Source organism: Sciurus vulgaris, assembly GCF_902686455.1.
Source record: "Sciurus vulgaris genome assembly, chromosome: 11".
Lineage (NCBI taxonomy): Eukaryota > Metazoa > Chordata > Mammalia > Rodentia > Sciuridae > Sciurus > Sciurus vulgaris.
The window spans coordinates 87,032,537-87,176,715 of NC_136472.1; positions in this window are offsets into that span (position 1 = coordinate 87,032,537).

Consider the following 144,179-nt stretch of genomic DNA (forward strand, 5'->3'; position numbering starts at 1 on the left):
TAAACAAGTTTGCTAAAATGTTTGCCATTTCAAATTATGGACAATGAAGGAACAGATATAGTATAAAATGTGATGTTTATGGGGAAAAGGAGAGAATATAGAGGTAAACATTTATAGTAAGAGTAATAGAGGAATTAATAGAGGTTGGTTGTTGGTATGAGAGTAGTGAGAAAGAGAATCCAGGAAGACAGATAGGAGAAAAAAATATATAGATAGATTTTTAAAAAAGTAAAAATATAAGACTACACAAGAAAACTGTCATATACTCTTCAGACATCACATTCCTCAATAAATTGATGCATAAAAATATTAGGATTAAAAGATTATAGAGGGGTGAGACAGAGGGTGAAAAAAAAAAAAAAAAAAAAAAAAAAGGAGGAAAGTCTTAATGGAAAATTGATTTTCAAAAATTTTCCCAGCTTCCTTCCTTTCTCCACTGATAGGTGGAATTGTCTGAAGTTTGATGTTATCTCCAGTCCAGTGGGTGGCAGACCATTTGGGTGGGTGAGTTGATAGCAAGATGCCCGCACACCCTCATCCAGTCTTCCCACCCATTGTAACTGGCCCTTTCCATCCCTGTGCACTTCAGGACAGATTGAGCTGGAGAGAATCCAGTTTTCTCTAGTTTCTTCAACCTGTGCTTTCCCCAGGGAACTGCCCCTGTTCTCCACCTTTGCACAGGCTTTCCAGACTCACACAAATCCAGCTGCAATCTGATGGACTTGGGCTTCAGCTTTCCCAGGCTCTGTCTTGCTGCAGTCCCAAGATCTCAATACCCTTTCAACTTACAGAGAGACTACCATGGATTTGCTCACACAAAGAAGTGACCCTGCAAAGAGAAAGTCAGATGGTGGCCACTAGCACACCCACCAGAAAGATCTCAGATGCAACCAGACCTGCAGGTACTCCAATATATCTCTAGGCTCTCTCCTAGGTCCCAGATTTAGGATGCTCTGCTCTCACATGGTGGTGGTGGCAGCAGCACACCTGCAGGCCTGGCTGGCATCCCAAGATGGCGGCAGCTTCACGTAACCAAACCTTCAGGTACTGTGACAATAGAATTCCAGGCAACAGTGGGCAGCAGGCAAATCTGCGGGTGGTCTGTGGGGAGTCTTCAGGCTAACAGCAGGTTCTGCAGGTGGACATAGACTGGTGGGCCATGGGTAGGTGAAAGGTGGGTGATCAACAGGCAAGAGGGGGACAAACTGACAAATGGCAGATGATGAGCAGTGGTCATTATGCCGTTTGCACTCCAAAGGTGGATGATATGCTTGTGATTGTTGGTTGATCACACCAGGAAAATGGAGGATAAACAGTTGAGGACTGGTGGGTGACAACTGCTTCACACAGAAACACTATTTCCTCTGCTTGAATCCTGACTCATGGAGCAAGAAGGAATACAGCTTCCCTCTAGTCTACCATCTTGGATCCCTGAGGAGTGAATTCTACTCTGGGACACCCAAGTCATGGACAAAGCCTGAAGAGCAGCTTGGAAATTAATATGTAAGCCTAATCGAAAGATATATAAGCATAAATGGTTAATTTATTTTTGACTGTCCAGTTTTAAAAGTCATATGTGATATAGGAAAGAATATTTAGAAATTATAGAATTAAATTCACCCAGATTATCTCTATTCCTTACTAACATAACATTTTGATATTTTAATTAAAAATCATAAATTTACAAGGGCAATGTTGTTTGATTCATTCTGTTATTATTTTCCCTTCCCCTCCACCCCTCCCACCCCTCTTTTCCCTCTATACAGTCTTTCCTTCCTCCATTCTTACCACCCTCCTTATCCTTAATCCTAAACCTAACCCTAACCCTAACGCTAACCCCAACACTAACCCCTCCTACCCCCTCTTATATGTCCTCATCCACTTATCAGCAAGATCATTCATCCTTTAGTTTTCTGAGATTGGCTTATCTCACTTAGCATGATATCCTCCAATTTCATCCATTTGCCTGCAAATGCCATAATTTTATCATTCTTCATGGTGGAGTAATATTCCATTGTATATATATGCCACAGATTCTTTATCCATTCATCAACTGAAGGGCATCAACTGAAGGTTGGTTCCACAATCTGGCGATGGTGAATTGAGCAACTATGAACATTGATGTGGCTGTATCTCTGTAGTGTGCTGATTTTAAGTCCTTTGGGTATAGGCCAAGGAGTGGGATAGCTGGTCAAATGGTTGTTCCATTCCAAGCTTTCTGAGGAATCTCCATACTGCTTTCCAGAGTGGCTGCACTAATTTGCAACCACACCAGCAATGTATGAGTGTACCTTTTCCCCCACATCCTCGCCAACACATATTGTTGCTTGTGTTCTTGATAATCTTGATAATTCTAATAGGGGTGAGATGAAATCTTAGGGTAGTTTTGATTTGCATTTCTCTTATTACTAGAGATGTCGAACATTTTTTCATATATCTGTTGATTGCTTGTACATCTTCTTCTGTGAAGTATCTGTTCATTTCCTTAGCCCATTTGTTGATTGGATTATTTGTATTCTTGGTGTGGAGTTTTTTGAGTTCTTTATATATTCTGAAAATTAGCGCTCTAAGCAATTATGAAATTCATCTGGAAGAATAAGAAACCCAGAATAGCTAAAGCAATCCTTAGCAGGAAGAGTGAAACAGGGGGTATTGCAATACCAGATCTTCAACTCTACTACAAAGCAATAGTAACAAAAATGGCATGGTATTGGTACCAAAATAGACAGGTAGATCAATGGTACAGAATAGAGGACATGGACACAAACCCAAATAAATACAATTTTCTCATACTGGACAAAGGTGCCAAAAATATGCAATGGAGAAAAGATAGCCTCTTCAACAAATGGTGCGGGGAGAATTGGAAATCCATATGCAACAGAATGAAACTAAACCCATATCTCTCACCATGCACAAAACTAAAATCAAAATGGATTAAGGACCTCGGAATCAGACCAGAGACACTGCAGATTATAGAAGAAAAAGTAGGTCCAAATCTTCACCTTGTTGGTCTAGGATCAGACTTCCTTAACAGGACTCCCATAGCACAAGAAATAAAAGCAAGAATCAACCACTGGGATAGATTCAAACTAAAAAGCTTTCTCTCAGCAAAGGAAACTATCAGCAATGCAAAGAAAGAGCCTACAGAGTGGGAGAATATCTTTGCCAATCATACTTCAGATAGAGCACTAATCTCCAGAATCTATAAAGAACTCCAAGAATTCAAATAATCCAGTCGACAAATGGGCTAAGGAAATGAATAGACACTTCACAGAAGAAGATCTACAAGCAATCAACAAACATATGGAAAAATGTTCAACATCTCTAGTAATAAGAGAATTGCAAATCAAAACCACCCTAAGATTCCATCTCACCCCAATTAGAATGGCGATTATCAAGAATACGAGCAAAAACAGGTGTTGGCGAGGATGTGGGGAGAAAGGTACACTCATACATTGCTGGTGGGGTTGCAAATTAGTGCAGCCACTCTGGAAAGCAGTGTGGAGATTCCTTAGAAAACTTGGAATGGACCCTCCATTTGACCCAGCTATCCCACTCCTTGGTCTATACCCAAAGGACTTAAAATCAGCATACTACAGAGATACAGCCACATCAATGTTCATAGCTGCTCAATTCACAATAGCCAGACTATGGAACCAACCTAGATGCCCTTCAATTGATGAGTGGATAAAGAAACTGTGGTATATATACACAATGGAATATTACTCAGCCATAAAGAATGACAAAATTATGGCATTTGCAGGCAAATGGATGAAATTGGAGAATATCATGCTAAGTGAGATAAGCCAATCTCAAAAAGCCAAAAGACGAATGATATCGCTAATATGTGGAGGATGACACATAATGGGGGGGAGAGAAGGGTTAGTGTTAGGGTTAGAGTTAGGGTTAGGGAGGGGGGCAAGTATGGAGGAAGAAAGTACTGTAGAGAGGGTAAAGAGGGGTGGGAGGGGTGGGGGTAAGGGGAAAAAATAACAGAATGAATCAAACAACATTATTGTATGTGGATTTATGATTACACAAATGGTATGCCTTTGCGCCATGTACAAACAGAGAGGCAACATGTATCCCATTTGTTTACAATAAAATAAAAAAAAAATTAGCGCTGTATCTGAAGTGTGAGTGGCAAAGATATTCTCCCACTCTGTAGGTTCTCTCTTCACATTACTGATAGTTTCCTTTGCTGAGAGAAAGCTTTTTAGTTTGAATCTATCCCAGTTGTTGATTCTTGCTTTTATTTCTTGTTTGTTGTTCTATGGGAGTCCTGTTAAGGAAGTCTGATCCTAAGCCAAGAAGTTGAAGGTTTGGACCTACATTTTCTTCTATAATCTGCAGGGTCTCTGGTCTGATTCTGAGGTCCTTGATCCATTTTGAGTTGAGTTTTGTGCAGGGTGAGAGATAGGGGTTTAATTTCACTCTGTTGCATATGGTTTTCTAGTTTTCCCAGCACCATTTGTTGAAGAGGCTATCTTTTCTCCATTGCATATTTTTGGCACCTTTGTCTAGTATGAGAAAATTGTATTTATTTGGGTTTGTGTCCGTGTCCTCTATTCTGTACCATTGATCTACCTGTCTATTTTGGTACCAATACCATGCCGTTTTTGTTACTATTGCTTTGTAGTAGAGTTGAAGATCTGGTATTACAATACCCCCTGCTTCGCTCTTTCTACTGAGGATTGTTTTAGCTATTCTGGGTTTCTTATTCTTCCAGATGAATTTCATAATTGCTTGCTGTATTTCTGTAAGGTACATCATTGGGATTTTAATTGGAATTGCATTGAATTTATATAGCACTTTTGGTAGTATGGCCATTTTGACAATATTAATTCTTCCTATCCAAGAACACGGGAGATCTTTCCATCTTCTAAGGTTTTCTTTAATTTCTTTCTTTAGTGTTCTGTAGTTCTCATTGTAGAGGTCTTTCACCTCTTTTGTGAGATTGATTCCCAAGTATTTTATTTTTTTCTATGCTATTGTGAATGGGGTAGTTTTCCTAATTTCTCTTTCTGAAGATTCATCACTTATGTATAAAAATGCATTGGATTTATGAGCATTGATCTTGTAACCTGCTAATTCACTTATGAGTTCTAAAAGTTTTCTGGTGGAATTTCTTGGTTCCTCTAAATATATAATCATGTCATCAGCGAACAGTGATAGTTTGAGTTCCTGTTTTCCAATTCGTATCCCTTTAATTTCTTTGATTTGTCTAATTGCTCTGGCTAGAGTCTCAAGAATGATGTTGAATAGATGTGGTGAAAGAGGGCATCCCTGCCTTGTTCCAGTTTTTAGGGGGAATGCTTTCAGTTTTTCACCATTTAGAATGATATTGGCCATGGGCTTAGCGTAGATGGCCTTCACAATGTTAAGGAATGATCCCACTACCCCAATTTTTTCTAGTGTTTTGAGCATGAAGAGATGCTGTATTTTATTAAATGCTTTTTCTGCATCTATTGAAATAATCATGTGATTCTTAACTTTTCGTCTGTTGTTATGGTGAATGACATTTATTGATTTCTGGATGTTGAACCAACCTTGCATCCCTGGGATAAAACCCACTTGATTGTGGTGCACTATCTTTTTAATATATTTTTGTATACGATTTGCTAAAATTTTGTTGAGAATTTTTGCATGGATGTTCATTAAGGATATTGGTCTGAAATGTTCTTTCCTCGATGTGTCTCTGGTTTAGGGATCAGGGTGATATTGGCTTCATAGAATGAGTTTGGGAGGGTTCCCCCCTGTTCTATTTTATGGAATACTTTGAGAAGTATTGGAATGAGCTCTTCTTTAAAGGTTTTGTAGAACTCAACTGAGAACCCATCTGGTCCCGGACTTTTCTTTGTTGGTAGGCTTTTGATGACCTCTTCTATTTCATTGCTTGAAATTGATTTATTTAAGTTGTGTATGTCCTCCTCATTCAGTTTAGGTAATTCATATGTCTCTAGAAACTTGTTGATGTTCGAGGTTTTCTGTTTTGTTGGAGTATAGATTTTCAAAATAGCTTCTAATTATGTTTTGTATTTCACTCGTGTCTGTTGTGATATTTCCTTGTTCATTCCGAATTTTAGTAATTTGAATTTTCTCCCTCTTTCTCTTTGTTAGTGTGGCTAAGGGTTTATCAATTTTGTTTATTTTTTCAAAGAACCAACTATTTATTTTGTTAATTTTCTGATTGTTTCTTTTGTTTCAATTTCATTGATTTCAGCTCTGATTTTAACTATTTCCTGTCTTCTACTACTTTTGGTGTTGGTCTGCTCTTCTTTTCATAGGGCTTTGAGCTGTAGTGTTAAGTCGTTTATTTGTTGATTTCTACTTCTTTTGTTGAATGCGCCCCATGAAATAAATCTTCCTCTAAGTACTGCTTTCATAGTGTCCCAGAGATTTTGATATGATGTGTCTTTGTTCTCATTTACTTCTAAGAATTTTTTAATTTCCCTCCTGATGTCTTCTGTTATCCATTCATCGTATAATAGTGTATTATTTAATCTCCAGGTATTGGAGAAGTTTCTGTTTTTTATTCTGTCATTTATTTCTAATTTCAGTCCATTATGATCTGATAGAGTACAAGGTAGTATCTCTATCTTCTTGTATTTGCTAACAGTAGCTTTGTGGCATAAAACATGGTCTATTTTAGAGAAGGATCCATGTGCTGCTGAGAAGAAAGTGTATTCGTTCTTTGTTGGATTTTATATTCTATATATGTCGGTTAAGTCTAAATTGTTGATTGTGTTATTGAGATCTATGGTTTCTTTATTCAATTTTTGTTTGGACGATCTATCCAGCGGTGAAAGAGGTGTGTTAAAATCACCTAGTATTATTGTGTTGTGGTCTATTTGATTTCTGGAATTGACAAGGATTTGTTTGATGTACATGGATGAGCCAATGTTCGGGGCATAGATATTTATGATTGTTATGTCTTGTTGATTTATGCTTCCCTTAAGCAGTATGTAATGTCCTTCTTTTTCCCTTCTGACTAGTTTTGGCTTGAAGTCTACATTATCTGAAATGAGGATGGATACTCCAGCTTTTTTGCTGTGTCCATGTGCATGGTATGTTTTTTCCCATCCTTTCACCTTTAGTTTATGGGTATCTCTTTCTATGAGATGAGTCTCTTGCAGGTAGCATATTGTTGGATTTTTCTTTTTAATCCAATCTTCCAGTCTATGTCTTTTGATTGATGAGTTCAGGCCATTAACATTCTCGGTTATTATTGTGATATGATTTGTATTCCTAGTCATTGGACTCATTTTTGTTTTTTGACATGATTTGGTTTCTCCTTTACTTGTCTATTCCTTTAGGCTAGTTCCTCCCGTTGCTGATTTACATCGTTGTTTTTCATCTCTTCCTCATGGAATATTTTGCTGAGAATGTTCTGTAATGCCAGCTTTCTTTTTGTAAATTCCTTTAGCTTTTGTTTATCATGGAAGGATCTTATCTCATTGTCAAATCTGAAAGTAAGTTTTGCTGGGTATAAAATTCTTGGTTGGCATTCATTTTCTTTCAGGTCTTGGTAAATGTTGTTCCAGGCCCTTCTAGCTTTTAGGGTCTGGATTGAATAATCTGCTGATATTCTTATTGGTTTCCCCTGAATGTAATCTGATTCTTTTCTCTTGCAGCCTTTAAAATTCTGTCTTTAATTTGTATGTTAGATATCTTCATAATAATGTGCCTTGGTGTAGATCTGTTGTAATTTTGTATATTTGGAGTCCTATAAGCCTCTTGTACTTGGATTTGCATTTCATTTTTCAGATTTCGAAAATTTTCTGTTATTATTTCATTGAATAGTTTGTTCATTCCTTTGGTTTGTTTCTCTAAGCCTTCCTCAATCCCAATAATTCTTAAATTTGGCCTCTTCATGATATCCCATAATTATTGTTGATTCTGTTCATGATTTCTTACCATCTTTTCTGTTTGGTCAACCTTGTTTTCAAGGTTAAATATTTTGTGTTCACTATCTGAGGTTCTGTCTTCCCGGTGATCTATCCTATTGGTTATGCTTTCTATGGCGTTTTTAACTTGGTTTATTGTTTCCTTCATTTCAAGGTTTTCTGTTTGTTTTTTTTTTCAGTATCTCTAACTCTTTATTGAAATGCTCTTTTGCTTCTCTTATTTGCTCTTTTAACTTTGATTGGTGTGTTCACTTAATGCCTGCATTTGTTCTTTCATCTCCTCGTTTACTTCCCTGATTGTTTTAATTATGTACGTTCTGAACTCCCTTTCTGACATTTCTTCTGCCGTGCTGTCATTGGGTTTTATTGATATAGTATCTAGGTTTGTTTGGGACATTTTCTTCCCTTGTTTTCTCATATTGGTCAGATGTCAGTGGGACTCTGTGATATTGTAGATTTCCTCTATTGGCTCATAGTGTCCCTGTAGATTTCCAGTGTATCACCTACCAGCCTTCAGTAGCCTGACGTCTTGGAGTAACTTGATAATGTAGTGCTTCCAAAGATCGCTGCCCCTAGCCCACTACTGGTTCCAGGGAGAGAGACCTGGAGAGGTCTCTTGCTGCCCAGCCCTGGTCCCAGAGGCTGCTTGCAGGTCGGAGGTCTCCACTGGCTTGGGGAATTGTGACTGGTTCTGCGTTGAGAGGCTCTCACTGGGTGGTCTGCCCCGATAAGCTAGCCTAGAGAGGCGCTTCCCACCGGAGGGGGCTGAGCTGCTTGGGGAAGTCCATAATTTTTTTGGGGGCTTATACATAAGCACAATTTCATGAGCACATTCTGAATATTTATGTCTACCAATGTATAGCTGGGTGCAGTGGCACATACCTAGAATCCCATCAACTTGGGAAGCTGTGGTAAGAAGATCGTGAGTTGGAGGCCAACCTCAGCAACTTACTGAGACCATCTCAAAATAAAGTATTAAAAGGTTTGGGAATGTAACTCAGTGGTAAAATGATTCTTGGTTCAATCCCCAGTACCAAATGTTTAAATATATGTCCTTCTATTGGATCAGAAATGAGTCAATAATATGTATCCTGTTTTTGTTATTGCAATTCACTTGACAATAAGTCAGGAAGAAAGATGTGATAGGAACAACAAATGAGACTGAAAAAGAATGATCTGTAAACTGAATTTCAATAAGGAAGAAAAGTGTCATATATAATAAAAATTGAGAGACTTTTAGAAATGTAATCACTTTGTGTCAAATGCTGCAGGGTTATTAATGGATAAGAGAAATAAGAGCAGTCAGTTGAATTTGGCAATTAGTATCCTAGATAGTGACCTGTTCCAGAGTAATTTTAGTGGTCTAGTACATGGGAACCTGATAGAGGTTAAAGCAATGGGAAGCAAAGAAAGGGTTGCAGTACTAATGAACTGGGAATGTTACTTTGAACACAGTGCATAAGAATTTCTTTTTCCCACATTCTTACCAATTGTTATATTTTGTTTATTTGATAATAGTCATCCTAACAGGGTATGAGGTATATATCTGTGTGGTTTTGATTTGCATTTTTCTGATGATTAGATGTTGAACAATTTTTTATATGTTTATTGGACATTTGAATTTATATACACTTGAGATATCTATTTAGGTTCTTTGTCCATTTTCCAATCCAACTACTTGTATTTTTGACATCAAGTATTTGGTATTGTATTTTGGGTATTAATCTTGTACTATTTTCATGGTTTCCAAATACTTTCTCACATTGTATGGATTGCTTTTTCATTTTATTGGTTTCTTTGGCTATGCAAAACTTTTTAGACTGATGTAATAACATTGACTGATTTTTGTTTTTGTGGTCTGAGCTATTTCTGTCATAGAAAATACTATGTGGCCACTGCCAAAAAATATTTTTTCTTTAGGATTTATGTAGTTATAAGTTTTATGTTGAATTCTCTAATCCATTTCAAGTTAATTTTTATATATGGTATGTGATAGGGTTTCAATTTCTTTTTTTCCTTTGTTTTTCTTCTCTCACTTTCTTTCATCACATCATATTCAGTTTTTCCAGTACTGTAGTTGAAGAGACTATCATTTTCACATTGTGTTTTCTTGATATCCTTCTAAAAGATTGGTTAACCATAAATGTATGGATTGCCTGGCGCAGGGGCACATGCCTGTAATCCTAGCAGCTCAGCAGGCTAAGGCAGAAGGTTTGAGAGTTAAAAGTTAGCCTCAGCAAAAGTGAGGTGCTCAGCAACTCAGTGTGACCCTGCCTCTAAATACAATACAAAATAGGACTGGGGATATGGCTCAGTGACTGAGTGCTCCCGAGTTCATTCCTCAGTAGCCCTGTCTCCGCAAAAAAGCATGAATTTATTTCTGGGCTCTCTGTTATATGTTTAATTTGTCAAGATGCTTGTTTTTATACCAGTCCTGTACTATTTTTACTAATATAGTTTTGTGATATAACCATATTATGAAATAACTTTCTTCTTTCTCAATATTACTTTGGCTATTCAGTGTCTTTTGTGATTCCTTATAAATTTTAGGGATTTTTTTTTCTATTTTCATAAAAAATACCTTGGATTTTTGATGCAGATTGATTAAATTGAAGTTTCAGATTGCTTTGGGTAACAGAGACATTTTAGTAATACTAATGTTTTAATTCATGAACACACGATGACTTTCCAATAATTTGTCTTTTAAAAATCTCCTTCATTGATGAGTTATAATTTTTAGTGCACAGGTTCTTTATCTTTTTAATGTATTCCTAAGTATATTTGTTGTTGTTGCTAATATAAATTTGATTGTTTCTTAATTTCTCTTTAATATATTTTACTGTTTGTGTAAAGAATCACCATTTATTTTTTGTATGTTGGTTTCATAGCTTTCAATATAAATAAATTTGTTTTTATTAGTACTTGCAATTTTGTAGAGTCTCTAGGGTTTTGCAGGTAAATAATCATGTGATCTGCAAATTGAGATAATCTTACTTCTTCCCTTCCAATTTGGGTGCTTGGCTTATTTATTTATTTATTTTCATGCCTGATTGTTCTGGCTAAGATTGCTAGTGCTATGCTGAATAGGAGTGATGAGAATTGGCATTCTTGCTTTGTTCTAGAGGAAAAGCAGTTGAATTTTCTTCATTGATTATGATGTTAGCTGTAGATTTTCATATATAGTTTTTATTGTGTTGGGTTAAGTTTCTCATATCTGTTTTGTTAAGTTTTTATCATGAAAAGATGTTGAATTTAGTCAATTTTTCTGTCTTTTGAGATTATCAAGTGTGCTTTTATTTTCCTTCAATTCATCACTTTCACTGATTCTTACATTGAATTGCCCTAGCATTCCAGGGATAAATTCCACTTGATTGTGGTACATAATTATTTGTATCCTTTATCTAATATTTTATTAAGTATTGTCATATATATATTCATCAGTGATATTGACCTGTACTTTTCTTGTAGTGCTTTTATCTGGCTTTGGAATCAATGAGGCTAACCTCATAAAATGAGTTTAGAAGTACTATTTCTTCTATTTTTTGGAACAGTTTATGAAGGGCTGGTATTAGGTCTTATTTGAACATTTGTTATAATCTATGCATGAAGCCATATGGTCTTTAGCTTTTCCTTGTTGGAAGCTTTTGAGTACTGATTCAATCTTTTTCTTGGTCTATTCAGGTCTTCTATTAATTCTTAACACAGCCTTGGTAGGTCCTATATTTCTAGGAAATCATCTGTTTCTTAGGTTACCAAATATTTTGTGTATAGTTATTCATAATACTCCATAATCATCTTTTTTTAAATCTGTGCCTTGTCTTTTCTTTGACTTTTGGTTTTATAATTTAACTCTTTTTACCCTTAGTTTTGCTAATGGCTTGCCAACTGTATCTTTTCAAAAAAATCAACTCAGTTTTATTGTTTCTTTTTTCCTATTTTACTTTTCTATATTTCTGCCATTATATTTATTTATTTATTATTTATTTTTATTTTTTTAATTTTTAGATTCAAGATATTTTATTTACAGCTACTACAAACAGTAAGATAGCTCAATTAGACTACCAAGTATAAAATCAACATACAAAAAATCAGTAGTTTACATATATTCAAACAATCTTGAAATACTGAATGGAAGAAAAGATTTCATATGTAACAAGAACAAAAACATATTAATATATTTGTCAATAAAAATGTGAGACCTATAAAAATAAACATTAAAATACCACCAAAGCCAGAAAAATAGCCTTTCTACAAACATAGGGACCATATTATTGTGTAAATAATTTGTAAATTTAACAAAACCTCAATGAAAATTTAACACTTTTAAGCTATATCAACTGGTGCTAAATTTAGTAAAAATAATAAACATAGAAGTGGGACTAGCACTGAAACATATTAAGACTTTTTTAAAAGCCTAAATAATTTAAGAGTATCATACTGGTCTATTAGCAAAACAGAATGCCAAGATGTAAGTACAGTCAGATATGTATAGAAATTGAATGTATGAAGAGGACATCATCTCAAATCACTGGAAAAAAGAAGCAGTAAAGAAATGTTATAGGGATAAGTAAAATAATATCCCTGCCTTACCTCATATACCATGATAAATTCCACATGTACCAAAGATATTGTTTAAATAGCACAACCATTAAACAATAAGAAGAAAACTTGAAATTTTTTTCTTTGCAAATATGGAGTTAGCAAGAACTATCTAACCTTTCATGACTCAAAATTCTCAAGTCATAAATTATTTCACTGGTACTTTTTGTTACATAAGAATCAATTTTTTATGGAAAGAAGCATTATAAACAAACTTTTTCAAAAGTCAACTAAGGGAGATATTTATAGCTCATATCACAAAGAGCTATCCTTCCTAACATGTAAATTGACAAAATCATAACCCTTTTGAAACATAGAAAAAGGAAATAAAATTTGCCGTTAATAAACAACAAGGTAGTTAACTTCACTCAAAAAAGACAAATGTAAATTAAAACTGTGGATGAAAGACCATTTTCTCTCTCTCCATTGGCAAAAATCCAAAGTGAACTAATGTGCTCTATTGATAGGACTCTGGAGGGGAAAGCATTTTCTCATGCATTTTGACAGTGGTGTTTTAAAGTCACCCAGAAATATTGTTTTGTGGTCTATTTGATTCCTGGAATCGAGAAGGATTTGTTTGATGTACATGAATGCACCATTGTTTGGGGCATATTTATGATTGTTATGTCTTCCTGATTTATGGCTCCTTTAAGCAGTATGAAAAGTCCTTCATTATCCCATCTAACAAACTTTGGCTTGAAGTCCACTTTATCTGATATAAGGATGGAAATCTCCACTTTTAAGATTATTGAGATATTATTTGTATTCCTAGTCATTTTGACTCATTTTTAGTTTATTATTTGACTTGCTTTCTCCTTTGATTGGCTTTTCCTTTAGGGTAGTTCCTCCCTTTGCTGACCTACATTTTTTTGTTAAATTTCCTTCTCGTGGAATATTTTGGTGAGAATATTGTGTAGTGCCAGCTTTCTATTTGTAAATTCTTTTAACTTTTGTTTTTAATGGAAGGATTTTATTTTGTTCTCAAATCCGAAGTTTAGTTTTGCTGGATATATGATTCGTGGTTGGCAACCATGTTCTTTGAGAGCATGAAATGCATTGTTCTAGGCCCTACTTGCTTTCAGTGTCTGGGCTGAGAAATCTGCTGATATCTGTATTGGTTTGCTCCTGAATGTAATTTGAGTTTTTTTTTTCTCTTGCAGCCTTTAAAATTCTATCTTTATTTTGAATGTTAGGCATTTTCATTATAATGTGCCTTGTAATTTTGTGATTTGCTGTTCTGTAAGCCTCTTGTATTTGATTTTCCATTTCATTCGTCAGATTTGGGAAATTTTCTGATATTATTTCATTGAATAGGTTGTTCATTCCTTTGGTTTGCATCTCTGTGCCTTCCTTAATCCTGATAATTCTTAAATTTGCTCTTTTCATGATATCCCATAGTTCTTGGAGTTTCTGTTCATGAATTCTTACCATCTTCTCTGTTTGGTCAACTTTATTTTCAAGATTAAATATTTTGTCTTCATTGTTGAGGTTCTGTCTTCCAAATGATCTAGTCTGTTGGTGAGGCTTTCCATTGAATTTCTTGTTTGGTTTATTGTTTCCTTTATTTCAAGGATTTCTTTTTTCTTTTTTTTCCCAGAATTTCTATCTCTTTATTGAAATAAAATTTTGCTTCTTGCAATTACTCTTTTAACTGTTCATTGGAGTGATCGTCATTGCTTGCATTTGCTCTCTTATCTCATCCTTTGCTTCACAAATCATTTTAATTATGTTCTGAACATCTTTTCTGACATTTCTTCTACTATGCTGTCATTGGATTCTATTAATATAGATCTTGATTTGTTTGGGACAGTTTCTTCCCTTGTTTTTTCAAATGGTTCACATATCTTCCCCTGTAGCAGTGCAGATCTGGGGTATTGCAGTTTCCCCCCATAGGCTTATGATGTTCCTGCAGGTTTCCAAATCCTCTTCTTTAATGGAAAGATCAACATCCAGTAATGTTCAAGCCAAGGCAAATGGCCCCTATGATGACGTTAACAATGCTGTTATAATAAAAACAGAGTATGAGTTAAATTATTATTTACAATACAAGAAATAGATTTGCAATGAGGTCTACAGTTTCTAATGGTGAACAAAGAGGATGGGGAGGGGTGTAGGATGTAATGGTGAGTGGGATAAGAAAAGAGTATTTAGAAATACTAGGTTGTAGGAGAGTGAAAGTGAAATCAAAAGAAGTTGGTTATTACCATGAGAAAAGGGAGAAAGAGACTGAGGGAATAGGTAAACAAAAGGAAAATAGAGCTAGAAAAGTAAAGAAATAAAACCTAGAATTTTTCAATAAGGACAGAAAAAAATTTACACTATAACAATTATAAACTATTAAAACCTCCCAGTCTTCAGTAGCCTAATGCATGAGAAGTTCCTGAGAATGAGCTTCCAGTCTCCATCAGGCCTCTCAGGATGGGATTGATCCCACCTAAACATGGCAGATTCTGGTTCCAGGATAATCCAAGATGACTGCACTGGCTTCCAAATGCTTTGACAAATGGGGAGTTGCAGCATGGGGCATGGGTGCCAAGTTTGTGTGGGGTGCATTCTGTTGGACAGGGGGTGTGGAGGTGGGGCTTGGTCAGTCCAGTTGGGGCTTCTGCAGTTCCTGGCAGGAGCCACGTGTAACCAAACCTGCAGGTACTGTGACAGTGGACTTCCAGGCAACTGGTGATTCTCTGGTGGTCTGCAGCTGGTCTGTAGGATACTGGTGGAGGATTGGCAGGTGGACTTCAGGCAGTGGGTGATGGGTAGTTGAAGGCAGTCAATGGGTAGGCCAGAGTAGGCAAATGGGCAAATGACAGATGATAGGTGACAGTCAGTGAGTGATCTCAAAAAGTAGTTGATATGCTGGCAGACTGCAGGTGATTGAGGTGGACAAATGGGGTAAATAGCAGGGGATCAATGAGCAGCAAAGACTGCCTCACAGACAAACAGATGTTCCTCTGCTTCAAATTGAAATTATGGAGCAACAAGGAACACAGCTTCCCTCAAGTCAGCCATCTTGGATCTCTCCATGGTATTTATTATTTCCTTCTTTTTGTTAACTTTATGTTTGGTTTATTCTTTTTCTAAAAGTTCCTTGAGTTAGAAATGTAGGTAATTTACTTGAGATCTTTCTTTTTAAATGTAGGAATTTAACACAATAAACTTTCCTCTTACTATTACTTTTGTTGCATTACATAAATTTGGGATTTTCAGTTTAGTTTGAAGAAATTTTAAAATTCCCTTTTGATTTCCACTTTATTTCAGTGGTTATTCAAGAGTGTTTCTTAATTTACATACATTTTTGATTTTCCCAGTTGTGATTTTTAATTTTTACTCTCATTACACTGCGATCTGAGAAGATACTTGGCATAATTTCAGTCTTCTTAAAATTATTAAGGCTTAAACTGTGAACTAACACGTGTCCCATCGAGCAAAATGTTGTCTTGTGTTGGAGAAGAATTTGTATTCTACTGCTGTTAGGGAGTACTTCTTCATATGCTTGTTATGTCTGTTAAATCTACAGTTTAGTTTAAGTAAGCTGTTTCCTTTTAAAATGCTGTTTAATGTTTCTTTCATCATTTTAAGTGCAATATTGAAATCTCCTATTATTATTTCATTGCTATTAATTTCTCCCTGTAGATCTGACCATGTTTCATGTTTGTTTTATATATTTAAGTGTTCTAATGCCGTATGCATGTATATATTCATTGTTATGTCTTTCCATTGAATCAAAACTTTCATCATTATATAATTACTTTTTTTGTCTGTAGTGACTATGTTTTTTTTTTTTTTTTGGTGCTGGGGATTGAACCCAGGGCCTTGTCCATGCAAGACAAGAACTCTACCAACTGAGCTATATCCTCAGCCCGTGACTATGTTTTTTTTTTTTATTTTATTGTAAACAAATGGGATACATGTTGTTTCTCTGTTTGTACATGGCATAAAGGCATACCATTTGTGTAATCATAAATTTACATAGAGCAATGTTGTTTGATTCATTCTGTTATTTTTTCCATTCCCACCACCCCTCCCACCCCTCTTTTCCCTCTATAAAGTGCTTCCTTCCTCCATACGTGCCCCCCTCCCTAAATATAACTCTAACCCTAACACTAACCCTTCCCTCCCCCCCATTATGTGTCATCCTCCACTTATTAGCGATATCATTCATCCTTTGGCTTTTTGAGATTGGCTTATCTCACTTAGCATGATATTCTCCAATTTCATCCATTTGCCTGCAAATGCCATAATTTTATCATTCTTTAGGGCTGAGTAATATTCCATTGTATATATATACCACTGTTTCTTTATCCACTCATCAATTGAAGGGCATCTAGGTTGGTTCCACAGTCTGGCTATTGTGAATTGAGCAGCTATGAACATTGATGTGGCTGTATCTCTGTAGTATGCTGATTTTAAGTCCTTTGGGTATAGGCCAAGGAGTGGGATAGCTGGGTCAAGTGGAAGGTCCATTCCAAGTTTTCTAAGGAATCTCCACAGTGCTTTCCATAGTGGCTGCACTAATTTGCAACCCCACCAGCAAGGTATGAGTGTACCTTTCTCCCCACATCCTCGCCAACACCTGTTGTTGCTAGTATTCTTGATAATCACCATTCTAATTGGGGTGAGATGGAATCTTAGGGTGGTTTTGATTTGCATTTCTCTTATTACTAGAGATGTTGAACATTTTTCCATATGTTTGTTGATTGCTTGTAGATCTTCTTCTGTGAAGTGTCTATTTATTTCCTTAGCCCATTTGTTGACTGGATTATTTGAATTCTTGGTGTAGAGTTTTTTGAGTTCTTTATAGATTCTGGAGATTAGTGCTCTATCAGAAGTATGATTGGCAAAGATATTCTCCCACTCTGTAGGCTCTTTCTTCGCATTGCTGATAGTTTTTTTGCTGAGAGAAAGCTTTTTAGTTTGAATCTATCCCAGTTATTGATTCTTGCTTTTATTTCTTGTGCTATGGGAGTCCTGTTAAGGAAGTCTGGTCCTAAGCCAACATGTTGAAGATCTGGACCTACTTTTTATTCTATAATTGCAGGGTCTCTGGTCTGATTCCAAGGTCCTTAATCCATTTTGAGTTTAGTTTTGTGCATGGTGAGAGATATGGGTTTAGTTTCATTCTGTTGCATATGGATTTCCAATTCTCCCCGCACCATTTGTTGAAGAGGCTATCTTTTCTCCATTGCATATTTTTGGCCCCTTTGTCTAGTATGAGAAAATTGTATTTATTTGGGTTTGTGTCCGTGTCCTCTATTCTGTACCATTGATCTACCTGTCTATTTTGATACCAATACCATGCTGTTTTTGTTACTATTGCTTTGTAGTAGAGTTGAAGATCTGGTATTGCAATACCCCCCTGTTTCAGTCTTCCTGCTAAGGATTGCTTTAGCTATTCTGTTTTTTTTATTCTTCCAGATGAATTTCATAATTGCTTGCTCTATTTCTGTAAGGTACATCATTGGGATTTTAATTGGAATTGCATTGAATTTATATAGCACTTTAGGTAGTATGGCCATTTTGACAATATTAATTCTTCCTATTCAAGAACATGGAAGATCTTTCCATCTTCTAAGGTGTTCTTTAATTTCTTTTTTAGTGTTCTGTAGTTCTCATTGTAGAGGTCTTTCACCTCTTTTGTGAGATTGATTCCCAAGTATTTTATTTTCTTCGAGGCTATTGTGAATGGGGTATTTTCCTAATTTCTCTTTCTGAAGATTCATCACTTATGTATAAAAATGCGTTGTATTTATGAGCATTGATCTTGTAACCTGCTACGTTACTGAATTCACTTATGAGTTCTAAGAGTTTTCTGGTGGAATATCCAGGTTCCTCTAAATATATAATCATGTCATCAGCGAACAGGGATAGTTTGAGTTCCTGTTTTCCAATTCGTATCCCTTTAATTTCTTTGGTTTGTCTAATTGCTCTGGCCAGAGTCTCAAGAACAATGTTGAATAGAAGTGGTGAAAGAGGGCATCCCTGCCTTGTTCCAGTTTTTAGGGCGAATGCTTTCAGTTTTTCACCATTTAGAATGATATTAGCCATGGGCTTAGCATAAATGGCCTTTACAATGTTAAGGAATGTTCCCACTATCCCTATTTTTTCTAGTGTTTTGAGCATGAAGGGGTGCTGTATTTTATCAAATGCTTTTTCTGCATCTATTGAAATAATCATGTGATTCTTGACTTTAAGTCTATTAATATGGTGAATTACGTTTATTGATTTCCTGATGTTGAATCAACCTTGCATCCCTGGGATAAAACCCACTTGATTGTGGTTCACTATCTTTTTAATATGTTTTTGTATGCGATTTGCTAAAATTTTGTTGAGAATTTTTGCGTCGATGTTCATTAAGTATATTGGTCTGAAATTTTCTTTCCTTGATGAGTCTCTGGTTTAAGTATCAGTGTGATATTGACTTCATAGAATGAGTTTGGGAGGGTTCCCTCCTCTTCTATTTTATGGAATACTTTGAGAAGTATTGGAATGAGCTTTTCTTTAAAGGTTTTGTAGAACTCAGCTGAGAACCCATCTGGTCCCGGACTTTTCTTTGTTGGTAGGCTTTTGATGACTTCTTCTATTTCAGTACTTGAAATTGATCTCTTTAAATTGTGTATGTCCTCCTCGTTCAGTTTAGGCAATTCATATGTCTCTAGAAACCTGTTGATGTCTTTGAGTTTTTCTGTTTTGTTGGAGCATAGATTTTCAAAATAGCTTCTAATTATGTTTTGTATTTCACTCGTGCCTGTTGTGATATTTCCGTGTTCATTCCGAATTTTAGTGATTTGGGTTTTCTCTCGTCTTCTCTTTGTTAGTGTGGCTAAAGGTTTATCAATTTTGTTTATTTTTTCGAAGAACCAACTATTTATTTTGTCAATTTTTTGTATTGATTTTATTGATTCAATTTCATTGATTTCAGCTCTGATTTTAACTATTTCCTGTCTTCTACTACTTTTGGTGCTGGTCTGTTCTTCTTTTTCTAGGGCTTTGAGCTGTAGTGTTAGGTCGTTTATTTGTTGAGTTTTACTTCTTTTATTAAATGCACTCCATGAAATAAATTTCCCTCTAAATACTGCCTTCATAGTGTTCCAGAGATTTTGATATGATGTTTCTTGGTTCTCATTTACCTCTAAGAATTTTTTAATTTCCTTCCTAATATCTTCTGTTATCCATTCATCATATAATAGCATATTGTTTAATCTCCAGATGTTGGGATAGTTTCTGTGTTTTACTCTTTCATTTATTTCTAACTTCAATCCATTATAATCTGATAGAATACATGGTAGTGTCTCTATCTTCTTGTGTTTGCTAACATTAGCTTTGTGGCATAATATATGGTCTATTTTAGAGAAGGATCCATGTGCTGCTGAGAAGAAAGTGTATTCGCTCTTGGTTGGATGGTATATTTTATAAATTTTCGTTAAGTCTAAATTATTGATTGTGTTATTGAGATCTATGGTTTCTTTGTTTAATTTTTGTCTGGAAGATCTGTCCAGTGGTGAGAGAGGTGTGTTAAAATCACCTAGTATTATTGTGTTATGGTCTATTTGGTTTCCGAAATTGAAAAGGATTTGTTTGACATACATGGATGAGCCACTGTTTGGGGCATAGATGTTTATGATTGTTATATCTTGCTGATTTATGCTTCCCTTAAGCAGTATGAAATGACCTTCTTTATCCCTTCTGACTAACTTTGGCTTGAAGTCCACATTATCGGAAATGAGGATGGATACTCCAGCTTTTTTGCTGAGTCCATGTGCATGGTATGTTTGTCCCCATCCTTTCACCTTTAGTCTATGGGTATCTTTTTCTATGAGGTGAGTCTCTTGCAGGCAACATATTGTTGGATCTTTCTTTTTAATCCAATCTGCCAGTCTATGTCTTTTGATTGATGAATTCAGGCCATTAACTTTCAGGGTTATTATAGAGATATGATTTGTTTTCCCGGTCATTTGGTTCATTTTTAAAATTTTATTTATTTATTTGTTGGACACAACTTTTTTCCTCCTTATTTGACAATTCCTTTAGGATAATTCCTCCCTTTGCTGATTTGCTTCTTTGTTTTTCATCTCTTCCTCATGGAATATTTTGCTGAGAATGTTCTTTAATGCTGACTTTCTTTTTGTAAATTCTTTTAGCTTTTGTTTATCATGGAAGGATTTTATTTCATCATCAAATTTGAAGGTAAGTTTTGCTGGGTATAATATTCTTGGTTGGCATCCATTTTCTTTCAGGGCTTGAAAAATGTTGTTCCAGGCCCTTCTAGCTTTTAGGGTCTGGATTGAAAAATCTGCTGATATGCGTATTGGTTTCCCCCTGAATGTAATTTGGTTCTTTTCTCTCACAGCCTTTAAAATTCTGTCTTTATTTTGTATGTTAGGTATTTTCATTATAATGTGCCTTGGTGTGGATCTGTTGTAATTTTGTGTATTTGGAGTCCTATAAGCCTCTTGAACTTGATTTTCCATTTCATTCTTCAGATTTGGGAAATTTTCTGATAGTATTTCATTGAATTGATCGTTCATTCCTTTGGTTTGTTTCTCTAGGCCTTCCTCAATCCCAATAATTCTTAAATTTGGCCTTTTCATGATATCCCATAGTTCTTGTAGATTCTGTTCATGATTTCTTACCATCTTCTCTGTTTGTTCAACTTTGTTTTCAAGGTTAAATATTTTGTCTTCAATGTCTGAGGTTCTGTCTTCCAGGTGTTCTATCCTACTGGATATGCTTTCTATGGAGTTCTTAATTTGGTTTATTGTTTCCTTCATTTCAAGGATTTCTGTGTTTTTTTTTCCAATATCCCTAACTCTTTATTGAAATGATCTTTTGCTTCCTGTATTTGCTCTTTTAACTGTCGATTGGTGAGATCATTCAATGTCTGCATTTGCTCTTTCATCTCATCATTCAGTGTGTGCATTTGCTCTTTCATCTCATCGTTTGCTTCTCTGATCATTTTAATTATGTACATTCTGAACTCCTTTTCTGTCATTTCTTCTGCCATGCTGTCATTGGGTTTTATTGATGTAACATCTAGATTTGTTTGCAGCATTTTCTTTCCTTGTTTTCTCATATTGTTCAGTTATCAGTGGACCGCTGAGGTATTGCAGATTTCCTCTATTGACTTACAATGTCCCTGAAGATTTCTATATATATATCCCCTCTTAGCCTTCAGTAGGCTGAAGTCTTGGAGGAATTTGATAATGCGGTGCTCCACAAGGAAGCTGCCTCTCTAGGAGTGGTGGCCTTCAGGTGGGGTATATTCCCTGCTAGTGGGCAGAGGTGCCTCTACTTGTTGACCAATGGTCATCCAAAGGGGAACTAGGCTGCAGGCTGAGGCATGGCCTGTTTGGGCCTGAGTCTCTGGTTTTACCGTCCTTGTGGAAAACCTCACCCGGCAGGGAAGACTCACCCTGTGGGGAGGTCTCGCTGGTCAGTTCCCTCCTAGAGGTTCCCCTCAATTTACAGCTACTGCCTGGGCTGTACTGCCTTCCTCTGCAAAGTTCCCAGGGGCCCAGCCCTACCTCCTGGGCCTGGGAGCCTCACCCTTCGCAGATGAATCTTCTTTGGCTGCCCCTCCTCAGAGAATCTACCCGCAGGCCTGGAACCTTCACTCCGCCCCTAAGCCTGTGTCTGTGGAGCTCTTCCACCAAGAAGCCTCCTAGATCCTGGGACCCTGCTGTGCACCTAATCACCTGGCTATGCGGCCCCTCCTCTGACCAGCCACCTGGAGCCCCGTACAATCACTCTGAGTCCCAGAGACCCGCCACAAGCCTCTTCCCCCAGACAGCTGCCCGGTGTTCCGGTGCGGTCACTAGGAGTCCAAGCAACTCACTGTGTGTCTCCTCCTCCCACCAACCACCAGTAGCCCTGGGCAATCAATCACTCTGAGTCGAAGTGACCCTCCCCGTTCCTCCTCCTCCTCCAGGTAACCCCCTGGGTGTTCAGGAGCGGTCACTCTGAGTGGCTCTGAATCCATGTGACCCGCTGCACGCATCCTCTGGGCAGCCGCCCAGAGCTCTGGTGCGGCCACTCAAGACCGAGCGTCCCACCACGCTTCTCCTCCAGGCAGCCCCCCTGTGTTCAGGAGCGGTCGCTTTAAGTCCAAACAACTCACCACTCGCCTCCTCCTCTGAGCAGCCGCCTGGAGCTCTAATGTAGTCACTGCGAGTCCAAACGACCTGCCACGTTCCTCCTCCTCCTCCTACTCCTCCGGGAAGGCCCCGGTGTTCAGAAGTGGTCTGAGTCCAAATAGCTCACCGCGCTGCTCCTCCTCTGGCAACCGCCTGTAGCTCTGGTATAGCCACTCCGAATCCAAGCGGCCGTGCTCCTCCTCCTCCTTCTCCTCAGGGCAAGCCCTGGTGTTCTGAGTCCACACAGCTCTCCTTGCCGCTCCTCCCCTGGGCAGCCACCGGAGCCCCAGTGGTTGCTCCCAGTCCCAGCGCTGTGCTCCCATGACTATGTTTTTAACTTGAATAATTCTATTTTGTTTGCTGTATCATCTCTCTTGGGCCCCATTTGCTCTTCAACTATGAATGTCTTTATATCTACAGTTAGCTTTTTTTGTATAACTCATATTTCTAGATTTTTAATCCATTTAGGCACTGTATGTCTTTTCTAAATAATTTATTTATTTTGATTCACTGTAAACAATGGGGTACAACTTCTTTCTCTGGTGTGCCTGAAGTAGAGTCATACCATTTGTGTAATCATACATGTATATAGGGTAATGATATTTGTCTCATTCTGTTACTTTTCCTCCCCTCAACCCCTCCCACCCCTCTTTTTTCTTTATACTATCCATCCTTCCTCCATTCTGGCCTCCCTCCCATCCCCCATTATGTATTATCATCCACTAATCACCCATATATTTTTTGGGGGGATCAGTTTGTTTCACTTAGCATGATATTCTCCAACTTCATCCATTTGCTTGCAAATGCCATAATTTTATTCTTTTTATGACTGACTAATAATTCATTCTGTATATATACCACAGATTCTTTATCCATTCATCAATTGAAGGGTATCTAGTTTGGTTCCACAATCTAGTTTTTGTGAATTGAACAGCTATGAACATTGATGTGGTTGTATCACTGTAGTATGCTAATTTTAAGTCCTTTGGGAATAAACCAAGGAGTGGGATAGCTGGGTCAAATGGTGGTTCTATTCCAAGTTTTCTAAGAATCTCCACACTGCTTTCCAAAGTGGCTGCTCTAATTTGCAGCCCCACCAGCAATGTATGAGTGTACCTTTTTCCCCACATCCTGGCCAACTCCTGTTGTTGCTTGTATTCTTGATAGTAACCATTCTAATTGGGGTGAGATGAAATTAGGGTACTTTTGATTTGCATTTCTTTTATTACTAGAGATGTTGAACATTTTTTCATATATCTGTTGATTGCTTGTAGATCTTCTTCTGTGAAGTATCTGCTCATTTCCTTAGCCCATTTGTTGATTGGGTTATTTGTATTCTTGTTGTAAAGTTTTTTGAGTTCTTTATAGATTCTGGAGATTAGTGCTCTATCTGAAGTATGAGTGGCAAAGTTTTTCTCCCACTCTGTAGGCTGTCTCTTCACATTGCTGATAGTTTCCTTGGCTGAGAAAAAGCTTTTTAGTTTGAATCTATCCCAAATATTGATTCCCACTTATATTTCTTGTGCTTTGGGAGTCACATTAAGGAAATCTGGTCCTAAGAAGCCATGGTGAAGATTTAGACTTACTTTTTCTTCTAAGGTATAGGGTCTCTAGTCTGATTCCAAGGTTCTTGATCCATTTTGAATTGAGTTTTGTGCAGAGTGAGAGATAGGGGTTTAATTTCATTCTGCTACATATGGATTTCCAGTTTTCCCAGAACAATTTGTTGAATAGTCTATCTTTTCTCCATTATATGTTTTTGGCAACTTTTTCTAGTATGAGAAAACAGTATATATGTGGGTTTGTCTCTGTGTCCTCTATTCAGTACCATTGATCTACCTGTCTACTTTGGTGCCAATACCACGCCATTTTTGTTACTATTACTCTGTACTATAGTTGAAGTTCTGGTATTGTGTGATACCCCCTGCTTCACTCTTCTTGCTAAGGATTGCTTTAGGTATTCTGGGTCTCTTATTCTTCGAAATGAATTTCATGATTTCTTGCTTTGTTACTATGAGGTACATCATTGGAATTTTAATTGGAATTGCATTGAATTTGTTTACCACTTTTGGCCCGTGTTCTTTGGGCGACATCATCGTCCTCCTTTCAGTGTGACCCTCGTTCGAAATAACTTCATATGTCCTGAGTCAGTTTGAGGAGATCATATGTCTCTAGAAACCTGTTGATGTCTTCGAGATTTTCTATTTTGTTGGAGTATAGATTTTTAAAATAGCTTCTGATTACCTTTTGTATTTCAATCATGTCTGTTGCGATATTTCATTTTTCATCCCAAATTGTAGTAATTTGAGTTTTCTATATCCTTCTCTTTGTTAGTGTGGCTAAGGGTTTATCAATTTTGTTTATTTTTTCAAATAAACAACTTTTCATTTTGTCAATTTTTTGATTGTTTATTTTGTTTTAATTTCATTGATTTCAGCTCTGATTTTAATTATTTCCTGTCTTCTGCTACTTTTGGTGTTGATCTGTTCTTCTTTTTCTAGGGCTTTGAGATGTAATGTTAGGTCATTTATTTGTTGACTTTTTCTTCTTTTATTGAATGTGCTCCTTGAAATGAATTTTCTTCTTAGTACTGCTTTCATAGTGTCCCAGAGATTTTGATGTTTTCTTTGTTCTCATTTTCCTCTAAGAATTTTTTTATTTCCCCCTAATGTATTCTGTTATTCATGCATCATTCAATAGAGCATTATTTAATCTCCAGTTGTTGGAGTAGTTTCTGTTTTTTTATTTTGTCATTGATTTCTAATTTCATTCCATTATAATGTGATAGAATACAAGGTAGTTTCTCTATCTTTTTGTATTTGCTAAGAGTAACTTTGTGGCATAACATATGGTTTATTTTAAAGAAGATTCCATGTGCTGCTCAGAAGAAAGTGTATTTGCTCATTGATGGATGGAATATTCTATATATGTCTGTTAAGTCTAAATTATCAATTGTGTTATTGAGATCTATGATTTCTTTGTTCAATTCTTGTTTGGAAGATCTGTCCAGTGGTGAGAGAGGTGTGTTAAAGTCGCCTAGTATTATTGTGTTGTGTCTATTTTGTTCCTGGAATTGAGAAGGATTTGTTTGACACACATGGATGAGTCATATCTTGGGGCATACATATTTATGATTGTTATCTCTTGCCAATTTATACTTCCCTTAAGCAGTATGAAATGTCCTTCTTTATTCCTTCTGACTAACTTTGGCTTGAAGTTCACTTTATCTGCTATGAGGATGGATACCCTCACTTTTTTGCTGAGTCCATGTGCATGGTACTCTTTTTCCTATCCTTTCACCTTTAGTCCTGTGGGTATCTTTTTCTATGAGATGAGTCTCTTGAAGGCAGCATATTGTTGGGTCTTTCTTTTTAATCCAATCTGCTAGTCTGTGTCTTTTGATTGATGAGTGTAGGCCATTAACATTCAGGGTTATTATTGAGATATGATTTGTATTCCAGGTCATTTTGACTTATTTTTGTTTTTTAACTTGACTTGGTTTCTCCTTTAATTAGCTATTACTTTTTGGGTAGTTCCTTCCTTTGCTGACCTACATTGCTTTTTTTCATTTTCTTCTCATGAAATATTTTTCTGAGAATGTTCTGTAGTGCCAGCTTTCTATTTGTAAATTCTTCTAACTTTTGTTTATCATGGAATGATTTTATTTTGTCATCAAATGTGAAGGTAGGTATTGCTGGGTATAAGATTCTTGGTTGTCATCCATTTTCTTTCAAAGCTAGAAAAATGCTGTTCCAGGCCCTTCTAGCTTTTACAGTTTGGATTGAGAAATCTGCTGTTATCTGTATTGGTTCCCTCCTGATTGGAATTTGAGTTTTTTCTGTCATAGCCTTTAAAATTCTATCTTTATTTTGTATGTTAGGTATTTTCATTATAATGTGCCTTGGTGTGGGTCTGTTGTAATTTTATACATTTTGTGTCATATAAGCCTCTTGTATTTTATTTTCTATTTTATTCTTCAGATTTGGGAAATTTTCTGATATTATTTCATTGAATAGATTGTTCATTCCTTTGGTTTGTTTCTCTAAGCCTTACTCAATCCCAATGATTCTTAAATTTGGTATTTTCATGATAACCCATAATTCTTGGAGATTCTGTTCATGATTTCTTACCATCTTCTCTGTTTGGTCAACTTTGTTTTCAAGATTAAATATTTTTTCTTCAATGTCTGAGGTTCTGTCTTCCAGGTGTTCTATTCTATTAATTATGCTTTCTATGGAGTTTTTAATTTGGTTTATTGTTTCCTTCATTTCAAGAATTTCTGTTTTTTTTTCTTTCTTCAGAATCTCTATCTCTTTATTGAAATGATCCTTTGCTTCCTGCATTTGCTCTTTTAACTGTTGATTGGTGCAATCATTCAATGCCTGCATTTGATCTCTTATGTCATTGTTTGCTTCTCTAATCATTTTAATTATGTACATTCTGAACTCCCTTTCAGACATTTTTTCCACCATGCTGTCATTGGATTTTATCGATGTAGCATCTAGGTTTGTTTGGGACACTTTCTTCCCTTGTTTTCTCATATTGCTCATGTATCTTCCCCTCTAGAAGTGCAATTCTGAGGTATTGCAGTTTCCCCCTTATAGGCTTATAGTTTCCCTGCAGGTTTCCAATAACTCACCTTCTAGTCATCAGTAGCCTGAAGTCTTGGAGGAACTTGATAATGCAGTGACTCAAAAAGGATCTGCCCCTAGAGATGGTCACCTCCAGGTAGGGTATAATTTGTGCTACTGGTTAGAGTTCCCTCCACATGTTGACAGATGGTCAACTGTACCATGGGCACTAGAGTGTGTGCTGGGGCCTGGTTGGTCTGGGCCTGGGTCTCTGGGCCTTCCTCCCCAGAGTGGAAGTCTCACCAGGTGGTGCTGGGCTGGGCCTGGTTCTCTGGACTGTATGTCTTTTGATTGGTAGTTTAATTCATCTTAATATAAAGTGATTATTAATACACAAGTACAACTATTTCCATTTTGTTATGATTAATAGGTAAGGAATTACTATTTCCATTTCCTCATTTTCTGCCTATCTTGCATTTCCAGTTTATCCTCTCTCTTTTGCTTTTCTTTTGGAGTTTGATGATTTTTTTAGGAGTGATTTGGTTTGATTCTTTTCACTTTATCTTTTGTGTACCTATTTTAGATTTTTCATTTTTGGCTACCATGAAGCTTGTATACATCTTCTTATAGTTATAATAAAGTTGCATATAGTTTCTTAGAAACTGACATAGTTATACATGTTTTTTAGTTGTCTTGTGATATTTTACCACATACATACATTGTGTGATGTTCAAATCAGATAAATGTATCTATGTTCCTAAATATTTATCTTGTCTTTATTATGAAATCATTCAAAATAATTTGTTAGCTTTTTAAAAAAAACTATAGTACAATATTATTACCTATATCTATCCTACTGTGCCACAGAACAATACAACTTCTTCATGTTCTCTACCTATAATTTAATATTTTATAATCAACTTTTTTCCCCAACCTTCAGCCTCAACTTCTATGAGATAAACTTATGAAAATTCTACATGAGTGAAGTCATATGTCACTAAAATTTCTGTGCCTTATTTCCTTAATAAAATGATCTCCAGTTTTGTCCTTGTTGTTGCAAATAACAGGATTTTATTCTTTTTATGACCATATAGTATTCCATTGGGTTTATGTACCATACTTTTATTGTCCATTCATCAGTTGATGGACACTTAGGTTTTTTCCATTTCTTAGTTATTGGTCATACAATGAACAATGAAGTGCAGAAGTCTCTTTGACATACTCATTTCACTTCTTTTAGACATATATACAGGAATGGAATTGCTGGATTATGTAGTACTTCTAATTTTAATTTTTTGAGAAACTTCTATACTGTTTTATATAATAACTGTACTAATTTACCTTCTCACCAACTGTGTGCAAGGGTTCTTTTCTCCATATACTCTCCAACTTTTGTTATCATTATTGTTTTTGATAATAGGCATTCTTACTTCAGTGAGATCACATCTCATTGTGGTTTCAATTTGCATTTATCTGACGAGTAGTGATGATGAACATTTTTTTAATATACTTGTTAGTCATTTTTATATCTTCCTTGAGAAATTATCTACTTAGATCTTTTGCCTATTTGAAATCAGATTGTTTGTGAATTTTATTTTTGTTGTGTTCTTTTTTGTTTTTGAGTTGTTTGAATTCCTTAGACATTTTAAATACTAACCCTTTTTCAGATGTACATTTGCTCCCATTTTCTCAGGTTCTTTTATACTGTTGATTATATATTTGCTGTACAGAAATTTTTAGTTTGATACAGTCTCATAAGTCTATTTTTGCTTTTGTTTTCTGTCTTTATAGGGTCTTAGTCAAAATATTCTTACCTATTCCAATATTCTGAAGCATTCTCATTCTTTTATGTGATGATATATTTCAGGTTTACATTAGATCTTTTATTCATTATAAGTTGATTTTTGTTACTGGAGATAAAAGTGAAAATTTCATTCTTCTACATGTGGACATCCAGTTTTACCAGCACCATTTATTGAATGGATTGTCCTTACTTTAATGTGTGTTCTCAGTACCTTTTTCAAAGATTAGTTGACTGTAGATGTGTGGGTTTACTTTTAGCCTCTCTTGTTCACCATGGCTTATTTTAATTTGATGACAACTTAATTTTAGCTGTATGCAAAAATTCTATACTTTTACCTTTATTTATTTATTTATTATTCTATTTTTTATTTATTTTTTACTTTATTTTGAAATCTTTTCATGTACTGTGAATTGATTACTGAATTTCTGTGTTTATAGTTAATGTTTTTGTCTTTTATCTTTTACATTAGGTTTAAGTTGTGCAACTTCATTGCATTGTTATATTATTCTGTATTTTATTCTGTATTTTCTTTTGCCAATGACATTTGTATTTATCTATGGTTTTATGTTTTGGATTCCATTGGAAGAACTTCTTTAATTTGTTCTTAGCTCCAGATTTGTTGGTTATTCCTATCTCTGCAGCAATCTTGGTGTTATGAACAAAGTCACCATTCTGGTAGTGTTCTAAAAGTATGAGGAGGCTACTCACTTATTTTACTCTCCTTTTCCTCCATGTGGAGAGCTGAATTTTGCACAACTGAGAAATTGGTTGAAGAAAAGAAATAAAACTATTTTTTCTACTCTTTCTATGAAGCGAGTGCCTCTCTCTTTCTTTTTTGTCTCTCCTTTATATTGCTGCATTTTTAAAATGGGGCTCCTAAACTTTCTTAGAGTAATTTTCTTATTTTCATTTATGGATAGCTGTCTGATTGTTCTCATTAGGAAGGGGGATGAAGGTTAATATGCTTTACTTCTTCACCTTGAAGATGCCTTCCCTTTTATAATTAAAAGGAAATGTATAATAGATTTGGTTTGTCATTAAGGAAATGTTTATTTAATTTTTGTTTTAAAGTTTCTCAATGGCAAAGCTGAAATACTTAACTTTTTTATTTATATAAAATTAGGAAACATAATAAAATTATTCATACAGTAATATAAAAAGGAAAACACAAGTTATGAGAAGAGTTACAATTTGGTTCACGAGCTAACAATGAATACAAATGTATAATTTTGACATTTGCCTACCTTTCTGGTCCACATTTTTTCTAACATAAAAACATTGTTAAGGGCATTCATTGAAAAAGTTTTTTCTCCCTTTTTCTTGTTGTGTGAAATGTTTTATGAACCACAGTTATAAAAATACTAGTATACATTTTTTTAGAAGCATTCATATTAAAATACAGTGTGTTTTCTATTTAAGAAGGTTTATTTTCATTACAATATGCAGTTCTCTACAACTTTCACAGATGTTAAATTCCATGTATACAGGAATCTGGTCCTCATTACTAAACCTAATTTGACAATTAAAAGTCCCCCAGTAGCCATTTGTTGATGCATGCTTGTAATGCTAGCTACTTAGGAGGCTGTTACAGGAGGGTCACAAGTTGGAAGCCAGCCTGAGGAACTTAATGAGATTATATTTTAAAATAAAAAATAGAAGGGACTAGGGATGTAGCTCAGTATTAGAGCACTAGTTTGGCATGTGTAAGATCCTTGTTTCCATTCCCTAGTAGTGCCTCCACCCCTACAAAGTAGTTCCTCAGTAAATGTTTGCTAAATGAATGACCTTTGAATAATAGATCATTTCAAAATAGTTTATTTTAATTTCAAGCATCAGAGGGTCTTTATTACATGTTTTAAATACAGCAACAGATTATTTTGATCTGATCATTTTAAGATAATGGATATTTAACTTTAAATTTTAGGATCATGTTTCCTTTTGCTCAGAAATATTAGATATGTAATCATAATCATGACATTATACTATTTTTTGTGAAAAAATTTTGGGGAGTAAATGTCATTGTGTCAATTTAATGTGTTGATTATTTCTCTCTGCAGTTATCCATTCACAATTTGTCCTTATTTTTAAAATTGTTTACATCAATATATGATTTTTTTCTTGAAAAGTTTTAGCTAAGATTTGATAACATTGATAATTTTGTCTCTATAGAGTTATCATTTATAACTGCTATAAATATGACTGTTTTCTTGGTGACCATTATTTCTACTAAATTCAGTGTAGACACATGCAATTTTATATATCATATTTTTAGATGTTACATTTCAGCTATTTACCAATTAATTTTCCCTTGATTATTTGTAATAGTCATATTCATCAATTTAAATAATGAAAACGTGTATTTATCTCTTTTCTAATCTTAGGAAAAATATATACCAATTGCCCTCAGATAATTTAAGATTGTGCTAATGTGAAGGGCTGATTTGTTCTATGGATAAATCGATTTTTCCTTATTTTTTCAATCATTGTGTGTCATAGCAATGCTTCCAATTCAATTAAAAATATTTTCTATTTTACTTGGATTATACCTTTTCTCTTTTAGAGCCATGCGAAATAGGTCTGCTTAATAAATATCATTTAAATAAATGTTAAAAATCATGTATTTGGTCAGTTATCTGTGGTTCTGAATAATACCTGCTTAGGCTTTTTTCCATTTCTTTGAATAGTTGAGTTAATATAAATTATTTATGGGAAGTGGTAGTGACAAAATGCTTATTGGTTTGTTATAAGGTAACTGAATGAGGGATTTATAAAAATAAAAGTTGAGTAGTTTAAAGGAATGAATAGATATAATATTGTAATGAAAGAAAAAAAATTAAATTAAATATTTTCAGGGACAATGTTCTAATAATAAAATCCTTCTATGACATGTTCTCCCTTGGGAAGTGTGAAAACTTGGTATTCAAGAGCAGCCTGGGATCAGCACTGAAAAATATATATGCTCCTGGAAGTAATATAACATAGTGGTTGAGTTAACCAGGAGCCTAATAGGCCTTTACCATATCTACTTTGTATGACTGAAATAAAATGGCAATTTTACAAAATATTTGCCATTGGAAAGTAGAAATTAAAAAATGATGTGACTAGTGCAGGTAATGATTCTTTAATAAAATACAGCCACATTTTACTAACCTGTCAAATAATAGGAGTAATGAGGACTTTCTAATAATTTTGAAAATAAAAAAAGTGTTATAAAGTGTTATTGGGCTCTCTTACATGTTTTTATTCACACATATTACTTCTCTGGGAAAGCAATTCTATAAAATGAAAAGTGGGAAAGAAAGAGGATGTATATAATCGAAAGGAAAAATACAAATAAAAGGGAAAGCAGAAAACATCTGCTAAATACTTTAAAGGGCATAAGGCTCTAACAGGACCAGTTCAAGAATATTTGTTCACATGAAATAAAAGGTAAGGCCAGATGTTTTGTCCTAAAAGCATTAAAGAAGCATAAAAAGTTACTCTTAGTGTTTCTGAATATTGGTAGCATTGTAAGTTTAAAGATCTCACACAATGAATACTTCATTGGTTGAACTTTTGAATGCCTTTGTCATATTTGTTCACCTTTTCCGTCATTGAAATAGGTAAATATATATATGAAAGATAATGATGTGAACTATAAATTGAGTAGTTCAATCAATATAGGTTACTATAAAATTTATGATTTCATTCTTTTTTTAAAAAATTAAATACTTCAGGATACTTTAAAAACAAAAATGAGCTAAAATGTCTATATATTCACTAAATTCATCTAAAAATTATATCTTAATTATATTATTATATATTATAGAAATAATATATAGCAATCATACTTACATTATTGTTAATAATATCTGAGAACTTGGGATCATTCTGTTCTTTTATATTTTGTACTGCATGTGACAAGAACAATTCAGTGCTTTCTTTGCATTTAATCTTCATAAAAACCAACATGAATACTTAATTATTCTGATTGGTTTAGGTAAGGAAGATGAGGCATAAAGGTTTTAAATAAGTTATCATAGTTGGTAGATCATAAAGACTTGATTCAAATAGGTATTCTAAATCTAGTGCTCATGCACTTAATTAGGAGTGATCAAAGCATTTTAAATATGCTTATTATTGAATATTTGGGGAATTATAGAATTAGCACAAAAGAGTTATAATGCATTTCATAGTAAATTGTATAATGAATTTAAAGATACTTTCTGGTGTAAATACGCTAATATCATCTACTCATTATGTGTCTTATGGTAGCTAAAGTTTAGTGTTTCATTTTTAAGTGCCTAGTATAATTATGCTAATGCAATTATATTATAATTATACAACTAATAATACTATTATATAATATGGTGAGTACCTTGTACGTGTATATTGAATAAATTATGCATTAAAATTGCTCAGAAAAACTTGTCCAAAAAAAAAGTGGGTGCAGTATTTGAAAATTACTTTTCCTCTATGGGGTATATTTTTAAAAAATTAATTGAACTTTCAATTTGGGTGTAAAGATTCACATGCAACTGTAAAGAAACTATAATAATAATAATAATAATAATTCTGTGTACAATTTTTATAATATTTATCATAATAATTTCTGTGTATCACATGATTTTTCCCAAAGATAACATCTTGCTATATTATAGTATAATTATCATAATGAGGAAAATGACATTGATTCAGTTCACTCATTTTGGTCAGACTTCCCCAATTTTACATGTTCAGTCATGCATTGCTTAATGATGTGGACATATTCTGGCAATTTTGTCATCATGAAAACATCATAGAGTGTACTTACACAAGTCAACATGGTACTGCACACCTAGGCTATTTGATAAGTGATATACACATATCTATACCAATGGCTATATATCTTATCTATTTCTATAACTGCCTGTTGATACTGGGGCCAAAATATTCAAAACAACATGAGATTAAATCCAGCACAAGAAAAATTATGCAATCAGGAAACAGTAAACATGAGATGATGAGGCTGCTTCTGGCATAACACAACATAATGTTCCACAGTGAACTTCTTTTTTAAAAAAGAGAAATACACTCTAAAATAATGATGAAAGTATAGTATAATAAATATATAAACCAGTAACATTTATTATCAAGTATTGTGTACTGTCATAATTCTTGCATGTGCTGTTGTTATTTTATATGAATGGCAGCACAGCAGTTTTGTTTATAGCAGCATCACAACAAAGACATGCATAATGTGTTGTGCTACAACATTCAGTGGCAGTGACATCACATCCCAATAAGAATTTTTCAACTTCATTATAATTTTTATGGGACCACTCTCTGACATGTGTTATATCATTGACTGAAGTGATTATGCAGTATACTTATTCATTTATTTAGTTCCATCAATTTTGTCATTTATGTAAATTCATGTAATTATCACAGCAAAAATATAAAACAATTATATCACCAAAAGGGTCCCTGTTCTTGCACTTTTTGCACCCTACACATCTCCCTGCACACCTTAACCCTACTTCCGTAACACTTCACAATGACTAATTTGTCTCCATCTCTAAACTTTTGCCATTTTTGTTATATGAATAGAATAATATGTAGCCTTTTAGAATTGCCTTTCTTCATGTAGTAAAATTTTCTGAAAGTGTATCCAATTTGTTGCATATTTAAATACTTTATTTCTTTTTATTGTTGAGTAGTATTATATGGTATGGACATGTAAATTTGTTCCAAGTTTTACTCAGTGAAGGACATCTGGGTTGTTTCCAGTTTTTAGTTATCACAAATAAAGCTGTTATGAACATTTGTCTATATGTTTCTGCATAAGCATAAGTATTATTTCTCTGTGCAAATGTTCCAAAGTACAACTTGTAGGTCACATAGTAATTGTATAACTGTCACATTGTTTTGAAAAGGCTTTTTGGTTTTGCATTTTCATCAGCAACATATAATTGTACATTTCTCTCCAACTATGCCAGCATTTGATATTGTAATTAATTTTAATTTTAGCCATTCTGATAGGTATGTAGTAATAGGTCTTATTGCAGTTTTAGCTTTCATTTCTCTATGACAAGTGATATTAAACATCTTTTCAGATGCCATCTATTTATTCTCCTTGGTTGCATAAAAGTGGAAAATTTTATTTGCCATTTATATATCATCTTTGTTGAAATGTCTGTTCCTATCTTCTACACATTTTTCTAATCAGATACTTTTATGCTATTGAGTTTTGAAAATTCTTTACATCTTTACAGGGGCTGCCATGCTTTGGTTAAATGTCCACCTGAGGTCTATGCATTAAAGGTGCCATTGGGAGGTGGTAGAACATTTAAGAGATGGGGACTAGTGGGAGGAAGTTTGACCTTTGGGCATGTGCACTTGAAGTTATTGAGACATGAGCCCCTTTGTATTTCTCTTTTTGCTAACCAGCTGCCATGACTCAAACATCTTCCTCTACTGTATATTTCCATTCAGATGTATAGTCTTGTCATAGGAACAAAAGTAACAGGCCAGTCAACCATGCATTGGGACCTCTGAAACCAGAAGTGGAAATAGACCTTTTCTCCTCATTATTTGGTATTTCAGATATTTTCTCACCATAACAGAAAGTGGACTAATGCAGGGTCTTTCTTAAAATTTTTATTTTTACAGACTGCATTTTGATTCATTGTACACAGATGGGATACAATTTTTCATTTCTATGGTTGTACATAATGTAGATTCACACCATTCATGTAATCATACATATAAATAGGGTAATACTGTCTCATTCTACTATTTTTCCTTCCCCCATACCCTCTCACCATCCAAACTTCCTCCATTCTTCTCTTTTCTCCCCCTTGCCACCCCTGTCCCCTTTATGTATCATTATCCACTTATCAGAGAAAACTTTTGGCCTTTTTTTTGGGGGGGGGGCTTGGTTTATTTCACTAAGCATGATATTCTCCAACTCCATCTATTTACCAGCAAATACCATAATTTTATTCTTCTTTATGCCTGAGTAAATTCTATTGTGTATATATACCACTGTTTATCCATTCATCAATTGAAGGGCATCTCGGTTGGTTCCACAATCTAGTTATTGTGAATTGAGCAGCTATGAACATTATGTGTCTGTGTCACTGTAGTATGCTGATTTTAAGTCCTTTGGGTATAGGCCAAAGAGTGGGATAACTGGGTCAAATGGTGGGTCCATTCCAAATTTTTTGAGGAATCTCCATACTGCTTTCCAGAGTGGCTGCACCAATTTGCAACTCCACCAGCAATGTATGAGTGTGGCTTTTTCCCCACATCCACACCAACACTTATTATTGCTTGTGTTCTTGATAATAGCCATTCTGACTGGAGTTAGTTGAAATCTTATGGTGGTTTTAATTTGCATTTCTCTAATTATTAGAGATGATGTTTATTGATCACCTGTATATCTTCTTCTGTGAAGTGTCTGCCCAATTCCTCAGCCCATTTATTGATTGGGTTCTTTGTATTTTTGGTGTGAAGTTTTTTTACATTCTTTATGAATTTTGGAGATTAGTGCTCTGTCTGAAGTATGTGTGGAAAAGATTTTCTCCCACTCTCTAGGCTCTGTTTTCACCTTATTGATTGCTTCCTTTGGTGAGAAAAAAACTTTTTAGTTTGAATTCATCCCATTTATTGATTCTTGCTTTTGTTTTTTGTGATATGGGGGTCTTGTTAAGGAAGTCTGGTCCTAAGCCAACGTGATGGAGATTTGGACCAACTTTTTCTTCTATTTGTTGCAGGGTCTCAGGTCTAATTCCTAGATCCTTGATCCATTTTGAGCTGAGTTTTATACAGGGTGAGAGATAGGGGTTAAATTTTATTTTACTGCATATGAATTTCCAGTTTTGCCAGCACCATTTGTTGAAGAGGCTATCTTTTTTCCCTCTTATGTTTTTGGCATTTTTGTCTAATATGAGATAACTGTACTTATGTGGGTTTGTTGTCTCTGTGTCTTCTATCCTGTGCCATTGATCTACCTGTCTGTTTTGGTGCCAATATCATGCAATTTTTGTTGCTATTTCTCTATACTAGAGTTTAAATTCTGGTATTGTGATACCTCCTGTATTACTCTTCCTGCCCAGGATTGCTTTGGCTATTCTAGGTCTTTTCTTCTTCCAGATCAATTTCATGATTGCTTTCTCTTTTTCTGTGAGAAATGTCATTGGGATTTTAATTGGAATTGTGTTAAATCTGTATAGTGCCTTTGTAAGTATGGTCATTTTGGTAATATTAATGCTGCCTATCCATGAACACCAGAGACCTTTCCATCTTCTAAAATCTTCCTCAATTTCTTTTTTAATGTTCTGTAGTTTTCATTGTGGAGGTCTTTCACCTCTTTTGTTAGATTGATTCAATGCAGGGTCATTTGTAGAAGACAAACTTTTAATTTTGATGAAGTTCGGTTTAGTAATTTTTTATAGATCTTATATTTGGTGTCAAATTTAAGTATTCTTCCCCTAGCTCTAAGTCTTAAATAATTTTTTCTGTTTTCCCCACAAAGTTATAGCTTTCTGTTTATATTTGCTTGTGATTTATTTTGAATGGTTTTATATGAAAAGATGAGGTCTAGATTGTACTTTTCAAAATTTTGTTTGGGTTTTGCTTATGCAGGTCTAATTGCTCTATTATCATTGGTTGGAAAGAGTGTTCTTTCTCCATTGACTCTCATTTTTATCTTTGTCAAAAACCAGTTGTATATATATCTGTGTATTTACTTGTCATTCTGTTTCATTGACCCATGTAAAAATACTTTAAGATAGAATGGTGGTTGTTATTATTATTATTGGTACCAGGGATTGAACCCAGTGTTACTTAAACACTGAGCCACATTCCCAACACTTTTTTGTATTTTATTTAGAGACAGTGTCTCACTGAGTTGCGTAGGGTGCCTTAAGTTGCTGGGGTTGGCTTTGAACTCATGATCCTCCTGCCTCAGCCTCCAAGCCACTGGGATTACAGGCATGTTCCAGCATACCCAGCAAGATATAGTTATTATTGAGAAAAAGAAAAAAATTCTAGAGCAAAAGTCAGTAAACTTTCTCTTCATAGGTTCAGCTAGACAATATTTTTGCCTTTGTGGTCTCTGTCACAGCTCCATCATCCTGCAAAAGTAGCATACCCATACTTAAATGAATGGGTGTGGTTATATTCCAATTACACCTTATTTGTAAGCATATTATGGGCTGCAGTTTGCCAATCCCTCTTCTAAAGAAAAGAGTAAGAATTGAGGTAAAATCTCCTTATCAAGAAAGTATTAGATATTTAGGAAATACTACTAAATTCATTCTAGCATTGTGGTGTTTAACATGCTAATGGCCTTGCTGTCACTTTAGTCATTATTTCTCAGTTGAGTAATATATGAAACCATTTTAAAGCAAAAGCACTCTTTTGCATTCTTGGGGTTATTTAAATTACTTTTACTATGGTTTTATTAAATATGTAAAATCAAAAATTGGTGTAATTTTCTTTTGTATGTATCATATAAATTTATGTGAGTGAAAATGTAATACAAGTAAAATTAATTTTATCAATATTAATCTGATGAAATTAATGAGTGTCAATAAAAGTAAATTATTTTCTTAGGATGAAAATGATCAAAGACTGATTTTAGTTTGATATGACTGTGCCATGACTGAATTCTCTATACCTTTTTGCTGCTTGAACTCCTTGGAATTCATTGCTCTTTCAACATATTAATAATGATATTTGTCTTCACTTTGCAAAATTCATTAGTTACACACAATTTTCTCTTCTTATTAGCCTGTGACAAAAGCTTTTACTTTTACTATTTTCATAAACACAACATGGGTGCTGAAATTACAAAGTAATTCTTAGACTTGAGATGGTCTTTAGATGACCCAAAATATATTATTTATATTTTTTATGTAAATATAAAATTTTATTTTTTATATTAAGTATTTTATCTTATAAATGAGGGCACAAAATTTTGAAAGTATCTTACTAACAATAAGGCTCATAAGTATGTCCATGGACCATCATGCTTATCTTGTCTTTTTCTCTTTAAAAGGTGACAACACAGTTTTTTGTGATAACTATACCTGCCCAAGCATAACTCTAGACTACTAGCAAAAATGAGAATACTGTATGTAACTTACCTATAGGTATTTGCTTTAATATAATTATTCTGAAGGAATCTCATTGAATTCTTGTCAGAATCTAGTTAGTACTATGATGTTCTTCTAACCTATAACATAATGTATTTTTGCATTATTATGTAACAATTTTGAACAAATACTACATTAAAATATTGGAAGTAAAAATAAATTTAATGCTGTGTCTTTGACTTGGAACGGTTTATTTTTCAGTTTAGGAAATTAGATATTTACATTAAATAAGTTCTATCAGTTGTTAACCTTTATCAAATTCTTACTAGTTTCCAGGTTCTCTTCTGGGTTCCTCAGAAATAGATCATGTAGTCATAGAAACAACTTTATAGGACAGTTACTATTATTTTTTCTTTTTAATAGAAGTAACTAAAGCACAGAGAATTGAAGTAATTTGCCTACTATCCCACAATTAATAATGATATAATTCAAAGCAGGCAATCTGACTCAGTAGCCTGTTCCTTTAATCCTTTCTCAATATTAGTTTTTTAGAAGGGAAATTATATCATCAGTGGTTTTTCAGGGCTGAACTTTGAGTCATTGATTCTACAAGTTGCATCTTATCATCTTATACTCCATTGTCAATGTGCTCAGTAAATTGACATACTGTTTTTGTCTCGTTATGTAATTGGGGAAAATATCTGGCCAGTATAATGCCCAAATTTAATTACATGTTTAGGAAAAGGCTCTATTATCTAAACATCTTGAACTTTAGACAAATCCCTCAGACTGACAATCCCTTTTTTAGAGTGTCCTAGATTGGACTGCTGTGGAAATTACATTCAAACTGAAGATTTTATCTCCTGGCTCTCCAAGTAGACATTTTTATTTAATTTTATAGTATAAATCAAGAAAACAATACATTATGATCATCTAAGCCTACTAAACTTGAAAATTATCTGTCTCATACTGATGTAGTTTCTGTATGTAAATTTTTGATTATTAATACCTTTAAGATACATGAATTAGTCCAATAAATGAGTGATTTTTTAATAACGTAAGTATTGTAATAGTTAATTTGAATTGTCAACTTAATTGGATTAAGAGATACCAAAAATTAAGAAGTTTCGAGGTTTGTCAATGAGAGTGTGTTTAGAAATGTTTGGCATGTGGGATAGCAAACTTAAGTGAACAACACAGTATTTTGTGATGTTCCTAAGTGTGGGCAGCACCATTGAATAAGATGGTGGCTTGGATGGAATAAAAGTTGGAAGAACAAGGAAGGAGCAGCAGATGCAAGCTTGATTCTTCTTGAACAGGTCTGGATTGCTACTGCATTCACCTGAGAATATCAGACTCTCACTTCTTCACACTTCCAAAGTGGACTCTTCCAGTGATTCTCCAGGGAGTTTCCAGAGTCTTTTGTCTCAGACTAGGGTAGCACAGTTGACCCCTTTTGCTCTGAGGCTTCAGTCTCTTGGACTGGACAGCTACAGGTTCTTCCAGTTCTCTAGCCTGCAGATGGCCATTGTGGAATATCCATCTTCTAGTCCCGTAAGCCAATATAATAAATTCCTCTTTTATCATCATACTTCCTGTTAATTCTGTTTCTCTAGAGAACGATGACTTAAACAAGCATTGTATTAACAGGGCTTAAATTGATCTTAGTTTTTCAATAAATCCATTAGTATATATTGAGTAATTTTTTCCTAAATAAAATTACTCTTTTTCAGTGATCACTTGGAAATTTAGACTCTTTCCATGAAATCAATCACTTGATTGATATCAGTATCATATTTTAATAATTGCTTGCTCCCATAACAACTAAAGCTATGGACATCAAATGCTTATATATTAATATTTTAATTACCCGAATACAAATTTTATGGTCTAATTGATTTTTTGTGTCTGTTTACTTGTTAATGTAATGGTGAAGTCATACAAATACATGTTTGGTTATAATTCTGAGGGGCATGATGACAGAGATTTTATCTTCTAATGAAGCAGTATAATTTAGTAGTTTTAAAATAAACAATAAAGGCATTCCAGAAGATATTAGGAATAATCAAAGCAATGAAATCAGAGGAGAAATGGAGTGAGTTTCAATAACACATGAACAGTTATTTATGTACAATATATGTACAGTAAGTAAAAATATGCCATAGGAAATAAAATTGTTTTAAGTTACATAGCTTAAATAAGAAGTGGCTCAAAATTTATATAATTCCTAGCAATTTCACTAATTTAATCAGAAAATTTTTATGAGGCCTACTAAAATTTATTTGATCCAGAAATATATTGTCTCCACATTTTAATATTTTGAAATTGAACTATGTAGTTTAATTCATGTTAAATTCACAAGCTCATTGCCAAAACTGCTAAAGCAATGAGTTGCTGGATAGACCTCATTGCATACAAAGTTAAATATATGTAGGTGCATATTTATCTAATTGTCAACTCTGTTGAATAATTTGAAAATTGGTAACCAAAGAAAATATTAAGTTTTAACTTAGTTTGAAATTTTAATTGCAGCTCAAAATTCATAAAAATTGTTACATTAGGATGCAATGTTGAAAAGTATTAGGTGCAGAGGAGCACAAAATAGATTTTTAAGATGAAAAGTTATTATAAATGGATCAAATATTTATTACTAGAACATTATATGCATAGTTTTAAAGCATCAAAAAAATGATTTATACAACTAATTATAGAAAAAAAAAAAAGCCCGAGAAAATAAAGCTGAGTTTAATTTTATTACAGAGATATTTGAAAAAGGAATTCTGGTCACATTCCAGGCAACACAATTAAAGATTGAAGGAATTGCCAAATCTCTTGGAACAGATCACAAATTTTCAAAGCTAGGAAAAGTTGGTGTGATGATTCATACATCATGAAAATCTATCCCCTGGATGCAGAACATGTAAACTTTCAAAGGTTTCCAGCTGACTTCCAAGTGAAACTGTTAACTTCCAGATATCCATAAGTCCTGTAAGGAGGAAAGAAAACTTTGAATTTAAATAAATAGGGAATGTAGATAAAATGTTGATATTATTTGAAATGTCAGAAATTATGTAATCAATTCTAAATTTGTTGAAGAATTTAGGATCATAAACACAGAATGAAAAAAAGTATTTCTGTCATGGAACTCTAAATTTCTGAAGTGACTCAGAAACTTTGAGTTTTGAAATATTGAGAATGTTCTTATTATCCTCCAGGGGATAAAAACCAAATGTCCAAAAGGTCTCTAAATCTTTACATGGTCTCACTTTTTTCCTAAAACGAGATGGTAATTCCAAATGATGAGTGAGCTAGCTAGAGCAAAAGCTAAAGAGAGGGTAAGAAGGAGATACTAAGTTAGTAGAGTGAAATGAACAGGTGGTCTCCAATACTTTAGTCTATTTAGGGAAGAGTCAAACAAGGAGGCAGGAAGAAGGTAGGCAGAGAAAAGGGAAAAAAACCTGATGCAATATTGTATCATGGAAAGTAAACAAAGATAGGGTTTCAAGGGAGGAGTGCTCAACTCTGCTCAAATGCTGCTACTAGATTGCTAAACAGGATGAGGTTGAAACCTGTTCATTGAATTAAATTATAGGACACTAACGAACTTAAGGAAAGTGGGTTTTCATGGTGTAGTGGGGTGGGGGAGGAGAGATTATATTTGTCTGAGAAATTAATGGAACAAAAAAGGTGGAGAGTATATTTATTTATTTACTTTTATATTTATTTTATTTTATATTTAAATTTTTTTTACTTGTTCTAACTAGATGTACATGACAGTAGCAAGCATTTATACATTTTGATAGGTCATATATAAATGGAATATAATTTCTCATTTTTCTGATTGTATATATTATACTATCACATCAGTCATGCAGTCATATATGTACCTGAGGTAATAATGTCTGTTTCACTCTACCAACCTTCCTACCCCCACATCCCTTCCCCTCCCTTCACGCCCCTCTACCTAATATAAAGTAACTCTATTCTTCCCTCTCCCTCCCCCTTATTGTGAATTAGCATCCACATATTATGTTCTGACAAGTCTAATTGGGGAAAGGATATGAGCTGAAGGAATACTTGGCAAGAGTTTTCAAAAGTCTGTTAGAGAAAATTATTCAGAGATAGTTATAGGGGAACAGTAGTTTAAACTGCAGATTTATGACTCAATGAGTTATAACATTAATTTAGTGAGTGGCAAGCAGTGTTAAAAATAAAAATAAATAAAGAAAAAGAAAATATCAATGCACAATGAAGAGTAAGGTAATGTTATATCATAAAACATATAACATGTACATATTCACTTGCAATATAATATATATTCCTTTTTTGAGGGGGTTACTGGGGATTGAACTCAGGGGTACTCAACCACCAAGACACATCCCCAGCCCTATTTTGTATTTTATTTAAAGACAGGGTCTCACTGAGTTTCTTAGCACCTCACTTTTGCTGAGGCTGGCTTTGAACTCAAGATCCTCCTGCCTCAACCTTCCAAACCACTGGGATTACAGGTGCATGCCATAGCACCTGGCTAATATGTATTTCTTATGCATCATAATAAAGGCAAATACATTGTAGAAGAAAAATTAGTAAATGTTAGCAAAATTATGGACATTATGAAATGGGATGGAATTCAGATGACATATTTTTTAAAAAGCAGAAACATACTTTTTTTTATCAGAAGGATAGGAAGAGATTATTGGTATCAGTGTAGGTGACTGATGGATTTGGTAACAGAATTTTAAAGGAATTCCTGTCTGATGTTTCTAATAATTTTAGTTAAGCAGAATAAAGTTATCTATTGAGAATAAAAGGTATAGAGTGGATATCATGGTATGTAAGAATGGAAGAAATTTGAGATATTTTTATAGGAGTTAGGTCATAAATAGAGAATTATATTAAGATTGTGAGTAGGTGATACTATTGATTGAAATTAAATAAAATGTCAGTTCATTTGAGAGTGTTCATCTGTCTGAGTGGAGACAAAGGCACAGTACATGGTTTTTGGGTTCTAGTTGGAGACTTTCAAAGAACAAATCAACAAGGGAAGTTGTAGGGTAATGGTAACAAAATGAGATAAAAGATTGCATAATTCATTGAAAGTATACAGAACTGATATTTTGGATAAAGTAGAGAGAATAATGGAGCTGGAGTTTCAAAAATATGGAAGAACATTTGGAATTGGGATTCTTGTTCTGGCAAATGGGAATTTTCATCAGAGAGTGGAACTTTTGTGGTTTTGGAAGTGGAAAAATTTCAGTGACGTTATAAGGGATTGATGGAGATGGTGTGAAATATACCATTAATGAAGAGAAAGTCTGAGAATCATCAAAACATGACGCTGGGTAGATCATTCATGTTGGACATTCAGTTTCTTGAGATGATTATAAGAATAAAGGAGGTGAGGAATACCCTGAACTAGGTACTATAATCTTTAGTGAGCAAGATGAAGTAACCAGGATGTTGGTAGATGGTAACAAGGAAAAAGAGTTTTGAAAGGTTTTTGTGGGGGCAAAGTGATAATGAGGACTCCAGTCTCACTTCTAACCCATGCACTACCTAGGGCAAGGACATCACCTAAGAGTACCAGTTTGAATTCAAACCACCTGAATTTCATTACTGACTTTATCTCACTATATTTCTGTGACCTTGAGAAATTTACTTAATCTATGTTTCAGTTTCTATTTGTAAAATGTGAATACAATTACCTAACTTATGAGGTTACTCATGATGAAATGAAAGAAATTTATAAAAAAATCTATTCATGAAATAAATTTGTATACTGCTTTGTTTTAGTACTTCTACATAGGAAGTATATAATAGATGCTAGTTATTACCATTAGATATTATTTTCTAAATCATTAAAAAATAAATAGCTTGTGCTTGAGAGAACTTTCTTGAGAGAACTGTAGAAGTTTCCTCAGTAGGCTTTATTTATTTTTTATTTCTTTGTGAAAGGAATGCTTAGGAAAGTTGATTGGAGGGATTTTCTGATTTTATAGGGAGAGTTATACAAATCTCAGTGCAAAGGTTTTGCAGGGAAAGGTGAAGTGAGTGGCATGGCTGTATGGCAGTTCAGGATCTGATATAATGAAAATTGTAGTAATGACACTAGAGCTGAAGACAGTTTCTTAACAGTGTGACTGCCACAGTGGCACACCATTCACATAGAGTACCCAAAATCTGAAGTAAAAATCAGGGATTTGAGTCATAGTGTAAATTTAATTCCAATAGCAATTTGAAGGAAGGAAGATATTTGGGCTTTACAGAATGCATATACATATATGTTCTGGATTCAAGGTCCTATAGTGTCAGATGGGGTAAGATAATTCTCTTCCTTCTAGTGTCAAGAGCTACAGTGAGATAATTCTGACTGCCAGCTATGAGTAAATGAGCACAAACCACATGGTCTTTATTGGAAGTAGGAGAGAATATACATCTGGTGTAGTTCCCACACACTCCCAGTTAATATACCATCCCTTTAATCATTATTATTTCTATCAAGACTGTTATCATTATCTTATGTTACCATTTACTTGTTTACTGATTGTTTTCTTTATTTGAATGTGAAGTCAGTAAGAATAGTGATTCTTTCTCTTATTTATCATAGTACCTCCAGTGTCTAGACAGTTACTGTCATTTATTAAATATTCTCTAACTCTGCTTCCTGGTTGCTGTGTTCTGAGATGCTTTCTTCTGCCACATTATTCCATCATGATGTTCTCCCTCACCTTCATCCCAGAGGCAGGAAGTTGGCCAAGCATGGATTAACCTCTGAAACTGAGTCAAAATAAACTTTTTTATTTGTTATTCTTACCAGGTTTTTTGGTTACAACAATGAAAAATTTGACTAAAACAGAAATTGCGACTGAGAAATGAGGTCATCACTGTGACTAACCTGACCTTGTAGTTCAGAGACGTTTGACTTGCAGAGCAGAGGAGTATTGAAAAGGTTGGAGATGCATGGTGGAAAAGTTTTAAAATGCTTAGAAGACCAGCTGATAGGACTGTGGACAGTAAAGACTGGGATCATGAGGTTTCAGAGGAAAAAGGGGACTCTACTGAAAATTGGTCTAGAGGTCATTTATGTTACATCTTGGCAAATAAATTATATTTTTCCAGTTTCTGAGACTTTCTATGAGACTGAATTTAAAAGTTATAGACCAGTTAATCTGGTTGAAGAAATTTCAAGGCAGCACACAGAATTCAGGCAGTGATATAGATATTGCTGGCAGCTTTTAAACAAGTTTACTTGATGGTCAGGTGCAGAAAGATTTGAAAAATTTGCAGTGGCTCAGAAAAGTGCTTGTGCAATTGGGGCTAAAGAAGATGTGGTTACAGGTATAAGATCATGGCTTATACCTGTAATTCCAATAAATATTGAAGGCTGAGGCAGGAGAATTGCAAGTTTAATGCCAGTCTCAGCAACGTGGTGAGGCTCTATGCAAATGAGCAAGATCCTAGCTCAACACAAAAATGTTGTGAATGTGGTTCAGATATAAAGCATCACTGTACTCAATCTCAGTATCCCACCCACAAAAGGGTTTGGATGTTAAGAGATTAAAACCACTAAAATAATCCTTAGTACTTTACCCATAAACATAGGAAAGATGATGTTAGGGCTTCTTAGGAACTGGGCAAGACAACACCCATCTCAGGCTCAAAGGTGTAAAAGTAAAATTCAAATTCACTTTGAGATCATAGAAGCACCCTCGTTAATCAGGGGTGCCTAGGAAGTTGTTTCATTGTTCTTAGCCATGCAGGCACTCATAAGCTGCAGAGGCTTGTAACCATGATATCAGGAGGCTTGGCTACTGCTCAAGATGGTGGCTAAACTTGGCATCAACCATGGGGTTCTGGTTCTCCAGGAATGCAGGATGCTGGAGTTAGGGGGTCTTGGAGGCTTCCATCAAGATTTTAAAGGAAGTCCTAGGAGACCAGGCAAAGTTAGTAGGCTCAGAGGTCTGTAGGCTTCCCATGATAAGGTGATGCATGAAGATGTGTAAAGGAAGTTGAAGCTAATTTGGAGACCTCTGAAATTAAGAGGTGCTAGTAATATGGGATGTCTGCCTAGAAAAGCTAAAAAGGACAAACAAAACAACAACAACAAAAGCAAGCAGAAACAAGTCAAGAGAGAGCCCATGTACACTACAACCAGCAAGGTCATAGGGAAGAGCTACATAAGTCCTTTGGAGAGAACATAATAATATCAAGTTTTCCAGGTACTATATGTGGAGCTACAGTACTTGTTTGTTCACCTGGATTTCAGGTTTACTTTGGTCCCATGCCTTCTTTCTATGACCCTGTTTCTCCTTCATGGAATAAAAGTTTTATCTATGCCATTATATACTGGATGTACATAACTTGCTTCTGATTTTTTAATTTGTTCTAATTAGGAACACATGATAACAGAAGGCATTTTGACTCATCGTACACAAAATGGAGCACAACTTTTCATCTCTCTGGTGTTATAAGATGAAGAGTCACACCATTCATGCAATCATACACGTACATAGTGTGATAATGTCTGTCTCATTCTACAGTCTTTCTCATCCCTACATTCCCTCCCCTCCCCTTACTCCCCTCTGCCCAATCCAAAGTCACTCCTTTCTTCCCTGCTCCCATTATGAATCAGCATCCACATATCAGAGAAAACATTTGGCCTTTATTTTTGATGGGATTGGCTTATTTTGCTTAGCATAATATTCTCCAACTCCATTTATTTACCTGCAAATGCATAATTCCATCCTTCTTTATGACTCATATTCCATTGTGTATATGTACCACATTTTCTTTATCCATTCATCTATTGAAGGGCATCTAGGTTGATTCCATATTTTAGCTCTTGTGAATTGAGCTGGTATAAATATTGATGTGGCTGAATCACTGTAGTATGCTGATTTTAAGTCCTTTGGTTATAAGCCAAGCAGTGGGATAACTGGGTACAATGGTGGTTCCATTCCAAGTTTTCTTAAATCTCCATACTTCTTTCCATAGTTGTTGAACTAAATTGCAGTCCCACCTGCAATGTATGAGTGTACATTTTCCCCCACATTATGGACAAACTTATTCTTGATAACTCGCGTTCTGACTGGAGTGAAATGAAACCTTATAGTAGTTTTGATTTTCATTTCTTTATTTGCAAGAGATGATGAACACATTATCATATGTTTGTTGATTGATTGTACTTCTGTGAAGTGGCTGTTCAGTTCCTTAGCCCATTTATTGATGGGGTTATTTGTTTATTTGTTTATTTGGTGTTACAGTTTTTGAGTTCTTTATACATCCTGCAGATTAGTGCTCTATCCAAAGTGTGTGAGATAATGATTTTCTCCCATTCTGTAGGCTCTCTCTTCATGTTATTGATTGTTTCCTTTGTTGAGAAGAAACTTTTTAGTTTGAATCCATCCCATTTATTGATTCTTAATTTTACTTTTGTACTTTAGGAGTCTTGTTAAGGAAGTCATGTCCTAAGCTGACATGATGAAGTTTTGGGTCTACTATATCTTCTATTAGGAGCAGGATCTGTGGTTTACTCCCTAGGTTCTTGATCCACTTTGAGTTGATTTTTGTACAGAGTGAGAGACAGGTTTAGTTTCATTTTGTTACATATGAATTTCCAGTTTTCCCAGCACCATTTGTTGAATAGGCCAACTTTTCTCCAATGTATGTTTCTGGCACCTTTGTTTAATATGAGATAAACGTATTTACGTAAGTTTGTCTCTGTGTCTGCTCTTCTGTACCATTGGTCTACATTTCTGTTTTGGTGCAATAACATGCCCTTTTTGTTACTTTAGCTCTGTAGTATAGTTTAAGGTCTGATCTTGTGATGCCTCCTGCTTCACTCTTCTTGCTAAGGATTGCTTTGACTATTCTGGGTCTCATTTTTTCAAATGAATTTCATAATTGCTTTTCCTATTTCTAAGAGGAATGTCCCTGGGATTTTAATTCAAATATTATTAAATCTGTATAATACTTTTGGTAGTATGACCACTTTGACAATATTAATTCTGCCTGTCCAAGTACAGGGGAGATCTTTCCATCTTATAATGTTTTCTTGAATTTATTTCTTTAGTTTTCTATAGTATTCATTGTAAGTATTTTCACCTCTTTTGTTAACTTGATTTGCAAGTATATTGTGAATGGAGTAGTTTTCCTAATTTATCTTTCAAAGGATTCATCACTGATGTATAGAAATACATTTGATTTGTGGGTGTTGATTTTATATTCTGCTTTTTGCTGAATTCATTTATTATTTCTAGAAATTTTCTGGTAGAATATTTTTGTTCTTCTAAATATAGAATCATGTAACCAGGGAATAGTGATAGTTTGAGTACTTCTTTTCCTATTTGTATATGTTTAATTTCTTTCATCTGTCTGCTCTGGCTAGAATTTCAAGGACTATGTTGAATAGAACTGGTGAAAGAGGTCATCCCTGTCTTGTTCTAGTTTTTAGAGGGAATGCTTTCAGTTTTTCCCCATTTAGAATAATATTGTCCTTAGCTTTAGCACATATAGCTTTTATAATGTTGGGTAAGTTCCTACTAACCCAGGTTTTTGTAGTGTTTTGAACATGAAGGAGTACTGTATTTTGTAAAATGCTTTTTCTGCATTTGTTGAGATGATCATGTAATTTTTACCTTTGAGTCTAGTGATGTGATGAATTACATTTATTGATTTCTGTATGTTGAACAAACCTTGCATCCCTGGGAGGAATCCCACCTCATAATGGTACACTATCTTTTAAATATGTTTTTGTATGCTATTTGCCAGAATTTATTAAGAATGTTTGCATCTATGTTCATCAGGCATATTGGTTTGAAGTGTTCTTTCCTTGATGTGTCTGTTTTGTTTTGGTATCAGGGAGACACTAACATTATGGGATGAGTTTGGAAGGGTTCCCTCCATTTCTTTTTCATGGAATACTTTGAGGCATATTGGTGTTAATTCTTCTTTAAAGGTCTTGTAGAACTGGGCTGAGAATCAGTCTGGTCTTTGACTTTTCTTTGTTGGTTGACTTTTGATGGCATCTTCTATATCCTTGCTTTAATTTCATCTGTTTAAATTGTGTATGTCCTCCTGATTTAGTTTGGATAGATCATATGTCTCTAGAAATTTGTCGATGTCTTTGAGATTTTTTATTTTATTGGAGCATAAATTTTCAAAATAGTTTCTAATTATCTTCTGTATTTCAATAGTGTCTGTCATGATATTTCCTTTTCTCATCATGAACTTTAGTAATTTGAATTTTCTCTTTCCTTCTCCTAATTAGCATGGCTATGGATTTGTTTATTTTATTTATTTTTTCAATGGACCAACTTTTTGTTTTGTCAATTTTTAAAAATTGTTTCTTTTGTTTCAATTTCACTGATTTCAGCTCTGAATTTAATTATTTCCTGTCTTCTACTACTTTTGGTGTTGATTTTTTTCTTCTTTTTATAGGGCTTTGAGATGTAATGTTAGATAATTTATTTGTTGAATTTTTATTATTTTAATGAATGATCTCAATGCAGTGAACTCTCTTCTTACCACTGCCTTTGTTGTGTTCCAGAGATTTTGATTTGTTGTATCAATATTCTCATTTACCTCTAAGAACTTTTTTTAAATCTCCTCCCTGATGTTTTCTGCTATCCATTCGTCACTCAATAGTGTATTACTTAGTCTACAGGTGTTGGAGTAGTTTCTATTTTTTCATTTTATCATCAATTTCTAATTTAATTCTATTATGATCTGATAGAATGCAGGGTAGTATTTCTATTTTTTTTTTGTATTTGTTAAGCATTGCTTTGTAGCATAACATATGGTCTATTTTAGAGGATTCATGTGCTGCTGATAAGAAAAATTATTCTCTGATTGATGCATGAAATATTGTATATATGTCTGTTAAGTCTAAATTATTGATTGTATTATTTAGTTCTATAATTTGTTTGTTTGTTTTTTTTGGAAGATCTATCCAGTAGTGAGAAAGGTGTGTTAAAGTCATCCAGTATTACTGTGTTGTGTTCTATTTGATTCTTGAAATTGAGAAGGGTATATTTGATGTATATAGATGCTCCACTGTTTGGGGCATAGATATTTATGACTGTTATGTCTTGTTGGTGTATGATTCCCTGAAGTAGTATGAAATGTCCTTCTTTATCCCTTCTGACTAACTTTGGCTTGAAGTCCACTTTATCAGATATAAGGATGGAAACCCCTGCTTGTTCAGGTAGTTTATGTGAGTGATATGTTTTTTTCCAATTCTTTCACCTTTAATCTGTTGATGTATTTTCCTATGAGATGAATCTTTTGGTGGCAGCATATTATTGGTTCTCTTTAAAAAATCAAATCTACCAGTCTATGTCTTTTGATTGATGAGTTTAGGGCATTAGTATTCAGGGTTACTACTGAGGTATGATTTGTATTCCAGTAATTTTGGTTTATTTTTGGTTTTTAATTTGACTTGATTTCTCATTTGATTGGCTTTTCCTTTAGTGTAGTTCCTCACTTTGCTAATTTTCATGGTTGTTTTTCATTTCTTCCTTGTGGAATGTTTTGCTTTGCATGTTCTGTAATGCATGTTTTCTAGTTGTAATTTTTTTCAACTTTTGTTTGCCATGGAAAGTTTTCATTTGTCATCAAATCTGAAGCTTAATTTTACAGGATATAAGATTCTTGGTTGGCATACATTTTCTTTCAGAGCTTGGTATATGTCTTTCCAGGACCTCCTAGCTTTGAGGGTCTGGGTTGAGAAATCTGTTGAGACTGAATTGGTTTCCTGCTATATCCAATCTGATACTTTTCTCTTGAAGCCTTTAAAATTCTACCCTTATTCTGTATGCTAAGAATTTTCATTATAATGTGACTTGGTGTGTATCTGTTGTAATATTTTACATTAGGTGTCTTGTAGGCCTCTTGTATTTGATTTTTCTTTTTATTTTCAGGTTTTGGAAATTTTCTGATATTATGTCATTGAAAAGATTGTGCATTCCTTTGGTTTGTACCTCTGTGCCTTCCTCTATCCCAATAAATATTAAATTTGGTCTTTTCATGTTATCCCATAATTCTTGAAAGTTTTGTTCATGGTTTCTTACTATGTTCACTATATTCACAGTGTGAATAATTTCATTTTCAAGAGGGTATATTTTGTCTTCATTGTCTGAGGTTTGTGTTCAAAGTGATCTAGTCTGTTGGTGATATTTCCTATTGAAAATTTAATTTGTGTATTTTTTCCCTTCATTTCAAGGATTACTGTTTTTTTCCCCCCAGAATCTCTATTGAAGTAATCTTTTTCTACCTGCATTTGCTCTCTTATCTCTTTGTTAAAGTGACCTTTTTTTTGCCTGCATTTGCTCTCTTACATCATCCTTTACCTTGAAGATCATTTTAACTATGTGAATTCTGAACTCCTTTTCTGACATTTTTTCTAATATACTGTCAATGGATTCTACTATTATAGCATCTTCGTTTGTTTTGATTGGTTTCTTCCCTTGTTTTTTCCTGTTGTTTGTATGTTTTCCCCTCTAGCAGTGTGAATCCAAGGTATTACAGTTTCTACCACATAGACTTATAGCGTTCCTGCATGTTTCTAATACCCCACCTTTTAGGGGGAGATCAATATTAACAGCATCCAATGCAAACAATATGCTGCCTTAAACAAAATAGCTCTTATTAAGATGTTTACAGTTTTGTCTCAATAAACAGAAAAGATGTGTTCAATAATTATCTACAATATAAACAGTAGGTTTGCAAAAAGGTCTACGTTTCTAATGTTGGACAAAAAGAGATGTAGGAATTTGTGTAAGATGTGATGTTTATGAGGTAGAAGGTGAGCATAGAGAGGTATTAGATCATAGGGAGAGTGACAGAGGAATCAAAAGAAGTTGGCTTTTAGCAGGAGAGAAGAGAGAGATTCCAAGGAAACAGAAAAGTGAGAGGAAAATATAGACATATAGTAAACAATAAAATAAAATAAAATAAGAAAAAATTGAAAAATAAATTTAAAAAGGTAAAAAAAGAATATTCAAAAGACCTGCAATATACTATTAATTAATATTATATGGTTTCAAAATGTTGGGGATGTTAAGTGGGAAAAGAAAAAAGAAAAAAATCTTGAGGACAAATTGAATAATTGTTTCTTTTGGAGTTCATTGTCTTCTTTGCTTCCCTTCTCATTTGATAGGTGGGGTTGTCTAGAGTTTGCTGGCATCTCCACCCTCAGTATAGTGAGTTAACAGGGTAGGAGGGTTAGTCTTGGAAGCAGAACTTCTGGAAGCTGGGTATAGCAATTTTGTGTTCCTGTTGAAAGGCCGCACCCCAGGAATCTCCATTGGGTTCCACTACTGTAATGTAGGAGTTTGATCTTAGTCCCTTACATTGCCTGCGAACCCCACAACCCCTGGTCTCTAATTTAGTCTCTAACCACCCTCACTCTTTTGACTTTCCAATCAGGAAACTCTCTCTACAAGGTCCTGAGTACTGAGCACCAGGACCTGTGTGCCTGTTGTGGGCAGCTATTTTTTAGCACGCAAATCAGGACCAGGTTTTGAGATCTGCAGGCTGGCTATGTAGCTGCAAGTCCTGGACCAGGTTGGTGGCTAGAGGGGGTTGGGAGACTGCGGATTGGGTAGTTGGAGGAACCTGTTGATTGCCAAACCAGTGCCACCAGGTGATGGGTGGATGCTGGATTAGGGAGGGAGTCAGGGACCAGGCTGGTGTCAGGTTCCAGCAACTGTCACCCGAGTTGGCCCTGGGAATCTGGTGGGTTCTGGGCTGATTGACTGGGTGAGCCAGGATCGAGATTCCCTCATGCCCAATGCCAACCTGCCAACCTCATGCAAGGCTCTCTACTGCCTCTGTAGCAAGATGGTGACTATTAGCACACATAACAAAGAGACCTCAGGTATAACCAAGCCTGCAGGGACATTGGTGATGGTCTTCTGGGTACTGGATTATCCCTAGATGGAACATGGGTTCCTAGTTGGTGGCAGCAGTGGTGGCAAATCTGTAGGTACCTTGATGTTGTGCTTCCAGGCCTGTCCAGTGTCTTAAGATGGAAGCTGCCCCAACTAAAGATGGTGATGGTGGCAGTGGAGGTAGCCCTGAGATGGTGGTGGAGGTACCCAAAATGGAGGCAATGCTTTCAGAGATTGGGTAGTGAGGGTGGGCTCTGGGTTGGCATTGGGCAGCCTGTTTGGAAATTTAGCACAGTGGTGGGAGGTGCTGTGGTGGGCATCTTGGGCCCTGTTCCATGTCAGAGGTGGAGGCTACCACATCGAGGGGGCTATGGTGGTGGCTGCAGTGTCCCAAGATGGAAGTGGCAGGGGAGTCCCACATTGGTAGATGGGGAGCCAGTGGTAGTCTGTGCAGTGTGGGAGGCCCAGGTGCAGCAGCACTGGGGGAGGCTCTGGGCCTCCTTTTGATCTTTATAGGAAAACATCCATGAGTTTGCCTTGAGTATTAGATGAGATTTTTGAACTTTTTCTTTTGGGTAATAATGAAACTGTTAAGACTACGGTGCACCCTAGAAAATTGTCAAAATGTAATTTGCATTGTGAGATGAGCATGAGCTTTGGGAGCCAGGAGCAGAATGTTACAATTTAGAGATAAGGTGTCACCCAAAGCTTATTTTCAGAGGTTAATAATGAGATTATGAGAGGTGTAACTTAATCAGTGGATTAGTCCAGTGATGGACTAACTGAGAGATAACTGTATGCAGGTAGGTTGTGAGTAGAGGAAGTATATCACTGGAGATGTTAGTTTGGGGTTTATATTTTGTCCCTGGTGAGCAAAGCTCTTTCTGATTTCTGTTTGCTATGTCCTGAGTGTATTCCTCTGCCACAACTTTTCACCATGTGTTCTACCACACCTTGGACCCAGAGATACAGAATTGGTCAAGCATGTACTGAACCTCTGAAATCATGAACCAAAATAAACTTTCCTTACTCTAAACAAATTCATTTTTACCTTCAATTTAAGACATTTATATTACTTTAAAGATGATGTACATCAGAAGTTAGTTTTCTTATAAAAATATATTGCTGTTAAGTGACTACTACCTTTCTAATTCAATATTTTGAATATATCTTTTTTATTATACAAATAGATGAAATCATGATGAGTCACTGAGCACAAATGAATGATTTTATTGTTTAATAGAACAAATAATTATGTTCTGCATAAATTTAGGATTGTTTATGTGAAATGTTACACATTTTGTTAATTTTATTAAGTCCCCATTGATGCAGAACTTTTCAAGTACAAAATGTTGCACTTGAAAAGAGGCAGAGAAAATATCACATGTTTCTGATGCTTTCCTCACCAAATTTGCCTCTGCTCTTTGACAGCCCTCTTAACTTCCTTGTATAGTTCTCAAAATGAACTGAAATTGGTTTCAGTGTTGGAAAGACCCAGTAGCTTTATGAAGCATTCAGAATTTATAGCTTTTATTTTTTTCTGGAAGTATAATCAAATGTCAATTAAAAACCTTTCTTCAGTGCAAGTGAACAGATATTGTAAGAAAACAATTTTGTGAATAATAATATCAGAAAATATAGGTATTTTTTCTAAATATAAAGGCCATATTTAGTATTTTTATTAAGCATCTACTAGGATTCTTCTTTATGACTTATAAAATGATTATAAAGAATAATGGCAGTACCCATCTTTGACTTCTATTCTGCTCCTTAGTCTACTTTTTTGGAGTGCCTTAAGATTCAAGCTGAGCACTCTTGAGAACTGTTTACACTCCTTACCTGATGTCAACTCAGGTATACATAGTCCATACCACTCTCCTAAGATTCAGATTCATATATTCAATTTCTTTCTCAACATAACCACTCAAAAAGTGCTAGAGATGTCTTATATTTAGCAAATCCTACAACAGGTGTGTTGATTTCCTTATTCACCAATCACATATACATTTTTTATATCACTGGGCATCACTATCCATTTACCCTGTTTCATAAAGCAAAAGGTGACGTGTTCCTCTTCTTTGTTTCTATCCATTTCCTTAAGGAAGACAGCCAAATTGACTTTAAAGATAATGTTTACTGGTGCTGACTCCTATCTTCTTTCCCCCTTTGAAATTAAGTCAATATCATCCTTGTTCAGATTACTACAAGTATCTCCTAAATGGCATTGACATCAATTTTTATTAAGCTTTCCCTCCCAGAGGAAGACTATTTGTATTTCTCAATTATTTTCTCTAATAAAAGTCTTGGGTAGGACTCTTAGGATCCTGATTGGGGTCATAGATAAACATTCTGAACCAAGTACTGGATCAGAGGGAAACCATGGTTTGACATGACAAAAGTAGCTATGTGGAATTTTGGTGTAGGTGGGTCAGCCCCATCTAAACCACAGGAATAGAGAGGAGGGCAAGATCAATCCCTAAAGGAATATCAAGACATTATTTTCAAGAGAAGGGGAAATGGATGTTCAGAAGGCAGAAACAATGGATGTCCATGTTCTCATTTTGGTTCTCTGTTTTGACTAAATTATTCCCCCCTCTAAATTCTTGTTAAACCCCTGGACCCCAATGTAATAAGTAGAATTGAAGAGGAGAACTTAAAGAGTCATGAGGGTAGACCCTTATAAAAACTGACATTAGATCAATTTCTCTCTCTCTCTCTCTCTGTCAATTTCTTCCTCCCTCCCAGGATATAGCAAGAAATGACAAGGGAGGAGATCCTTCATCAGGACGCTAACCATTCAGGTGGCACCTTGATCTTGGACTTCCTAGATTCCCAAACTGTGAGAAATGAATGCCTATAGTTTAAGCCACTCTGTCTATGGTATTTTTCTGTAGCAGCCACCAAACACCCTTTGCAATGCAGTCTGTACATTTCAGAAACTGCTTATTTTAAAAACTCAAGTAATATCATGTCACTACTTTTTAAATCCCTGTCCATAGTTCTTATAATAGGATACATTCAAACACATTTTAACCACTACAAGGCTACAAATGACCTATAAGGTGCCAAACCTTCTGCCTCATCTCATTCCACTTTCTCCCTCCCCCACTACAACCGTAGATAATTATTTTAATAGCAAAATTCTTTACCTACTTTAGAGCATTTGCACTTGCTGCACTCTTCCTGAAAATCTGCTACCTATTCTTGCTATCCTGTTACCTCTTATCCTTCATGTCTCAGTTCAGATGCCACTTTCCTAAAGAGACTTTCTCTGCCTACTTATCCATATGTTCATAATTTTTTATTATATCATCTATGTTTTTTCTGGCTTATGTTTCCTATAAGTTCTGAACATTAGCTACTATTACTTTTACTTCAAAGTAGAATACAAGATTCATAAGGAGGAAGATTATATTTGTCTTTTTCATCATAAACCAGATCCTACCTCAGTCTCTTTAGGACAGTATCATCTGAATTATTGATCTCAAGAGCCATTTCTACCATTCAGAAGTTAATATAGAAAAAAAAGCGATCCAAACCATATCTACATAACAATGAATATTGAGATGTAAGTAAAAATCAAATTTTCAAAAAGGAATCTTTTACAAGTTTTGGTGCTCTGTGAATACTGAATAGTGGTCAATCATATTTGCTGTTTGGTACATCTTCATGTCTTTTCGTGTCTTGGAAAAAGGTGAGAGGAGGTTCCTATATGAAAAATTTTGTAGAATTGGGCCCACTGCATACATATCTCTATACATTTGTCTTTTAATCATACTAAAAGATTTCCTAGCTTCTCCACCTGGAAGCTACATGTTATGGTTTGGATGTGATGTGTCCCCCAAAAGCTCATGTGTGAGACAACACAAGAAGGTTCAGAGAAGAAATAATTAGGTTATGAGGGTCTTAACCCACTTAGTGAATTATTCACCCTATGTGAATGAGTGGTAACCGAAGGCATGTGGGGTGTGATTGGAGGAGGTGAAGTCTTGGGAGTATGACTTTCAGGTACATGTTTTGTATCTTACCAGTGGAGATCTCTTTCTCTGCTTCTTAATCATCATATGATTTGCTTTCCTCCATTATACTCTTCCACCATGATGTTCTGCCTCACCTCCAAGCTCCCAGAAATGAAGCCTATTATCTGTGTACTGAGCCCTCTGAAATCCTGAGCCCATAAATAAACTTTTTCTCCCCTGCACTTGTTCTACCTGGGTCCTTTTGTTCACAGCAGTGAAAAAACTGACTAAAACACTACCCAATAAAAGAAATGGTTTTAGACGATTCTAATGAAATGACTTTTTTCCCATTCTCCAATTAGTTCAACTGTTTGTAAAAATATACCTATTTAGTGACCTAAACAATTTCTTGGGAGGTTTCAAGATGGCGGCCTAGAGGGTGGCGGCATTTCATGTTGCTCCAGGACTCAGGATTCAAAAGAGGAGATATTGAGACACTTGGGACCAACTCAAAGCAGCCGGGTGACTCTCTCCCATTGGGGAGGCGTCCCGGATGGGACAGTAGTCCCGAAACGCAGGGAACTTTGTGAAGTAGAGCTGCCAGTGAGACGCCCCTCCCCCCGCTGGAGCAGTGAACTCGGACAACTGGGAGCACCGTGAAGGAGGCCGTTCAGCACAGCCCTGGGACTCGGAGCAACCACTGGGGCTCCGACGGCTGCCCAGGGGAGGAGTGGCGAGGAGAGCTGTGTGGACTCAGAACACCGGGGCCTGCCCTGAGGAGGAGGAGGAGGAACGTGGCCGCTTGGGTTCGGAGTGACTGCACCAGAGCTACAGGCGGTTGCCAGAGGAGAAGCTGCGCAGCGAGCTGTTTGGACTCTAAGCGACCGCTTCTGAACACTGGGGCCTGCCCTGAGGACGAAGAGGAAGAGGAGCGTGGCCGCTTGGATTCGGGGTGACTACACCAGAGCTACAGGCGGTTGCCAGAGGAGGGGCTGCGTGGCGAGCTGCTTGGACTCAGACAACTTCTGAACACTGGAGCCTGCCCGGAGGAGTAGGAGGAGGAGGAGGAGGAGCGCGGCGGGTCGTTTGGACTCCCAGTAACTGCATTAGCGCTCCAGGCGGCTGCTCAGAGGAGAAGGCGAGTGGTGAGTTGTTTGGACTTAAAGTGACAGCTCCTGAACACAGGGGGGCTGCCTGGAGGGGAAGCGTGGTGGGTTGCTTGGTCTTGAGTGGCCACACCAGAGCTCCGGGCAGTTGTCCAGAGGAGGCGTGCAGCGGGTCACGTGGATTCAGAGCCACTCAGAGCGACCGCTCCTGAACACCCGGGGGGTTATCTGGAGAAGGAGGAGGAACGGGAAGGGTCACTTCGACTCGGAGTGATTGATTGCCCAGGGCTACGGGTGGTTGGTGGGAGGTGGAGGCATGCAGTGAGTTTCTTGGACTCCTAGTGACCGCACCGGAATACTGGGCAGCTGTCTGGAGGAAGAGGCGTGTGGCGGGTCTCTGGGACTCAGAGCAATTGTATGGGGCCCCAGGTGGCTGGTCAGAGGAGGGGCCGCATAGCCATGCGATTAGGTGCAGAGCAGGATCCCAGGATCTAGGAGGCTTCTTGGTGGAAGAGCCGCACAGAGACAGGCTTAGGGCGGAGCGAAGGTTCCAGGCCTGCGGGCAGATTCTCTGAGGAGGAGCAGCCTAAGGAGATTCATCTGCGAAGGGTGAGGCTCCCAGGCCCAGGAGGTAGGGCGGGACCCCTGTGAACTTTGCAGAGGAAGGCAGCCCAGCCCAGGCGGTAGCTGTAAATTGAGGGGAACCTCTAGGAGGGAACTGACCAGCGAGACCTCCCCACCGGGTGAGCCTTCCCTGCCAGGTGAGGTTTCCCCACAAGGACGGTAAAACCAGAGACTCAGGCCTTGCCTCAACCCGCAGCCTAGTTCCCCTTTGGATGACCATTGGTCAACAAGTGGAGGCACCTCTCCCCACTAGCAGGGATTACACCCCACTTGAAGGCCACCACTCCTAGAGAGGCAGCTTCCTTGTGGAGCACCGCATTAACAACTTCCTCCAAGACTTCAGCCTACTGAAGGCTAAGGGGGGATATATATAGAAATCTTCAGGGACATTGTAAGTCAATAGAGGAAATCTGCAATATCTCAGCGGTCCACTGATACCTGAACAATATGAGAAAACAAGGAAAGAAAATGCTGCAAACAAATCTAGATGTTACATCAATAAAACCCAATGACAGCATGGCAGAAGAAATGACAGAAAAGGAGTTCAGAATGTACATAATTAAAATGATCAGAGAAGCAAATGATGACATGAAAGAGCAAATGCAAGCATTGAATGATTGCACCAATCGACAATTAAAAGAGCAAATACAGGAAGCAAAAGATCATTTCAATAAAGAGTTAGAGATTGAAAAAAAACCAAACAGAAAAACTTGACATGAAGGAAACAATAAACCAAATTAAGAACTCCATAGAAAGCATATCCAATAGGATAGAACACCTGGAAGACAGAACCTCAGACATTGAAGACAAAATATTTAACCTTGAAAACAAAGTTGACCAAACAGAGAAGATGGTAAGAAATCATGAACAGAATCTACAAGAACTATGGGATATCATTAAAAGGCCAAATTTAAGAATTATTGGGATTGAGGAAGGCCTAGAGAAACAAACCAAAGGAATGAACAATTTATTCAATGAAATAATATCAGAAAATTTCCCAAATCTGAAGAATGAAATGGAAAACCAAGTTCAAGAGGCTTAAAGGACTCCAAATACACAAAAGACAGAATTTTAAAGGCTGTGAGAGAAAAGAACCAAATTACATTCAGGGGGAAACCAATACCGATATCAGCAGATTTTTCAGTCCAGACCCTAAAAGCTAGAAGGGCCTGGAACAACATTTTTCAAGCCCTGAAAGAAAATGGATGCCAACCAAGAATCTTATACCCGGCAAAACTTACCTTCAAATTTGACGATGAAATAAAATCCTTCCATGATAAACAAAAGCTAAAAGAATTTACAAAAAGAAAGCCAGCATTACAGAACATTCTCAGCAAAATATTCCATGAGGAAGAGATGAAAAACAAAGAAGCAAATCAGCAAAGGGAGGAATTATCCTAAAGGAATTGTCAAATAAAGGAGGAAACAAGTTGTGTCAAACAAATAAATAAATAAAATTTTAAAAATGAACCAAATGACCAGGAAATCAAATCATATCTCTATAATAACCCTGAATGTTAATGGCCTGAATTCATCAATCAAAAGACATAGACTGACAGACTGGATTAAAAAGAAAGATCCAACAATATGTTGCCTGCAAGAGACTCACCTCATAGAAAAAGATACCCATAGATTAAAGGTGAAAGGATGGGGAAAAATATACCATGCACATGGACTCAGCAAAAAAGCTGGAGTATCCATCCTCATTTCCGATAATGTGGACATCAAGCCAAAATTAGTCAGAAGGGATAAAGAAGGTCATTTCATACTGCTTAAGGGAAGCATAAATCAGCAAGATATAACAATCATAAACATCTATGCCCCAAACAGTGGCTCATCCATGTATGTCAAACAAATCCTTCTCAATTTTGGAAGCCAAATAGACCATAACACAATAATACTAGGTGATTTTAACACGCCTCTCTCACCACTGGACAGATCTTCCAGACAAAAACTGAACAAAGAAACCATAGATCTCAATAACACAATCAATAATTTAGACTTAACGGACATTTATAGAATATACCATCCAACCAAGAACGAATACACTTTCTTCTCAGCAGCACATGGAGCCTTCGCTAAAATAGACCATATATTAGTCCACAAAGCTAATGTTAGCAAATACAAGAAGGTAGAGACACTACCATGTATTCTATCAGATCATAATGGATTGAAGTTAGAAATAAATGAAAGAGTAAAACACAGAAACTATTCCAACATCTGGAGATTAAACAATATGCTATTATATGATGAATGGATAACAGAAGATATTAGGAAGGAAATTAAAAAATTCTAGAGGTAAATGAGAACAAAGAAACATCATATCAAAATCTTTGGGACACTATGAAAGCAGTACTTAGAGGGAAATTTATTTCATGGAGCGCATTTAATAAAAGAAGTAAAACTCAACAAATAAACGACCTAACACTACAGCTCAAAGCCCTAGAAAAAGAAGAACAGAACAGCACCAAAAGTAGTAGAAGACAGGAAATAGATAAACTCAGAGCTGAAATCAATGAAATTGAAACAAAAGAAACAATACAAAAACTGACAAAATAAATAGTTGGTTCTTTGAAAAAATAAACAAAATTGATAAACCTTTAGCCACACTAACAAAGAGAAGACGAGAGAAAACCCAAATCACTAAAATTCAGAATGAACAAGGAAATATCACAACAGACAGGATTGAAATACAAAACATAATTAGAAGCTATTTTGAAAATCTATACTCCAACAAAATAGAATATTTCGAAGACATCAACAGGTTTCTAGAGACATATGAATTGCCTAAACTGAACGAGGAGGACATAAACAATTTAAATAGACCAATTTCTAGTACTGAAATTGAAGAAGTCATCAAAAGCCTCCCAACAAAGAAAAGTCCAGGATCAAATGGGTTCTCAGCCGAGTTCTACAAAACCTTTAAAGAAGAGCTCATTCCTGTACTTCTCAAAGTATTCCATAAAATAGAAGAGGAGGGAACCCTCCCAAACTCATTCTATGAAGCCAATATCACACTGATACCTAAACCAGACAGAGACTCATCAAGGAAAGAAAATTTCAGACCAATATCCTTAAATGAACATCGACGCAAAAATTCTCAACAAAATTTTAGCAAATCGCATACAAAAACATATTAAAAAGATAGTGCACCATGATCAAGTGGGTTTTATCCCAGGGATGCAAGGTTGGTTCAACATCTGGAAATCAATAAATGTAATTCACAATATTAATAGACTTAAAGTTAAGAATCACATGATTATTTCAATAGATGCAGAAAAAGCATTTGATAAAATACAGCACCCCTTCATGCTCAAAACACTAGAAAAAATAGGGATAGTGGGAACATTCCTTAACATTGTAAAGGCCATTTATGCTAAGCCCATGGCTAATATCATTCTAAATGGTGAAAAACTGAAAGCATTCGCCCTAAAAACTGGAACAAGGCAGGGATGCCCTCTTTCACCACTTCTATTCAACATTGTTCTTGAGACTCTGGCCAGAGCAATTAGACAAACCAAAGAAATTAAAGGGATACGAATTGGAAAAGAAGAACTCAAACTATCCCTGTTCGCTGATGACATGATTATATATTTAGAGGAACCTGGAAATCCCACCAGAAAACTCTTAGAACTCATAAGTGAATTCAGTAAAGTAGCAGGTTACAAGATCAATGCTCATAAATCCAACGCATTTTTATACATAAGTGATGAATCGTCAGAAAGAGAAATTAGGAAAATACCCCATTCCCAATAGCCTCGAAAAAAATAAAATACTTGGGAATCAATCTCACAAAATAGGTGAAAGACCTCTACAATGAGAACTATACAACACTAAAGAAAGAAATTAAAGAACACCTTAGAACATGGAAAGATGTTCCATGTTCTTGGATAGGAAGAATTAATATTGTCAAAATGGCCATACTACCTAAAGTGCTATACAAGTTCAATGCAATTCCAATTAAAATCCCAATGACGTACCTTACAGAAATAGAGCAAGCAATTATGAAATTCATCTGGAAGAAGAAGAAACCCAGAATAGCTAAAGCAATCCTTAGCCGGAAGAGTGAAACAGGGGGTATTGCAATACCAGATCTTCAACTCTACTACAAAGCAATAGTAACAAAAACGGCATGGTATTGGTACCAAAATAGACAGGTAGATCAATGGTACAGAATAGTGGACACGGACACAAACCCAAATAAATACAATTTTCTCATACTAGACAAAGGGTCCAAAAATATGCAATGGAGAAAAGATAGCCTCTTCAACAAATGGTTCTGGGAGAATTGGAAATCCACATGCAACAGAATGAAACTAAACCCATATCTCTCACCATGCACAAAACTAAACTCAAAATGGATTAAGGACCTCGGAATCAGACCAGAGACCCTGCAGATTATAGAAGAAAAAGTAGGTCCAAATCTTCACCTTGTTGGTCTAGAATCAGACTTCCTTAATAGGACTCCCATAGCACAAGAAATAAAAGCTAGAATCAACCACTGGGATAGATTCAAACTAAAAAGCTTTCTCTCAGCAAAGGAAACTATCAGCAATGCGAAGAAAGAGCCTACAGAGTGGGAGAATATCTTTGCCAATCATACTTCAGATAGAGCACTAATCTCCAGAGTCTATAAAGAACTCAAAAAACTCTACTCCATGAATTCAAATAATTCTGTCGACAAATGGGCTAAGGAAATGAATAGACACTTCACAGAAGAAAATCTACAAGCAATCAACAAACATATGGAAAAATGTTCAACATCTCTAGTAATAAGAGAAATGCAAATCAAAACCACCCTAAGATTCCATCTCACCCCAATGAGAATGGCGATTATCAAGAATACGAGCAACAACAGGTGTTGGCGAGGATGTGGGGAGAAAGGTACACTCATACATTGCTGGTGGGGCTGCAAATTAGTGCAGCCACTCTGGAAAGCAGTGTGGAGATTCCTTAGAAAACTTGGAATGGACCCTCCATTTGACCCAGCTATCCCACTCCTTGGCCTATACCCAAAGGACTTAAAATCAGCATACTACAGAGATACAGCCACATCAATGTTCATAGCTGCTCAATTCACAATAGCCAGACTGTGGAGCCAACCTAGATGCCCTTCACTTGATGAGTGGATAAAGAAAGTGTGGTATATATATATATATAATGGAATATTACTCAGCCATAAAGAATGATAAAATTATGGTATTTGCAGGCAAATGGATGAAATTGGAGAATATCATGCTAAGTGAGATAAGCCAATCTCAAAAAGCCAAAGGACGAATGATATCGCTAATATGTGGAGGATGACACATAATGGGGTGAGGGAAGGGTTAGTGTTAGGGTTAGGGAGGGGGGCAAGTATGGAGGAAGGAAGTACTGTATAGAGGGTAAAGAGGGGTTGGGAGGGGTGGGGGGAAGGGAAAAAATAACAGAATGAATCAAACAACATTACTCTACGTAAATTTATGATTTCACAAATGGTATGCCTTTACGCCATGTACAAACAGAGAAACAACATGTATCCCATTTGTTTACAATAGAAAAATAAATAAATAAATAAAGGACATCATTTAGCCATTTGAAAAAAAAAACAAAAAAAAAAAACAAAGAAAAACAAAAAAAACAATTTCTTTAATATAGAGCATGTTTTGAATATGTAGCAAAAATGTAAAATTAGAGGTTGTCACATATGTAAAATATCTATAGTGAGATTTTATAAAAATCTAATATTTAATATATTAATACATGAGGTAAGAAGTTTACCATAAACTCATAGACATAAAAAATGTTGTTCTATGTCACTGGCATATTTTTTAATTTATTGGTTCTTTTTAGCCATACATGACAGAAGAATCCATTTTTTAAATTTAGCTTTTAATTTTTTACAGACTGCATTTTGATTCATTGTATACAAAATGGGGTACATCATTTCATTTTAATGGCTGTACACAATGTAGATTCATACCATTAGTGTAATCATACATGTACATAGGGCAATGATGTCTGTCTCATCCCACCATTTTTCATACCCCCTCCCTCTCATTTCCTTCTACATATTCTAAAGTTCCCCCATTATTTTGACATACTTATAAAATTATAGAATATATCTTGTTCTAATTCAGTACCCAGTGCCTCTCTTTCCTATTCTTTCTATCCATCTCTGCTCCCTTTCCTCTAAGTGATCTTTCTGCCATTTACCCCTAGTTATTTTGTTAAATTAATTTATTGTGAATGTACACGTTTGTGAGATTCACTGTGGTATATTCATATATGTCTATAGGGGACTTATGTCACATTCATTTCGAAGTCTTTCCTTTTCACATCTATCTGTACTTCCTTTAATTCCCCTTTATCTACTTCATTGAACTATCTGCCCCCCCCCACACCCTTATTATTGGTTAGGTTCCATATATCAGAAAATATATTTGACCCTTGTTTGTCTGGGATTGGGTTATTTCAGTTAGATTCATAGTTTCCGGATCCGTTCACTTACTGGCAAATGTCATAAAATTATTCTTTTTTATGGCTGAGTATTACTCCATTGTGTATATATATCACATTTACTTTATTCATTCATCTGCTGAAGGGCACCTAGATTGACTATACCACAGCTATTGTCAGTTGTGCTGCTGTAAACATTGATGTGGCCATGTCACTGTAGTATGCTGATTTTAACTATTTTTTTTTAATGTGGGTAGTTTGAAATTTATTTTTTATTGTAAACAAATGGGATACATGTTGTTTCTCTGTTTGTACATGGAGTCAAGGCATACCATTTGTGTAATCATAGATTTACATAGAGTAATGTTGTTTGATTCATTCTGGTTTTTTTTTCCTCCCCCCCCCACCCCTCCCACCCCTCTTTTCCCTCTATACAGTCCTTCCTTCCTCCATTCTTGCCACCCTCCTTATCCCTAACCCTAAACCTAACCCTAACCCTAATGCTAACACCTCCAACCCCCACATTATAAGTCCTCATCCGCTTATCAGCAAGATCATTCATCCTTTAGATTTTAGAGATTGGCTTATCTCACTTAGCATGATATTCTCCAATTTCATCCATTTGCCTGCAAATGCCATAATTTTATCATTCTTCATAGTGGAGTAATATTCCATTGTATATAAATGCCACAGTTTCTTTATCCATTCATCAATTGAAGGACATCTAGGTTGGTTCCACAATCTGGCTATGGTGAATTGAGCAGCAATGAACAATGATGTGGCTATATCTCTGTAGTATGCTGATTTTAAGTCCTTTGGGTATAGGCCAAGGAGTGGGACAGCTGAGTCAAATGGTGGTTCCATTCCAAGGTTTCTGAGGAATTTCCATACTGCTTTCCAGAGTGGCTGCACCAATTTGCAACTCCACCAGCAATGTATGAGTGTACCTTTTTCGCCACATCCTCAACAACACCTATTGTTGCTTGTGTTCTTGATAATCGCCATTCTCATTGGGGTGAGATGGAATCTTAGGGTGGTTTTGATTTGCATTTCTTTTATTACTAGAGATTTTGAACATTTTTTCATATATCTGTTGATTGCTTGTACATCTTCTTCTGTGAAGTGTCTGTTCATTTCCTTAGCCCATTTGTTGATTGGATTATTTGTATTCTTGGTGTGGAGTTTTTTGAGTTCTTTATATAATCTGGGAATTAGCGCTCTATCTGAAGTGTGAGTGGCAAAGATATTCTCCCACTCTGTAGGCTCTCTCTTCACATTACTGATAGTTTCCTTTGCTGAGAGAAAGCTTTTTAGTTTGAATCTATCCCAGTTGTTGATTCTTGCTTTTATTTCTTGTGCTATGGGAGTCCTGTTAAGGAAGTCTGATCCTAAGCCAACAAGTTGAAGGTTTGGACCTACTTTTTCTTCTATAATCTGCAGGGTCTCTGGTCTGATTCCGAGGTCCTTGATCCATTTTGAGTTGAGTTTTGTGCAGGGTGAGAGATAGGGGTTTAATTTCATTCTGTTGCATATGGTTTTCCAGTTTTCCCAGCACCATTTGTTGAAGAGGCTATCTTTTCTCCATTGCATGTTTTTGGCCCCTTTGTCTAGTATGAGAAAATTGTATTTATTTGGGTTTGTGTCCATGTACTCTATTCTGTACCATTGATCTACCTGTCTATTTTGGTACTAATACCATGCCGTTTTTGTTACTATTGCTTTTTAGTAGAGTTGAAGATCTGGTATTGTGATACCCCCTGCTTCGCTCTTTCTACTGAGGATTGCTTTAGCTATTCTGGGTTTTTTTATTCTTCCAGATGAATTTCATAATTGCTTGCTCTATTTCTGTAAGGTACATCATTGGGATTTTAATTGGAATTGCATTGAATCTGTATAGCACTTTTGGTATAATGGCCATTTTGACAATATTAATTCTGCTTATGCAAGAACATGGGAGATCTTTCCATCTTCTAAGGTTTTCTTTAATTTCTTTCTTTAGTGTTCTGTAGTTCTCATTGTCGAGGTCTTTCACCTATTTTGTGAGATTGATTCCCAAGTATTTTATTTTTTTCGAGTCTATTGTGAATGGGGTATTTTTCCTAATTTCTCTTTCTGAAGATTCATCACTTATGTATAAAAATGCGTTGGATTTATGAGCATTGATCTTGTAACCTGCTACTTTACTGAATTCACTTATGAGTTCTAAGAGTTTTCTGGTGGAATTTCCAGGTTCCTCTAAATATATAATCATGTCATCAGTGAACAGGGATAGTTTAAGTTCCTGTTTTCCAATTCGTATCCCTTTAATTTCTTCGGTTTGTCTAGTTACTCTGGCTAGAGTTTCAAGAACAATGTTGAATAGAAGTGGTGAAAGAGGGCATCCCTGCCTTGTTCCAGTTTTTAGGGGGAATGCTTTCAGGTTTTCACCATTTAGAATGATATTGATCATGGGCTTAGCGTAGATGGCCTTTCCAATGTTAAGGAATGTTCCCACCTCCCCAATTTTCTCTAGTGTTTTGAGCATGAAGGGATGCTGTATTTTATTTAATGCTTTTTCGGCATCTATTGAAATAATCATGTGATTCTTAACTTTTAGTCTGTTGATATGGTGAATGACATTTATTGATTTCCGGATGTTGAACCAACTTTGCATCCCTGGGATAAAACCCACTTGATTGTGGTGCACTATCTTTTTAATATATTTTTGTATGCGATTTGCTAAAATTTTGTTGAGAATTTTTGCATGGATGTTCATTAAGGGTATTGGTCTGAAATTTTCTTTTCTCGATGTGTCTCTGTCTGGTATCAGGGTGATATTGGCTTCATAGAATGAGTTGGGGAGTGTTCCCTCCTCTTCTATTTCATGGAATACTTTGAGGAGTATTGGAATGATCTCTTCTTTAAAGGTTTTGTAGAACTGAGCTGAGAACCCATCTGATCCCCGACTTTTCTTTGTTGGTAGGCATTTGATGACCTCTTCTATTTCATTGCTTGAAATTGATTTATTTAAGTTGTGTATATCCTCCTCGTTCAGTTTAGGTAATTCCTATGTCTCTAGAAACTTGTTGATGTCTTCGAGGTTTTCTGTGTTGTGGGAGTATAGATTTTTAAAATAGCTTCTAATTTTGTTTTGTATTTCACTTGTGTCTGTTGTGATATTTCCTTGTTCATTCCGAATTTTAGTAATTTGAGTTTTCTCCCTCTTTCTCTTTGTTAGTGTGGCTAAGGGTTTATCAATTGTTTATTTTTCCAAAGAACCAACTATTTATTTTGTTAATTTTTCCGATTGTTTCTTTTGTTTCAATTTCATTGATTTCAGCTCTGATTTTAACTATTTCCTGTCTTCTACTACTTTTGGAGTTGATCTGTTCTTCTTTTTCTAGGGCTTTGTGCTGTAGTGTTAGGTCATTTATTTGTTGATTTCTACTTCTTTTGTTAAATGCACCCCATGAAATAATCTTCATCTAAATACTGCTTTCATAGTGTCCCAGAGATTTTGATATGATCTCTTTGTTCTTGTTTACTTCTAAGAATTTTTTAAATTCCCTCCTGATGTCTTCTGTTATCCATTCATCATTTAATAGTGTATTATTTAATCTCCAGGTATTGGAGAAGTTTCTGTTTTTTATTCTATCATTTATTTCTAATTTCAATCCATTATGATCTGATAGAATACAAAGTAGTATCTCTATCTTCTTGTATTTGCTAACAGTAGCTTTGTGGCATAAAATATGGTCTATTTTAGAGAAGGATCCATGTGCTGCTGAGTAGAAAGCGTATTCGTTCTTTGTTGGATGGTATATTCTATATATGTCTGTTAAGTCTAAATTGTTGATTGTGTTATTGAGATATATGGTTTCTTTATTCAATATTTGTTTGGACGATCTATCCAGCGGTGAGAGAGGTGTGTTAAAATCACCTCGTATTATTGTGTTGTGGTCCATTTGATTTCTGGAATTAAGAAGGATTTGTTTGACGTACATGTATGAGCCAATGTTCCGGGCATAGATATTTATGATTGTTATGTCTTGCTGATTTATGCTTCCCTTAAGCAGTATGTAATGTCCTTCTTTATCCCTTCTGACTAGTTTTGGCTTGAAGTCTACATTATCTGAAATGAGGATGGATACTCCAGCTTTTTTGCTGTGTCCATGTGCATGGTATGTTTTTTCCCATCCTTTTACCCTTAGTCTATGGGTATCTCTTTGAGTCTCTTGCAGGTAGCATATTGTTGGATTTTTTTTAAATCCGATCTGCCAATCTATATCTTTTGATTGATGAGTCAGGCCGTTAACATTCAGGGTTATTATTGTGATATGATTTATATTCCCAGTCATTTGACTTATTTTTGGTTTTTGACATAATTTGGTTTCTCCTTTATTTGTCTATTCTTTTAGGCTAGTTCCTCCCGTTGCTGATTTGCATCATTGTTTTTCATCTCTTCCTCATGGAATATTTTGCTGAGAATGTTCTGTAATGCCAGCTTTCTTTTTGTAAATTCCTTTAGCTTTTGTTTATCATGGAAGGATCTTATTTCATAGTCAATTCTGAAAGTAAGTTTTGCTGGGTATAAGATTCTTGGTTGGCATCCTTTTTCTTTCAGGGCTTGGAAAATGTTGTTCTAGGCCCTTCAATTTTTAGGGTCTGGATTGAAAAATCTGCTGATATTCTTATTGGTTTCTCCCTGAAATTAATTTGATTCTTTTCTCTCGTGGCCTTTAAAATTCTGTCTTTATTTTGCATGTTAGGTATTTTCATAATAATGTGCCTTGGTGTGTGTCTGTTGTAATTTTGTGTATTGGAGTCCTATAAGCCTCTTGTACTTGGTTTTCCATTTCATTCTTCAGATTTGGGAAATTTTCTGATATTATTTCATTGAATAAATTGTTCATTCCTTTGGTTTGTTTCTGTAAGCCTTCCTTAATCCCAATAATTCTTAAATTTGGCCTTTCATGATATCCCATAATTCTTATAGTTTCTGTTCATGATTTCTTACCATCTTCTCTGTTTGGTCAACTTTGTTTTCAAGATTAAATATTTTGTCTTCAATGTCTGAGGTTCTGTCTTCCAGGTGTTCTATCGTATTGGTTATGCTTTCTATGGAGTTTTTAACTTGGTTTATTATTTCCTTCATTTCAAGGATTTCTGTTTGTTTTTTTTTTTTCAGTATTTCTAACTCTTTATTGAAATGATCTCTTGCTACCCATATTTGCTCTTTTAACTGTTGATTGGTGCAATCATTTAATGCCTGCATTTTCTCTTTCATCTCCTCCTTCAATGCCTGCATTTGCTCTTGTTTCTCCTCGTTTGCTTCCCTGATTGTTTTAATTATTATATATTCTGAACTCCCTTTCTAACATTTCTTCAGCTGTGCTGTCATTGGGTTTTATTGATATAGTATCTAGGTTTTTTTGGGACATTTTCTTCTTCTGTTTTTTCATATTGTCAGATGTCAGTGGGACTCTTAGATATTGCAGATTTCCTCTATTGGCTTATAGTGTCCCTGTAGATTTCCTGTATATCACCTCCTAGCCTTTGGTAGCCTGAAGTCTTGGAGGAACTTGATAATGCAGTGCTTCCAAAGAAAGCCGCCCCTAGTCTGCCCCTGGTTGCAGGGCTTGGAGCTGGCTCTGTGTGGAAAGGCTCTCACTGGGTGGTCTGCTCTGAGAAGCTGTCCGTGAAAGGATCCTGCTGCCAGAGGGAGCAGGGCTGCTTGGGGGAAGTCCCTGGCTGCCCTGTCCTGGTCCCTGGAGCTGCCTGCGGACCATTGCTCGTCACTAACTCCAGGACTTGGAGCTGGTTCTGCGCATAAAGGCTCTCACTTGGGGGCCTGCTCCAAGAAGCTGGCCTTGTGGAAGGAACCCACCACCAGAGGGAGCAGGGCTACGTGGGGAAGACTCTAACTGCCCTGCCCTGCTCTGAGAAGCCGCCCCTGTCTGGGCCTGCCACCCGGGCCGAGTTTCACCCAGTGGGGGAGACTCACCTTGTGGTTCTATTTTAGTCCGAGTCTCTCAGTGCCTCCCCTTCTTGATTCCTGGGTTCTGGAGTGACAGGAGATGCAGTCACCTAGTCTGCCATCTTGGATCACCCCATGGAAAGAGCCTGCCACCGAAGGGAGCAGGGCTGCTTGGAGAAGTCTCTGGCTGCCCTGTCCTGGTCCCAGAGGCTGCCTGCAGTCTGGAGCTTTCTGCTGACTCTGGGACTTGTGGCTGGCTCTGTGTGGAAAGTCCCTCACTGTGCAGTCTGCTCCGAGAAGCTGTCCGTGAAAGGATCCTGCTGCCAGAGGGAGCAGGGCTGCTTGGGGAAGTCCCTGGCTGCCCTGTCTTGGTCCCTGGAGCTGCCTGCGGGCCAGAGCTCACTGCTGGCTCCAGGACTTGGAGCTGGTTCTGTGCAGAAAGGCTCTCACTTGGGGGCCTGCTCCAAGAAGCTGGCCCTGTGGAAGGAACCCGCCACCAGAGGGAGCAGGGCTACCTGGGGAAGACTCTAGCTGCCCTGCCCTGCTCTCAGAAGTTGCCCCTGTCCCTGGGCCTGCCACTCCGGCCGAGCTTCACCCGGTGGGGGAGACTCACCCCGTGTTTCTATTTTAGTCTGAGTCTCTCAATGCCTCTCCTTCTTGAATCCTGGGTTCTGGAGTGACAGGAGATGCAGTCACCCTCTAGTCCGCCATCTTGGATCGCCCCCTGATTTTAACTGTTTTGCATATACACTGAGGAGTGGTAGTCTTGTCAAATGGTGATATCATTCTCAGTTTTTTAAGGAATCTCCATACTTCTTTGCCAAGTGGTTTCATTCATTTGCAGTTCCACCAACAATGAATGAGTGGGACTTTTGAATGAACAATAATGAATGAAAGAACTTTCCCCCACATCCTTGCTCATATTTATTGTTACTTGCATTCTTGACCATTGCCATTCTTACTGGAATGAGAAGAAAAATATCTTCATGACTTTCACTGGAAAATGGATGTATCTGGAGTATCATGCTAAGTGGAATAAGTCAGTACCCAAAAGCGAAAGATTGAATGTTTTCTCTGATATGCAGAAGCTAATCCAAAATAAGATGGAAGGGTTTGAATAAACAACAGAAGAAACATCAGTGGAGTAGACAAAGAGGAATGAAGGGAAGGGAGGCGAATGGGACAGGGAAAATCAATGGTGTGAATCTGACATAACTTTCCTATGTACATATGTGAATATACCACGGTGAATCTAACCATTGTGTGCATCCATAAGAAATTAATTTAAAAATTATGAATGAAAGTTCAGTAGAATAAAGGGAAGGGAACATAGGGTGGGAGAAATTGAAGGGAAGGAAAGTACTAAGGACTAAATTATGACAAATTGTATTTCATACTTCCTTTAATATGTCAAAATAAATTCTATTGTTATGTATAACTAAAAAGAACCTATTTTTTAAAAAACAAAAAAATTGTCTTCCAACTTCTTAAATTTGAGGCTAGAGATTGTGTAGACTGCATAATTATGAAAATAGATGTTTTTTCTTGTTAGCAGAAGCCTAGCATACCAAAACAAAATGAATTGATTTCTTAATGAAAAACTAATATCTTATTCTGATATTCAAAGGAAGATTTGATATTCTCCATATTCTTCACTCTTGACACCTATACTATAATTTATTACATATATTTTAGATGTTACCATGTTAATCTGAATGTTTTGAATATTAAGTTATGCACTTTGCAAACAAATTGGTCAAGTTTAAGACTGTTTTCTCAGTTTTTTTGTTCTTGTTTGTTTTGTCCCTATTTACTTGAAATCGCTAGTAGACTATTACAGCTTGTCTCTGGAATGTTACTCAAAGGCTCATGTGTCACAGATTTTTGCCCTAGTTGTTGGTAATATTTGGAATGCAGAAGCTAATCCAAACTAAGGTGTAGGGGGAACTTTAGTAGGTGGGCTCAGTTGAAAGAGTTAGATCATTGGAGAAGTATCTTTGAAGAGCATATATATATATATATTTATCTAATCCTCTGGATTTTTTATTGGTGCATTAAAATTATACATAATAGTAAGATCTATTATTATATATTTGTACATGCACACATTATAACAATATAATTTGATTAATTTTGTGCCCCAGTACTTCCTTTTTCCCCCATTCCTTCGATTGATCCCCTTCCTTTATTCTACTTGTCTCCTATTTTAATGTTTCCCCTCCCCCCACACACTTATTTTTTTCTTAACTTCTACATATGAGAGAAAACATATGACTCTTGGTCTTCTGAATCTTGCTTATTTCACTTAACACAATTACCTCAGGTTTCATCCATTTTCTTGCAAATCATGTAATTTAATTCTTCTTAATGGCTGTGTAAAACTCCATTGTGCATATATATACTTTTTTTTTTTTTTTTTGGTGCTGGTGATTGAATCTAGATATGCTTTATCTCTGAGCTACATCCACAGAATTTTTTATTTTTATTTTGAGACAGAGTCTTGCTGAGTTGCTTATAACCTCATGAAGTTGCTGAGGCTGGTCTTGAACTTGTAATCCTTTGTCTTCCTCCTGAGTTGCTGGAATTACAGGAGTACACCACCATGTCCTGCTTAGATTACATTTTTAAATACACTTATCTTTTGACACAGGCTGGTTCCATGGTTTGGCCATTGTGTTTTGTGCTGCTATAAATATGGGTATGTATGTATCTCTGACTTTAATTTTTTAGGATAAAAAATAGCAAGGAGTGGTATAGCTAGGTCACTTGGTGATTCCATTTCTAGTCATTTGAAGAATCTGCATAATGATTTCCATAGAGGTTGTACTAGATTACAACCCGAACAACAGTGTGAAACTGTTCCTTTTATGAAGTGTGTATCTCCTTTTCAATTTTTAGCTCTCTCACTCTATTTCCTAGCTGCCATGATGTGGGCAGTTTTATTCCATATGTGCTTCCTAACTTGATGTTCTGCTCACCACAAACATATAGCAGTGGGGCCAAGAGATCATGAACTGAAAGCTTTGAAAGTGAGCCAAAATAAATATTTTCTATTAAGATGATTATATCAGGCATTTTGTGTCAGTGACAGGAAGTTAACTGACGTAGACCTTTGCTGCAGGACATACTAACAATCATGGAACTCAGGCAAAGAGCTTATTTTCATTTTGTTTTGGTTTTTACTTTTGAGCTTGGGGGCTTCCAAGGCATTGAAGTAATCATGCTGCTTACTGTTCCACAGACATAAAGTAGTTAAAATAGATTTCCATAAAGCATTCTTAATATGTCTCCACTTTAACCTGTGGTGACCAATGATTTTATCATTTAGATTTGGTATAAGTCGGCTCTTGACTTTTTCAAGCTACTATTGTAATCAAGAATAAAACTGAGTGGGGCAAAACAGGACAGTAAGTTATGTGGACCTATAGTAACCGCGTCCTCAAATTCAGCTTTTTCTACTTTGTGAACCGAAGACCTCTCATTATCTTTTCATCTTGGAGCAGAAAATAGTTCTGTATAACATCATTTGTGTCTATATTGTCTATATGGTACTGTCCTTGTGTATTTGATAAGCTATTATATAAAATCAACAAATTGTTACTTTTTAAAAAGCTGGAATGGTGACAAAGTTAGGAGACCTTAAAACAATCTTCCAAGACTTTCTTAGCATACAAGTTTCCTGTGTACTCCTTCTTACAAGAATAAGGGTGCTAGAAGGTGGAAAAAGTCCATGATTTTACCTTTTGTCACAAACCCTCATTGCTGAGTAATATCCTTTCTTTGAGTTGATTTTAAGAACTTTGCAAAGGACTGGATATGCACATTACATTTTTAGTGGTCTAGCTGATGTTAGTGTGGACTGAAAGGTTGAATGCATTGAGTGCCCATTTAAAGGGAACTAATGATCCTAGAAAGATGGATCACTGTTTCTGGATGAAATTACATTTTAATAGAATTTCAACAAAAACAATATGCAATCTAATAAGTTTCATGAAATGGCAACACTTTGAAAATGTAGAAGAAATAGTAAGAATGATAGTATTTCAATTACTGTATATAACTTGGAGGTTCTAGAATATTATGAGAAGCTGCCAAATGCATTTGTGGGATTGTGTCTTTAATTTTATGGTAATGATGAATTTCTAAGGATTTGTATTCAGGGATGTCAATTATTATAAAGCATTATCCTAATTGTAGGGTATTCATGGTAGGAAAGAAAGTAGGGAATGGATCATGAATGGGAAGTGAGATGAGTTGCATTTGTACTGCCATGGAACATAGTTTGGTGGTCTGTGAGCAATGCTTCAAATATTCTCTTCCCCCTGTTTCATTCTCGTTATCTCTACATATTTTTATATAAGGTGGTGCAAACCTTTTTTCTAAAGGACAGAGAGTGAAACTTTTAGGTCTTTGGGGGTCAGTCTCTCAGCTCAACTCTGTCAATGCAGTCATAAACAATACATTATCACATAGGTATGGATGTCTTTCAACATGATTTTTTTTATAAAACAGGTGACAGGTTGGATTTTGTCTATAGACTGTTGTTTTCTGTCTTCTTTTCTAGATTCCTACTTACCAAGTCGGATCTCGCCTGGTTCTTAACATTGGCTTCTTTCCTACCTATGAAAAATGTCTTTATGTTATCATCACTTATTGAAGAAATTTTCTATAGCATGTAATGTATCAGACACTATATCATGTGTTGCCAGAAACAGTGGTGAAAAAGAGATGATTTTTTTTTCCTCTAGGAGTTTTGGTTCAAAACATAGATGATAAAAACATGATGAAACAAGTAAATAAAATAATGATGTCACTTAAAGTATTATAAAGGAATCAAATACTATCATGTTAAAGGGACTAATCAAAGATAGGAAGACAACTTCCTGTTTAAGATGAACAAGGAATTCTTTCTGAAGAAAGTGACACTTAAGTTGAAACCCAATTGATGGAAGGGAAGTAAGCCATATATCATGAACTAGGGGTAAGAGCATTGTAGGACAGGGTTCAGTATCTCTGGAGACCCTTAACTAATATATTACCCTCTTAACAAATTTTTAGGTGTACAAGTATTGTTTACTATAGGTGCAATGTTACATGGTGGAACTTACTCAATTTTCCAACCGAACTATACACTTGTTGATTATCAACTCCTTTTATTCCCTTTCCTCTGGATACCACCATTCCTGTCTTTGATTTGATGAAATTGATGATTTTTATAGATATTTTTATGATCATATGTACTTTAGGATTTCTTCTATTCTTGAGTGAGTTTTTGGTGAGTTTCTGAGGCAATAGCATAAGTATTAGGGAAGGCTTGCTAAAGTCCTTGTGTGTATGCTAAATATTCTTGATGGATGAAATAGTATTAATGCTGTGAAATCAATATCTGTATGTATTCTGAACCTCTTCCAATATTCATATTCTGTGTCTCCTGTTAAAGAACACAAAACAGAACTACTTTTATATCTTTACTCCATTCTTTTTTGAATGGTAACATTAAAGGGATTATTAAACATATTAGAATAAGTAGTCTGAATTTTGAGTGTACGAGGAAAAAGATATTTATGAGATTTGTGTGCCTTTGGCATTCTCCTGGGAATTCTTGCTGGCAGCATAGCCTGTAAATATTTAATCTTTTCTAGAAATTATCCTCAGAGGCTCAATCCATTAACTCGAGTGCATGCTACAAAACATTCATATACTATTGGCAGGTACCTGAGAAGAGGAAGGAAAGAAAATGAAATGATTTTTCTATCAAATACTATGATTTAGTGATCTCTCTAAGGTATGGGTTTAGGTTATTGCTTGGTAATACTGGTGGGTTTTAAATATAGTTTTTTTGAATGAATGAATGAATGAATGAATGAATATATTAACCAGGGTTTCATTTAAAGAGCTTAAAGCATCATAATCTTTTCTCCTGCCTGAGAGAATGTACTCCACAGTCATAATACTTGGTGGTGTTTGAGAATTTCAGGAATGTTTGTTTTACACCAGTAGATGGCAGTCCCTCTTCACTTATCTTTCTTAAAACAAGGAAGAGATTGCAAGAGATGAAAACGGAAACAGATAAAGATAATTTTTAAATTTAGCATATTGTGTTTATTTAATTTTATGAATGAGTTTTAAAAGTGAATTATTAAGAAGCAGAGAAAATTAAAATATATCTTAAGTTAATTGAAAATAATCCACACAATCGATTATGTGCTAACTCACCAAATTTCATACCAGTGAGTTATGTTTGGATTAAATGACACTGTGTATTTTTTTCTTAAAATAAGCTCATCAATAGCCACATGGCATGTAAATTTTCCACGTAAATGTCATCCAGTCTCTTGCTCTCAGGTAATGTAATGTTCGATTTTTAAGGTTTAGAGGGTTTTTTGTTGTTGTTGTTTATTTTCTTTCTTTTTTTAAAAATCAGCCTGGTACCTAAGAGAATGTTTAGGAAAAGCCTCAAACTATTTTTATCTGAGATGTTTAAAATGTTGAGCAGCTCAGGATGCTGCAGACACCCAGACAAATGCATGTTCTAGCACTGAAGAATAATACAAAAATCCCCAAGAGGAGCTCATTATGTATTTCCACAGAGATTCTCAATATGTGAAACATGCTGATGCATTCAAATTGCATCTCTACTATAGTAGTTGCTAGGGAGCAAACTGAGATCACCAATTTCATTTCCTTTAGCAAGTATCTTTATTTGAAACCTAAATCATGGGTTCCAGAATAATTTCCTCAACCTCTTCCTCTCATTACATTCATCATTACTCCATCTACTTCAGCCCTCTCATACTGACCTCACTCCAATGGGAAAAAAAGAAGAAAAAATGACTAAAACCCAGGGAACAATTCAGAATTTCAAATACTTGGTACAATTTCCAATAGATTTTTCTTTGTGTCCTCTTATTTAGTTTATTCTACAACCTGTCAACAGTTAAAAGAAAATAACCTTAAATGTATTCTAATCTGTAACCATTGTTAACTAGAAACTATTTATCATAATGAAAGTATATTTTCCTTAAACAGGTATAGCTTCTCACTATTTCTCAGGAGATTTATTTCTCTGAAAATATACTGCTAACATGAACAGTTTAACTTTTTATTGTATTCATCCTTGTATTTTTATTTTGATAATAATATTTGGGGAATTTATAAAACTAATTATTTCAGAAATAAAAAATTGACAGGAACAATGTAGGCAAATTGCAAAAGATCAAGAAAAATACTCTATTTGCTATGAATATGTTTTGCTTTGACCTATCTGGAAATAACAGAATACACACAAACCAACTACTGAAACTCTATAATTTTTACTGTTTGTGTATGTTTCCCCATAGACTTTTACACAGTTGGGGGCAAGAAAGTTTTCACATTAATTTATTTATGCAACCATTTTAGTCAATCACTTATGGCATGCTTAACTTGTGAATGGGGGTAAATCATGGATAAGACAACCTCTGCCTCAATGAAGCTTAAAGTATATAAAGGTAATTTGAAAATTAAGATCATGAAAAAATTAAGGTCAATAAATCATAGATACCATTATGGAAGTATTTATTGACTATAGTGGAATGATAAAGGATACAGAGAGACTATCTACTGGGATTGATTGAGGATTTGATGATGAATTTCCTGTCAGGAATGATGGAAAGCTTTATTAGAAGGGGACACTTGAACTATTTTGAAAGGTATATAGGTGTTCACGGTGTTGTCTATGAGACAGAATGTGCTACACAGAAGGACCAATGTGAGAATTGCAAAAGTTCATACTTAGTGTGGTTTATTTGAAAGCTGACATAATTCATGTAGGATAGTTCAAAATATAGGTCTCAGGGATGTGGTAAGGGAAATTTTACATGTCTTGCCTTAGAATTTGAACTTTGTTATCATATACTTCGAGTCAGGAATTGACTTTATGCAGGGAATTGGAAAGATCTCATTTCTTTCTTTGAAATTTTACTTTTTCAAAGGTGTGATGGACACATTGTGCAGTGGAAATTTGACTACAAGATCAGTTTTGGAGACTTAGGGAAGAGAGGAAGAGGAATATAAATTCAAAAGTATAAATGAGTTCAGAAGAAAAGACACAAGCTCTTTTTGGGTGCAGTTAGATTGATTCCTTTTGGATACAGTTAGATTGAAGTGTCTTCCACAAAGAGATATATTTGGAATCAATGGGAAGTTCCAACAGCATGTGAATGGTAACTGAAACCAGGGCTATATATGAGATATTCTAGTGAAAAGGAGACAGGAAAAGAAGAAAGAAGGAGAAAGGAGAGAGAGAGAGAGAGAAAGAGAGAGAGAGAGAGAGAGAGAGAGAGAGAGAGAGAGAGAGAGAGAGAGAGAGAGAGAGAGAGAGAACAGAACATTAAAAAAAGTAACATTTAAGGTATAATAGGTAAAAAGGAGCTCTCAGAAAAAAACATAAAAAAAAGGTTTGAGAAGGAGAGAAAGGACTTAGAGCAGTATAGGATAGACCAAATAGTCAAAAGCCCAATACGATGAAGTGTTAAAAAAAGGAGAAAACTGACAGGAGTTCATTAAATTTGATAAGAAGTAATGAAGATTTTTTTTTCGGCGTGGCTTATATAGAGTGGTAGGATAGGAGCCTGATGGCTGAAGTTTGAAGAGAAATGTGGACTGAGAAGATGACTATGTTTCTTTCAGAGTTTTTTGCTTTTTCTTTTTTTTCCTGAAGGGAAAAAAGAGTTTTCACCAGTTTCTTGCACAGGAGCTAGGACTGAGCAGATATTAGATGTTCATTAGATTGAATTTGTCAAGTACTCTTTGTCAGTACTACAATATTATTTGCAGACAAGAGTGTGATCCCAGAAATATTCATGTTCTGTCCTGGACATGGTCCTCTTTATTAAGACACATACCAAAATAACCAGGTGGAACAAGCAGTGTATAGTTTAGCCAAAGATTAAAGCTCATGGTTTGTGTAAGGGGAAAATAGAGTAGACCCTTTGACTCTGCTTTGAGAAACATTTACCAGATGGATGTAGATTTTTCTTGTCCTAATTCGGAGCTGCAGGTTTTGAACAGAATACTTCTATGGACTATCTAATGTAGGAGTGAGAGTGTAAACAGTGGGTAGAAGTGAAGAAGGGCTGTTAACTCATGAAGTATGAGAGCTGGGAGAGTCTTCAGAGATCACCTGACCATGGTTTTTAAAAATTTATTTTTTATATTAATGGAATCTTCTTTTTTTTTAAGGTGTATAATTCATTCTTTTGTCAATATACCTTTTTTATTTTATTTATTTATATGTGGTGCTGGGAATTGAACCCAGTGCCTCACACATGCTAGGCAAGTGTTCTATCACTGAGTCACAACCCCAGTCCTGGAATCTTCTTTTACCAAATAAATTAGTGTGTGTAATCCCAACACACAATACTTATGAAGTGTAATTCCATTATTACTAATTTGTCCTATGAATTTAGATTTATAACAGCTATATATTTGAATTCAATAATGCAATGTGTCTCTGTTGATGAACACAAATATCTAAAATCTGATCTTGATTGTTAGAGATGATAGTTGGAATTATATGGTCTCAGCATCCAGTTTATTCCTATATTTTGCTTTAGACATACTGTTCAGAGTAAATACTGAATTACACAAATAATATTTTTGTAAATAGTATTTTTAAAAACAGATCAACAATTTCAAGCAATGAAGTTGAAGATGCCATCAAAAGCCTACCAACAAACAAAAGCCCAGGACCAGATGGATTCTTAGCTGAGTTCTACCAGACCTCCAAAAAAGAACTAATACCAATCCTCCTCAAATTATTCCATGAAATAGAAAAGGAGGGAACTCTTCCAAACTTGGTCTATGAAGATATAATCACCCTGATACCAAAAGCAGACAGACACATATCAATGAAAGAAAACTTCAGACCGATATTCCTGATGAACATAGATGCAACAATTTTTAAAAAATACTGGCAAACTACATACAAAACAATGTATAACCACAAGAATGGTTAGTTATACTTCATGTATGTATAATATGTCAAAATACCTTCTCCTGTCATGTATGACTAAAAAGAACAAATAAAATAATTTAAAAAGCCCATCAGTTTGGAGTCTTAAGACACTCATCAAATAAACTATCAAGAATTTCAGGGACTCAGTATTTATCTATTAATGCATGGATCATAATAAAGACCACTATGAAATATCTGCTACATATATTACAAAGCAAGGAGTAGTTTGAGGCTTAAATTTAACTTAATAAAGGCACATCCTATCATAAATCTTTTATTATTTATTCTACAATGGGATACATTATACAATGATGACTAAGACACAATGTCCTTAAGAAACTTACAATAAAAAGGGAAAACTCATGAAAATAAAAGCAAAACATGCATCAAAGATTGAGTGATAATAGTATGCAATAATATATAGGGCGTAGTATAAAAAGGAAGGAGAAGAAAGCTCTCCTTGTGAGGTTTGCAAAAGAGCTATGTGAAACATCATGAAGAGATAACAGTTGTGCTTCTGGGAAGAATGTATAGATGTTCACTATGTTGAGAAAGTTGGGGAGAATGCTGGTAGTGGACAAAGCATATTTTGTATACATGATTGAAATTGTATCTAACATTGTGTAACCATTGTTGGTATTGTTGGAAATATGAAAGTGAGTCAAGAAACAACCGTGTGTGTGTGTGTGTGTGTGTGTGTGTGTGTGTGTGTGTGTGTGTGTGATGCTGTGGGGAGTTGAATCCAGGGTCTGAATATATATAAATCCAGATATAAGAAGTATGAAAGTCAGCTAAACTACTTTTTCAAGGTTTATACTACAACTTATTTATATGCAGGAGATCAGCACAAGAGAAACTTTGGTTTAGAACACATATTATTGTTCATCTATTTAAGTTTAATTATTTATACATATTTAAAAATTTGAGGAGATATTTGTACATTCATGTTCACGGCAGCATTATTCACAGTAGCCAAAAGGTGGAAGCAACTGACAAATCCAACAGTGGATGAATGAATAAACAAAATGCAGTAATACATCAATAGAATATTATTAAACCTTGAAATGAATGCTCTACCATGGATGAAACTTGAGAACATTATGCTAAATGAAATAAGCCAAGCAAAAAATGACAAATACTGTTTAATTCCACTTACATGAGGTATATAAAGTACTCATAGAAAAATAAATTGAAATGTTAGTTGCCAGAGGACCAGGGAGGGGGATATGAGGAATTGTTTAATGAATATAATTTTAACTTTGCAGAATGAAAATTTACTTAGTACTGCTAAGTAAATGAAAATATACTTAGTACTGCTGAACCAACACTAAAATATAGTTAAGGTGGTAAGGTTTATACTATGCGTATTTTATCATAATTAAAATTTTAAAAAATTTAAAAATTGAATTCAAATAAAAAATTATGAAACTCTTGCAACCTCATTGGAACACAGTTTGAAAACCATTGGTTTATCCCATCAGCTTAGGGTGAAACAGTAATGCAGAGCTCTGACCAGGTTGCCCATGTGAACCTAGGGTGTCTAGGCCTTCTTTCATCTAACTCTAAATCAGAGTTATTTTCATAGCAAAGTTGTTGTAGTTTGGATCTGGAATTTTCCCCAAAGTTCAATGGATCATAGGATTATTTTCCAGCTTAGGGTTATGGCAAAGAGGTAAAAAACATTAAGAGGTAGGGCCTGGTGGAAGGTCTTCCAGTCACTGGGAGCATGCCCTTGAACAGTATAAGGGGACTAACCCAGCACCTCCTCTCTCTCTCTCTTATTCATTACAGATCATAATGTGAGCAGTTTCCTCCACCACGTTTCTGCCATGATACACTGCCTTGCCACAGCCCAAAGTTATAAGGACAAACCATGGACTGAAACCTCCAAAACCGTGAGCCAAAACACATCTTTTTTTCTATAAGTTGATTTAACTCAGGTGTTTGTTATAGTTATAGAAATCTGACTAACACAAAAATGATCTCTCTTTATCCTACTCTGTCCTCTGGAAAGTCTGATAGATTCTTCTTCCTGTATCATGGAGTTATATCCTATTGAACCTATCAAATATTGAAAATATTATTAAATTAACAATGAACTTAATACACCTAACCTACTTAATATCATAGTTTAGCCTATTCTACCTTAAATATACTCAGAGCACTTGCATTATCCTACCATTGGGAACATCACCTAACACAAAGCCTATTTTATAAGTGTTGGTTATTTGAATTCTGTTCTGAATTGAAAACTAGCACAAAGTAAAGTCAAAAGTGTAAGTTAGGGATAGTCTGTACTAGCACTCTGAGAAATTAAGGATTAGTACATATTATGCCCCTGTTGTTCTTTCCTTTATTCTAGCATATGGAAAAAAACATCATGTTTGATCCTTCGCATTTTGTGTGTGCATACGTGGTGCTGAAAATCGAAGGTAGGACTTTGCACATGATAATTGGGCTGTCTACCACTGAGCTATATCCCAGCCCCTTGACCTTCATTATGAAAAGAAAGTAAGAAAAATTCATTCCCCAAATAGACATTCAGATTTTAGAACATATTAATTTACCACCCTATTAATAACTTAAGCAAGTAAAACTTTCTTTTTAAATCTAGAACTCCCTGCTTTTTATCTTTGCTTTTTAATATTTGGTTATTAACACATTTGTGTGATTTCTTTTTGATTAAATTGTGGACATAAAATTCTATTACAGAACAAATTAACAAAAAATGAGTTTTGCATGGGGCCTGATTTAATTATTGTACAAGAACTCTTATGTCATTTCAGAAATGAGTGACACCACATTCTGAAATATTGTATCTTGTAAACTAAATGGCAGAAAATTAAAAACCGATTGAGGACATGTTTCAATTTAAAAATATATACTTATACTCTGATATATTTAACCAAATGCAGATTAAATCTGGGACGATATAACCACCACAATTTGCTTATTTATGTTCACATGCTGTGATATAACTGGAACAAAGTCTGCAATTATGCAGGTAGTAAATGTAATTGCATTCCTTGAAAATCAACTGTACATGTCAAGATATAGTAACATAAACTTAATTTATTTCAGTTACATCAATAATTATGTTTGAATTTGTAAAGAAATGGTAATTAAGATTGTTATTAAGTACCCACTAAACATATTATGTGCATGAAGTGCTTAAAGTTAACATAATAAAGATGCACCCTCAAATGGTTAATGAAGGAGAAAGATTAGACATCATTAACAAGGTTTCTGTGACAGATTTGGGAACAGCTTTCTCAGTGCCTTTTCTTCATTCACTTTGTTGCATATTTTCAGCTTCTCTCATCCTTTTATTCATTTTCCCTACTTTCCTTTGATTGTCCATAGCCTCCTCCTTGTCCAGCCTTTTGAGTTTTGCACTAACGAATAAACTATATAGATGTTTCTGATTTGCAAATGTCTTCTGTGTTCTTTTTGAATAAGTATATGAGACAATTAAAAATGTGAAGAAGCTAAGGAAGAGAAGAATGGACAAATGGTAGATACCTTTGTAAGGAGGCTGGAAAGATTAGGGCTTTTGATTTTGGCCACAAAGTTACTAGTCACTTTTGTAGCTTAAATATTTGGATTGAAATAAAATAATGGGAATAGACATCCAAGGAATAAATTCAAAAAGAGGAACTAAATTTTACATATTTGTCATAACCTAGAAAATGTACTAAGGAAATGGGAAAACAATATTATAGCAAGTGAAATGCAGAAAAAAAAAAAACCCAATGAACATTTCTCTAGAAAAGTTATTGATTTCCAAAAGAGATAAATCTGAGAAATATATGTATATTAACATATCTGATTCTGATTACTGTATACATATTTAAAATTAAACATCTCATTATTTTAAAAATCTAAGTTTCCTAATATTATGATGTCTCCATTTCTACAGTGTAACTTAGGCTAATGTATTTTGGTTAATGGAAAGTTCTTATTAACTGAGGCTTATCAAATGGCTCATATCTTTCAATCAATTCTAATATTTTGAAATTTATTATAAAATTAAAATTTATTAAATATATCCAATAATAAACAATTTTTTACCAGATCTTTTTAAATATTTGAAGTATTTAATTAGAGTTCTTCAGGTCTCTGCTTTGTGTTCATTCATTCTTTAAAAGTGCACTAAAGGGCTGGGACATAGCTCAGTTGGTAGAGTGCTTGCTCTGCAAGCACAAGGCCCTGGGTTCAATCCCCAGCACCACACACACACACACAAAGCACTAAATTTAGTAAAATAATCATTCTTGTAACTTAAGAAACATCCTATATTTACAATAATCCAGTGCATTTATAAAATACCATATACATTAAACTCTGAATATCTTAATGTCAGGGACTTACTTAGCCTGTTCATCTCTGGATCTCCAGCACAATAAATACTTACAAAAATATTGAATTGGGTACTCTGGGCTTTTAGTCCTGAAATAGGAAAGAATCTGAAATCCTAAAAGGTTAACTAATAATGATAGTTTCTCACTTCAATACTCTATCCAAACAGGACCAAGACTTATTTTCTCTAAAAAAAGATATTGAAATGAAAGAAACAAAAACCCTTCTCCAAGAGAAAGGGGAAATACTGGTGAATGATAGTGACTAAGATATATTGTTATATTTGTGTGCATGTACAAATATGTAACAAAAAATACCAACATTAGCACAACTATTATGCACCAATAAAAACTATAGTAAAAAAAACCTTCCCTTAAATTGCTCTAAACTGTGGAACTAGTTACTTTTGGATTTTTTTGGTTCTTATCTTCAAGAATACCATACCATTGCTGAGGACACTTTAGAGAAGGTACTCATGGCTTTTATTAGTAGAGATCAGAGACTACAGATTTTAGAAACTGAGAATGTGGATCAGTAATGAAGAGCTTGCCAGAATACATGAGAACCTGGTTTAAATCTCCACCAAACCTCCCCAGCACAAAAGAGATGAGAGGCTCTAATTGGATTGTCCTTCGAAAAGTAAGTTATGTTAGAATAGGATAAGAGTCTTGAGAAGAAGAAAAATTTGACTTTATATCCCTCTCATAACATATGCACTGAAATGATATGTGAACTTGCTCTTCTAAGCAACTTAAGACAATAAGAAAATGCATACATGCCTGTGAAAAGACAACCAAATAAGAATGGGATTACTTGAATATTATATTTCATTGCTTATCATGATTATATGAGTTTCTCTATGTTTGCTAAAAAGGAGAGGACAGACAAAGACATTTAAGTATTTATGTATTTTTGGGTTAGTGCAGGAATGTAATATTTATATGTGAGATTTGTGATGACTACCAACCTTAAAAATTATGTTTATTTCAGGATATTGTATTTTTCATTCATCCTATAACTTTTTATAGAACACTGAATTTATTTAGATACAATTGGCCAAATTTAGGAAAGTTAACTCATTGCTCTATAAGTGTACTCTACTATCACAAAATTAATTCAATGTCATGTGAGTTCTCTTGTTGAAAAAAACATTTCAACTAATTCTGTGTTTGACAGATTTAACTCGACTACAGTGTGAAAGTTAGTGCCTTTTTCATGTGGGCAAACTTTTTTAAAATATAAAATTTTTGATTAAAAAAAGAAAATTTGGGAGTCTTAATCACTTAAGAGTTAAAAATCATGAAGACTATTGAAAATGTTAACATTGAGTTATTTACATAGGCTAACTCAAACCTGAAAAAATAAATTTGAAATAAGTAAGAGTATTTAAGTAAATATTTGCAAATATTCTAGGCTTAACAATAATTAGTTCAAGACAATTTTCATCAGATTAATGAAGGATAAAGCCAAGATGGAGGTAGGGGAATATCACTAAATGAGTTCATTGGGGAAATTACATTTGTTATTTATTAAAACAAATGCTATCAGATCAAAGAAAATGATTCATTCAGACTGTGAAAATTTATATATGCAATTAATTTATTAACTAATCTAAGCTATGATATTAACATCAATAATTCAAAAAAACTAACCACTACCTTAAATAAAAACCTATAATGTTCAAAATGCTCTGTGAAAATCCTTTTCCTATTTTAATTACATCTCTTGCAATCTTATAACTTTCTTAAAACTCTTAAGTATAAGAAGCCCAGCTTAATACAGTCAAATTAAATTCAGTTGAACATTTTAAGTTCTTATCCTTCCTTTGCTCTGCATGATTTTTGTCCCCTCCACCTAAAGATGTAGGTGTGAAGAAGGCATCGGCATACTTACCACTCCATTTCTGCTTTTGTCCTTTTGTGTTCCTTTCTTTTTCTGCATGAGAGATGAAAAAAGTGTGCACAGATTTTTTTATTTAATTCTAATCCACTTGGTTATCAATGACCTGGGTATGGAAGGCAACTGCATGCCGACTCCTGTGAATCGTGTGAGGTCATTGAAAGAGGTGTCGCTGCTGAATATTTTCATAATGTGGGAGTTACTCTCTTCATATTTCTTCAGCTTTCTTCCTCAGCAATGTGCCACTCATTTTTCTTGCTGTTGGAACCTACTTCTAAAGTGATAGCTCAAGCTTATTTTCATTAAGTTCTCAACTGGGCTTATTAGGCTCAGGAAAAGCCCTCTGTCCTTATCATAACAAATAGCTGCCTGTTCTACGTTCCACTGCTGTCACCTCTCTTCCCTTTGCATTGTTTCTCCACTTCTTTCTTCCTTCTAAATAAATGTCCATGAAAGCCATAAGATATCCACCTAGACAAAGGGATATGTCACATCTTCCTGCAGACCCAGTCTCTAATATCTCTATTGGGGCCTCAGTTGGATAAGAGGAGCAGCCATTATCCTCCCCTTGTGAAAAGAGGATGAAAAATTATACCAGGATATCTGCATTTCCTACATTCTCGTCACAAAACCTTGTCTGTCTTTCTCTTTCTTTCTTTCTTTCTTTCTTTCTTTCTTTCTTTCTTTCTTTCTTTCTTTCTTTCTTTCTTTCTTTCTTCTTTTTTTTTTTTTCTTATAGACTTCAAAGATTCTGGTAAGGGTTGATGGAATTTATTTCTCTTTCTCTCAGTAAACCCTCCTGAAACTTCCTTTTGAAAATTTGTAGTACTTTTTGGATGCAATTCTAAAATAACAGGGAACGTCAAATTCATAATTGGTTACACATATATCGAGCTGGAGACTTGTAGAGCACTCATTATTTCAATGTATTTTCCCCATGTTTGCCCAGATTTTCACAATACAGTTATTTGAAGAAACTATTCTTTCATGGAATATTTAAGATTTTAGAATTCCCCTGCCTTCCATGCTTTCTCTGTTTGCACTTGTTAAAGACTCATTTATAGCTTAACATGGAACTCCTTTTTTTTAACCAATTTTTTAGTGAAATTAATTTTTTTACATAAATTTTCTTAACGTTTTCCTTAGATGACCATGATTACATGATGGTTGAAAAGAGAAATAAGTTGAGATCTGTGAATATTATAATTCATTCATTTATATAGTTGAAAGAATTATAGTTTTTTCCCTTTCTTCATAGCCATATAGGCACAGTGTATGTGCATTTATCACAAAAAGAGTTAGCATTAACATATAAGTCATGACAGAAACAATTTTTGTTACTATGAGTTTTGTAGTGTCAGAATAAAAATTACTCATCTCCTATAACAAAGAACCTATTTCTAAGCAGACCAAACTAAAAGACATTTATTCCATTTAAAGATAAAATCATTACTTTGAAAAATAAAGTATAATAGCTTGTCGGATATTCAGATTTTTAAATTTTGATCTATTGTACACAAATGGGGTACAACTATCGCTTCTCTGGTTATACACAATGTAGAGTCACACCTTTTGCATAATCATACATGAACATAGGGTAATGATGTTTGTCTCATTCTATTATTATTCCTTCCCCCCACCCCCAACCCACCCCTCATTTTCCTTTATACAATCCATTCTTCCTCCATTATTGCCTCCCTCCTAGCCCCCATTATGTATCATCAGCCACTCATCAGAGAAATCATTCCGCCTTTGGTTTTCCATACTGCTTTCCAGAGTGGCAGCACCAATTTGCAATCCCACCAGCAATGTATGAGTATACCTTTTCCCTCACATCCTCACCAACACCTTTTATTGCTTATATTCTTGATAGTAGCCATTCCAATAAGGGTGAGATGAAATCTTAGGGTAGTTTTGATTTGCATTTCTCTTATTACTAGACATGTTGAACATTTTTTCATATATGTGTTGATTACATGTAGATCTTCTGTGAAGTATTTGCTCATTTCCTTAGTCCATTTATTGGTTGGGTTATTTGTATTCTTGGTGTAAAGTTTTTAAAGTTTTTTATAGATTCTGGAGACTAGTGTTCTATCTGAAGTTGTGTGGCAAAGATTTTCTATAGGCTCTCTCTTCACATTGTTGATTGTTTCCTTTGCTGGGAAAGTTTTTTAGTTTGAATCTATTCCAATTATTGATTCCCACTTTTATTTCTTGTGCTTTGGGAATCATGTTAAGGAAGTCTGATCCTAAGCTAACATGATGAAGATTTGGACCTACTTTTTCTTCTGTAAGGTGCAGGGTCTCTGGTCTAATTCCTAGGCCTTTGATCCATTTTGAGTTGTGTTGTGTTCAGGGTAAGAGATAGGTGTTTAATTTCATTTTACTGCTTATGAATTTCCAGTTTTCCCAGCACCATTTGTTGAAGAGGTTATCTTTTCTCTATCGTATGTTTTTGGCACCTTTATCTAGTATATGGTAATTGTATTTATGTGGGTTTGTCTCTGTGTCTTCTGTTCTGTAACATTGGTCTGCCAATACCATGCTGTTTTTGTTACTATTGCTCTGTAGTACAGTTGAAGGTCTGGTATTGTGATACCCCCTGCTTTACTCTTCCTGCTAAGGATTACTTTAGCTCTTCTGGGTCTCTTATTCTTCCAAATGAATTTCATGACTGCTTGCTCTGTATCTATGAGGCACATCATTGGGATTTTAATTGGAATTGCATTCAATTTGTATAACACTTTTGGTAGTATGGCCATTTTGACAATATTAATTCTGTCTATCCAAGAAAATGGGAGATCTTTTCATCCTCTAAGGTTTTCCTCAATTTCTTCTTTGGTGTTCTGTAGTTTTCATTGTAGAGGTCTTTCACCTCTTTTGTTAGATTGATTGCCAAGTATTTTATTTTTTTTAGGCTATTGTGAATGGGGTAGTTTTTCTAATTTCTCTTTCAGAGGATTCATTACTTATGAATAAAAATGCATTAGATTTATGAGTGTTAATTTTATATCCTGCTACCATACTGAATTCATTCATGGGTTCTAGAATTTTTTTTTGGTGGAATTTTTTGGATCCTCTAGATATAGAATCATGTCATCAGCAAATAGTGATAGTTTCAGTTCTTCTTTTCTTATTCATAGCCCTTTAATTTCTTTGGTCTGTCTGATTGCTCTGACTAAGTTTCAAGGACGAAGTTAAATAGAAGTGGTGAAAGAGGACATCCTTGACTTGTTCCAGTTTTTAGGGGGAATATTTTCAGTTTTTCTACATTTAGAATGATGTTGGCCATGGACTTAGCATAGACAACCTTTACAATGTTGATGTATGTTCCTACTATCCCTGATTTTGCTAGTGTTTTGAGGATGAAGGGGTACTATATTTTATCAAATGCTTTTTCTGCATCTATTGAAATAATTGTATGATTCTTAACTTTAACTCTGTTGATGTGGTGAATTACATTTTATTGATTTCCAGATGTTGAACCCACCTTGCATCCCTAGGATGTAATAGTGCACTATCTTTTTAATATGTTTTTGTATGCAACTTGCTAAAATTTTGTTAAGAATTTTTGCATCTATGTTCATTAATGATATTGGTTTGAAGTTTTCTTTCCTCAATGTGTCTTTGTCTGGTTTTGGTGTCAGGGTGATATTAGCTTCATAGAATGTGTTTGAAAGGGTTCCCCCCATTTCTATTTCGTGGAATACTTTGAGGAGTATTGGAATGAGTTCTTCTTTGCAGGTCTTGTAGAACTCAGCTGATAATCCATCTAGTCCTAGGCTTTTCTTTGTTGGTAGGCTTTTGATGACTTCTTCTATTTCATTGCTTGAAATTGATCTATTTAAATTATGTATGTTATCCAGATTCAGTTGGGTAGATCATATGTCTCTAAACCTGTCGATGTCTTCAAGATTTTCTATTTTGTTGGAGTGTAGATTTTCAAAATAGCTTCTTAATATGTTTTGTATTTCAACAGTGTCTGTCGTGATATTCCCTTTTCATCCCAAATTTTAGTAATTTGAGTTTTCACTCTCCATCATTAGTGTGGCTAAGGATTTATCAATTTTGTTTATTTTTTCAAAGAACCAAATTTTTGTTTATTCATTTTTTTGAATTGTTTCTTTTGTTTCATTTTCATTGATTTCAGCTCTGATTTTAAATATTTCACTCTTCTACTACTTTTGGTGTTGACCTGTTCTTCTTTCTCTAAGGCTTTGAGCTGTAATATTAGGTCATTTATTTGTTGATTTTTTCCCCTTATTTAATGCACTCCATGCAATGAAATTTTCTCTTAGTACTGCTTTCAGAGTATCTCAAAGATTTGACATGCTGTATCATTGTTCTTGTTTACCTCTAAGAATTTTTTTAGCTCCTCCCTGATGTCTTCTGCTATCAATGCATCATAAATAGTGTATTATGTTGGAGTAGTTTCTGATTTTTATTTTATGATTGATTTCTAATTTTATTCTATTATTATCTGATAGAATACAAGGAAGTATCTTTTTTTTATATTTGCTAATAGTAGCTTTGTGCATAACATATGGTCTATTTTAGAGAAAGATCCATGTGCTGCTGAGAAGAAAGTGTATTTGCTCATTGATGGATGGAATATTCCATATTTGTCTGTTAAGTCTAAATTATTGATTGTGTTATTGAGTTCTATGGTTTCTTTGTTCAATTTTTGTTTGGAAAAATCTGCCCAATGGTGAGAGCAGTGTGTTAAAGTCACCTAGTATATTGTGTTGTGTTCTATTTGGTTCCTGTAATTGAGAAAGATTTATTTAATATACATCATGAATGTGCTATTGTTTGGGACATAAATATTTATGATTTTTAAGTCTTGCTGATGTATGCTTTTCTTAAGCCTTATGAAATATCCTTCTTTATCCCATCTGACTAACTTTGACTTGAAGCTGCTTTATCTGATATGAGAATGGAATCCCCCACTTTTTACTGTGTTCATGTCCCTGGTAGGTTTTCTTCCATCCTTTCACCTCTAGTCTGTGGATGTCTTTTCTATGAGACAAGACTCAAGAAGGCAGCATATTGTTGGGTCTTTCTTTTTAATCCAATCGGCCAGTCTTTTTTTTTTTTGTATAATTTTTTTTCTTATATTTATTTTAATTAAAAATCATAAATTTACATAGGGCAATGTTGTTTGATTCATTCTGTTGTTTTTTTCCCTTCCCCCTACCCCTCCCACCCCTCTTTTCCCTCTATACAGTCCTTCCTTCCTCCATTCTTACCACCCTCCTTATCCCTAACCCTAAACCTAACCCTAAACCTAACGCTAACCCTAACGCTAACCCCTCTTACCCCCACTTATATGACCTCATCCGCTTATCAGCGAGATCATTCCTCCTTTAGTTTTTTGAGATTGGCTTACCTCACTTAGCATGATACCCTCCAATTTCATCCATTTGCCTGCAAATGCCATAATTTTATCATTCTTCATGGTGGAGTAATATTCCATTGTATATATATGCCACAGTTTCTTTATCCATTCATCAACTGAAGGGCATCTAGGTTGGTTCCACAATCTGGTTATGGTGAATTGAGCAGCTATGAACATTGATGTGGCTGTATCTCTGTAGTATGCTGATTTTAAATCCTTTGGGTATAGGCCAAGGAGTGGGATAGCTGGGTCAAATGCTGGTTCCATTCCAAGCTTTCTGAGGAATCTCCATACTGCTTTCCAGAGTGGCTGCACTAATTTGCAACCCCACCAGCAATGTATGAGTGTACCTTTCTCCCCACATCCTCGCCAACACCTGTTGTTGCTCGTATTCTTGATAATCGCCATGCTAATTGGGGTGAGATGGAATCTTAGGGTGGTTTTGATTTGCATTTCTCTTATTACTAGAGATGGTGAACATTTTTTCATATATCTGTTGATTGCATGTACATCTTCTTCTGTGAAGTGTCTGTTCATTTCCTCAGCCCATTTGTTGATTGGATTATTTGTATTCTTGGTGTAGAGTTTTTTGAGTTCTTTATATATTCTGGAAATTAGCGCTCTATCTGAAATATGAGTGGCAAAGATATTCTCCCACTCTGTAGGCTCTCTCTTCACATTACTGATAGTTTCCTTTGCTGAGAGAAAGCTTTTTAGTTTGAATCTATCCCAGTGGTTGATTCTAGCTTTTATTTCTTGTGCTATGGAAGTCCTGTTAAGGAAGTCTGATCCTAAGCCAACAAGTTGAAGGTTTGGATCTACTTTTTCTTCTATAAGATGCAGGGTCTCTGGTCTGATTCCGGGGTCCTTGATCCATTTTGAGTTGAGTTTTGTGCAGGGTGAGAGATAGGGATTTAGTTTCATTCTGTTGCATATGGATTTCCAGTTTTCCCAGCACCATTTGTTGAAGAGGCTATCTTTTCTCCATTGCATGTTTTTGGAACCTTTGTCTAGTATGAGAAAATTGTATTTATTTGGATTTATGTCCATGTCCTGTATTCTGTACCATTGATCTACCTGTCTATTTTGGTACCAATACCATGCCGTTTTTGTTACTATTGCTTTGTAATAGAGTTGAAGATCTGGTATTGTGATACCTCCTGCTTCGCTCTTTCTATTGAGGATTGCTTTAGCTATTCTGGGTTTTTTTATTCTTCCAGATGAATTTCATAATTGCTTGCTCTATTTCTGTAAGTTACATCATTGGGATTTTAATTGGAATTGCATTGAATCTGTATAGCACTTTAGGTAGTATGGCCATTTTGACAATATTAATTCTGCCTATGCAAGAACATGGGAGATCTTTCCATCTTCTAAGATGTTCTTTAATTTCTTTCTTTAGTGTTCTGTAGTTCTCATTGTCGAGGTCTTTCACCTCTTTTGTGAGATTGATTCCCAAGTATTTTATTTTTTTCGAGGCTATTGGGAATGGGGTAGTTTTCCTAATTTCTCTTTCTGAAGATCCATCACTTATGTATAAAAATGCGTTGGATTTATGGGCATTGATCTTGTAACCTGCTACTTTACTGAATTCACTTATGAGTTCTAAGAGTTTTCTGGTGGAATTTCCAGGTTCCTCTAAATATATAATCATGTCATCAGCGAACAGGGATAGTTTGTTTCCTCTTTTCCAATTCGTATCCCTTTAATTTCTTTGGTTTGTCTAATTACTCTGGCTAGAGTTTCAAGAACGATATTGAATAGAAGTGGTGAAAGAGGGCATGCCTGTCTTGTTCCAGATTTTAGGGGGGATGCTTTCAGTGTTTCACCATTTAGAATGATATTGGCCATGGGCTTAGCGTAGATGGCCTTCACAATGTTAAAGAATGTTCCCACTATCCCAATTTTCTCTAGTGTTTTGAGCATGAAGGGATGCTGTATTTCATCAAATGCTTTTTCTGCATCTATTGAAATAATCATGTGATTCTTAACTTTTTAGTCTGTTGATATGGTGAATGACATTTATTGATTTCTGGATGTTGAACCAACCTTGCTTTCCTGGGATAAAACTCACTTGATTGTGGTGCACTATCTTTTTAATATATTTTTGTATGCGATTTGCTAAAATTTTGTTGAGAATTTTTGCATTGATGTTCATTAAGGATATTGGTCTGAAATTTTCTTTCCTTGATGTGTCTCTGTCTGGTTTAGGTATCAGGGTGATATTGGCTTCATAGAATGAGTTTGAGAGGGTTCCCTCCTCTTCTATTTAATGGAATACTTTGAGAAGTATTGTAATGAGCTCTTCCTTAAAGGTTTTGTAGAACTCGGCTGAGAACCCATCTGGTCCCGGACTTTTCTTTGTTGGTAGGCTTTTGATGACCTCTTCTATTTCATTGCTTGAAATTGATTTATTTAAGTTGTGTATGTCCTCCTCGTTCAGTTTAGGTAATTCATATGTCTCTAGAAACTTGTTGATGTCTTCGAGGTTTTCTGTTCAGTTGGAGTATAGATTTTCAAAATAGCTTCTAATTATGTTTTGTATTTCACTTGTGTCTGTTGTGATATTTCCTTGTTCATTCCAAATTTTAGTAATTTGAGTTTTCTCTGTCTTTCTCTTTGTTAGTGTGACTAAGGGTCTATCAATTTTGTTTATTTTTTCAAAAATCCAACTATTTATTTTGTTAATTTTTCCGATTGTTTTTTTTTTTGTTTCAATTTTGTTGATTTCGGCTCTGATTTTAACTATTTCCTGTCTTGTACTACTTTTGGTGTTGATCTGCTCTTCTTTTTCTAGGGATTTGAGCTGTAGTGTTAAGTCATTTATTTGTTGATTTCTACTTCTTTTGTTGAATGCACCCCATGAAATAAATCTTCCTCTAAGTACTGCTTTCTTTGTGTCCCAGAGATTTTGATATGATGTGTCTTTGTTCTCCTTTACTTCTAAGAATTTTTTTATTTCCCTCCTGATATCTTCTGTTATCCATTCATCATATAATAGTGTATTATTTAATCTCCAAGTATTGGAGAAATTTCTGTTTTTTATTCTGTCATTTATTTCTAATTTCAATCCATTATGATCTGATATAGTACAAGGTAGTATCTCTATCTTCTTGTATTTGCTAACAGTAACTTTGTGGCATAAGACATGGTCTATTTTAGAGAAGGATCCATGTGCTGCTGAGAAGAAGGTGTATGCATTCTTTGTTGGATGGTATATTCTATATAAGTCGGTTAAGTCTAAATTGTTGATTGTGTTATTGAGATCTATGGTTTCTTTATTCAATTTTTGTTTGGATGATCTATCCAGCAGTGATAGAGGTGTGTTAAAATCACCTCATATTATTGTGTTGTGGTCTATTTGATTTCTGGAATTGAGAAGGATTTGTTTGACGTACATGGATGAGCCAATGTTCGGGGCATAGATGTTTATGATTGTTATATCTTGCTGATTTATGCTTCCCTTAAGCAGTATGTAATGTCCTTCTTTATCCCTTCTTACTAGTTTTGGCTTGAAGTCCACATTATCTGAAATGCGGATGGATACTCCAGTTTTTTTCTGTGTCCGTGTGCACGGTATGTTTTTTCCCGTCCTTTCACCTTCAGTCTATGGGTATCTCTTTCTATGAGATGAGTGTCTTGCAGGCAGCAAATTGTTGGATTTTTCTTTTTAATCCAATCTGCCAGTCTATGTCTTTTGATTGATGAGTTCAGGGCATTAACATTCAGGGTTATTATTGTGATATGATTTGTATTCCCAGTCATTTGACTCATTTTTGTTTTTTGACATGATTTGGTTTCCCCTTTATTTGTCTATTCCTTTGGCTAGTTCCTCCTGTTGCTGATTTACATCGTTGTTTTTCATCTCTTCCTCATGGAATATTTTGCTGAGAATGTTTTGCAATGCTGGCTTTCTTTTTGTAAATTCCTTTAGCTTTTGTTTATCATGGAAGGATCTTATTTCATCGTCAAATCTGAAAGTAAGTTTGGCTGGGTATAAGATTCTTGTTTGGCATCCATTTTCTTTCAGGGCTTGGTAAATGTTGTTCCAGGCCCTTCTAGCTTTTAGGGTGTGGATTAAAAAATCTGCTGATATTCTTATTGGTTTCTCCCTGAATGTAATTTGATTCTTTTCTCTCGCGGCCTTTAAAATTCTGTCTTTATTTTGCATGTTAGGTATTTTCATAATAATGTGCCTTGGTGTGGATCTGTTGCAATTTTGTGTATTGGAGTCCTATAAGCATCTTGTACTTAGTTTTCCATTTCATTCTTCAGGTTTGGGGAATTTTCTGATATTATTTCATTTAATAGATTATTTATTCCTTTGGTTTGTTTCTCTAAGCCTTCCTCAATCCCAATAATTCTTAAATTTGGCCTTTTCATGATATCCCATAATTCTTGTAGATTCTGTTCAGTATTTCTTACCATCTTTTCTGTTTGGTCAACTTTGTTTTCAAGATTAAATATTTTGTCTTCAATGTCTGAGGTTCTGTCTTCCAGGTGTTCTATCATGTTTGTTATGCTTTCTATGGAGTTTTTAACTTGGTTTATTGTTTCCTTCATTTCAAGGATTTCTGTTTGTTTTTTTTTTTCAATATTTCTAACTCTTTATTGAAATGCTATCTTGCTTCTCGTATTTGCTCCTTTAACTGTTGATTTGTGTGATCATTTAATGCCTGCATTTGCTCTTTCATCTCCTCCTTCAGTGCCTGCATTTGCTCTTTCATCTCCTCGTTTGCTTCTCTGATTGTTTTAATTATGTACATTCTGAACTCCCTTTCTGGTATTTCTTCTGCTGTGCTCTATTTTAGTCCGAGCTTCTTAATGCCTCCCCTTCTTGAATCCTGGGTTCTGGAGCAACTGGAGATGCAGTCACCCTCTAGTCTGCCATCTTGGATCGCCTCGTGGAAAAAGCCTGCGGCTGGGGGTGCCAGGTGTCAGGTCCACCTGGAGAGTTCTCTGGCTGCCTTGCCCTGGTCCCAGAGGCTGCTTGCGGGCTGGAGGTCACTGCTGGCTTGGGGACTTGTGCCTGGCTCTGTGTGGAAAGGCTCTCATTGGGCGATCTGCTCTGAGAAACTAGCCTGGAAAGGCGCTTTCTGCCGGAGGGCACCGGGTTGCGGCTGCTTGGGGAATTCCCTGGCTGCCCTGTCCTGGTCCCTGAAGCAACCTGCGGGCAGGAACTCGCAGCCCTGGTTCAGGGAATTGAAGCTTGGTTCTGTGTAGAAAGGCTCTCACTGGGGGGCCTGCTCTGAGTTGCTGGAGAATCTGGCCCTGTGGGAGGAGCCCACCGCCGGAGTGCGCAGGGCTGCCTGGGGAGGACTCTAGCTGCTTTGCCTTACTCTAATAAGCCACCTGAATCTGGGCCTGCCGCCCAGGCAGCGCTTCACCGGGTGGGGGAGACTCACCCTGATGCTCTATTTTGGTCCGAGTCTCTCAATGCCTCCCTTTCTTGAATCCTGGGTTCTGGAGCGATGGAGGTGCAGTCACCCTCTAGTCCACCATCTTGGATCCTCCCAGTCTTTGTCTTTTGATTGATGTTTAGGACATTCATATTCATGATTATTATTGAGATATGACTTGTATTCCCTGTCATTTGGCTTACTTTTTGTTTTTAAATTGACTTGGTTTATCCTTTAATTGACTATTCCCTTAGGGTATTTCCTACCTTTGCTGATTCACATTGTTATTTTTCATTTCTTCCTCATGAATATTTTGCTGAGACTATTCTGCAGTGCAGGGTTTCTATTTCTAAATTCTTTTAGCTTTTGTTTTTCATGGAAGAATTTTATTTTATCATCAAATCTGAAGGTAAGTTTTGCTGAGTATAAGATTCTTGGTTGTCATTCATTTTCTTTCAGAGCTTGAAATATGTTCTCCCAAGTCCTTATTGCTTTTAGGGTCTGGGCTGAGAAGTGTGCTGATATTCATATTGGCTTCCCTCCATATGTAATATGATGCTTTTCTCTCACAGCCTTTAAAATCCTATCTTTATTTTATATGTTAGGTATTTTCATTATAATGTGCCTTGGTATGGATGTGTTGTAATTTTATGCATTTGGTGTCCTGTAAGCCTCTCGAAATTTTTCATTTCATTCTTCAGATTTGGGAAATTTTCTGATATTATTTCATTGAATAGATTATTTATTCCTTTGGTTTGTTTCTCCGTGCCTTCCTCAATCCCAGTAATCCTTAATTTTGGTCTTTTCATGATATCTCATAATTCTTGGATGTTCTGTTCATGATTTCTTACCATCTTCTCTGTTTGGTCAACTTAGTTTTCAAGATTAAATATTTGGTCTTCATTGTCTGAGGTTCTGTCTTCCTAGTGATCTAGCCTGTTCAATATGCTTTCTATTGAGTTTTTAATTTCATCTATTGTTTCCTTCATTTCAAAGATTTCTGTTTCTTTTTTTTCAGAATCTCTATCTCTTTATTGAAATGATCCTTTGTTTCCTGCATTTGCTCTTTTAACTGTTTACTGGTGTGCTCATTCAATGCCTGAATTTGCTCTCTTATCTCATCCTTTGCTTCATGAATCCTTTTAATTTTGTACATTCTGAACTCCCTTTCTGACATTTCTTATGCCATACTGTCATTGAATTCTATTGATATAGCATCTAGGCTTGTTTGGGACACTTTCTTCCCTTGTTTTCTCATGTTGTTCATGTATCTTCCCCTCCAGCAGAGTGAATCCGAGGTATTGCAGTTTCCTCCCTGTAGATGTATAATGTCCCTGTACATTTCCTGTACCTTACCTTGAAGTGAGAGATCAATATTAGCAGCACACCATACAAACAATATGCATCCTTAACCAAATTATCCCTATTAAGATATTAACCATATTGTCTTAATAAACAGAGGTGATGTGTTCTATTATTATCCACAGTATAACCAATAGGTTTGCAATAAGGACCACATTTTCTAATGGTGGGCAAAGAGAATGTGGTGGGGTGTAGGATATAACATTAATGAGATAAGAAGTGAGTCTATAGAGGCACTATGTCATGGAAATAGTGAAAGTGAAATTAAAATAAATTGGTTGTTAGCATTAGAAAAGGGAGAGTCTCCAAGGAAACAGATAAATAAGAGGAAAGTAGATGAGAAAAATATTAATAAAAGAAATGAAAAGTAGAAATAATAGTAGGTATAATAAGAATAATCATAATACTACTACTACTCAAAAAATCTCTACAATAAAATTATACTGTACTGTTCAAACCTCCAGTAGCTTCAGTAGCCTAATGTGAGAGGAACTTGATAAAATGTTGTTCCAAGAAGGGTGCTGCCCCAGTAGGGATGGTGGCCTCCAGATGGGGAATAATCCATGCTAGCAGGCAGAGATGACCCCATGTGTTGATAGATGGTCAGCCTTAGCATGTGCACTAGACCATGGTACATGGAAAAAATTCAGCTTATTAAATCCAATGGAAGTGTCTGTCCATAATGATTTTGAAAGAATAGATTTTAATTTACAAGTTGTAATTTTGATTATGTGTTTACTTTACATAGCTATCTTTCCATTTTGTCAGTCAAGAAACATTTGGTAGGTGTACTGAATTTAGTAAGACTGCCTTCCTTACTTAAATCATCTGTTTCCTTTGAGCTGCCAGTTGAAGATGATCTCATGCTTTTTGACATATTATTAGTGATTGTTAAAGGAATGTTGGTATTTCCTTAAGCTGTTTATTTTGCTTCTTTACATATCAAATTGACCTTCTTTTCTTTGTGCTTTGAGTATTTTCTATTTTCTTTGAGGGCATGAAATACATTAATAAAAATCAGTTATGAATTGTGTGATTAAAAAGAAAATCCAAATGTTCATTAACTGCTCTGAGATCATACTTTTTCTATGAAAGAAAAGTAAAAATTGCAACTACTTCTTTGGTTGACATTTTCTCTGGTTCATGGTTGTTATTTATTTAATTTTTAAGTTACTATTGCTATATACATGACACAATTACTCTATATAAAATATTACAATATGCTATTATAATATCATTGAAAGTACCTAATTTTAAATATTTTTAGTAACATGATTAATTAATTCATCCCTCCATTGAATAATTAAAAAAAGTCATGTGGCTGTATCAAGCTGTATTCTAGGAATATCTAGTAACAAGAGGGAAGGTCTCTTCCTCACAGAGTGCAAAATCCAGTTGTGGTAGAAAAAAAAAATACCTAGTAAATGTATAAAGTAGAAAATTAGAGTGATGAATATTTTAATAAGATAAGAACGGGATTCTTATAGTACTTAATCCATTATAAGTTTGTGTGATAAAGTCATCAATTATTGGGTGTCAAATGTATAAAATATATATCTTCTTATTCCATTAAAAACTCAGTGTACCTTATGTGTACTTTTCATTTAATTTAGTCAAATATAACTTCTCAATTATAATGGCTTTTTGATCTTAAAATACACTTTTATAAGTAGAGAAAATTTTATGGATACTTGAAGAAAAACTTAGTTTTAAAGAACAATAATTCATAATGATTCGCAACATGGGGTAAATGTGCCACTCCCTTCATGCTTTTACATGAAGCCTAATTCTCTAATCTGGTTTCTCAATGTTCTTCATTCATCATTCTGTCCCCAAGTTCCAATCTTACTAAAGTCCTTGCTTCTGAACATGCCTTACTCTTTCTTGCTTTTGGCCCCTGAACATATTTTTTCTACATTTTCTGTGTTTCTTACACTTTTTCTTATTGTTCTCACCCACAGGGCAATCATAACTTATACCAGTACCCATCATCTGGACCACATTCTGTTAAATAAATGAATAGCAAAATGAATGAATGAAATAATATCAAAAAGTAACAAAAAAGGCAGTTCTGTTTGTATATCAGAGTCTGGAATATAATTGAACTGTCCAGGAGTATTTTACTTTTTCTTGTTTGTTGAAAATACCCTGAGATTCTACAGTTAGTGAGTTACATCCTTCATTTGGTGTTTTAGATAGCAACAAAAGGTGTTTTGTAATTTAAATGATATTAAAAACATATGTAATGGAAATATAAAATTTTAAAGTAATTTAAAGTAATACTTCATATTTAGGAGGGGAAACAAGGATTTATATGTTTGGAAGGCAAGGTAAGTCATGACCTATTTCTGTAGCTCCAAGAGAGTAAGAAATCACCACACTCTACCCTGCTATGTTATTTTAAGATACAGAGTACAAATATGAAAAGATACTTTGGATCTTGGTTGAGTTATCAATCAAAATAAAATGTATTTGTATTGGGAATGTAACCATTTTATGTTATGCTTACATGAAAAGAATGTTGATTTCAAATCACTGCCATTTGTATATTAATCATACTGATGGTAAAAATTCTAATCCAATATATTACTTACTTAGTAGCAAATTCTATTCCCATACAGAATAAGAAATTTTATTTTACTTCATTTCTGTAAGAGTCAGTGAAAACTGCTAAAAAATGAATCAGAAGCTTTTAGTGGGTATGGAAGATTTCTTTTCAATTGGAAACAATTACTAACTCCTGCTATGATAATGAAGTCAATATAGCTAGTCAGCCTACAAGATGATTTCTTAGATTAAAATACCTACTTTGATTTGTTTTTCCATTAAATAACATTGAAGAGACATCCAATGCATTTCCTTAGTGACCAAATCTAATGATGTGACTAGATAATCAGACTATTCACAGAAAGACCTAATAGCAAGTTACGGCTCCTGGGGTGAAGGGACTAGGGAGACTAAAGGGATCACCTTTTATTGAGTACACAGGGATTCAACATAGTTACAGCTCCCATGTAGCACTAAAATGCTAAGCCCAAACTCACAGGGAGGATTCCAAATGAATGAATTTGTCCCACCCAGCATGCAGGGAATAAAGGATGTATCATATTATGCACATGTTAGGTAAAAATGCTCATGATGGGCATACTAGATTAGTAGAATTGCCAGTAGAATCACAGAATAGAGACTGGTTCTAGACACATGGCAGTAAAGTGTGTTCAATAAATAGGCAAAACAGTATGAAAATAGATATATAACTACTTTGATTGCAAGAGTCAGAAAACAAGAACCAGAAGATAGGTGGTATCTGAATATGTGATCTCAGTGGAATATTATACAGAGACCTAAGTGCTTTGTTATCTTTGGGGGCATGTTTGAAATGCTTAAAGTATAAAAGCAATCATATAGATCCTTAAACTCCAAAAACAACACATTATTCCTGAGAATTTTTTTTTTTTTTTTTTTGTACCAGGGATTGAACTCAGGGGCACTTAACCACTGAGCCACAACCTCAGCCCATTTTTATATTTTATTTAGAGACAGGGTCTCACTGAGTTGCTTAGGGCCTCGCTTTGAACTTGAGATCCTCCTGCCTCAGTCCCTCAAGATGCTGGAATTACAGGCATGTGCTACCCAATCCAGCAGAAGATATCACTTTTAATTGAATTCTTTTTAGGTTTCCCAGACCTTTCCTTCTAATTTTCTACTTACCGAACATTTGCAGGCCAAGAAATGAGATACAATCTATATATTTCTTCCTCAAGTTGACAAGGCGATTTGTATGAATGGTCAAGACCAAATATCTTTTTCATTAATCGTATTAGGTAAGGGGAATTATAAGTGAAATTAAAGGCAATCCAATATAATAATTATCTGAAGTTGGCAAAAACAGATGATTAAATGGTCTATTACCTTTTTTGAATTTCCTATCTAGAAATGTAAGTTTTCTCCATATTAGGTAAATATTGTTTTTATAATCAAGTAGTCTCCTGTAATTGGTCAGATCTGAGGCTTCATCTCTTAACTTGAGAGCCATAAACTACAGAATGCATATGCAAAATTAGAAATTGTTTTCCCTATTTCATAAATCTCTATTGCTCAGTTTATTTTCTTGTCTCTCTCTTACTTTCTTATTCTATCTGAAGCATATTCTCTGGTTCAAATAATTTTATCTTTACTGGGGTATAATTGACATTTGAAATTATTATATTCAAGGTGTACAATGTGATGTTTTGGTACATTGTGAAATGATTATTATAATCAAACTAATTAACATATCCAACATCTCACACAGTGAGGTGTGTGTATGTGTTAAAAGCTCTTAAGATTTATTCTTTTAGCAAATTTAAAGTATACATTAATGTTCTGTATAATCCCATGCATTAAAGCATGCAGTTTATGGAGCAATTAAATTTGGGGTGAGCCAAGTAGTGGAAGATTCATTTGTTAGTGTAGTTTACAGAAAGTCTTGATTGATTGAGAAGTTTAAAAATCACAAAAGAAGTTCTTGTAAGTCTAAGTGGAGTAATGATTTGAATAGGCAGAAGACAAAAATAACAACCACATGCATGGTATATTGGAATGGAAAAAAATTCTGACAGCCAGAATGTAATATATAAGACTTTAACAAATTGTCAATTGAGCAAAGAAAGGAGTTGATTAACTAGACATGGTAGCAGTAGGAGTAGAAAGGAGAAAAGAGATTAATGAATCAGTTTTAAATGCTGAATTGCTTAGTTCTAGTGGTTGGATATATGGAAACACTAAGTAGTGGTAGCATTAGTTATCTCTTACAAAGTTATTTAGTTGTTCAAAAATGGACAAAATTCAAATTTTAACATACATGTGCACTTTCTTATGTTCTTGTAATTATTATTCCAGGAATTATTAAGATATATTTAATTTATATCTCTTAACTTGAGAGCCATAAAATACAGAATGCATGTGCAAAATTAGAAATTGTTTTCCCTATTTATATACTTAGCTTTAATATTTAAAAAAAATAAATCCTTTATTAATGATTCAGTGAAACTAATTGATTAGCAGCACAAGTGGGGGAGTTGTGTGTGTCTAGACAGAGATTAGTTGTATGCCTAAATAGAGTGAATTATAGAATATTGAAGAAAAAAAGTTTTATTGCCTTCTTTATTCTACTTGATTTCTTATTTCTTTTTAAAAGTTTCACTACTTTCTAATAAGTAAATTAAAAGTAGTTTAACAAGATATCTCTTTGATATGTCTAGAGTTCATACCTTTAAAAAATGTTTATATATATATATATGTATATATATATATATATAATTGGTACTGGGAATTTAACCCAGTGCCACTCTACCACTGAGCTATAGCTTCAGCCCCAAATTTAAAATATTTATGTGTATGCATATATGTATACGTTTAAACATATATATGCATATATATACATTTAAACTTTGAGACAGGGTCTCATTAAGTTGCTGAGGCTGGCCTTGAACTTGTGATCCTTTGCCTCAATTTCCAGAATCACTGGGATTATAGACATGTACCTCTGAATCCAACTTGAGATCATACATGAAACATGATTTGCACCTAACACATCAGTTATCTTCAAATATATATGCAAATAATTCTTTCAAAATGATCCTTCTAAGTGACGGATTCTTCAGGAAATTTCTTTATTCTAATTGGCTTAGTCAATGTTTTTACCTGGTAAATTAAATAAAATTTTGTTTCCTCTGACTTATACTGACAACAAAGAATTCTAGAGTGAAAGTAAATCCTAAAATTTACTTTATCCTCTATTAAGGGTAAGTCTAATCCTTTTGGAAAACTAGTTTCTGCCTCAACAATTCTGTATGACATTAGTCAAGGTTTTAGCATAATGCATCTCTACATTGTTATAATGTAGTCATTCATTTATTCAGTCATCTGTTCTTTCAACAAGTATTTATCATGTCCCAAACAGGGTTGAATATAGTTCCTACTAAGTTCATTGACCTTGGTAGAGAATACAGGAAATAATTAAGAAAACAAATCAATATGTAATCCAATGTCAGGTTATAATAAATGCCATAAAAAAAGAAAAAGAAAAAGAATAGTTGAGCACAAGATCCAGGGAAGCAGGGCTATTGTGTGCCACTTGTAAGATGAAGTGGGTGGAGTAAAAACCTCTGTGAGAAGGTGGCATTGGAGGAAGAGGTTTGAATCAAGTGAGGAACAAACCAAGCGAAGATCCAGTCAGTGACAGAACATTTCAGAGCAGAGGGAAGAGTAAATGCAAAAATCCCGTGACGAGAATGAGATTAAAAGTTTAGGAGAAATAGGAATAAGGAGGACAGTGGCAGGAAGATGGGAAGCTAGGTCTAGGCCAGATCATGGGGAACATTAGAAGGTGTAGGAAGGAATTTGAATTTTAGCTTACAGTCATATCTCTGGAGTATTTTGAAGAGGAAGGTGACGTGATCTGATTAGTGCTTTGAAAAGATCAGACTGTTGTAAAATGGATAGATTGAAGAGAGAGTAAGAGGAATCAAGCAGACAAACTCCGTAGTTGAGACAAGAGGTGATATAACAATATCTTTCTGTTCGTTACTATTTTGCACACTCTGGAAGTTCAATTCCATTAACTCCATAAAATAATCAACCTTTTCTCAATATGCAATCAAACACAAGAAAAAAGGTGATTGTATGTATTGCTAAAGGCACAGAAGAGTAAAATGGTCAGGTAGAATTTGAATTATATTGAAGTTGTGTTTTGATTTCACTTTTTCAGGTTTTTCCTAAATCATATTAGACCAATGTTAAGGCAGATTTAATAGATTAGGAAAATTAAAAGAAAGATAAGAAAGAAAGATGAGTAATATGGTTTTATTTTTCATTTAGAGAATATTTTGATAGTTTAAAAAATTTTGGGGGCTGGGGATATAGCTCAGTTGGTAGAATGCTTGCCTCGCAATCACAAGGCCCTGGGTTCAATCCCCAGCACAGCAAAAAAAAAAAAAAAAAAATTGGAATCAGTTACTTAGTACTTACAGGATAAAATGTGAATTTCTTTTCTTTTTTTTTTTTTTTAATTGAGATTTGAACACAAAGGTGCTTTACACTGAGTCGTGTCTCTATCACTTTAAATTTAATTTAATTTAATTTTATGTTTTTGATATAAGAGAGAGTCTTACTAAATTTATGAGCCTGGTCTTAAAATTGTGAACTTTTAGACTCAGCCTCCCAAATCACTGGGATTACAAACATGGGTTACATGCCTGGTCAAAAATCAATTTTTTTTTTTTAATTTATTTTTATTGTAAACAAATGGGATACATGTTGTTTCAGTTTGTACATGGAGTAACAGCATACCATTTGCATATTCATATATTTACATAGAGTAATGATGTTTGATTCATTCCGTTATTTCTTTCCTTCCCCCCCACCCCTCCCACCTCTCTTTTCCCTCTATGCAGTCCCTCCTTCCTCCATTCTTATCCTTCTCCCACCCCCCATTAAGTGTCATCATCTGCTTATCAGTGAGATCATTCCTCTTTTGGATTTTTGAGATTGGCTTATCTCACTTTACATGATATTCTCCAATTTCATCCATTTGCCTGCAAATGCCATAATTTTATTATTCTTTATAGCTGAGTAATATTCCATTGTATATATATGCCACAGTTTCTTTATCCATTCATCAACTGAAGGGCATCTAGGTTGGTTCCATAGTCTGGCTATTGTGAATTGAGCCGCTATGAACATTGATGTGGCTGTATCTCTGTAGTATGCTGATTTTAAGTCCTTTGGGTATAGGCCAAGGAGTGGGATAGCTGGGTCAAATGGTAGGTCCATTCCAAGTTTTCTAAGGAATCTCCACACTGCTTTCCAGAGTGGCTGCACTAATTTGCAACCCCACCAGCAATGTATGAGTGTATCTTTTTCCCCACATCCTCTCCAACACCTATTGTTGCTTGTATTCTTGATAATTGCCATTCTAATTGGGGTGAGATGGAATCTTAGGGTAGTTTTGATTTGCATTTCTTCTGTGAAGTGTCTGTTCATTTCCTTAGCCCATTTGTTGATTGGGTTATTTGTAATCTTGGTGTAGAATTTTTTGAGTTCTTTATATATTCTGGAAATTAGTGCTCTATCTTAAGTATGAGTGGCAAAGATATTCTCCCACTCTGTAGGCTCTCTCTTCCCATTGCTGAGTTTCCTTTGCTGAGAGAAAGCTATTTAGTTTGAATCTATCCCACTTATTGATTCTTGCTTTTATTTCTTGTGCTATGGGAGTCCTGTTAAGGAAGTCTGATCCTAAGCCAACAAGTTGAAGGTTTGGACCTACTTTTTCTTCTATAAGATGCAGAGTCTCTGGTCTGATTCTGAGGTCCTTGATCCATTTTGAGTTGAGTTTTGTGCAGATATTTTGAGAGATAGGGGTTTAATTTCATCTGTTGCATATGGATTTCCAGTTTTCCCAGCACCATTTGTTGAAGAGGCTATCTTTTCTCCATTGCATGTTTTTGGTCCCTTTGTCTAGTATGAGATACTAGACAATAATAAATTGTATTTATTTGGGTTTGTGTCCATGCCCTCTATTCTGTACCATTGATCTAACTGTCTCTTTTGGTACCAATACCATGCCGTTTTTGTTACTATTGCTTTGTGGTAGAGTTGAAGATCTGGTATTGTGATACCCCCTGCTTCACTCTTTCTACTGAGGATTGCTTTAGCTATTCTGGGTTTTTTTATTCTTCCAGATGAATTTCATAATTTCTTGCTCTATTTCTGTAAGGTACACCATTGGGATTTTAATTGGAATTGCATTGAATCTGTATAGCACTTCAGGTAGTATGGCCATTTTGACAATATTAATTCTGCCTATGCAAGAACATGGGAGATCTTTCCATCTTCTAAGGTTTTCTTTAATTTCTTTCTTTAGTGTTCTGTCGTTCTCATTGTAGAGATCTTTCACCTCTTTTGCAAGATTCATTCCCAAGTATTTTATTTTTTTTTGAGGTATTGCAAATGGAGTTGTTTTCCTCATTTCCCTTTCAGCTGTTTCGTTGCTTGTGTATAAAAATGCTGTAGATTTATGCGTGTTGATTTTATAGCCTGCTATTTTGCTGAATTCATTGATGAGGTCTAGAAATTTTCTGGAGGAGGTTTTGGATCCTTTAAATATAGAATCATGTCATCCGCAAATAGTGACAGCTTAAGTTCCTCTTTTCCTATTCGTATCCCTTTAATTTCTCTAGTCTGCCTAATTACTCTGGCTACAGTTTCGAGGACAATGTCGAATAGAAGTGGTGAAAGAGGACATCCCTGTCTTGTTCCCATTTTTAAAGGGAATGGTTTCAGTTTTTCTCCATTAAGAGTGATGTTGGTCATGGGCTTAGCATAAATAGCCTTTACAATGTTCAGGTATGTTCCTACTATCCCTATTTTTTCTAGTGTTTTCAGCATGAAGGGGTGTTGTATTTTGTCAAATGCTTTTTCTGCGTCAATTGAAATAACCATATGATTCTTATCCTTAAGTCTATTGACATGATGGATTACGTTTATTGATTTAAGAAAATGTTGAACCATCCTTGCATTCCAGGAATGAACCCCACTTGATCGTTGTGCACAATTTTCTTAATATGTTTTTGGATACAGTTTGCCAATATTTTGTTAAGGATCTTTGCATCTATAATCATCAAGGATATTGGTCTAAAATTTTCTTTCCTTGATGTGTCTTTTCCTGGTTTGGGTATGAGGGTGATATTAGCTTCATAGAATGAGTTTGGTAGGGTACCCTCCTTTTCTATTTCCTGGAATACTTTGAGAAGTATTGGAAAGAGTTCTTCTTTGAAGGTCTGTAGAACTCGCCTGAGAACCCATCTGGTCCTGGACTTTTCTTGGATGGTAGATTTTTAATGGCTTCTTCTATTTCATTGCTTGATATTGATCTGTTTAAATCATGTATGTCTTCCTGGTTCAGTTTGGGAGGAGCATATGTCTCTAGAAATTTGTCAATGTCTTTGGTAGTTTTTATTTTGTTGGAATACAGATTTTCAAAGTAGCTTCTCATTATGTTCTGTATCTCAGTGGTGTCTGTTGTGATATTTCCTTTTGCATCATGTATTTTAGTAATTTGAGTCTTCTCTCTTCTTCTCTTTGTTAGTGTGACTAAGGGTTTATCTATTTTGTTTACTTTCTCAAAGAACCAACTTTTTGTTATGTCAATTTTTTGAATGGTTTCTTTTGTTTCAATTTCATTGATTTCAGCTCTGATTTTAATTATTTCCTGTCTTCTACTACTTTTGCTGTTATTCTGTTCTTTTTCTAGGGCTTTGAGCTGTAATGTTAGGTCATTTAATTGTTGGCTTTTCATTCTTTTCTGGGATGCGCTCCATGCAATGAATTTTCCTCTTAGTAATGCTTTCATAGTGTCCCAGAGATTTTGATATGTTGTGTCATCATTCTCATTGACCTCTAAGAATTTTTTAATCTCCTCCCTGATGTTTTTTGTTATCCATGTTTCATTCAATAGCATATTATTTAATCTCCAAGTGCTGGAGTAATTTTCTTTTTTTATTTTGTCATTGATTTCTACTCTCAGTCCATTATGATCTGATAGAACACAAGGCAGTATCTCTATTTTTTTGTATTTCCTAAGGGCTGATTGTGGCATAACACATGGTCTATTTTCGAGCAGGTTCTATGTGCTGCTAAGAAGAAAGTGTATCTGCTCTTTGATGGATGGAATATTCTGTATATGTCTATTAAGTCTAGGTTATTGATTGTGTTATTGGGTTCTATGGTTTCTTTGGTTGGATTTTGTTTGGAAGATCTATCTAGTGGCGACAGCGGTGCGTTGAAGTCACCCAGAATTATTGTGTTGTGGTCTATGTGATTCTTGAAATTGAGAAGGATTTGTTTGATGTACAGGGATGCACCATTGTTTGGGGCATAAATATTTACTATCGTTATGTCTTCCTGATTTATGGTTCCCTTAAGCAGTATGAAATGTCCTTCTTTATCCCTTCTGACTAACTTTGGCTTGAAGTCCACTTTATCTGATATAAAGATGGAAACCCCCGCTTTTTTACTGAGTCCATGTGTGTGGTAGGTTTTTTCCCATCCTTTCACCTTTAGTCTGTGGATGTCTTTTTCTATGAGATGAGTCTTTTGGAGGCATCATATTGTTGGGTCTTTCTTTTTAATCCATTCTGCCAGTCTATGTCTTTTGATTGAGGAGTTTAGGCCATTAACATTCAGGGTTATTATTGAGAAATGATTTGTATTCCCAGTCATTTGGCTTATTTTTGGTTTTTAAGTTGGCTTGGTTTCTCCTTTGAGTGCTTTTTCTCTAAGGTAGTTCCTCCCTTTGCTGACCTACATTGTTGTTTTTCATTTCCTCCTCATGGAATATTTTGTTGAGAACATTCTGTGGTGCAGGCTTTCTATTTGTAAATTCTTTTAACTTTTGTTTATCATGGAAGGATTTTATTTCATCTTCAAATCTGAAGGTTAGTTTTGCTGGGTATAGGATTCTTGGTTGGCAACCATGTTCTTTCAGAGCTTGAAATATGTTGGTCCAGGCCCTTCTAGCTTTTAGAGTCTGGGTTGAGAAGTCGGCTGCTATCCGTATTGGTCTCCCCCTGTATGTAATCTGATGCTTTTCTCTCGCGGCCTTCATAATCCTATCTTTATTTTGAATGTTAGGCATTTTCATTATAACATGCGTTGGTGTAGATCTGTTGTGATTCTGTGCATTTGGTGTTCTGTAAGCCTCTTGTATTTGATTTTCCATTTCATTCTTCAGGTTTGGGAAATTTTCTGATATTATTTCATTGAATAGGTTGTTCTTTCCTTTGGTTTGTATCTCTGTGCCTTCCTCAATCCCAATAATTCTTCAATTTGGCCTTTTCATTATGTCCCATAGTTCTTGGAGATTCTGTTCATGATTTCTTACCATCTTCTCTGTTTCGGCGACTTTATATTCAAGATTAAATATTTTGTCTTTATTGTCTGAGGCTCTGTCTCCCAAGTGGTCTAGTCTGTTGGTGATGCTTTCCATTGAATTTTTTATTTGGTTTATTGTCTCCTTCATTTCAAGGATTTCCATTTGGTTTTTTTTTTTTTTTTTTTGAGAATCTCTATCTCTTTGTTGAAATGATCTTTTGCTTCCTGCAGGTGCTCTTTCAGCTTATTGGTATTATCATTCATTGCCTGCATTTGCTCTCTTATCTCATCCTTTGCTTCGCAAATCATCTTAATCATGTATAATCTGAAGTCCTTTTCTGACATTTCTTCTAATATACTGTCATTGGATTCTATTAATATAGAATCTAGATTTGTTTTGATCATTTTCTTCCCTTGTTTTTTCATGTTGTTCATGTATCTTCCCCTATAGAAGTGCAGATCTAGGGTATTGCAGATTTCCCCCTATATACTTATAGTGTCCCTATAGGTTTCCAAAACCCTTTCTTTAAGGGGAAATCAATATTAGCATTGTCCAAATCAGACACTATGGAATCCTAGACCAAATAGCCCCTATGGGGACAATAACAAAATTGTCATAATAAACAAAATGAGTTCAAATGTTATATTTGGTAAAACAAACAGGTTTGCAATAAGGTCTGTAGTTTCTAATGGAGGACAAAGAGGATGCAGAGGGATGTAGAATATGGCTGTTAATGGGATAAGAAAAGAATATACAGAAGTTCTAGAAAACAAAAAGGATGAGAGTATAATCAAAAGAAATTGGATGTTAGCATGCAAAAAAGAGAGAAAGAGACTCTGAGGGAACAGGTAAACAAAAGGAAAAGAAAGCAAGAAAAGTAAAGAAATAAAAACTTAAATTTTTTTAAAAGGGAGAAAAAAGAAAATCTACTGTATAACAGTCATATACTAATGAATCCTCCCAGTGTTCAGTAGCCTGATGTATGAGAGGTACCTGACAATGAGCTTCAAGCCTCCAGCAGGCGTCTCAGGATGGAATTTGCCCCACCCGAAAATCTGAGCTACGGCTTCCAGGATTATCCAAGATGGTTGCTCTGGCTTCCAAATGTGTTGGCAAATGGGGAGTTGCAGCTCAGAGGTGGACGTGGTCAGCTGGAGGTCCTGTAGACGGGATGCAGTTGGTCCGGCAGGGGTCCTGGAGGTCGGGTGTGTTTGGTGTAGTTGTGGGATCCTGGAGGCTGGGTGTAATCAGTTGGTCTGGGTTCCCGGTGATAGGGCGCAGTCAGTTGGTCTAGGGGTCCTGGCAGCAGGGAGCAGTCAGTTGATGTGAGGGCCCCAGAGGCAGGGAGTGATTGGTCGGGCTGAGGGATCCTGGAGACGGGGCTCAGTCAGTCCGGCCAGTGGCCCTACAGGGCCTGGCTGTTGTCTCAAAATGGCGGCAGCCATGTGTAATCAAACATGCAGGTAGTATGACAGTGAACTTCCAGGCGACAGCAGGCAGCTGGTTCTCCACTGGCGGTCTGCGGTCAATCTGCTTACAGCTGTGGGACGATTGGGAGGTGAACCTCGAGCGTTGGGTGATGGATGGGGTAAGGCAGGTGATGGACAGGTGAGAGGCAGGCAAATGGCGGATGATAGACCAAAAATCAATTTCCTAACCTGACATCTAGGGACTTTCATGACTGACCTATGTCTACTTCCAGTCTTATATTCTATCTTGGCCCTCTCTGTTTTTCTCTCTAGCAATAGGTAACTCTCAAAGGTTCATTTTATTTCTCATCTCAGTGCCTTTGCTTATCCTCTTCCTTGGTTTAAGACAAGTTTATTTTCTATGCTTTAAAACTTATCTCATTAGTCACCATTCCTAGGCAAGTTTTCTTGACTGGTTCCCCATTCCATTCTTACTCACCTTTGCTTGCTTCCCAAGAGAATAATTACTCTTTCTTCTATGCCACTGCTATATCACCACCGTGTTTTTAGTGTGTCATTAATTATTCTGCATTTTTTATTTGCATGTCTATTTTTCCTCCAAGGCTCTGTGCTGGAGGCTGTCATTTGTCATATAGCTCTGTTGTTCTAAATACTTCATTGTCTCTTTCTTGCCCTCAGATTAAAGAATAGATTTCTAAAATGGCATAAAAAAAAAGCATTCTGTAAGTTCTAGATCTGACTTTGCTTTTAAGCTTTTCTCATTTCAATCTCTTCTCTCATCCCCTGTTGATACTACACTTAGTTACTGAGATGAGCCATGCTATCTCCGGCTTCTTCCTTTTAAATATGCTGTTTCTTCTTTCCATAATGTGTCTTCCCACATCAATGCCATCCTTGGGATAATTTCTGCTTGTCTTTTAGTTTCCAGTATTCATCACCTTTTCCAGGAAGTCTTTCCAGATGACCCTGTCAGGGTTGCATATACTTATGGTGAACTATACTGTCATTTGCTTATTTGTCTACTTGTATCCTCACGTTAACTCTGGACTCTTTGATGGTGGAAAAAGTACCCATGTTTGTGTTTTCTCTTTTTTTCCTATTTTGTTTACAAAGAGCAATACAGTGAAACATAATAGAAGCTTAATTTTATTTGTTAGATGAGTGAAGTAGTATTTTAACACACTTACGTATCCCCAGAAATTACCACTATACTTAGTGCAACAAATGTGCATTGAGTTCATTTCTTAGAAACTAACACCTTCCATTTTAGTAGTAGAATTATATAGAACACCAAGTTTGAGTACTAAGTCATTATAAGAACAAATTATATACCATTTACTTTAAAATATTCTTCCTCACTTCCTTCCTTTTCTCCCCTCCCCCTTGTTTTCTCCTCTCTCTCTCCACCTCCTTCTCCGTTCTTTCATCAAGAATTTACCAATACTCTCTGTTACAACCAGAAAATTCTCAAAAACAAGTAAGTGTACTTACAACATGATACTTTGTATATGTCAGGCCCTTCCAGAACACATGAACATAAATAGAGGAAGTTCTTTCCAGGCAGCAACTCCAACATGGAAGAAGGTGAGCCTGGTGCAGGAACTCAGGTAATCCAATAATACTAAGTGACATAGAGGTTAGGGAGTCAATCTAAATAGTGTAATATCTAATTTATAAAATATTTTTGGGAACGAAATGAAGTAAGACTTGTATTTGTACAAGTATCAAATACTTGTACAGTGTTTGGTACACAGTAAACACTAAATAAATGATTGCCATTATTCATTAAGCAGAATCTGAAAACACATTAAAGGAGAGGCAATTTGTTTTACTCATAAGTGGAAGATGTCACATATAAAGATCCTTCTCTCATTTAATTCCCTGTCCCCCACCAAAAAAAAAAAAAAAAAAAATTAAGAAATCGTTAAGATTTGAGAGCTAAAGATGGGAAAGAGTTAAAAAGCAATGACAGACTAAATGCATGCTTCTGCTGCCCTTTCATTTTCCTTATAATTACTTATCTTGAATGGAGCACCTTTCAATTTCCTTATAATTACTTATCTTGAATGGACCCTAGAAGGCAAGAACAAGGTCTTGGCTCAGTTGAGATCCTGGCAGAAAGTACTTATGTAGGATTTTACCCATATTTAAACCTGCCTAGATCCTAGAACTTAGAGAGAAGATCTCTTTGATAAATTAAGCCATTTGTGCTTCTCAGCTGATCCACTGAGATCTGTGGTGTTATAAGAAGGCTAGCATGTATTTGCCATATTTGGTTTAGTTTTATAAGAAACTGCAAGACTGTCTTCCAGAATGGCAAATCATTTGCATTTCAACCAACAATGAATAAAGTGTTGTTTATTCCACCTCTTTCTCAGCATTGTGTTGTAAATGTTCTAGAATATGGCCATTCTAGTAAGTGTTTAATGGTGAATTTATGCACAATGGTGTGTGTGTGTGTGTGTGTGTGTGTGTGTAATTTATTATTATTCAAGTTGACTCAGTTGATATAGAGACTTAAACTCCAATATATTCTTTGAAATGCTCAGAAACCAGAAAAGTCAGTGTTTGAACTCATTCCCAGTCTGAAGGCCCAAGATCAAGGAGATCCAGTGTCTGTCCAAGAGCAGAGAGTTGGATGTCCCACCTCAAGGAGAGGGAGAGATTTACTCTTCTTCTGTCTTTTGCTGAATCCTTTCTCAGTGAACTGGATGAACCTGCCTACATTGGTAAGGGTGGAGTCTTTACTCAGGTCTACTGATTCAAATGCAAATTCTCTTTAGAACCCTTCACCTATTTGTCAAGAATAACATGCTGTTAGCTGTCTGGGCATTTCTTAACCCCGTCAAATTGACCACTCATAACATACGATATTGGCATCGTTTCACATGCTTATCTCCTATTATCTTCTTCAGTTGAGGATGTCTGTTGAAGTCTCTGATGTTTTAGTTGATTTTCTTGTTGCTGAATATTAAGAGTTCTTTGTATATTTTGAATAATGGTCCTTTATCCAATATATTTTTTGCAGGTATATTTGCCTTTTCATTCACTTGCCATTGTTCTTTATGGAGCAGAATTTTTAAATTTTAATAAAATCCAGCTTATCAATTGTTTCTTTTATGACTTGTGCCTTTGGCATCACATCTAAAATGTTATTGCTAAACCTAAAATCATTTGGGTTTTCTCCTGTTATCTTCTAGGAACTTTATAGTTTTGTATTTTATATTTAAGTCTGTGATCCATTTTGAGTTAATTTTTGTGAAGGTTATAAGGTCTGTCTACAATTCATTTTTCAAAATGTGGATGTCCATTTGTTTCAGCATCATTTGCTGAAAAGACTATCCATTTGTGATCTTGGAAAAACCTATCCATCCCTCAGGTTGCCAAATAGCTGCCAAAGAAGTCAGAGTGAAATTCTATTATTTCTTTGACTAGAAAGGCATTAACTTTTGTTATTGATGGGAGTAGAGGGTCTTTGTCCTGAGGACTCACTGAATAACTAAAAAATCCATATGGTAACTCATCTCTTGCTCACAGGACCAGAGACTGCAAGTCTGTCCTTTGTTGTGGGATTGTCATGACTTTGAACTGGAAGCGATAAGAGAAACGCCTTGGAACAAGGTGTTCTTGGAAAGTTATGTGTAATCATTATGAGAATGGGTCACTTATAAGAATGTAACATTTCAGTAGGACTTCCAAAGTGACAAACCTAACAGGATAATCAGGAGTACTTTGATCAAATAAAAATAGAAAATACAATATAGGAAGCAACAATATATAATAAATAGGTGAATTTTTTTAAACCTCAATCTATCTCGCTTCCTTCCTTCTTCCTTTCTTCTTTCTTTCTTTCTTTCTTTTCTTTCTTTCTTTCTTTTCTTTCTTTCTTTCTTTCTTTCTTTTTCTTCCTTCCTTCCTTCCTTCCTTCCTTCCTTCCTTCCTTCCTTCCTTCCTTCCTTCCTTCCTTCCTCCCTCCCTCCCTTCCTCTTTCTTTCTTTCTTTCTTTCTTTCTTTCTTTCTTTCTTTCTTTCTTTCTTTCTTTCTTTCATTGAGGATTGAACTCAGAGTTTTGTGCATGCTAGGCAACATCTACCACTGAGCTATATCCACAGCTTTATATAGGGAAATTGTTGAATAAGTTATGCTAACTTTGTGTTTTGAAAGTTTATGTGGCATTAAGGAAAATTAATACAAGCTCTATCATAATTGAAATATATCTATTTCTATGATGTATTAATATGTAAAAAAGCAGAGTTATAATGCTGTCACACTTTCATTTAAAAATTAAAAAATGTAGATAATTATACATGTATGAATACATTTGTCATGAGTATTTTATTATGATTATTGGTTTGATTATACAAATATGAAGAAAATGTAAACTAGTAATTATTAGTTTTCTAACACAACTTATAGGGCAGGGGATAGGGAGACTGTAGACAAAGTGGGTAAAGTTTGTTTTGATAGAGGTTAAAGTTGGTAAAGTTGGGGAAGAAAAGGAGGATGGGGAAATCATCAACACATAAAATATTTTTAAGATCATTGGTCATTAATAAAATATTAATTAAAACCATGATGAGATACTATTTTATACCTAGTAGAGCAACTGTCAAAATATAAAATATAAGGTGTCAGTAAGAAAGTGAAAAACTAACAATCATATGTTGCTGGTAAGAATGTAAAGTGGTACAACTCCTTTGAATAATAATTTGGTATAACTTTGAAAAGTTAGACATAATATTACTATAAAACTCAGAAATTCTACATCTAATATTTATCCAAAAGAAATGAAAACATGAATTCATATAAAACTTGTGCATGAATGTTACAGAATTAATCAAAAGAAGCAAAAACCTGGAACAATTCAATGTCTAACTGGTGAATGAATAAAAAATATGGTATATCCGTACAATGGAATATTATTTAACAATAAAAAAGAATAGAATACTGCCCTCCCTTCCCGGCCCCAACAGGTAGGCAGCTGCCCTGAAGAGGCGGGGAGGGGAGTGTTGGGCCGGCAGGCAGGCGGACAACAATGCTGAACTTCTGCGCTGCCCACAGCTGCACACAGAAGAGCACGCAGTCCGACCTGGCCTTCTTCAGGTTCCCATGGGATCTGGCCAGATGTCAGAAGTGGGTCGAGAATTGTAGGAGAGCTGACCTGGAAGATAAAACACCTGATCAACTCAGTAAACATTATCAATTACGTGCCAAACACTTTGAGACCTCTGATTTGTAGAACTAGTCCTTATAGGACAATTCTTTGAGTTAATGCAATACCAACAATATTTGATCCTACCAGTCATTTGAATAATCCACATAGTAGACACAGAAAATGAATAAAAGAATTGAGTGAAGATGAAATCAGGACACTGAAACAGAAAAAAATTGATGAAACTTCTGAACAGGAACAAAAACATAAAGAAACAAACAACAGCAATGCTCAGAACCCCAGTGCAGAAGGGGGTGATGAGCGGGATGAAGATATTTTACCTTTAACCCTTGAAGAGAAGGAAAACAAAGAATACTTAAAGTCTTTATTTGAAATTTTGCTTCTTATGGGAAAACAAAACATACCTCTGGATGGACATGAGGCTGATGAAATCCCAGAAGTTCTGTTCATTCCTGATAACTTTCAGGCCCTGTTAGAGTGCCGGATAAATTCTGGTGAAGAGGTCCTGAGAAAACACTTTGAGACCACAGCAGTTAACACATTGTTCTGTTCAAAAACACAGCAGAAATAGATGCTAGAGATCTGTGAGAGCTGCATTCGGGAAGAAACCCTCAGGGAAGTGAGAGACTCACACTTCTTTTCCATTATCACTGACGATGTGGTGGACATAGCAGGGGAAGAGCACCTTCCTGTGTTGGTGAGGTTTGTAGATGAATCTCATAACCTGAGAGAGGAATTTGTGGGCTTCCTGCCTTATGAAGCTGATGCAGAAATTTTTGCTGTGAAATTTCACACTAGGCTAACTGAGAAGTGAAGACTAAATATGGAGTATTGTCGTGGTCAGGCTTACATCGTGTCTAGTGGATTCTCTTCCAAAATTAAAGTTGTTGCTTCTAGACTTTTGGAGAAATATCCCCAAGCTATCTACACACTTTGCTCTTCCTGTGCCTTAAACATGTGGTTGGCAAAATCAGTGCCTGTGATGGGGGTGTCTGTTGCATTAGGAAAAATTGAGGAAGTTTTTCCATCGATCACCACAACTGCTATTAGAACTTGACAATGTAATTTCTGTTCTTTTTCAGAACAGTGAAGAAAGGGGTAAAGAACTGAAGGAAATTTGCCATTCTCAGTGGACAGACAGGCATGACACTTTTGAAATTTTGGTGGATCTCCTGCATGCACTTGTTTTATGTTTAGATGGTATAAATAGTGACACAAATATTAGATGGAATAACTGTATAACTGGTCGAGCATTTGTACTCTGTGGTCCAGTAACAGATTTTGATTTCATTGTTCCCATTGTTTTTCTTAAAAATGTCTTATCTTTTACGAGAGTCTTTGGGAAAAATCTCCAGGGACAAACTTCTGATGTCTTCTTTGCTGCCAGTAGCTTGACCGCAGTGTTGCATTCACTCAATGAAGTAATGGAAAATATTGAAGTTTATCATGAGTTTTGGTTTGAGGAAGCAACAAATTTGGCAACCAAACTTGATATCCAAATGAAACTCCCTGGGAAATTTCGTAGGGCTCAGCAGGGTAACCTGGAGTCTCAACTAACCTCTGAAAGTTACTATAAAGAAATCCTCAGTGTTCCAACAGTGGAGCACATCATTCAGAAACTTAAAGATGTATTTTCAGAACAGCACCTCAAAGCTCTTAAATGCTTATCTCTGGTACCCTCAGTCATGGGACAGCTCAAATTCAATACATCAGAGGAGTACCATGCTGACATGTACAGAAGTGACTTGCCTAATCCTGACACTTTCAGCTGAACTTCACTGTTGGAAAATCAAATGGAAACAGAGGGAAAGATATAGAGCTTCCATCCACCATTTATGAAGCCCTCCATCTGCCTGATATCAAGTTTTTTCCTAATGTATATGCCTTGCTGAAGGTCCTGTGTATTCTTCCTGTGATGAAGGTTGAGATTCAATGCTATGAAAATGGATGAAAGCGTCTCAAGCATACTTAAGGAACACTTTGACAGACCAAAGGTCAAGTAACTGGCTTTGCTTAACATAAACATTTTGATATAAAACATGCTCTGAATTTAATGACAGACACATACATCAAACTATATACAACTAAGTTAGAGTTTCCTACAGATAATTCAGAAACTGTTGAAAATACTTAAAAGACTTTTAAAATGGGCTTTCTCTCATATTTGATATTTGGAAGAAAAGCCGTAAGGTGTATGTAGGTCACTTAATCACTGAATATCTGCCTACAGGCCTTTCATGAATACATTAGCCATTGGTAATCTGCCTATATACATGACACTTGTTTGAGCTCTCATGCTTTGAAAACTTGTCTGTTCTTCCAGAAGACAGCATTGGAAGTAACACATTTCACCTCTGTGTGACCTCTGTTAGTAGCACTCTGGAATTGTTTTAGTTAAGTCTTTTAGATATAAAATGTATTATTACCGTGGATCCATTGCCAGGTATTGTTATCAATTTTGAAGAAATACATTTTCAGGAGATATAAGAAAAGAATGCATCTTATGAAATGTTACAATGAAACCTACTGTTGACCTTTGACTATTAGTGTTAAGTGTGTTAAAATCTGTAATGGACACTTAAGGGAATTAACCAGACAGTTGTGAGCTCACCAAACAGATTTCAGTATAGATTTTATCTTTATCAAATGAACTTAAAGAACAAGTTACAGTTTGAGTGGAGAGCCTGCCATTGTTCCACATCTGGTTGTTGCTGTTTACATTCCTTTGTTGAGCCTAGATCTTCATAAGCCTACACCATCATTTTATCAGGTAAATGTTGAACACTTCTGCTTCATGGTCAAGACAGAATCAGAGGCTGTTGATAGGGGCAACTTGTCTGTTTTCTTTTTCCATGACTGCCTCATCTTGATATATAAGCAAAACCTGGAAAACCTACAAAATAAATGTTTTGCGGTTTATCTAGAAATAATATAGAAATATAGCTGTTATTTTTGGTGAAGAAATTCAATTTTGTATAGTTTATCTCAATCTAAATAAAATGTGAATTTTGTTTAAAAAAACAAAAAGAATAGAATACTGATACATGTTACAACAGCATTATGCTAAATAAAGGAAACCAAAATCTAAAGAGTACATTTTGATATCAACTCAAAATCATGAAGTTGTTTATGTGTTCAGAAAAATAAAATATGTAAATGCAGAAATCAGACCAATGGTTTTTGGGGACTGGGAGTGAATGATAGAAGTGATTGAAAACAGGATGGGAAGAATTTTGGGGGTGTAATGGAAATGTTCTGAAACTAGACTGTGGTGATGGTTGCAAAAATACTAAAAATTGTAAAATTACTAAGGACCATACATTTTCATCAGGCTAATCTTATGGTATATCACAATAATACATCAAAAATGTAATTTCATTAGTTATCACTGTAATTTACAGGCGACAGTACTGTCAGGTCACAATTTTCTTTCTTGCATCAGAATGTATATTTTGTTTAATTTTCCGTCTAACATAAAAAGTAATCAGTTACGTTTTTTCTAACATTTGTTTATAAATGCTAGATATTGTTCATTCCACTAACAAACTATTTTTGTGACCAACAAAAAATTCTTTCTGAAATATTTGCCAGAGTCCCTGAATTTGTATTCATACAACATGTACATATCTGTATATAAGTAAAAAATGAAAAGTTATATTTGGTAAAACAACTGGGGAAATATCAAAGGATGTAGGATTAAGTTTGTTCAATTATTCATTTAGTCTTCAACTACTGTGTGCATTTTTTGGGTTTCCATTTGGTGCAGTCAAGGCATAAAATGTGAAAAGTTAGAGGAGAATTCAAGGATGATCTTGTTGACTTTAACAAGAAACAGAATCAAATCTATATATGATGGAATATTACTCAGCTTTAAAGAAGAATGAAATTATGGCATTTGCGGGTAAATGGATAGAGTTGGAGAATATCATGTGAAGCGAAATAAACCAAACCCTCAAACCAAAGACTGAATGTTTTTCCTGATATGCTGATGCTAATTCACAATAAGTGGGGGGCAAGGGAAGAATAGAGTTACTTTAGATTAGGAAGAGGGGAGTGAAGGGAGGTGAAGGGGTATGAGGGTAGGAAGGATAGTGGAGTGAAATAGACATTATTACCTCATGTACATATATGACTGCATGACCAATGTGATCCTATAATATATACAATCAGAAAAATGAGAGATTACACTTCATTTATGTGTGATCTATCAAAATGTATAAATGCATTCTACTGTCATGTAAAACTAATTAGAACAAATAGAAAAATTAAAAAAGAAACGCAAATAGTTTGCCCAGTCAAAACTTCCTACATGGCAAAACCAAGGCATATTCTCTTTGTTACCATTCTCCTTGCTGTGCTTGGGCTAGGTCTTGTATTTGTGAGAATTTACCAGAAATATTTCCAAATGAATAAATTGAAAATCGTATTTCATCACTGTCATTTTAGGACTAACTCATGTGTACATATGTTTAGCATTTGTATCACTCAAGAGACATCAGACTTTGAGGGCCCTAAGGGACTTATGGGAAATTCACTGACAACGATAAAATTACTCTTTAAATATTTAGAATGGAAAAAATCCTAAACTTTGTCACATGTTCCTCCCTATTACATTACAATTTAGTTTCATCATTGTTAGCTGTTAACATTAATGAAGGGAATTGAAATAGATAAGCCTCCTTGAAAATAGTAGATTGGAAGTAGATTAAGCATTTATTTGAAGCAAATTGAACTTCAAGCAGCATTTCTAAGTAAATCATTTTATAGTCTTATAACTAATAAATGTAAGCCATATATATAATTCTTAAATTCATAATTCTACACTTAAGCATCTGAGAAGATCAAAGCATAATGCACAAATAGTGGAACTGAATTTTTTGTTCATATGTTAGAAGTCAGTTCCCTTAATTTATTCCATTTAAATTCCATGCATGTATGATTTTGTCAAAGTGAAACCAACTATTATGTGCAAATATAATGCATCAATAAAAAGCAAAAATATAAATTAAAAAATAAAAACATGAAAGCAATCAAAAAGAATAAAGAAACAAATTAGGTTTTTGTAAATTTCCATGTTTGCACTGAGGTGAAGGGAAAGAGAGGGAAGGGGAACTAGTCATCAAAGACTGAGAATTTGTCAAGTAAATAGAAAAGAGGAGAACATTTACTAACAGATTTAGTGTTTTGATACTTTTTATTTTAAATGTGCTTGAAGTAAATTACCAATAACATATAAGGTTCAAAGACATTTGACTATTGTATTATTCACAGTGACTGAATTAGCCTCATGGTTTGTTAGTCACTAGAAGAGGTGGGCACATTAAAAAATATAATAATAAAAAGTTTTAATATTTATCTTATTATAAAAATCTTGGTCTGATTACTGGATGTCAATTACTCTTATTAAGAAATAAAAATATTGGTTATTTGCTATTGACACTCCCACCCTTAACTTGGCAATGATTACAATACTGTGTGCCATGCAATTATCATCATCCTTAACTGCATCATCCACTGGAAACTATATAAGTATATAAAAACCAATATCATGCAACTGAAATATATTCATGTGAAAAGCTACTAGGGAAGTCAGTTATGTAGGAGACAGTGATTTTTAATATGTCTTGTACATGCATTTATTAACAAGTATTAATAAAACATCTACAATATGCCAGGCTTCTAGCAGGTATTAGAGATACAGTGACTAAACAAAACAGACTCATTTCCTGCTCTAATGAAGCTTAAAATATCAGATTAGTAAACTGGCAATTATAATATAGTAAGATAATTGATAAATTCTGAGCTAACCAAACAAGATGAGTTTTGTGATCTCTACTACTGAGTCAATTAAAAATGGTTTACATTCCTATTTTGTGGATGCCATTTTTATTTTTATTATGAAAATAAAAACAAAGAAAAAGAAACTAGTAGTGGATTATATTTTCCAAAAATGTTCACAATGGTATTTACCATCTCTCATTCTCTTTCAATTCTTGTCATGCCACTATCAAGAAATTACATCTATTTTCTCTCCCATCAAACTTGGAATGCATTACATCTTGGCTGACTAAGAGTATAGCAGAAATAATACTATGCACCTTGCAAGGCCAGACTCCCAAATTATTCAGCTTCCACCTGGCTTTCTCATGGGATGCCCACAAATGGAATCTGAACACCATGTTGTGAGGAGTACCAGGCAAAAGTAGGACCATCCATGTTTCAGTTGATAGCCCCACTGAAGTTCTCAGCTGATAGCCAGTACAAACTGTGAGGGTTGTAGGTATGCAAGCCTTCAGATGACAACAGATCTGTCTTCAAGCCATCTCCTTGGCTGATATTTAATGGACTAGAGACCAGTTAATCCCTTTCCAAACACTGCCCAATTTTCATATTTATGAGCACAATAAATACTTTTGGTGTTTAAGCCATTAAGGTTGGAGCTTTTTTATACAGAAATATATAGCTGGAACAGAATGGTCTTCATATCTAAACTCTGCTTTATTTCCATAACATAATTATTATCATACTATATAATGAGAAAATAATGTGCATTAGAAATTGACCACCAGACTTGCCTATATATAGTTTTCTACTTCTCCAAACTCATTTCCTCTTATTTATACATAATGTTTACATTCTGTCCAAATTTTAGCTTCTCAGTTTTAACTTTTGCTTCTTCATTCCAGTGATATTTATTGAACATCTGTGGTGCTTTAGCTGATCTTAACAATGTGCCAGAAGATTAAAGATTTCATTGCTTATTCCTAACTCCAGATATTTTTATAGCTCTAAATATGGTCCCATAAGAAAGAGTTTTCATTAACCTATGAGCTATAACAAGGAAAAAAGTCTCTTTTATGTTCAACTAAGAAATATCTTTTAAGAAGAGTTTAGAACATTTTCGGCTTAACAGGATGTTCCATCCAGATAAATTGGTGTGATTGTTAATGCTACTTTTCTTGTTAATCATAGGTGCCCTCTGTCTTAGGAAATGAACTATTATCATTTACTGAGTTACAGTTCACTGGAGCCAAGAAGAGATGGAAGGACTTCTCTTTTATCTTTTGTTTCAAAGCTCAAATGGAGATACCCTATGTACCTTTTTTTTCTTTTTTAGCTGTTTACATTTAAAAAGTTCATTAAAAAACAATGCTATAAAATCAATGATGTTACAGTTTTAGACTTGTGGAATATGACCATTGCTGGGCATGTAGAAAACCTGAGAGCTCTTTAGGAATAAAGTTTCGTAAATTGTGGTTAAATTAAATGACTATCCAAGACACTGCAAAACATTCTAACAATATGGGCTGAGTCAAATGCTGTCCTTCGCAACCAAGAAAAAATGTTTTTCTAAATATTCAGTCACTGCAGTTGTGTATTTTAATAAAACAATAAGTGGTTCATTGGGCAAAAAATTTTAATTGCTCTCTGATGGTTTAGTTCTGCATGCCTCAGTTATCAATCTCAGAGATACTGTGCAATATTATTAAAAAATACCAAAGTAGGCGGGCACCATCCATGGCCAGCAAATAAAAACAGGCATGGTTGATCTATGAGACATGAAAATCTGGCTCTCAGGAATTGGGAATTATGAGAAATTGTTTCAGACTGCCTGGAATGTGTGATTTCTTGAAGATTGGTTCACTACAGGAATCTGCAGACCCTAGATGTGCCAATGACCTGCTAAAGCAAAATGGCTTGCTTAACTCCACCTCATACTGTTTCTCAGGGAAGAAACACCTACTTGTCCCCCTTTGATCTGTACCACTGTAAATAAAGAAAACTTGGGCTCCTACATTTTGTTAGAGTCAGACGTTTTCGCATAGTTCAACCCGTTATGCCCCCATTCCAAAGATAATTCTGTTTCCTGTTTTTCTTTTTAATGTTAAATAAATTTCTTAGCAATTAATTTACAGCCAGTCCATCCCTCCGATAGGAACCCTTTTCCTTGCCCATGCAGGAAGGGCGGGGATAAAAGTACTTCATTGAGGAGATAGCTTTAAGAAATCAGGCATTTTTCATAAATACTTCTTTATCACAGGCTGAATTTATTCTTAAGCAAAATAGATAAGAGTCCAATGTACTGTGATTTCAGTGACTCTGACAATTACTGTCCACTAAAGTTGTACACTTCAGTCTAATATTCTTTTGTGTTGAAATTTTATAGTAAGAGAGAGTTTCTTATAACACTAAGAAAAATTTTACGTATCCTATAGACAGAAAACTGATAACTTATTTTTATTAAGCTTTAAGCAGCTAATAATGTCTTTTTTACAAACCAATTATGATTGAATGGACTATGAATTATGAAGGATAAATAGGGACACCTACTTGTGGACAAGTTTGTTGATTCAATAATTCTACATAGGACCAGCTCTGTTTTCAAAAAACAGAAATTTATCCCTTTAAATAGTAAGCTATATTTTACTTCTTACAAAAGTATATCTAAATTGTGTTTTTGCATTAACTTGACTTATTAACGTGAACATACTGCTTAGATATAAATTTTTTCCTTGACTTAGAGTCATCATTTTGAGCATCCAATGATATGACAGTCTTCAAGGCAGACATGTCACCAAGTCTCTCAAGCTTTCTCTAAATTATTCTATATTGCAATCTTGCATTAATTTTCTTATTTCTTTTCTTTGATGGCACCATGTCAGCTCAGTGTTTTTTAAACATCTAAAAAAATTTTTTTTAGTTGTAGATGGACAAAATACCTTTATTTATTTATTTATTTATTTATTATGTGGTGCTGAGGATCAAACCAAGTGACTCACATGTGCTAGACAAGCACTCTACCACTGAGCTGTACCACCTGCCCCTGTTGCTACTTTTAACAGCAACCTTCTCACATTCACATTCCTCTAACCTTCTCTTCCTCACTCTCTCATTTTCTATAGTTTTAACCTTGCAATTGCAAGTCCTAGATTTAAGTTGTGAATGCAACATACTGTAGCTAGTATTGTGCTTCTTTAATTCTCATTTTCGGAGGCTAATAGTAGTCCCTCCTTCAGAAACTATGGTGAAAACTAAAAAAAAAAAAAAAAAATAAAATCTAAAAATGCACATGAAGCATAGAGCTTTTAGCTATAATTAGTTTAACAGACTGTGGTAGCTTAGTAACAAAGATACCAAAAGAAACAAGGTGTCTAAGCTTATTAAGTAAGCAACTGGAATTTTATACATAAGTTGTAAAAATATTTCCAAAGCACATTGATTGCTTTTTAATATAATAGTATGTTTGTAGATGTTCAATGGTATTTTTAGCCAACATTTTAATTTAAATGACATTTTGGAGAGTTAAGTATAGCAGAGTATGAATTGGCAGAAAAATGGGTAGAATTGTATTTTTACATATTGAAACAATTCAATAATGTATAAGATTATATAAATGAAATTTTGAACTTTAATAAAGGAAAATTACTGTTAATAACAATGATCTTTTAAATATTTAAATGTACAATTATGTTAAAGAGTTTAACATGAATAGCATTTTTCTTTATTATCTATATAATGTTCACTTATTAATATCCTTAATTTTTCCTTAACTTTCCACAGTGGGTCAGGAACTCAGTCTTATGTATTTTATCTGCAAATGTCTTCTTTCCTATTTTTCAAAAAATATTCACCAGATTAATCTTAAGTTTAACAATACCACTTTATTGCTGAAACCTTTCATCATTGCAATTTAAGCAGGAGAATGCAGCTTATATTATGAAATTCTTATGAATAATTAATTTTGGAAGTCTTAACTATTTCAGAATGTACATCATTTGTCATCTCAACTAATACTGTAGATTTTGACTATTACTAAATGTGTTTTGATATTGTATTGATGTCATATATCCAACTTTGTACTCCTTACAATAATGACAGGAGCACAACTGTGAGTAATTTTAGGATAGAGAGAAAAAATATGAAGTGTAGATAGAGGGAAATAAATAAGAAGTATAGAAAGCAAAGTATTTCTTGCATTAAATATTATGAGATTGCCCCTCCATTTGAGTTCTAGGAAGTATCCCAGGAATTTGCATTCCAAGCATTATGTTCTAAGTGAAGGACTTTGGGAACCTAAAATGAATTTCTGAAAGGTCAGTTTTTCATTGCTTATGGTCATCTGCCTTTCCTTGCTCATACCCTTATTGCTGACATTTAGCAAATCATGGACAATGTTCAATTAAGAGTCTTGCTTGGCATTCACCTTTAAATTCTTATATTTTATCTGTCCCTTAGCATGTTTGTAGTGCCACCATCTCAGAACCTTTAAGACGTAGCACCTTGATTTTTTCCACTCTCTAAGGAAATAAATATTCTAAAATAAAAGGCAGGCCATTGTGAGAAACTATTTCTACTTCCACCCACCATCAGGATCACTACATACTGTCTTCAGGGTATCTTTTCCTAGCCTGTATTTTCCAGCTAGAACATTAGCATAACACAAAGCACATTTATAACAATCACTCGGGATTCTTTCAGCCCAAAGTTTCTCAAACCCTAATGATTTTGGTGGTTTATATCTAGTCAATTAGAGGATCAGAAGAGAAGCTGATATTGAGTGAATCAATAATACCTAGAGCAAATAGACAGTGAGCTCAGTACTCATCTAAAGAGAATTTTGTTTAGGATGAGAATTCAGAGGGAAAGTTTGCAAGTTGTTCAAAGAGAGGTGTCCCAGTATGATTGCCCTTTAAAAGTTACATTTGGAAATATGAAATAACTAAGGAACACTGGCATTTTGTTAAAATATTCAATAATTCAAAGAACCAAAGCGATGAGAGAGATGCTAACTTATTTTGAATTCCAATAAAACTGACTTTTTGTTCTAATGATTCCCATGGATGCTCTTTATAAAGTATACAATTCCTTTTGCCAGAGTGCTATTTTGTCTGAGAATATTAGAAAATTAATTTTTGATATTTTTTGTTCTTTAAAAATGAACAATATTTTGTGTTTAAAAGATTTATATTAAGTATTGACAGTTTCTAGATATATTTAAATGCAATTTTAAAAGACACTTGACTCAAAAAACTCTATCCTAAGTCTGCTGGCATTTGATTTCACAAGATATTGACCAAAGTGGCACTGGGGTCATCACAACTGAATGAAAGTAGTTAAAGCTCATTTTCTGTGAAGTTATTCTTTGCCCTCTACCTATATCCTCACAGTTGGTAATTATCAAAAGTTCATATCTAAGAACCTGCTAGCAAATCCAGTCATCTTGACACAAATACTGCCAAGCAGTTGAAGACCGCTTCAGGACTATAGACATACACGATTTGGATCAATATTTTAACACCGAACCTCATTACAAAGAAGATCTCTAAGATAACAAAAATGCTATTATTGTGGGTCAAGTTTACTGAAGGAAATTAATATTAAGATTGAAGAAATAGAAGCAAGAGTGAATAAGGAACATATATTTTCAACAGACATTTTGTTCTAACAGGCCTGGGTATAATGTTTAGTGGTTTTATACACAGCAATGCTGATAATTTATCAATGGAAGAGGAGACAGACCAAGTATACCTGCTTTTTAAATATTGCTTTCTTGGTACTGTGATTATAAATTCCTGTTATCCCTATAGTTTTGTTGCATTTCATTAGGATTCAATTGATGTTACTATACATATCTTAGGAAAAATATCTTCTGGAAAAGTGACTAGAAGTTGAGAAAAATCAATAGGCTATGATTAAAGACTAATTTCAGTGAAGGTACCAAAGAAATTATGTCAGAGGATCTGGTTTGGGAGACAAGACACTCAATTAGGAAAAGATGATTGACATGAATAATTGTATGAAAATGATGACATGACTGGTATGTTGTGGTTTCTGTACTCACATATTCTTTCCTTTTTGCATATACATCCCTGGTTTCTCTTCTAGCATGCCCAGATTTCTTCTTCTCAGAACAACAGTCAGATTGGATTAGGGCCCAATTTAATGACCTAGTTTTAAATTAATGACTTCTTTAAAGACCCTCTCTTCAAATATAGTGATATTCTGCAGTACTGGAGGTTTAGGAATTAAATATAATAATTTTGGTAGGAATCAGTTTAACCTATAATACACATATGTCAAGTTTGGGAGAAGTTTTCAAAAAGAACGTTAGCATTCTGGGATCTAGTTTTATTTGGGTCATTCTTTTTCTTTGTGGCCTTCAGTACATTGTGAAACCATTTTAAACCTATACATAAAATGAACTAGTTGAACTAGAAAATCTCTGAAATTTTGTAATTAAAATTTTATGTTTGGAAAAACTCTTAAAAATATGAAGATGCATCATACAGTCATAAGTCATTTGATATCATGAGTTAGCTTATTTTGCAAACAATTGTGTTTTCCAAACTATTTTTGGGAACATTGGTGTCTCATGAGGCACTAACAAACAGATGTTACTACAACATTGATCTGAGGTCATACAATTTCAGGGAATTCAGGAAATTATTTTAACATAGGACTTCTTTAATCTTTTAGGTAAGCTAGTGCACACTGTGGAAGATATGGGAGCTGATCCATTGCTCTTTACCTCCTGATGGAGCATGGTTGTCTTTCAGTGTTACCTCTCAATTTGTGTGACTTTTATAAGGAACAAAATCAGTTTTTTTATTGAAATAAATAAGCCTTTTCTCTCCAGCTGTTTGTTTTTTATTTCATTATTTTATGCAAAGTCATTTTCTGAGAACTTCTACAATATAGGGAATGGTCATTAAAAGTACATATTGAAGAAATTCAAATAAAAATTAATCCTAACCAGGGATAAGGAAATAGAAATCTGGGAAACAAGAAAATATTGCTTAAATTTTCTTGATTTCATAAACATTTAATGCTTCCCTTAAAGTCATAGGACATCCTGGAAGGATATAGAAGAGTCTCATGATTCCATAGGAAAAGTGGATGGAGAAAAATTAGTTCTGAACCCATAGGAACCTGAGGACTATAATCAACTCAGTCACTAATCTTCCTTCATTCCTTTCCATGGGGAATTTGAAAGGTGACAGAGCATAATGTTTTTAGAGTTAATTGAAAAGACTGGCAGTTAATTGAAAAGACTGGAAGATGGCAGAGTAGATCGGGGTAGCAACCCTTTACTCCTCCATAGTTCAGAAATGAAGTAGTAAAAGTACAGCTGGCAAGAGGCAGTAACAGTTTTAGAGTGTTTTTCTACTCTAAATTAGACACCTTGAGACTCAGAGGAACTTGGAATTTGGTTACTGGAGCAGAAAACAAGGACAGAATTCTCTGACCCAAACCATAACCAGGGTAGTATCTGGGGGAGAGGTAACAAAGACAGGGTAAGAAATCAGACTAAGTTAAAATGGGACAAAAACAGCAAAGACAGAGAAGGATATCATAAAGTTTAGCCCAAATTATGGACTGAAATCTGTGCTTGGAAGAACAATCATTTGGTCAATCCACAGCTAACCAGCACCCCTAGGAGAATTAAATCAATACAGTTTCTTCACACCTACAGATAGTTACAAATAAAACCATAGGGAATGCCTCTGAAATGGTTTGCTTGGCAGTCTGTCCATAAAGAACTTGTAGTGGGATCTCTGTTAGCTGAAGACTACCAAAACCTCTCCCTCCTCACTGAAGGCAAGGGAAGTGGGGAGGATCTGACCTGGGAGCAAATCATTCCCAGGGAGTGCTAACCCCAACCCAGTGCTCCCTTACACCTCTGCAGGAGCTCAGGAGAAGATAGGCCAACTGACACCCTATCTCCCTCACAGTGAGTGGGTAAAATGTTAATGATCTACAGCAGCCAGAGAGGCTTCCATACCCTGACTGCCCACAGAGAGCCTGCATTCACAGGCCCTAGAGTTGCAGACAGTTACCAAGTGCTTACAGAACACATCTATAAAGAAGGCCCAGTGGAGGGCAATAGGCATTCAGCAATTCACAAATCCCAGCTGTAGGAGCTCAGACAAAGGCAGGTCAACTGACACTCCACCCCAATCGTGGGGATGGTACCCCGGTGATTTACTTTAGCCTGGTTGGAGGCTTCTGGAAAACAGGTTACCCACAAAGAGCCTGCATTCACAGGCCCCACAGTTGCAGACAGCAACCAAGTTCTATGGCACTATAGAGAAGCCCCTGTGAACTGGAGCAAGTTCTCAGTTTTCCACAGTAGTCAAAAACAGCCCTGAGTCCTTCAACCTGTGCCCCTGCATCCAACAGAAATAACCACAGATGAAGAACCCTATAAGCACACACCTCAGGTCTCTAAGATGATGAATAAGCCCTGGCTGGTGAGAAAATCATAGCAACCAGGGAAGTAGCTCCTCTGCCCCAGCACCTCTAGGAGGGTCCACAGCTGTGCATTTCAGAGTTGACAGTTAACTTAATTCTCATTTAGACTCAAGACACACAGAAAACATTTTCTGAAGATGACCCCAAGTGGATAGTGAAGAAGCTTGGTGCATACTTAATGGCACCAAGGGACTTACAGAGGATTGTTCGATACTAATAACCACCCATTGTGTCCAGATACAAGCCCACAAAACTGTATCCTATGTACTCCAAAGATAAGAGCAGTTTTTCCCCACCACAGACCACCTAGTGCCACATTGACCAAACTACAATACCTCCACCTTATACTTCCACATCCCACACTCTCTGAAATATACTTGGGGAAGCCTACACTAGATAGCACAGGATACATGGAATTTTCTTCAGGAGAGCACAGAAGGCTGCACTCCCTAACAGGAAGCAACTTGGCTGGTACATCACATAAATTAAAGGACTGTCTCGTCTTACCCATAAGAAAACTAGTAAGTCATGTATATTTAAAAAGAACAAGTAATAAATAAGCAAGTCAGTAAGTACCTGAACACAGTAAATATCAGAAGGATTCTCATAAAATTGTATCAGAGTTGAGATGGTGTAATCACTGCCTCCACACTCAAAAAAACTTGGAGGTAGAGGTAAGGAATGGTGGGCATTTTCTGAAGGTCCCAAATTAAGATGAAAATCAAGTCAAAAAGGCTCAATAAGAAATAGTCCCACCCTAACATGGAATATCATACATAGCTCTTTTGTTAATTTTGATCATACAAATATTACTTTTCATACTGAATCAATAGATATTTTCATATTATTTGATATAATAACCCTCAACCCAATTGTTTTTAGTTATTTTTAAATTTTTGTTTATTTAAAAAAATTTATGGACTGCATTTTGATTCATTGTACACAAATGGGGTACATAATTTCATTATGGTTGTACATGATGTAGATTCTACATCATGTTTTTAGTTCTTTTAATGTTTTAAAGCAGTAATTGGAACTATTCTATCTTTGCTTTTTTGAGAATTGCACTTGCTCTTTTAGTCTCTATTTTCCCTTTTGTATTTTATGCTCTTGCCTCAAATACCCCCCATTATTTCTTCTCTTAATCTTATTTGGTATTTTTTTCTAACTTTTCTTTTTTTCTTTACCCAATTTTCCCCATACTCCCATTTTAAGCCTCTCAAGTAATAGTAAATTTTCTATATTTGATAACTAATTTCTGAACTATTCAGGAATATTACTACAATTTTAGTCTTGGATTAGAGCAAATGTGGAGAATAATTTCAATAAGTTTTTCATCTAATATTGAACAGTACATGGCTTTGATCTGAAGTGATTGCAATTAATTGAGTTGGATATCTTCTCAAAGTGGTGCTGAGATTGGGCATAACAGATAACACATGGGAGTATTAACACTTGGATATTCACCTATGCTGAGGAACTTAACAGGAGAAGTTCACTAAATAGCCCTTGAGTAAAAGTAGAAAAGAATATCATCCTAGAAGATGGGTATACATACAAATAATTTGAAAAAGTAAGGGAACAAGCCACCCCAAGCAACCCACAACAACTCAACAACTAATCCCATTGACACCACAATAGAGGAAATGTCAGATAAAAAATTTAGAAAGTCCATAGTTAAAATATTCAGTAAACAAAAGTAAGATAAAAGGAATGAACTAAGAGAATAAATACAGGAAGTGAAAAATCACTTCACTACAGACATAGAGATTCTGAAAAAACACCAAATGGAAATCTTGGAATTGAAAGACTCAATAAATAAAACAAAAAAGTCAGTTGAAGCATCACCAATAGATTTGACCACATAGAAGACCTCAAAGACAAGGTATATGCTTTTGAAAAAAAATGTTGGCAATAAAGAAAAGATGTTAAGAGACCATGACCAGAATATTCAATAAATTGGGATAACATCAAAGACCAAATATAAGAGTCACTGACATTGAAGAACACACAAATATAAACTAAAGGAAGGCACAAACATTTTAATGGGTAATATTGGGAAAATTTTGAAATCCTAGGAGTGAGATGAAAATCCAAATACAAGAAATATTCAGTACCTCAGACAGGCAGGAAAAAAAATCCTCTCCAAGACACATTGTAATTACAATGCCTAATATGTAAAACAAGGACAGAATTTTAAAAACTGCAAGGGAAAATGGCTGGTCATATTTAAGATTAAGCCAAATTGACTTTCTACTGATTTCTACGAGCAGACTTTAAATGTCAGGAGGGTTTGGAATAATATATACTAAACCTTGCAAGATAATGGGTGCCAACCAAGATTGGTATAGCCAGTCAATCTCTCTTTCATAATTGAAGATAAAAGAAAATATTTCCATGGTAAGCAGAAACTAAAAGAATTCATAACCACTAAGCTAGCGATACAACACATAATCAATGAAATATTTGATGGAGAAGACATGAACAGGAAAAGAAGAAATCAAATTACTTTTGTTTGTTGATAACATGATCCTATATCTAGGATACCCATAAAACTCCACTAGAAGGTTACTAGAGCTGATAAACAAATTCAACCTAGCAGGATACAAGATCAACACTCATAAATCAATAGCTTTCCTATCTCCAATAATGAATCTACCAAGAAAGAAATCAGGAAAATTATTTCATTGATGATAACCTCACAAAATAGGTTTGGGGCTGGAGCTCAGTTGTAGTGCACTTGCCTAGCATGTGTGAGGCACTGGGTTTGATCCATAGCATTGTAATAAAACAAAATAAAATAATTGGGAATAAATCTAACCAAGAGGTTGACAGACCTCTATAATGGAAGTATAGAACACTGAAAAAGAAATTGAAGAAGACCTTAGAAGATGGAAAGATCTCCCATGTTCTTGGATAGTCAGATTTAATATTGTCAAAATGACAATACTACCAAAAACCTTATACAGCTACCCCATCAAAATACCAATGGCTTTCTTCAAAGAACTGCAAAAAGCAGTTCTAAAATTTACTTATTACTCTAAAATTCACTTATTACTCTTAAAATGTACTCTTATTCAAGAGACCCAGAATAGTCAAAGTAATGCTGAGCAAAAAGAATGACACTGGAAGTATCACAATACCTGAGCTCAAATTATACTACTACTGAGCTATAGTAACAATAGTATGGTATTGGCATCAGAATAGACTTGAAGAACAATAGAATAGAATAGAAGACACAAATTCACATAAATAGAGTCATCTGATATTCAACACGTGTCAAAAATTTGTGTTGGAGAAAAGATAACCTTTTTTAACAAAAACTACTAGGAAAACTGGAAATCGAAATGTACAAGAAAGAAACTAACTCCCTGTCTCTTACCCTGCAAAAAAAGCCAAATCAAAGTAGATCAAAAACCCAGAAATTAGACCAGAAACTTGGGAATTGCTAGAAGAAAACATAGGGTCAGTGTTCTAACATATTGGCAGAGGCACTTGTGAGGAATAGAAAGTCCAGTGGTCCATTTTCGAAATACAGTATTTAGTTTTAAATGTAAATTTACTTGGGATGTAAGAAAGTCAACTTGGAATGGGTCCACCTTTTGACCCAGTTATCCTACTCCTCGGTTTATACCCAAAGGACTTAAAATTAGGATACTATAGTATAGTTAGAATGGAGATCATCCAGAATACTACTACTAATAATACTGATGAGGATGCGAGGAATGTGTTACACTTGTACATTATTTATAGAACAGTAAATTAGTATAACCACTTGGGAAAACATTATGGAGAATCCTCAAAATACTAGGAATACACCACCATTTGACAGAGTTTGACCATTTGATAGATCCCACTTCTTGGAATCTATCCTAAAGAACTAAAATCTGCATAACACAGTGGTACAGGCACATCGATGTTTATGGCAGTGTGCTTCACAATAACCAAGTTATCAAACCAGTCTAGGTGTCTGTCAACAGATGAACAAAAAAAGAAAATGTGATACACACACACACACAAACACACACACACGCGCACACACACACATACACACACACACAATTGAGTTTTACTCAGCCACAAACAATGAAAATATGGCATTTGCTGGTAAATGGATGGAAATGGAGAATATATGCTAAGTTTAAGCCAGACTTGGAAAGTAAAGGATTTAATGTTTTCTGTCATGTGTGCTTTCACAGCAAAACAAAGAAAATAAAAAGGTTGGGGGACCCCATGAAAATACAAAAACAGAAGGGAGATCACTCGATGTAATGATTAATTTGAATTGTCAACTTGATTGGATTAAGAGATGCTGATGATTAAGAGGCTTCTTGGTGTGTCAGTGAGGGCACATCTAGGAATGATTGGAATGTGTAATAATGAACTGAAGTGGAGACCCACCCTAAGTGCGGGCAGCATGACTCAATATGATGGTGGCTTGGATGGGAAAAAAGTTGGAAAAACAAGAAAGCAGATGTAGATGCAAGCTTGACTCTTCTTGAACGGGTTCTTGATTGCTTCTTCTATAGTCTGAGGATATCGAACTCTCACTTCTTCACTCTTCCAAATCAGACTCTGCCAGTGATTCTCTGCCAGTGAGTTTCCAGAACATCTGGTCTTGGACTAGGGTAGCACTGTTGATCCCTCTTGTTCAGGGGCTTCTGCCTCTTGGATTGTGCAGCTACTGGTTCTTCTGGCACTCTAGCCTGCAGATGGTCATTGTAGACTATCCAGCTTCTAGTCGTGTCAACCAATCTAATAAATCCCCTTTTGTAATCATACTTCCTGTTGATTCTGTTCCTCTAGAGAACCCTGACTAATACAGTTGAGTAGGGGAAGGGAATAGAAGGGGAGGGAAGAAAACTGGAAAAGGGAGGAATTGGTGAGAAAATTGATGAAATTATGCTATGTATGTGTATGAATATATGATGGTGAATTTCACCTTTGTTTATATCTATAAGACACCAAATAAACCCCAAAAATAAATAGAATGAAGACTAGTAGGATAGAGGAAAAGGAGCAGGTGGATGGAGGAGGGGTAGAAAAGAGGAGGTGCTGGGGACTGAAATGGAACAAATTACAGTCAATGCATGCATGACTATGTCCAAAAGAGCCCCACTGTTTTATATAACTATAATACACTAATAAAAAACATTTAAAAATTCTCATTTGGTGCTGTGTTCATTATGGGGCTGATGAGAGTAGTACTTATTAAGAAAGTATCTATTTCCTGATTGAACTCAGCAGGAAATCCTGTACCCAGGACTCTCTCTTGAAAAGGTAGACAAATTATAAAGTAATTTCTAAGTATATTTGATCATGTTGTGTGTGTGTGTGTGTGTGTGTTGTGGGGTGATGTAGGAGAGACAGAGACAATTTTTCAATACGCTATTTTTAAAGCAGCTTCAGGCTCACAGGAGACTCAAGCAGAAACTACAGAGTTCCCACATCGTCTCTCCTCCAACACCTCCAACACAATCACAGCTTCCTCACTGTCAACATCCCATCCCAGACTGGTATATTTGTTGCAACTGGTGTACTACACTGACACATCATTATTACCCAAAGATTACTTTAGGGTACAAATGTATAATCATGTGTATCTGCCAATTTAGTTTCACGTGGAACATTTTAACTTCCTTAAAAATCCTCTCTGCTGTGCTTGAAAATTATTTTTGCTGGTATTTAGTGGTATTGCAATAGAAACTGTCTGGGAAATGCTGCTTCATAACAACCATTGTCTATATGATTGAATAGGTAAAAGCCTTGATTCTGCTTTATTGAAGTTCTCATGATGAATGATTCAAGCATTAAAAATATATGCTACTTCATGATTTCCTACAACTCTCTTGACAAAGTACAGTGGGACTCACGTTATGCTTTGCTAATACAAATTTAGTATTTAGGTGGCTTGCATATCTAAGTACCTAACTTATTGCCCACTTAAATTTGGTAAGTACTTTAAAGAAAGGTTTATTTACATTTTCTGTAATGTGGGAGTTTGCAGCAAGAAACTACTAAAGAGATTATTATGTTCTCTTTTTAAATTAACCCTCATGAAGAATTTTATTTGCAAGAACACAGGATGAGCACAATCTTTGGAGCAAGAGGTATGTGATGTGATTATAGAATATGCTTCAAATAAACTAGAACATGAATTTCCATTTTCAAACTTAAGAGAAATAGACTGATAAATGTTATTAACATGCTTTTTATTTCAAGAGAATTATATGTCATCAAAGAAAGGTACAAGTCTTTCAGAAATACAAGTCTTTCAGAAAATATTTATAGAAGATATGGCATGTCTTAAAGAAAATTTAATTCCAAAGTAGGAAAACCATATGAATTAATGGGGACTCTTTTGCCAGTGGGATTTGATATTGTTTTTTTTAAAGTTTCAGGGAAGTAAGAAGATAATATTAAGCTTGACCCGGGAACTTCAGTACTTTTCCCAACTACATGATACTGGAAAAAATACAAATTCCTTTGAGTTTCTGTATCTATGCTTATAAAAGGAGGAGACTAGGCTAAATGATCTTCTTGTGTTTGTACTGTACACTTTCTTATATTTTTATCCAAGAGAGTAGAGAATATTAGTAGAACCTGAACATCTTATTCTACAATTTGTCCTTCTTCACTCTTTTCTATTTTCCTTCCTTCTTTCTTTCTTATTTTTGTCCTTTCCCTTATACAAATATTTGTAAGTTTTTCTACCAGGTTCTGGTCTCTATGTCAAGTGCTGACTTGATAGTGATAAATAAGAAAAGGCCCTTAACTTCAAAGAGCTTTTGTTTTAGTGAGAAGTATAGACAGGTTAAATGGAAATTATAATACAGTGTGACAAGTGAGCATAGTGGTAAATACCATAGGAGAACATAAAAGGAATAACTAACTTTTTCAGAAAATTAATAAAATTGAAACATTTATTTTTTTACAACAGTATGACTGAACATATATTTAAAAACAGTGAAATACTTTTTTTCCAGTTTGCTAAACAGACTACCCATGCTCCCAAGCACTTCTGCTAACACCGTGGTCACCCAATCTTCTCTGATAGACCTCCCTCCCCCACCTTGCCATGACTTGGTAACTAAGGGGTTAATCTTTGTTATAAGAGCCTTTTAGGACTCTATTTTGATACTGAACGCTGTGCCATTTGATTAGTCCTGGGTGACTGAGCCAAGTTTGTTAACATTTTGAATACCACTCTTGTTTAATTGATCATCTTTTGAAGAATCTATGTATGAAATCTATTTAGGCAAGCCAGCATGTTGATGCACACCTGTAATCCCAGTGACTAAGGAGGCTGAGGCAGGAGGACAGCAATTTTGAAGTCAGTTCCAATAACTTAACAAGACCTTGTTTCAAAAATCAATCAATCAGGGCTGAGGAGATAACTCAGCTGGTAGAGTGCTTGCCTCGCAAACACAAGGCCCTGAGTTCGATCCCCAGTACTGTGAAAAAAAAATAAATAAATAAAAATAAAAAAACAAAAATCAATCAATCAATCAATCAATAAATAATAGGACTAGTGGTATAGCTCAGTTGTAAAGAGTCCCTGGGTTCAATCCCCAGTAACCACACTACTGCCAAAAAAAAAAAAAAAAAAAAAGTAGTTTTAGGAACAAAAGAGAAAAGAGTGGGAGAAAGTAAATTAGTGTTTTAGACAGAGAGCACCAAATCTATAGGTCTATTGGTGTAAAATAGATTCCTGTGTTTACGAATCTGAAAATAGTTTAGCAATGCTGTATTATGAAGGAAGTTGTGGGAGAAAATTCTAGTAAGCTGTGCAAGGCAATTTATAAGTTAGGCTAATTAATTTTCACCAAGGAAAAATGATATCATTTGTGTATTTCTGAAGATGGCATCACTGTGGGTAAACTAGGAATTCAAGGAAAAATACTGCAGAAATGTCTACACCAAAGAATACAAATAACCCAATCAATAAATGAACTAAGGAAATGAGCAGACACTGCACAGAAGAAGATCTACAAGCAATCAACAGATTATGAAAAAATGTTCAACATCTCTGGTAATAAGAGAAATGCAAATCAAAACTACCCTAAGATTTCATCTCACCCCAGTTAGAATGTCTATTATCAACAATATAAGCAACAATAGGTGTTGGAGAGGATGTGGGGAAAAAGGTACACTCATACAATGTTGGTGGGGTTGCAAATTGGTGCAGCCTCTCTGGAAAGCAGTCTGGAGATTCCTTAGAAAACTTGGAATGGAACCACCATTAGACTCAGTTCTTCCACTCCTTGCCCTATGCCCAAAGGACTCAAAATCAGCATACTACAGTGATGCAACCACATCAATGTTTATAGCAGCTCAATTCACAATACCTAGATTGTGAAATTAACCTAGATGCCCTTCAATAGATGAATGGATAAAGAAACTGTAGTATATATACAAAATGGAACGTCATTCAGTCATAAAGAAGAATAAAATTATGGCATTTGCAGGTAAATGGGTGGAGTTAGAAAATATCATGCTAAGTGAAATAAGCCAATCTCAAAAAACCAAAGGTTGAATGATTTCTCTGATAAGTGGATGATGATACATAATGGGGGGGTGGGAGGGAGGCAAGAATGGAGGAAGAACATATTGTATAGAAGAAAATGAGGGGTGGGAAGTGGGTGGGGGGAAGGAAAAATAATAGAATGAGATGAACATCATTACCCTATGTACAAGTATGATTATGCAAATGTTGTGACTCTACTTCGTGTACAACCAGAGAAGTGATAGTTGTATCCCATTTGTGTGCAATGAATAAAAAAAAAAGTCTGAATACCAGTGTCATATCTCTACCAAAAAATGGTGTTTTAAATAAGGACTGGTATCCTCAGATTCATGTAACTCTTACCAGCTCATGCCAGAAGTGCCAGTATCTACTTTAGGACCACAGAAATTGTAGTGTATAACTTTTGAGACTCTTCAACTTCTAGCCATCACTCCAGAGGGAAAGGGCATCTAGAACACAGACAATAAGTTATCTTCAGATTTTAGTCATTTTGAACATGGCATTAAGACTGCCTATGGGAGTGAACACAAGAAATATCTAGATTAGTTTGAAAAGAGATCTTTTTAAGAGCCTTTATATTAGTATTGTGTAATAAGTATTTGTGCATGGATAAATGAATGAGAGGAGATATTCTCAGGTATAAGGTGGGAATACATATCTTTCTTTTTCTTGATTTTTTTTTTTTTAACTCATGAAAGAATCCCTACTTGACTAACATTCTTAGCATCTTTTGCAACTTTTCTTTTCCTTGGTAGAAGGGGTGAGTGACTTAATATTTTTTGTGATTCCCGAGGAGTAATAATAAATCATGAATTGCTCAAATAATAATCCTCCCTCTAGTTCTAGGTTTTTATTACTAACAGCATGTAAATCATTATCTCTCACATTTCCTGGGCAGACTATTTGTTCTGAGGGGCTGGAAGGTGAAAGCCTGCAGGGAAAAGTTGGGAGAGACCTTCCCTGTTATCATGTTTTCTTGTCTGTGTAGAAATTTTGTCTAACTGGGAGTTGTCTTAGGAAGCCTGATTGCCAGCATGGATCAACTACATTTTCCAGAATCACTTTCATCAGTTGTAAAGGTGATTATTTTGCACAACCATTGCTGCTCTTTTTTTTCCTCATTTTTAAAAAAATTGGTGCATTACAGTTGTATGTAATGGTAGGATTTGTTGATTTGTTGTTATATAGTCTTACATGCACACATTATAACAATATAAATGTTCCTGTATCATTGCCCATTATGTCTTATATTTCAATAGGTTTAGAAATGGTCAAAAATGAGAAGGCTATTCATTATATTACTTTCAAATGCTGTGATGTATTATTCTCACTCAAGGTGTAGAAGTAAATTTTCCTATTAAATTTAGAAAGGAGATTGTTTATATGTTACCATAACACCATGTTAAACTTTTTACTTCATAAGGTCATAAACTGCTTTAACAATGTTTAAAAATCCTGTGCAATGATCAATGGTTAAAGGCTTCCCAGCTTTGTAAATTGAAAGATCACCAATGTAATTATCTTTTCTCAAGGGAAAAAAATTGCCAAGGAGAACAAATGTTCCCCTTTGAATTCTCTAAAACTTTCTATTCAGAAGACATGAAATAGTAACAACCGTGCAAATATTTTGTCTTTTCTAGTTTGTAAGCAAATCAGAAGTAAAATGATATATATCCATTATGTTTCCATATGTTCTTAGATCACAAATTAAAATACATAATGAAATTATACAAGGAACAAAAGGAATACTCTATGAAACGACTATGGAAACATAAACCAAAACTAAATTAAAATAACTTAGGCAAACTAAACTAAACTAAACTATTGCAAACTGTGGAACAATTAAAAGGAACAACTGGCAAAAATTTGAAAACCTATAAGAAATGGAGTATTTCCTAGCAAAATATAAATTAAAAAATTAATTCAAGAGAAATAAAAACTTGATAGACTAATTATAAAAAAGATTGAAATATAATTTAGGAAATACCATTAAAAATGAAAGGTATTCAACCTATAAATAAAAGATGTCTCCAGTGCTATCTAAATTATTCAAGATTATGGGAAATGTAAAATATTCCACTTTATTTTGTGTAACCATTATAATCTTAACATCAAACGCTAGCATAATAATACTACCTCATTTTTAATTTTAAAGTACAATTTTTAGGAAAATATATATGATATATACATGCCAAATAGAGCCCATATATAGAGAGTCCATATATTATATACATAGTCCATATATATATATATTTGTATTAAATAGAGCCATTATTATTTCAATGGATTACAACAAGCTCCAATATGGTTTATTCCCTAAGTGCTAGGCTCATTTGATGTGATTGATTAGTATAATTAATTTCCTTAGTGAATTAGGGGAAAATGTATTTTTTTTACTATAATGCTGAAATGTATTTGAAAA